At 40.3% G+C, this 121896-nt stretch overlaps 2 protein-coding genes across 4 annotated transcripts; both read right to left on the bottom strand.

Annotated features, from left to right (window-relative positions):
* Nucleotides 1–4786: 4786 nt before the first annotated feature.
* CYP2U1 (cytochrome P450 family 2 subfamily U member 1) lies at nucleotides 4787–24937 on the bottom strand. Its single transcript, XM_060012858.1, has 5 exons — nucleotides 24374–24937; nucleotides 11632–12267; nucleotides 9293–9454; nucleotides 7962–8129; nucleotides 4787–7211 (listed from the first exon to the last, which is right to left on the bottom strand). Exons 1-5 carry the CDS (start codon nucleotides 24861–24863, stop codon nucleotides 7036–7038), a joined length of 1632 nt encoding a protein of 543 aa, XP_059868841.1. The 5' UTR covers nucleotides 24864–24937; the 3' UTR covers nucleotides 4787–7035.
* Nucleotides 12192–60700, bottom strand: SGMS2 (sphingomyelin synthase 2). Of its 3 annotated transcripts, none has more exons than XR_009519593.1 (6): nucleotides 60064–60700; nucleotides 56561–56678; nucleotides 51127–51280; nucleotides 45571–45737; nucleotides 44637–44897; nucleotides 12192–12267 (listed from the first exon to the last, which is right to left on the bottom strand). XR_009519593.1 is itself a non-coding variant. In XM_060012859.1 (5 exons), exons 1-5 carry the CDS (start codon nucleotides 60516–60518, stop codon nucleotides 44694–44696), a joined length of 1098 nt encoding a protein of 365 aa, XP_059868842.1. In that variant the 5' UTR covers nucleotides 60519–60700; the 3' UTR covers nucleotides 39928–44693. The 3 variants fall into 3 exon arrangements, 1 of the variants encoding a protein (XP_059868842.1); XR_009519594.1 differs by lacking the exon at nucleotides 12192–12267 and adding an exon at nucleotides 35306–35385; XM_060012859.1 differs by lacking the exon at nucleotides 12192–12267 and having other exon boundaries at nucleotides 39928–44897.
* Nucleotides 60701–121896: the final 61196 nt, after the last annotated feature.

Raw genomic sequence — 121896 nt, 5'->3', positions numbered from 1 at the left:
AAGCTGATAGTGATTCCTTGTTTTAGTTTTCAAAGTAAAATCATTGATTTTGGAAATAGCAAGTTCTTCATTGCTCTATGTGAGCAAGAAACATCACTCTAGATGCTGGAAAAATCAGGGGTGACTAGAATGTAGTCTTTGCCATTCAAGGGCTCATAAAGTAGTAGGAGAAATAAACATGGAACAAAATGTTGTGCTTTCCAGAAGGGAATGCAAGGGGCTGTGGGAGGTGGGTAGTGAGGGGGGGTTGGGGGAAGCAACGGGAAGACTAGCATTTAGTGAATGCTTAATTTGCCAGGCTCTGTGCTAAGCATGTAATACGTAACTCCTCAACCATTCCCATCAGTCTGATGTCACTATTTTTATTCTCTTTTTGCATATGGGAAAACTGGAAGCTTAGAGAGGAAAATAACTTGCCTGAGGTGTGATAGGCGGGAAGAATAGAGGCAGGTCTTGAGCCCCAGTCTACCTGAGTGCAAAGTTGTTGCTCATAACCAGTGTCCTAACTTACTTCATCATGATGGATATATTACAGCAGAGTAGTGAGGATGATTAGAAGGTTTTCGGGCAGAGAAAATGTTTTGAGGACATTCCAGACAGAGAGAAAAATGTATATGTAGTCTGTGAAGGAACCGAGATTAGAGAGTGGTCTGGAAATACATTAACATAGGATAACAGAAGCACAGGGTACTTTTGGGTGAATGAAGGTGAGACTGCAAAGGTAGGCAGGGGCCAGATGAGGGTGGACCTTTTTATGAGAATCATGATCTCAATCATATTTAATTTTTTTCAATTTATTTAGAATTGCACATAGAAAAATTGTAAAAATAGTACAAAAGAACCCATATATCTCTTACCCATATTTACCTATTGCTAACATTTTATCACGTTTGCTTTATCTTATCAATTGTCTAGATCTATTTATCTATAATAGATAAGGCAGATATTATATACATTATGAATAATCTGAACCATCTGAGAGTAAGTTACACAAATCATGGTCCTTTATAATATTTCTATGCATATTTCCTAGGAATAGGGTGATCCTGACATAACGATAGTAATCAACTTTAGTAAATTTAACATTGATACATTTCTATCCAACCGATTGCCTGTATTCCAATTTAGTTAACTGACCTAATAATGTCCTTTATAGTTTTTTTTTTGCCTTCTAGTACCAAATCCAGTCTAGAGTCAGGTATGGCATTTAGTTGCCATCTCTCTCTCTCCCTTTTTTAAAACAACAGCTTTACTGAGGTTTTAGTTAATTTGTTTTTATTTTTGTCTTTAGGCAACAGCTTTTTCATGAACATTAGTTTGTGTACAAGGAAACCATAGGAAGGACTTAAATATCCTTGGAAGATACCTTTCAAAACTGCAATAATTGACAATTCACTACATGCCTTTGCATACCAGGTGGGAAGAGGGTTGCTAAACAAGCTCAGATTGACAAAAAGTAATACAATGAGGACAAATGCTGCCGAGCAGAGAATGGTGGGAGAAAAGAGTTTTCACTGGTGGAATTTCCCTCTTTAGTGTCATGTTTCAGAATCAGAAATGCCAAATTGGTAGATTCCTTGTAGAAAATTTTCTTTTAAATGAGGCACAACCTAAAGAAAGAAAACTCTGAGTCGTAAACCTGACTAAGAAGGAACTATAAGATATAGGTCATTTAGTAGCATTCTTATCAGTTGTTCCATTAGTAATTTAATTGTAAACATGTTTGAGAAAAATAGCTTAACCATGTTCTTCTGGTCTGTTTGATTTGACATTCTGAAATATTTTCTTAGGCTATTTTGTCAATGTATTTGTACTCCTTGTCAATATTTCTTTGAAATGTAACTACGACTAGAGATTAGCCATCCTTGCAAGTCATATTCTACGTTATGAATACGTTCATGTGATATGTCTAATATTTGCTTCACAATAAATCAGTGCAGAATGGGGCTAGTGGGAAGTGGGATAATGTAGATGAAACAAGATTTGCCCATAACTTCTGTATGTGTTTCAAAATGTCCATAACTTTTTTATGCTTAGAAAATATCAAACGTTTCAGAGACACATACAGATGTATTATTTTTACTTTTTAGACCTTTTGGGATTAACTTGGATTAATTTGGGAAATTCATCCTTTTGGGATTAACTTGGAAAAAGAAGTTAATTGGAGAAAAGATGTTACTTTAGTTTTCTAAGTAATTAACCAACTGTCCTAGCACTTTTTAGAATATATTATTCCTGTTCTTTCATAATGTGATGCCACTTTTATACACTAGAGGATATACTCTCTATTTTGTTTCATTGATTCATCTGAACATCCCAGTGTTACTACAAAACTGTTTAGTGATACATTACTTTAAAAGATAGTATCCAGGGCTACCCTGGTGACGCGGTGGTTGGGAGTCCGCCTGCCGATGCAGGGGACATGGGTTCGTGCCCCGGTCTGGGAGGATCCCACATGCTGCGGAGCGGCTGGGCCTGTGAGCCATGGCCGCTGGGCCTGCACGTCCCGAGCCTGTGCTCTGCGGCGGGAGACGCCACAACAGTGAGAGGCCCGCGTACCGCAAAAAAAAAAAAAAAGAAAAAGAAAGATAGTATCCACCCAGAAATAAATCCTCATATATATGGTCAAACAATTTTCAACAAGAGTACCTAGACCATTCAATGGGAAAAAGACAGTCTTTTCAACAAATAGTGTTGGGAAAACTGTTATCCATATGCACAGAAGTAAAGTTAGACCCTTACCTTACACCATATACAAAAATTAATTCAAAATGGATCAGAGACCTACACATAAAAGCTAAGACTATAAAACTCTTAGAAGACAACAGGCAAAAAGCTTCATGACATTGGATTTGGCAATGATTTCTTGGATATGACACCAAAGACACAGGCAGCAAAAGAAAAAATTAACAAATTGGACTTCATCAAAATTGAAAACTTGTGCAACAAAGGGCACCTCTGGCCAGAGGTGGAAGAACTGGTGGAAACTGAGGATTTAAATAAACAGGGTAACTGTAGATAGTGAGGAGGGCTCTGAAGGAAATAAGCTGGGTGATGAATCAGGGCATATTTTAGTCCATTTAGGCTGTTATAACAGAAATACCATAGACTGAGTATCTTACAGATAACAGAAGTTTACTTCTCACAGGTCTGGAGACTAGAAGTCCAAAATCAAGGCATCTGCAGATTCAGTGTCTGGTGAGAGCCTGCTTCCTGGTTCATGGATGGCTGTCTTTGCACTGCAGTCTCATATGGCAGAAGGGGGCAGGGAGCTCTCTGGGCTCTTACAAGGATCCTAATCCCATGCATGAGGGCTCCACTCTCATGACACAATCACTTCCCAAAGGTCCCACCTCCAAATACTATCACATCGGGATCAGGTTTCAGTTAATGAATTCTTGGGGCACACAAACTTTCAGTCTATAGCAGGGTGTTCTCAGGAAAGGCCACTTTAGATAGGGCTTTAGCAGAAGCCGTCCCTCAGGAGGTGACCTCTGCACTGTGACCTCAGGAGGAAGACTGGGCCGTGGAAAAAGCCGGCAGTGGGCTCATCTATAGGAAAAATCCATAGGTTCGGGTATTTTAGAAAACTTCTTCCTGAGCTAAGGAGTGTAATAGAGACAAGCACTCGATATTTTGCCACAATGGGCTTATGTAGATTCATCCCTCTCTCAAATAATGCTGGACTTTGACGTGGGAAATAAGAAGCTTGGGCTGTGCTACAGTCCTGAGAGTAACTGTGCTCTGAGAGGATATTTTAAAACAATTATCCTCCTGTCTAGAGATCATGCTTATATTATATGTGGCCATCTCCCTCTTTTTGGAAGTCTATTCCCTCTTCCTTTTCTTAACTTGACATCTGGTAAAAGAGAATTTTGTTTAGCAATTTAAAGAAAACAAAACCCCCCAAACCACACATGACACTATCTCAGTTAAAATTAAAAGTTTAATGTAAGCATCAAAAATCATGCTAATGATGAGGACTAAAAAGTAGGTATTAGGCAAACTTATAAAACAAAGTACTATTATTTTTACACTTCAAATACATCATAAAGTAAAAAATCGTAAAATATCAACATGTGCAAGGGAAGCATTAACAGTCCTTTCAGTGATTTGCCATAAACAGATGTTTTAAAAGTGCTACAGTTTAAGGCATTACATTTTAAAGTTTAATAAACATCTGATTTCAACATAATCTCACAGAAGAGTTTTTTTCTCAAGTTAGCTACAAACTGTTTGGTTAGGGGGTACCGAAAATGCATTTATAAATCGAAGAGTAATAAACTTGCTAATGCAAAGTTATTAGTGCAATTCCGCAGCGTATGAAATTCCAGATCAGAACAAACTACCCTGCACATGGTACACGATAATCCACACATACATCATCCATCTAAAGTCTCCAGGGGCTTCCCTGGTGGCACAGTGGTTAAGAATCTGCCTGCCAATGCAGGGGACACGGGTTCAAGCCCTGGTCCAGGAAGATCCTACATGCCACAGAGCAACTAAGCCTGTGCGCCACAACTACTGAGCCTGCGCTCTACAGCCCGTGAGCCACAACTACTGAGCCCACGTGCCACAACTACTGAGCCCACGTGCCACAACTACTGAAGCCCACGCTCCGCAACAAGAGAAGCCACCGCAATGAGAAGTAGCCCCCGCTCACCGCAACTAGAGTAAGCCTGCGCACACCAAAGAAGACCCAATGCAGCCAAAAATAAAAATTAATTAATAAACAATAAATAAAGTCTCTATAACAACCTCTCCATTCACTCACAGTGCCTATGCATTTCGTTCTTAGTTTTTCTTTTTTAATTAACAAAAATCCTCAAGGCACCTAAAGATTGGCCTGTATTTCATTTATCCATATTGAAAATGCAGAGGGCAGTGTAGAGACGTGGTACAGGAAGAACTCTCCAGTTACAAAGACTGGTAGGTTTGAAATGCACAGCGGTACTTTTCAACTACATGTAGGCCGTAACTTCTCTAAGCCTGAGCTCCATCAGCTACAGAATGGCATCCTCTTACTAAACATTCTTTAAGAATTATGTAAGCACACAAGTAAAGCATAAAGTATGGTGCCAGCATGAGGAAAGGCTCAAAAGTACAGTTGCTTATATTATTATCACAATCTTTCTATATAAGGAGTATAATGGGAGAATAAAGAAAAGGGCTAGCCACTTTTGGAGCATGTTCTCTTTGGGCAGGTCAGTTCTTCATTGTCTAGGACTGCTCAGACATTTAGCATCCTGGCCTCATGGCAACAAAAAAGCCATTAGCACCCCCATCACTGTGATAACTGAAAACACACCCACATATTTCCAAATATCCCCTGAAAGACGTCATTACCTTTTTTGAGAACTGTTCTTTTAGAGGGAGTTTATTTATTAAGAAACAATTTAGTTATCTTAAAAAAATTAAGAATGCCTTCCTGTCTTTGCAAGTCTTCAAGGATGAGACACATTAGGCCTGGTGGCAGGAAGAACGGTTAAGGAATGTTCAGTACAGTTTGAATCCTTTTCTCATAAATCCCAGTATTAAAATTCCAGAGCTCACTATTCAGGGCTCAAGTCAGAAGCCAGAGCTACATCCTTGTGAGTAAACACAGCAGAAAGGAATTCTGCCATGAAGCCACTTCTTCAGCTAGGCTCACTGTTCATGTAGCTGAAATAGAAGGCAGATGTATACATTCAGACAATAACCTTTCCTCAACATACTAAACAAGGGTCCACTTCATCGCATGTCTACAAAAAGTAAAAACTAAAATCATAAACGAAAAGATAATAACAAAACAAGTGCTCCAAAACCGACATAAGATCTGTGTCAAGAAAAGCTCTAGGGCTTCCCTGGTGGCAGCACAGTGGTTAAGAATCCACCTGCCAACGCAGGGGACATGGGTTCGAGCCCTGGTCTGGGAAGATCCCACGTGCCGCGGAGCAACTAAACCCATGCGCCACAACTACCGAGCCTGAACTCTAGAGCCCATGAGCCACAACTACTGAGCCCACGTGCCACAACTACTGAAGCCTGTGCACCTAAAGCTCATGCTCCGCAACAAGAGAAGCCACTGCAGCGAGAAGCCTGTGCACCTCAACAAAGAGTAGCCCCCGGTCGCCACAACTAGAGAAAGCCCGCGTGCAGCAATGAGTACCCAACACAGCCAAAAATAAATGAATAAATTTTTAAAAAATTAGAAAAAAAAAAAAGAATCTGCCTGCCAATGCAGGGGACACGGGTTCGAGCCCTGGTCCAGGAAGATCCCACATGTCGTAGAGCAACTAAGCCCGTGCGCCACAACTACTGAGCCCGCGTGTGCCCTAGAGCCTGTGCCCCGCAACAAGAGAAGTCACCGCAATGAGAGCCCACGCACGGCAATGAAGAGTAGCCCCTGCTCACCGCAACTAGAGAAAGCCCACGCAGTGACAAAGACACAACACAGCCAAAAAGAAATTAAGTAAAAAAATAAATAAATAAGAAAAGCTCTAATTCATTGTCCCCTAAACCCACGTCCTTCTCTGATGAAGTATTCAAGTCTGAACACCACTTTCATGTTGTCATGGGTCTTAAACAGGTAGGTCTTCCTCCTCCTCCTGAATTTGTTCTCCAGAGCTTAACAGTGCTTTGGTGATGTCAGAAAAGATGGAGCGTTTGACCATCATTCATGCCAAGACAGAGAGAGAAGTCAAATTTTGTTACCGTCATTTTCCACGTGGAATGACTGAGGCACTGAGGGATGAGAAGAAATGCTCATTGGTGGAGGCTGCTGGGAATAAAATCCGGATCCCCTGCTTCCGAATCCAGTACTTTCGTCACCATCCCCCAAGTCACGTGCATTACTAAAATGGCTGAAGTTTCCTTCTGAGGAACCCTCCGAGACGAAAGGTCCCACGTGCTCTACCCTCTTTCCAATCTCTCTCTAATCCAAGCCTAACCTAGACTTGCAGAATTGCTGGATCCGCTGTCAATTACAGAAGGAAGAATCTGTTTAGAAGGACATGTATTTACATTCTCTGCACCATCTCTTCCTGGTGATGTTCTTTACCTCTTTGAAATGATTATATCAAACGGATGTGGGGCTAAAGTTAGACCATATTTCCCAGTCAGGATCGGCTTCGAGTCCTTAGGCAAAGCAAATGTGAAACTCTGCATGAGGCTCACGAACATCAGGAATAATTCCATCTTTGCCAGCTGCTCTCCCATACATACCCGCTTCCCTAAAAATGAGACCAGGAAAAAAGGTAAGGATTATAATACCGGCCCTTTTCCTACCTCAAAAGGGATAAATTTATGAAATTTCTAAATTGAGTGTTTTAAAGGCAGACATAGAGAGTTTTGAAATAAAATTGCCACATATACCCCGTGGCTTCCCACAGTCTATGCTGATCAGAATTTTTGCATACCAAGTTCACATTTTAACTCCTACTCATAAAAATCTATCCACATTCTAGATAGGAACTAGAGACGGAGCCAATGAGGTGGGCTACCTTGTCTCCTCCATACTGACTTATCTCTTTCCTTGCTCTTATCTGAAAGATTAAGGAGAAAAGATATCAAATAAGAATCTCTGGAGCATTCCTTTTCTATAGAAAGAAGCCTACCTGCCCTAATCTAGGAACCTAAAAGAGGGACTGGTGAGATTAGAGAGCCCACCCTCTCACCCACCATTCAGGCAGGTCAAAAGCTGCTCTTAACTCCAACAGTTCCCTGGGACTCAAACAATCACCTGGACAACTCAAAAAGGAAGATTTCTAGTCATATTTAAAGATTTAAAACCAATTGCTTTCACTTTGTTTTTAAAATCTGAAATAAACATAGTGGAGATGCATTATCTAAGTTATTTCTCTCTTATATTAGCTTGCCAAGAAAGAAACATTTTTAAAAGAGTATCATGAAATAATAAAAGATTCTTTTGGTTCTGTTTCTTTTTAAAATTATGCCATTAAGAAAATAAAAGTTTAACTGACCTATCCCAAAAGGAATAAATGTTTCCTTTTTAATAAGTTGTCCTTGATCATCCAGAAATCGATTAGGGTAGAAATCATTTGGCTTCTCCCAAATGGCTGGGTCTCTGTGTATTGACCACAAGTTGGGTAATATTATCGTGCCTTTAGGAATGGTATACCCTTGGAGCACTAAAACAAAACAAAACGAAACCACTGTATCATTCAACATGCTTTTACTGATAACTCTTGGTAAACATCACTCTCTAAAAAAACAAACAAACAAACAAACAAAAACTAGTTACATATCTAGCTTCTTAATTTGCTGAGGTACTTGAGGGCAGAGGCAAAACCTTATCAACTGGCATCCTCTCCATACCCTCCCAGGACCCAGCCTGACACAGGGCACAGGAGTTGCTCTGATGGATGTTGAGTTAATCAATTAAATCAAATGATAAAAACATTACAATTAAGAGAAAACATTAAAACGGGAATCATAAGGCATTTCAGGTGAACTTTCCCAAAGAATTACAAATTCCTAATACTTGTATACAATTTTACAGTTCCCAGTCTTTTATGTGACACAATACAATGAAGAAGGTAAACTAAGGTAAAGGGATGTACAGGGAAGTCAATGCTGGTTCATACCAGCTGACAAGTTCATATGCACTTTAAACAATGCCCCAAGGATACTGCACACACCTTATATTTAGTTTACACCAAAGAAACTGTTAAGTGATCCAATGTCATTTATAAGTGGTTGCCTCCTACAACTGTCTTATAACTAGATTTAAGCCCATTTCATCATGGGCTATCTCCGGAGGACGAAAACTCCTTGTTACGAGGGATGCTTACAGTGAGTCTGAGTGCCTAAATGTCAAGGTCACTGCAGGTGAAAGGCTGAAACATGTGCCTTCAGAATCAGATGGGCTCTTCTAATTCTTTAATATTTGTGCTTCAGTTGCAGAACCGCAAAAATTGAAGTAGAATAATTCCCAGTTAAACTCCTTAATTTCATAATTAGGCTAGCTCTTCGGGCCTCCAAGAACAGGAGGACAGAGAGGGGCCTTTGTTAATTCTGGAGTTTTTTTCTGCCAGTACAGCCACCTTAAACGGCAGCATAATTTGACCAGTGCAAGTGTGCACGCTCTGAAGGCTAGAGAGCTATTTACCAAACAAGCAGGGCTGGAACGCCAGCCAGTACACCAAATAAGGGACAGCTGAGGCGGAAGCATCCTCTGGTCATTTGATTATCCATGACAACAAACGCTTGCCACAACCTCACCTCAAGTCCTCTGGATGAAGGGGACGGGCTTCCCTCGAGGGCGTTCCAAGGAGGAAGGCCCTGGACTTGCCTGTTTTCTCTGAGGTCATGTGAGGGATGGACAGTGGCACCACCACACTCAGCCTCTGCACCTCCATGATGGTGGCTTCTGTGTAGGGCATCCGGGCCTTGTCAGTGAGGGAGGGGGCACGGTCACCACCAATGACCCTTTCAATTTCTTCATGAACCTTTTCTATACAGAAAAAAAAAAAAAAGGAAAGCATAATCCAAAAGATAAGCCAGGAGAGACTGCCCTCCCATACACTCTTCCCATCACCATATCCACACAGCTGATAAGTCGGCAGCACAGGCCTGACTTGGCCTCAGTGAAGTGAAACACTGATCAGATATTCCAGTGGAGGCAGCTGGTCCCAGGGACCCTGTACCAGCCTGGGATTCTGAAGGACGATGGCAGAACAGACAGAGTGGCAAAGGGGAAAGCACTCTGGATTCAGGAGCACTTGGAATCATTCTCTCGTATCAACATCTGATTGACTCTAAGCTTTTACCTGTGACAACGTGTGGTAGCCCAACATGACCCCCAGTGACCCCCACTTCTTGGTGTTCCCAACTTCGTGCCATCCCCTCCCACTCTGTTCCAAATTGGTCTATGTGACCGACAGAATAAAGGAGAAGCAATGGCATGACCGTTCTGAGCTTAGGTTATAAAAGACACTATGGCTTTTGTCTTGGCCACTTACTCTCTAGGGTCATTCATTCTGGGGGAAGGCAGCTGCCAGTAAAGCAGCCCTACGGAAAGTTCCAAGTGGCAAGACCTGCAGCCAGCCGCCACGTGGATGAGTCATCTTGCAAGTGGATCCTTCAGTCCCAGTCAAGTCTATAGATGTTTGTAGCCCCAGGCCAACATCTTGATTACAACTGCGTGAGAAATCCTAAGCCAGACCATCCAGGCTAAGCTGCTCCTGGATACCTGATCCTCAGAAACTATGTGAGATTATAAATGGTTGTTGTTTTAAGATGCTAAATTTTGGGATAATTTGTTACTCATCAATAGTTAATGAATATAGGTAGGCACAATCCCATCTATAGTAGGCAGGAAATGGTCCCTCAAAGATGTCCACGCCATAATCCCCTGGAACCTGTGAATATGCTACCTTATTTGGTAAAAAGGGACTTTGCAGATGTGATTAAATTAAGGACTTTGTGATGGGGAGATTATGCTGGATTTTCTGGGTGTGTCCAGCCTAATAACATGGGTTTTAAAATTGGAGAACTGGGACCTCCCTGGTGGCACAGTGGTTAAGAATCTGCCTGCCAATGCAGGGGACATGGGTTCGAGCCCTGGTCCGGGAAGACTCCATATGCTGCAGAGCAACTAAGCCTGTGCGCCGCAACTACTGAGCCTGCGCTCTAGAGCCCGCGAGCCACAACTACTGAAGCCCACGCGCCTTAGAGTCTGTGCACAGCAACTGCCGAGCCCGCGCGCCTAAAGCCTGTGCTCCGCAAGAAGAGAAGCCACCGTAATGAGAAGCCCGCGCACCGCAACGAAGAGTAGCCGCAGCTCACCACACCTAGAGAAAGCCCGCGCACAGCAACGAAGACCCGATGCAGCAAAAAAAAAAAAAAAATTGGAAACTTTTCCCGGTTTAGAGTCAGAGGGAGATATGACTATGAAAGAATGGTCAGAGAGATGCAACATTGCTGGCTTCAAAGATAGAGCAAGGGGGCCACGAGCCAAGGAAGCCGCAAACGGCAAGGAGATGGATTCTCCTCCAGAGCCTCCAGAAAAGAATGCAGCCCTGCCAACATCCTGATTTTGGTTCACTGAGACATGTGTCAGACTTCTAATGTATAGAACTGTAACATAACAAATGTGTGTTGTCACTAAGTGTGTGGTTATTTGTTGTAGGAGCAACGGAAAATGAATACACTATTCTCTCCTGTATCCTTCCACTATGAACTTCCACTGAAATTCACTACCTATTGGTATTGATGTGGCGGAACTAGCTCCGTGACCTTGTGAAAATCACAGAACTTCTCTGGGCCTCTGGTCTCATCTTCAAAAAAGATGAATGGGTTCAGATGATCACTATGACTCTCTTCAACTCTAAAATAGTCTTCTCTAAAGTTCTTTCTTCATCATAGATTTCACACAGAATCAGACCTGTAGAGATTTAAAGCAGATTCAAGCAAGCTGTGATCTTAGTGCCACTGTCTAGAAACTTGGAGTTTCGTTGTTAACACCTTACCCATTCCCTATGAGATGCAAGTATTTCCATTTTGTTTTCCAGCCTGAAGACATTGCCTACTGACAGGAGCCACAGGATCACAAAGGTTGCTGATTTAAATGGAAATGAAAAAAAATATATCCTGGTTTTGCCATGAATAAAGGAAACATCTGTTTATTACCTTGTATGTCGGGGTTCAGTGACATATACAGGAGGCACCAAAGCAAAGAGTTAGTTGTGGTATCAGTGCCAGCAATGAAGAGATCGCCAATGATATAAAATAAGTAATCTTCATCAAAACTACTATTGCTATTATTTTTCCTCTCCTCCTCCACATGGAGAAGATACATGTCTATGAAGTCCTGAGGGTTCTCTACATCCAGAGACTCTCGATGGTCTTCGATGATTTTTTTAAGGAAAATAGTTAAATCCTTTTCAATCTGTCTTAATTCCTTAAATGGTCCAAAGGGAAGGTAATAAAGCCACGAGCATATGTTGACCAAGAGGAGCTGGGTGTTCAGACAGATTTCTAACGCTCGTGACATAAAATTAAGCATTTTCTTAAACTCACTATTGGTGTAATCAAACCGCTGGCCAAAGCACAAAGAGCAAATTATGTTAGAGACAGCGTTGTTGACAATGGGGAAAGGATTGAAGAGGACTTCTCCATTCTTTTGCATTTCCTCTTTCACATATTTGAACTCCTCAATAATCTTGGGCTCCAAGCTAAGCTTTCCCAAGCCAAAATGACGAAGAGTTGAATGAGAGAACTTCCTCTGTTGTCTCCAGACTGGACCATAATGTGCGAATACAATCCCTGCAAAAGGACACCAAGGAAAGAAGGTAAGAAAGAGCAATGCTTGATAATTAATACTCAACAGGACCAACCATGAAGGGTATTTGTATTTCTCAAGTCACTTGTGCAAAGGTCATATACGAACAGATAAAGATCACCAGCCAAGAATGACTAGCAAAATTTAGTTATCAAGATAGTGTATGTTTATAATAACAAAAGTCATATCCAATTTGATTCGGAAAATTTTCTATAAAGCTTATTATTATATATACTAACTCCTGGTGAAATGAAACGAGTTTCCATTTCTAGAGTTAGTGTAAATTTCAAAACCTTATTTTCATAAGAGTGAATACAGACTAAGAAAATATTTCAGGCTAGATAAATGTGAACAGCAGGATAAGCATGGTTAACAGATTGCACATGAGGGCAGGGACAATATCTGATTTTGCTCATCATTAAAATCCAAACTTCTGGCATAGTGCTGTGTACAAAGGAGGAGATTGTTAAATATGAAATGAATAAATCAACAGCCCATTGGCCATCAAAGTTTGGATCAAATAACTGGCAGGTAATCTAAAATGTCTGTAGTTGCAAACAGCCCTAATTTAAAAACATCTGAACTCAAGGGCATTCACAACTACATCTTATTTGATTCTCACTTATGTTATACATCTTCCACCATCAAACCCAAAAGAATTGCTCCCAGATGTTGTATCAGATTGTTCTCAAATTTTCCTTGTTTCCTGTCACTTACTTCATTCTCTCTTCCATGGTGTGCTTTATTGTTTCAGCCAGCTCTCCTCCTTCCATTTTTCATCCACTTCATTCCTGCTACCTTCAAGGACATGCTTCATTCATTTAACAAATATTTCTGAATGCCTACTATGTGCTAGACACTGGGATGCTGTGAATACAGCTGAGAATGAAATAAAGACCTCTCTCGGTGGTTATGTCTTCTCACAATCTTTGATACCTATATAAAATGACTCTCAATAGAAACATCCACATGGTCAAATGTATTGGATGACCTGTCAGGTCCATTTTCCTGCCTCGAATATTCCACACATCTGCTCAAATCTGATGTTGCTTTCTAGGCCTTTTGTTCAGGTGTTTTGTGACTTCCATTTGACATCATTTAGAAAATTTTTTTGACCCTCCTGTATTGAATTCATTTCCTGGATTCTATGTCTTTACCTTATTTCACTCCTGTATTTTGCTGACGGCCATCCTCTAATAGGTTCCTGGGAAAGGACGCATCAGAGGCAAATTTCTAAACATTTTTCGAAAATGTATTTATTGTACATTTTCCCCTCCATCAGAATTTTGAAGACATTGCTAAGAGTGCATTGATGCGTCATAAAATATGTACACCTTCAATGGGACTAGACATTATCAAATTCTTCTCCAAAGTGGAGAGTACACCAGAAGTACATGAATGATCTCTTGTCAAATAGTTACTATCAATTTTAGTCATCAACGTTTTATTTTTGCCAATCAGAGGGCTGAAACGCATCTCATCTGATTTTTATGTGCATTTCCCTGATTGTTACAGTGGGTTGGAGCAGCTTCTCATATGGTTACTGGCCAGGTTTCTTATTCTGTGATTTGTACTTAATAACTGTGCAATTTTCTTCTTCTTATATATTCTACATGCATAGCAGACATTATCTCTCATCATGTGAATTGCTTTTTCATGTTTTAATGCTATTACTTGATAAACATGCTTTAAAGGTAGTTCCATTTCTCAATCTTTTTCTTAGTGATTTGTGCTGCATGTCTTACTTTAGAAATTTTTTCCTTCCACAGGTTTATAAATACATTCTCTACTTTCTTGTAAAATTTAAAAATCTTGCTTTTTCACATTTAAGTCTCTATAACCTACCTGGAATTTATATTTATGTTAGGTATTCCTACTTATTGTGAAGAAGGAATCCACTTTTCTCCCTATTTTGATAGCCTATTGTTCAAGCACCATTTATGAAACAGCCTCTCCTTTTCTCTACTGATCTACAACATTTGCTGTACACAGGCAGCTCAGGTTATAGGTTTTCTAGTCTGCTATATTGTACACTGGTATATTTATTTATGACTGTGCTTAAAGCACACTGTCTTAACTATTGTTACTCTATAATAAGATCTAAATAGACTTTATAGTAAGTCTTAATATTTACTAGGGAAGTCCCCACCGCCACCACCTTGTTCTTTTTCAAAATTGTTTTTTGATTACTCTTGGCTCTTTACTCATATTTATCAAACTTTAATCAGCTTGTCAAGTTCTATTTTTAAAAAAGCACCTTTGAGATTTTGATGGGAATTGCATTTAACTTACAGATTAATTTGAAAATTGTCTTCTTTATAATTGGACTTACCTGTAATCCAAGAATAAATCCAACTTTGGTTATGATATTTTTATGCTTTTTTAAAGACATTGTTGGATTTGGTTTCCTAATATGTTAAGTTTTTAAAAATTCATGTTCATACATGAAAATGGACTATAAATTTCCTTTCTCATAATGTATTTGTCTGGATATACTCACCTCCTAAAATGAGCCATGGTGTATTCCTTCTCTCTGGAAGAATTTGTCTATAATTATAATGGCATGTTCTTCTTTTTTCCTTACCTTTATTCTTTTGTTCTTTTTCAGATATATAAAATTAGCTATCTAACTAATTTTCAGACCTTTATCCTAATAAAGGATAGTTAAGGTTGTACAATTGCCTTTGGGTACCACTTTAGCTGCAGTCCACCAGTATTGTGTGCATGTCTTTTCAATGCATTTTAAGTATAAAAATTTGGGGACTTCCCTGGTGGTCCAGTGGTAAAGAATCCGCCTTACAATGCAGGGGATGCTGGTTTGATTCCTGGTTAGGGAACTAAGATCCCACATGCCACGGGGCAACTAAGCACGCAGCATGCGCGCCACGACTACTGAGCTCGCGCGCCTCAGAGAGCCTGCGTGCTGCAAACTACAGAGCCCACGCGCTCTGGAGCCCTCGCTCCACAACTACAGAGCCCATGTGCCCTGGAGCCTGTGCACCACAACTAGAGAGAGAAAACCTGAACGCCAGGACTAGAGGGAAGCCCACACGCCGCAACGAAGAGCCCTCATGCTGCAACTAAGAACTGACACGGCCAAAAATAAATAAGTAAATAATAAAATAAATCTTTTTAAAAAAAGTATAAACATTTTTTTCTATTATGATTCTCTTTTGCCACCTAGATTAATTTGGCTTATGATGATTTTTGTTTGTTTTTCTTTTTGTTTTTTTGCGGTACGTGGGCCTCTCACTGTTGTGGCCTCTCCCATTGCAGAGCACAGGCTCCGGATGCGCAGGCTCAGCGGCCATGGCTCACAGGCCCAGCCGCTCCACAGCATGTGTGATCTTCCCAGACTGGGGCACGAACCCATGTCCCCTGCATCGGCAGGCGGACTCTCAACCACTGCGCCACCAGGGAAGTATGATGATTTTTGACATTGATGAGGCTAGCTTTTTAGTCTAGTATGTGATCAATTTTAATAAAATTTCCAAATAAAATTGAGAAGAATTTTTATATAAGCAATTGTTGGGTATAGGGCCCTCTTTCCAACAGAGAAAGCTACAGAACTGTCAGAATCAAATCTTCTTTATCCCTGCCAAAGTTTTATCTGCCTGATCTATCAACTATTCAAATACTTACGTTAAAATAATTTGCACTAATGGTGCATTTGTCAATTCCTTTTTTCAGTTCTGTAAGTTTTTGTTACTTATAGATATATATCATGGCTATATAGATATTTATACATAATATATAAAATATTTTAAAATTAAGATATATAAATATATAAAATTAAAATGTATTAAAAAGTGTATATATCTACCTTGTTAGGTACATATGTATGCTAGACAACATTGTTAGGTACACTCAAATTTAGAAATAAATGTCTTCTTTCTATTAGTTTTTTCAATATTTACTTACAGTCCCCTACATGCCAGATACTAAGGGCATACAGATTTAAAAGACACAGTCTTTGTTCTCAAGATGCTTCCAGTTTTGTGAGGAGCTGGATAAACCAACAACTCTAATACACTGTTGTATGTTAGACTGTATTGAAGTTGCATATTGTATTGAATGTTGTATGGTGGATTGCACTAAAGTTGCACAGTTGGAATGCATGGTATTGAATGCTGCATTGTTGGACTGTACAGTATTGAATGTTATATGTTGGATTGTACTGAAGTTGCACTGTTGGGATGTACAGTATCGAATGTTGTTATGTTGGACTATATTGAATGTTGCATTGTTGGAATGCATTGTATTGAATGTTGTATGTTGGAGGTGTATTGAAGTTGCAATGTAGACAAAGGAAAAAGCACCATGTCAGCTGAGGGAAAGCAGTACTTCTCAGAGAGGACATCTGAGCGATACTTCATTTGTAAATAAGGATGTGTATGAAGGCACATTTTAGAAAAATAAAGAACTTGGGGGAAGTTAAAGAGGGTACAGTATTTCAAGAGGGCTGAATTATCTTCAGGGAAAAATTCAGGTTTAGATAAGGCAAGGAAATGGAGGGAGGCTTCTCAAAAGAGACTAATATCTGGGCATTAGGTATTTGACAACAATCTGACAGGTATGAAGTGCAAGATAAGACTTGACCAAGGAGACAGTGCCTGAGAATGCCAGGGATGAGAGGCAGGGACAGAATTAATTGCCTCAGGGTTTCAAACGTTACAAAATATCCATGTCATGAAGCCAGAATGGCTTAAAGCAGGCGTCCCCAACCCCCAGGCCATGGACCGATATATCGGTCTGTGGCCTGTTAGGAAGCGGGCCGCACAGCAGGAGGTGAGTGGTGGGTGAGTGAGCAAAGCTTCACCTGTATTTACAGCTGCTCCCCATCGCTTGCATTACTGCCTGAGCTCTGCCTCCTGGTGAGTTGTATAATTATTTCATTATATATTAGAATGTAATAATAATAGAAATAAAATGCACAATAAATGTAATGTGCTTGAATCATCCTGAAACCATACCACGCCCCCCCCATCTGTGGAAAAACTGTCTTCCACGAAACTGGTCCCTGGTGCCAAAAAGGCCGAGGACCGCTGGCTTAGAGTCTTGGAGTGTTTGGAAGAGGTTCAGGCATACCCTGTAGTTGCTGACATCTCCATTCTTAGCCCTGAATGTATACAATGGATGTATACAAAGACTTCACCTCAAGGAGGATAATAACACTGAAAAATAAACATGGCTCCAAAGCAAAAACCAGGACTATTGTTTGGAAATGACAAAAACATACCCTCAAGTGAGTCTGGCAAAAAGGCCAGTTAGGCTGTGGATGGAACCAAAAAGCAGGAAGAGCTGGGTGTTACCACCTTGGAGAAGACTAAATGCCACTGAACTCCTCTCTGCACCTATTTTTCACTTCTTTCTTCCTGACTGACTTCATTCTTTCCTACTGTGAACCAGCTTTTCCAAGAACTGGGAGCTATCTTGAGATGCCCATTCTCCCATTTTCACCACGGGAGATAAAAGCTCTCTAAAGCCCTTTATTCTCTAGTTCTAACCTGAAAAACGCTGGGGAAGGACTCAGATGTTTCAGTCAGGTATTCCATGTTGATACCAATTTGGAATACTTTACATTTATTATTTGGCTTGAGGTTTCCAAACTATGCCACAAGTATCAATTCTTACCCCAAAACTATGTGTGGATCGATCTGTAGCTATGAACTTTTGAGTTGTGTCCAGCCCACAGACTCACTACCATCACAAAGAGGTGAGATATTCTGATCAAATCACCTTTGATCAGGGGTCTATCCCCTGACTAATCACTGTGGTCAGGGAGGGGAATTCATGTAAAGATATGGCATCTCCCATTCCAACCACAGTTAATGGATACAAAAGGGTGGTGGAGCCAGAGTTACTCAGAAGAAGAGGGTGCTCTTGTCAGAGGACTAGGTGCTAGACGGCTGCAACAAAAATCTACCTCAAACCAAACAAAGGATAGGCTAAATTGACTATGATACATTCTCACAAAGGAATATTGTACAGTTTTTAAGAACTTTGTAGAAAATTCAATAATATGGAAAAATATTCATAATACTTTAAGTGATAAAAATAATTTTAAAGAGTGTGAAGAATATGTTTCCATTTCAAGGAAGCAAATATATTTTTTAAATTACCTGTACATATAGAAAAAAAAAATACTAGAAGGCTGCCACAGATTGAATGTGTCCCTTCAGAATTCATGTTAAATCCTAATGCCCAGTGTGATGGTATTTGAAAGTAATCTTTAGGATGTGGTTAGGTCATGAGGATGGAGCCCTCATGAATGGGATTAGTGCCTTTATAAAAGAGGCCCCAGGGATCTCCCTTGCTCCCTTCACCATGTGAGGTTACAGACAGTTGTCTGTGAGTCAGGAAGCTGGCCCTCAACAGACCCCAATCAGCTGGCACCTTGATCTTGAACGCTCAGACTCCAGAAATAAATTCTGTTGTTTATAAGCCACCTAGCCCATGGAACTCTGTTACAGCAGCTCAAACAGACTAAAACAAAGGTGATACATAAAAATGTTAATAGTGGCTATCTCAAAATAACACTGATCACAGATGATTTTCAATTATTTTTTAAAAGAATTAAAAGGAATTCTTTTACTCCTGTTCCATGTTTTATGTTTTACAATAAGCAACATATATTACTAAAATAAAAATAGTTAAAATACATTAAATTTGATGCAATTCTACATTAATCACACATATGTTTTCTTTCTCTTGAAGCAGAGAAAGTGTTATCCACTGATTATATTTGCCCTTCCCTTCCATAGGGTCATATAAGTGTCCCTCTTAGTGGGAATTCAGGCCTTCTTGAAATGAGCATGTAACTATTTAAAATATGTACTTTACTGCATTTACTACAAGATTCAGTTATCTCGTTTTCCTCATTTATTTTCAAATTGCTCAAATGAACTTTCACTTTCTATCTTTATTTCCTAATTTCATTTTGTATCTTGTACCCCTTCGAGGTAGTCAATCCTGACTGGTCTATCCTGTACTTCTAAAGTTCTTCAAAATTTCCTTTTGCCTCCCATTTTCATGTCTTTGCAATTTCCTCTGACTCTTGCTCCAAGTTTCTAGAAATCTCTCAAAATTAAAAGTAATCTAATTTCTATCAACAGGGAAATAGATAAATTACAAAAGCTAGAGGTAGAAAGATACTTTATAAATATATGACATATGTAAGGTTTTAAAAAACATACCAAATAAAGTTATGCACTGTTTATGAATCTGAAGCAAATGTGAACAGTGATGAATGAGTTTATATTACTCTCTTCACTTTATATTTGAAATATTTAATAATAAAAATGTGATGTGCATAAACCTTTGAGAAGAAACAGACCACACTTAAAGTACTCTTTTGGTAGCCTTGGCTCTGACTTTGTAAGTATTTTTTTTATTGAAGTATAGTTAATTTACAATATTATATTAGTTTCAGGCATATAAGACTGTTTCAAAATTTTTAGATTATACTCCATTTAAAGTTATTATAAAACATTGGCTATATTCCTTGTGATGTACAACATACCCCCGTAGCTTATTTATTTTATACATAGTAGTTTGTACCTCTTAATCTGACTTTGTAACTTTATTAACTATTCCTGCTCAGGAACAGAATCAGATGGACGAATAAGTATGATGGGCATACCTAATGTAGAACATCTTTCTGGCCTATCTACCTTACTATAATTTTCATGCTTAAAAAGAATATCAACTTGTATAAGCATGATAATTTGAAAAACTTAAATATAATAAATAACCTCCCTACATTCTAGAACTTGATGGCAATGTGTTAAGTGAACTATTTCCAGCACATCACTGGTCATGAAATATTCCTTCTCTTCGAGTCTCATCAACTTTAGCAGCAAAACTCTTTTACAAATATCTTATAAAAATAAATATAAACATTTAATAACGTTATTGGCCTCTAATTCTTAATATCACTTTTCTTTCTCTTAGAGTCTATGCATCCTGCTTCTGGACAACTTCCCATTTTACAATCTTGCCACTGGAAACAGCACTGAAGGTGGCTCGGGCACTCCTCACATCTTGCTGAGCTGAGCCGCTCAGCCTTTCACTCCTGTGGCCTATCTTCTTCAGGATGACTATGCCATCCAATTCTTGATCTATGACGGCTACCCAGAACTCATCTGCTTCTTCATCCTTCGATGGGCATCTTGAAATAAACTCACATTCTCCCCTTTTATTTTTCACCCTTGAAACGATTCCTTGACTATCTACATTTTCCTATTCAGATGGCCTGTTCTTTATTCCAAGTTAAATCAACAAGCATTTTCCTTGTGACATATGGTTCTTGCTTTACTTTCTCCTGTCAATCACTTTCACCAGCAACATAAATTTCTTACAGCACATTTGCCCAACACATATCCACCAGAATACAAGAGCAGCATCACCTAAATAGTCCTAACTGTCTCTTGGAGGAATTAATGCTTTAGTTGAGATGCTGAAGCACCAGATTACCCCAGGCTCCCAGGACTTTACAAAATAAGGAGGGATCCAATAATAAACTGTGATCCAACTAATACTCAGAAACTGCCTTATAGATTCTTAACCAAACTATACACCCACCAAGAAGGACTTCGAAGAAGAAAATCTAATTCCTACCTTTAAAAATCAGGAGGAAAAGACAGATGAGTAACAAAAGTGACAATATAATGTGGTAAGTGCATTAACAGATGTTAGATGTATGTATGTATCAATAGATGTATGCATGCATTCGTTCATTTCTTGATTACCTGCTCTGTGCCGATTAGAAGGCATACAGTGGTTAACAAGATGAGCCAGATCCTTGCCCTCACAGAGTTCACATTCCAATGGTAAGTGGGGTTGGTAATAGGCTAAATGCTTTCAAAGTTTTTAATGAATGAGGTTAGTGAAATATAAATGAGATAAAATAAGTTGTGATATTGGGCAGTGTCTAAAATAGTAGTGAAAGGTGACAATTGGCCTCAGAGATGATAAGGAATAAATAAAGTAAAAAGTTATCCCAGGGGACTTCCCCGGTGGCGCAGTGGATAGGACTCTGAGCTCCCAATGCAGGGGGCCCGGGTTCGATCCCTGGTCAGGGAACTAGATCCCACATGTGTGCCACAACTAAGAAGCCCGCCTGCCGCAACTAAGACCCAGTGCAACCAAATAAATAAATATTAAAAAAAAATTTTTTTAAGTTATCCCAGGCCTAAGGATGACAAAACCCAGTAGCCTGAGGCAGTCACCAACCTTCCAGGAATCAGCTTAGTGTGTCCAGAGCAGACACTGTACTTGAAATGTACAATAAAGCGAGAGTGGAAAGAGATAAAGTGAGAAAGGCAGGCAGAGGCCAGATCCTTTGGGGCACAGTAGGTCTAGTATGGAGTCGGAAACAACTGGTTTCAGTGGGGGAAGCGACATGATTTGTTCTGATTCACATTTTTTTTTTTTTTTAAAGAAATCCCTTTGGCTGCTGTATGGATAAAAGATCAGAGCAGAAGCAAGCAGGCTAGTTAAAAGGCTTCTGGAGTAAGAAATGAAAAACGATGGTAGCTTGGATGAGATGGAGATGGAGAGAAGTGAATGGATACAGAACATGGATATATCTGCAGCAGGCTGACAAGACTTACTGACTGGTAGGGAATGCGATGAGGGTTTAAACGAAAACAGTGGTATCACAGAGAAAAGAGTAGCTCACCTGTACCTGGGAGGATAGAGAAATAGGTCACAGAACACATTCTCAGAGAGGTGACATTTAAGCAGGTATGAAAAAATACAACACAAGTGTTGGTGAGGATGTGGAGAAACTGAAACATTGGCTGCTGCTGGCAGGAATGTAACATGGTGCAGCTGCTATGGAAAATGGTATGGAAGTTACTCAAAAATATTAAACATATAATATGATCAAGCAATTCCACTTGTGGATTTACACCCATAAGAACTGGAAGCAAGGACTTCAACAGATATTTGTAGACATACCATGTTCACAGCAGCATTTTTCACAATAGTCTAAAGACGGAAGCATGCAAGTATCCATCAGGGGACGAATGGATAAACAAAATGTGGTACATACATTCAACGGAATAGTATTCAGTCTTAAAAAGGAAAGCAATTCTCACACATGCCACAATATGGATGAACCTTAAAACATTATACTAAGTGAAATACGTCAGTCACAAAAGGATAAATGTTGTATGATTCCACTTGTATAAAGTACCCAGGATAGTCAAATTCACAGAGACGGAAAACAGAATGGTGGTTGCCAGGGGTTAGAGAGTTTTTAAATGTTTAATGGGTTTTTAGTGTTTGTTTAATGGGTATAAACTTTCAGTTCTGCAAGATGAAAAGAGTTCTGGAGATAGTGGTGATGGTTTCACAACAATGTGAATGACTTAATGCCACTAAACTGTACACTTAAAAATGATTAAGATGGTAAATTTTATGTTATTTGTATTTCACCACAATTTTTTTAAAAAGAGAGAGGAAAAGAAAAGCAGAGGTGGGAGTTCTCCAGGCAGCCATGAGAACGGAAGAGAATTCCAGGTAGAAGAAGCAGCATGTGTAAAGACACGGAGAGAGTAAGGTATGAACTGTGACATGTATGATTTATTTTTCAGTGGGACATTTAGAATATTAAGATCATCATTACTATTCATTTAAAATCCTGATGCAAAATTCTGGCTTCATCGGATTCTGAAAAGCCTGGATCTCTTTATACCACATGCCAGGAAGAGGAAGTAGTAGTTCATTTACTTAATAAATAGTTATTGACTCCTATATGTGCCAGGCAGGACAAGGAATAACTCTGTCTTCCTAGATGTCAGTCTAGTGGTGAAGACTCACATTCAGGCCAAGGTTACAGAATTATGAAGCCTCAATATTGATAAGTGCAGTGAAGGAAAAGTACTTGTGCAATGAAACTCGTTCTAACAAGGGAGACTAACTTACCTGGAACGGAAGTGAGGAAAAAAACTCCCTGAGGGAAAGACATTTAGAGTCTGTCATACAGAGCGAAGTAAGTCAGAAAGAGAAAGACAAATACTGTATGCTAACACATATATATGGAATTTAAGAAAAAAAAATGTCATGAAGAACCTAGGGGTAAGACGGGAATAAAGACACAGACCTACTAGAGAATGAATGGACTTGAGGATACGGGGAGGGGGAAGGGTAAGCTGTGACAAAGTGAGAGAGTGGCATGGACATATATACGCTACGAAGCGTAAAACAGATAGCTAGTGGGAAGCAGCCGCATAGCACAGGGAGATCAGCTCGGTCCTTTGTGACCACCTAGAGGGGTGGGATAGGGAGGGTAGGAGGGAGGGAGACGCAAGAGGGAAGAGATATGGCAACATGTGTCTATGTATAACTGATTCACTTTGTTATAAAGCAGAAACTAACACACCATTGTAAAGCAATTATACTCAATAAAGATGTAAAAAAAAAAAAAAATTAACACCTGACCGAAGAGTAGGATTGACACAGACGGAAACACAGTCTGGGACCCGTGCCAGCCAATAAGACAAAGGGGAACACTGATAAACAAAAAGGGCAAATGTGATATTCTATTGCAGCGGATAACATGTTTACCAACGCTCAAAACTGCCCAACTTAGCCTTCCATAAGCAGGAATCACAGAAACTATAAACCTATTGTACATTAGGTTTGCCAATTAGTTCCTATCGTGTTTTCTGGACTTCCTATCTTACGGGGAAATAATCTTAAACTCTTGCACCCAAAACGCAAAAGGTGTAAATATCCCTCTCTCTTTCTAACACGGCCTAAGTTTCTCGTCGGGAACACATTCTGAAGAGTGAGGCCTTATTCTGGGAAGGAGCGAATACTCCTGGAAAGATGGAACCTGAGCGAATACTCCTGGAAAGATGGAACCTATCACAGCTGCAGGGGATCTCAAAGGCAGCGGGAGTGGGAGGCAGCGCCGCCCTCCCCCTCCCGCGCTGGGTGCAGGTGTGAGGCAGGTTGGGTGCGCGCGGCCGCAGGGGAAACAGAACCCCCCAGCTCCGGCGCACCTGCAGCCCCATCCGCGCGCTCACACGGCCCGTGACCCCTGACCCCCAAGGCTCCCGCGGCCGCGGCCCAGCTCACCCTTCCCCTTGGTCAGGATGTAGTTGAGCGGCATCCGCGGGCGGTCGCTGAAGACCTCGGCCTGCTGCACCAGCGCCTCGCGCACGCTGTGGAAGTCGTTGAGGACCACCACCAGGTAGTGGCCGATGAAGAAGCTGTAGATGTTGCCGTACACACGGGCCAGGTCTGCCAGGAGCAACTGCACGCCCAGGCCCGAGGTATTCAATTCTCCGGTCCTTGCCCGCCGGTACGGCCAGCTCTTCCGTCGGAGGAAAGGCGGCAGCAGCACGAAGCCGAAGTTGCCCACCACGGGCCAGGGCGTGGGCCCGGGGGGGATGCCCCGCTTCGGGCGCCGCCACAGCCAGCTCCAGCCCAGCAGCGCGGCGAGAACGAGAAGCAGCAGCGCGCCGCCCGTGGGGTCCAGCCGCAGCAGCCCCGGGGGCGCGTGCAGAAGGCGCAGAGGCCAGGGGGAGTCCTCGGCGGGAGCCTGGGGCAGCCCGGCGGAAGCCATGGCCTGTGCGCCGGAGTCCTCAGCCCCGGCCTCCTGCAGCTATCCTCAGGAGAGCACACGCCGACACCGGTGCGCGGCCCTAAGGCCAACTCCCCTGGAAGCCCGGGGGCGGGGAGGAGAGCGGCGGAGGCCGCTCCGGATTGGCTGCGCCCACCGCTTCCTCTCCAGCCCCTCCAATCAGCGATGCCCAAGAAGAAACGGGGACGCGCTCGCAACCAGGCTGTGGCAGTCCGCGGACCAGGCTGGGCAAGCTGTCTGGAAGTTGGCCGCCCTATCCGGGTCGCGCCCCTCCGCTGGGTCAGACTTGGCTGTGACCGCCCCTGAAAAAAAAAGATGCTCGCACCACACCTTTACGCTCTGATTGGTTACCGGATTTCTTGTGTTATTTGTCAGTTGAATGCTTAAACCGTGCCAGGTCAACAGGCCCCTCGTACGACTCGGCCTCAACACCAGCGCTTCTACCCTGAGCTGGGCGAGGGGGGTCCCCGCCCTATCTCCTGGTAGCAAAAAGACAGGGGTACTGCTTTATCCAAATCGGGATTCGGAGGAAGAAATGACCCTTTCCTCCACCCACTGACAGCAGGATGATGGAAATGCAATGTGTAGAATTTGTAGATGTAGGTGGCCAACGCTCCGGAGAAAGGATGGGTGGGGAATAGTGGGGTGGGTGGGGTGATGCAGTAAAGCTCTTATAACTTGCCATACACGGGAATATCCCTTTTATGTGGAGAGTGAAAGCTCAGCGTCCGTTTCAGCGTGTGGCCTGGGTAAAGCCGAAGACCTAATCCAGAAATTTGCTTGGAGGATTTAAGTAGCTAATAATATAAAAAGAAAATCAATCGGGTGAGGAGTGGGTCACAATATCATTATAACTATGCTGAGGTTGAGATTTTAAGTGAGAATTGTGTAATGCTTTAAATACAAAGTCCTTTAATTTTCCGTAATTATGGCTCGTAGGCACTTCCCTTTTCTGTCTTCTACAGGCTAAATCCTCTGGTTTCTTTTATGTTAGGTTGACACAGAATTGTCGATACTAGACCATTTTCTGTCTGCTAAAAGGCCAGTCTCGTATAAATCAACGTAACTGATGATAATGAACAAATGTTTCCCATTTTCTGATCCTTTTTATTCTTTATTTCACATCTACTCTGTTCTAATACTATTTTTGCCATGCTCTTCATAAATTATTTTAAGCTTCCCCAAAAAACACACCTCTTATCTTCTATAAGTAACCATTGTTAGATTACTTTTCTCATTTTTTTTCAATTTAGAGAATTTAAAAAAATTTACCACTTGTTTGCACAGATGATCTTCAATATATCATCTGATTCTCTTCATAGCCTGTTCTCCAAAATAGTAGCCACTAACATCTTTCCTTACAAGCAACTTAAATTCACAAATGATTTTAAAATAGTTGACCATGTGACTAATTTAACGACCTTAACAGACACCCTCTTATACAGGATATAATTACATTCACATTGTTCTCCTAAGTAATTCTCTTATTTAGGCTAACAGCTCTGTGATGCAGATAGGAAGTATTATAGGCTGAGTTGTGTTCCCCCAAAATTCATATGTTGAAGTCCTAACCCCCAGTACCTCAGAATGAAACTGTTTGGAGATAGGGTCTTTAAAGAGGTAAAGTAAAATGAGGTCATATAAGTGGACTGTAATCCAATATCACTGGTGTCTTTTTAAGAAGAAGAGATTAGGACATGGACAGACACAGGGAAGCCAACATGAAAACACAGGGAGAAGATGGCCATCTACAAGACAGGGAGAGAGTCCTCAGAAGAGATCAGCCTTACCAACACCTTGATCTTAAGAGTTCTAGCCTCCAGAACTGTGAGGAAATAAGTCTGTAGTGCTTTGTTATGGCAGCCCTTGCAAACTAATAGAGGAAGCTACATTGTTCATAATACATACTATGGATAAACTATTTTAAACATGACACCACATAGCTCATTCAGTGCTTCTTAGGGATGAATTTCCCCAAATGATATTCAGGGCTTTCTTGCCAGAAAACGGAATACTTTCTGCTCCATCCTTCCTATTTTAAATAGATGAATAATATAATAATCAGTAGCAGTAAAGGAAGAGAATACTAAAAGATCTTTGGGCTGGGGAGAGAGGGAAAGGAGGACAAGAAGGGCATTAAGGAAAACATTTTAAAATTGAATCCCCAAAGATAATTTTAAACCACTTGCTTTCTCACTGGAATCCTTCTTGCTGTACATGGATTTCAGCCAGAATTGTTAGTAACAGTACAGACAACAGAATTGTTGGTAACAGTACAAATAGTACAGATATCCAAAATATCTGTACTATTATTTTGTTATCAAGAGTGGTGTTGGGCTTCCCTGGTGGCGCAGCGGTTAAGAATCCACCTGCCAATACAGGGAATGCGGGTTCCAGCTCTGGTCCAGGAAGATCCCACATGCCGCAGAGCAACTAAGCCTGTAAGCCATAACTACTGAACCCGCATGCCACAACTACAGAAGCCCGCAGGTCTAGAGCCCATGCTCCGCAACAAAAGAAGCCACCACAATAAGCCCGCTCACCGCAACAGAGTAGCCCCTGCTTGCCGCAACTAGAGAAAGCCCGCACGCAGCAACGAAGACCCAACGCAGCCAAAAAAAAAAAAATACATAAAAAATTTTTTTAAAAAAAGAGTGGTGTTAAAAGAGAGAGGTGTTAAATTACTCTGTTTGTAAAACTACAATTGTCCAGCTGGCTGGTAATTCCCTGGGAGGTGAATGCTACACAGTATATCCATCCAGAGTCAGTGAGCATGAACAGAGAGGGCTTATGGCTTAAGAAGAGTTTGCAAAATGCTAATGAGAAGAGAAAGTTGAAATGCTAATTATTTATTTAGTGGCACAACTCCACTAGCCATTTAAAAATTAACCCCTTCATTTCCTTTAAATTCCTATGATTTGCTTCATATATACTCCTTTGAGTGTCTTCTACATATAGTGTTAGGTACTTCCTTATGTACTCTCTGAGCGTCCACGTACCCTACATGAAATTGGGATAACAAATGTGCCTACATCAAGCATAAAGACTGGATGGAGTAATTAGCACAATGTCTGGCATTTAGCTCAGGCTCGATAAGTGCAAGCTGTAATTGTAATAATTACCTTTGGGCCCTGACAATGCTTTTAACTCTATGGGTTGGCCGTATTGTCTCACTTTTTCACCCCTTGCAGCTTTACCTGCCCTTTCCAAAATTAGATTGTGAGACTGGCCAAGATATTAACTTGTTTTCTATATTCAGCCTTTAGGACTTGTGTGATGAACAAATAAACTTGCCCATCTTCAATATTACCCATATCATTCTTCTCCAGTTGAATGTATTATGATTTTCCTGGAGAAGAGATGAAGGGAGGAAGGACCCTGAAACATATCGGTGGAAGGCAGCATCTCCAAAGTAACAAAGTCCAATTCTCAAAACTTTTTATTTGGACAAAGAGGTTCCAGGATTAGAAGAAATTTTTTGTTTAATGCCCAAACTGGAAACTATCCAGGTGTCCTTCAACAAAAGAAGAGGAGGAAGGAAACTGTGATATATTTGTAAAATAGACGACTGGTCAGCAATGAAAAGGAATAAGTTATCATACACCCCACAGCATGATGATTCTCAAAAAAAACATTATGCTGAGTAAAGAGGCGAGACCCAAAAGACTACATACTGAAGAACTGCATTTATAAGTTCTAGAAAGGCACAACTAACTCATGGTGATATAAATCAGGACAGAGGACAAGATTGACTGGGAAGGGACATGAGATATTTTTCCCAGGTGGTGGGAATGTTTTATGTCTTGATTGGGGTGTTAGTTACTTGAGCATACGCATTTGTCAAAACTGAACTGTGCATTTCACTCAAGGTAAATTTTACCTCAGTAGAACAAATTAAAAAAATAAAATCCAAGGACTTCCCTGGTGGCGCAGTGGTTGAGAGTCCGCCTGCCGATGCAGGGGACACGGGTTCGTGTCCCGGTCGGGGAAGATCCCACATGCCACGGAGCGGCTAGGCCCGTGACGCATGGCCACTGAGCCTGCGCGTCCGGAGCCTGTGCTCCGCAACGGGAGAGGCCACAGCAGTGAGAGGCCTGCGTACCACAAAAAAATAAATAAATAAAAATAAAATAATAAATAAATAAATAAAATAGAATAAAATCCAATATCTTAGAAGGAAAAGACATGGTGAAGTAAGAAGACTTAGTTACCTATTGTGAAATGTATGCCCACAGTAACAGTTATGTGATATATTGTTATTGTAACAACAGTGACTAGTAGTTTAGTATGTAAATAAAGAGGGATAGAAGGGAAAATGGTTAGAGTAACATTCCTCTAAAAAAATAAACATACACTTACTTTAATTAGCCTGGCCATAATGGTTACGGACTCCTGACTTTGATTTTTATGTAAGCCGAAGCATTGCTGGAATCCATGTTCCTTTCTTCTCCCTCATTTACTTCCATTTATTTTGCAGAACTCAGCATGGAAACCAAATGGGAGTCTGCCCAGATCTAACAGGGACAAGTTGTTAACCTTTCGGACTTTTTCTTCATAGTAAAATGAGGGAGCTTAACACAAGGATTCTAAAATACCTCCAGTCCCTAAGATTCACCTTCTTAAGTAGATTGTCAGGACCTTGAACTTGGACCCTGATTAATAACATACTTAGTCAATACAATCTGAAAAAATAAAGTGCATTTACAAGGTAAAGTATAACCTGTTTGCCTCAGCAAAGCATAGGGTTTTTACTTCCTGGTGGCGGTAAGCATGCTTGGCCCTTTGAAAGATGACCTACTCTTTCCTTTAGGAAAGCAAACCAGATATTTGAAAGTTGATTTTTTATTCTGATTCAAAAAATAGCAATACATAGTTTTTGTAGAAAATTTGAAAATGCAAGAAACTGTAAAAGAGGAAATAATAATCACCTTTTTATTTTTTTCCACCCAGAAGTAATTTATAACATTTCTGTACGTATCCTTCCAGCCGTTTTACACATATATCTATGGTATCTTTAATCTTTATAAATAGTTTAATTTATAACCATGGATATGTATATTATATATATGTATCATTAACATTTTCCATGTTTTTCTCCCACAAATCATTTTTAATTACTATATTCTAGCCCAAGGATTCAGCAACTTTTTCCAAAAAGGGCCAAATAGTAAATATTTTAGGTTTGCCAGCAATTTGGTCTCTGTCACAACAGTACAGTTGAGCCATGGGAGCAGGAAAGTAGCCATAGACAATATGTAAATAAATGGTCATGGCCATATTTCAGTAAAACTTTATTTATAAAAAAAAAAAGACAACAGCTGGACTTATTCTGCAGGCCATTATTTGTTGACTTCTGGACTTTTAAAAGTCTAGTTCATTGTTTAGGAATATTTCAAAATTTATCTGACAGATATGCTATTGTCAACACAGGCTATTTTCAATTTTTTTGCTATTATGAACAATAATGTGATATATACATTTTGGATTATTTCAGTAAGATAAATACCAAGAAACAGAACTGGTACTAAGGCTGTTGCTACATAGAACAAAGTACACACAACACACACACACACACACACACACACACACACACACACACTCGCATGCATGCACTTTGTCTTTCTACCAACTGGAGATAGCCTCTGTTAAAAGTATGGTATCTCTCCTCTCAGATTTCTTTTACACTTATATAGATTTCCCCCGCCGCCCCGTAAATGGCATCATACTATGCATTTAGTTCACTAACCTACTCTTCTCATTTAACGCTGATGTTTTAATAGAATCATTTTGGTTGCTCTGTAAAGGGGCAGAGGTGAAAGCAAGACTATTAAGAAATCCATGCAGGCATGTCACAATGTTAGCCCAATCCTCTGTTAACAAATATCTAGGTTATTTCCAATTTCTATTAAAATTATGCTGGAATAAATATGGAGGGGCTTGTTTTTATTTATTGTGGTAAAATTTACATAACATAAAATTTACCATTTTAACCATTTTTAGTTTACAATTCGGTGGCACTAAGGACATTCACAATGATGTATAACCACCATCACTATCTATTCCCAGAGCTTTTTCATAATCCCAAACAGAAACCCTGTACCCATTAAACAATAACTCCCTATCTCCCCCAGCCCCTGGTAACTTCTATTCTACTTTCTGTCTCTCTGAAGTGCCTATTCTAGATACTTCATATAAGTGGATTCATACAATATTTGTTCTGGCTTATTTTGCTTAGCATAATGTTTTAAAGATTCATCCATGTTGTAGCACATCTCAGAATTAAATTCCTTTTTATGGCTGAATAATATTCCATTGTATAGATCTTCCTCTCCTTATGATGGGGTTACATCTTGATACACCATAAACCCATCCTAAGTTGAAAACACTGTTAAGTCGAAAGTGCATTTAATATACTTAACCTACCAAACATCATAGCTCAGCCTAACCTACATTGAACATGCTCAGAACACTTACATTAGCCTACAGTTGGGCAAAATCATGTAATTTTTTGACTACTGTACTGAAAGTGAAAAGCAGAAAGGTTCTCTGATACTGAATGGTTGTACACGTATCGGTTGCTTACCCCTGCGATTGCGTGGCTGCCTGAGAGCTGCAGCTGCTTCCTGCTGCCCAGTGTCTCCAGAGAGTACTGTAACATGTCGCTAGCCCAGGAAAAGATCAAAATTCAAAATTCAGTGTATGGTTTCTGCTGAAGGCATATCACTTTTGCACCATTGTAAAGTCAAAAAATCTTAAATTGAACCATCATAAGTTAGGGGTCATCTGTATGATTTTGTTTATCCATTCATCCGTCGATGGACATTTGGGTTGTTTCCACGTTTGGCTCTTGTGAATAATGCTGTGATGAACATTGGTATATGAATATCTGATTGAGCCCCTGCTTTCAGTTCTTTCAGGTATCTATCTAGGGATGGAATGCTGAATCATATAGTAACCCCATGTTCAACTTTTTGAGGAATCACCAAACTTTTTCTACAGTAGCTGTACCAGTTTTAACTTTCCTACCAGCAATGATGAGGGCTCCAATTTCCTATATCCTTACCAACACTTGTTATTTTGTTGTTCTTTTTATTTTTTCATAGTAGCCATCCTAATGAGTATGAAGTGGTATCCCATTGTGGCTTTGATTTACATTTTTCTAATGACTAATGATGCTGAGATTCCTTTCATGTGCTTTCATTGTATATATTTATGTGCCGTTTGTATATATTCTTTAAAGAAATGTCTATTCAAGTCCTTTGCCTATTTTTGAATTGGGGTGTTTTGTTGTTTTTGAGTTGTAGGAGTTCTTTATACATTCTGAATGCTTATCCCTTATCAGATATATTATGATTTGCAAATACTTTCTCCCATTTTGTGATTGTCTTTTCACTCTCTTGACATTGTTCTTTGATGCACAAAGGTTTTTAATTTTGATTAAGTCCAATTTATGTAATTTTTTTTCTTTTATTGCCTGTGCTTTTGGTGTCATGCTTAAGAAAACACAGTCTAATCCAAGGTCCTGAAGATTTTCACTTAGAACTGTTTTGTTCTAAGAGTTTTATAGTTTTAGCTCTTAAATTTAGGTCTTGATTCACTTTTCAAGTTAAGTTTTGTGTGTGCTATATGCTAAAGGTCCAGCTCCATTCTTCTGCATGTGGATATCCAGTTTTTCTAGGACTATTAACACTTGTCTTTTCCCCCACTGAATGCTCTTGGAAGCTCTGCCAAAAATTGACCAGAAATGCAAGGGTTTATTGTTGGGCTCTCCATTCTGTTCCACTGGTCTGTATGTTCATCCTTTTGCCAGTACCAGTGTTTTGACTATTGTACTTTATAGTAAGTTTTAAAATCAGGAAGCTTGAGGTTTCCAACTATTTCTTCTTTCAAGATTGGCTATTCTGGCAAATTTGGCTATATGGACAAACAATTTGGCTACAGTTTTGCTATTGTTTTGGTCCCTCGGGACTTCATATGAACGTATGGATGGGCTCTTCTTTTTTTGCAAAAAACACCATTGAAATTTTAATATAGATTGCATTGAATCTGTAGACTTCTCTGTGTAGTATTATCATCTTAATATTAAGTCTTCCGATCCATGAGCATGGAATGTCTTCCCATTTAGATCTTCTTTAATTTCTTTCAGTAATGTTTTATACTTTTTAGTATACAAATCTTTCACCTCCTTGGATAAATTTATTCCTATTTTTTTCTTTTTGATGCTATTGTAAATCAAATTGTTTTCTAAATTTCCTTTTTAGATTGTTCATTGTTAGTATATAGAAGTGTGACTGATTTTTGTCTTTTGACTTTATATCCTGCAACTTTGCTGAAGTCATTTATTTGAGCTAAATATAGTTTGTGTGTGGAATCTTTGGGGTTTTCTACATATAAGATCATATCATCTTTCAACAGAGTTAATTTTACTTCTTCCTTTTCAATTTGGATGCTTTTTCTTATTATTCTGGCTAGAACTTCCAATATTATGCTAAAGTGATGAAAGCAGGCATCCTTGTCTTTTACCTGATCTTAGAGGAAAAGCATTGTGTGATGTTAGCAGTGGGTTTTTCATATATACCATTTATTATGTTGAAGTAGTTTCCTTTTATTCCTAGTTTATTGAGGTTTTCTTTTTTTTATCATGAAAGGGTGTTAAATTTTGTCAAATGCTTTTTCTGTATCAATTGAAATGATGTTATTTTCCCCCTTCACTCTGTTAAAGTAGTGTATTATATTTATTGATTTTCATGTATTGAATCATCCTTGCATTCTAGGAATTAATCCCACTTGGTCATGGTGTATAATCCTTCTAATATGCTGCTGAATTTGGTTTTGCTAATATTTTGTTTCTTTTTGTGTCAATATTCATAAGGGATATTGGTGTGAAGTTTTCTTTTCTCATAGTGCCTTTGTTTGGCTTTGGTGTCAGGGTAATTCTGGCCTCACAGAATGAGTTAGGAAGTATTCTCTTCGATTTTCTGGAAGAGACTGAGAAAGACTGGTGTTGATTCTTTAAATATTTGGTAGAATTCACCAGTGTAGCCATCTGGTCCAGGGTTATTCTTTGTTGGGAGATTTTTGATTGCTAATTCAATTCTCATTATTAAAGGTTTATTTAGATTTTCTGTTTCTTCAAGATTCAGTACTGGCTGGCTTTGTGCTTCTAGAAATTTGTCCATTTCATCTAAGTTATCCAATCTGTCTGCTTACAATTATTCATAGTCTTTTATAAATGCTTTATTTCTATAAAATCAAGTAGTAATGTCCCCACTTCCATTCTGACTTTAGTAATTTGAGCCTTCTTTCTCTTCTTCCTTAGTCAATCTAGCTAAATGTTTGTCAATTCTGTTGGTCTTTTCCAAGAAGCAACTTTTGGCTTCATTGATTTCTCTGTTGTTTTTCTATTCTCTATATCTACTTTAACTTTTATTTTTTTCCATCTGCTAACTTTGGGTGTAGTTTGCTTCTCTTTCTCCAGTTCCTTAAGAACTACAGGTAGGTTATTGATTTGAAATCTTTCTTTGTAATGTATGTATTTATAATTATAAATTTCCCTCTCAGCACCACTGTATCCCATACATTTTGGTGTTTTTTTTTCATTGTCATTTGTCTCAAAGTATTTTCAAATCTCCCTTGTGACTTCTTCCTTGACCCGTTAGTTAAGAGTGTATTGGTTGGGCTTCCCTGGGGGTGCAGTGGTTAAGAATCCGCCTGCCAATGCAGGGGACACAGGTTTGAGGCCTGGTCTGGGAAGATCCCACTTGCCGCGGAGCAACTAAGCCTGTGCACCACAACTACTGAGCCTGCCCTCTGGAGCCCGTGAACCACAACTACTGAGCCTCCGCTCTAGAGCCTGCATGCCACAGCTACTGAAGCCCAAGCGACTAGAGGCCATGCTCCACAACAAGAGAAGCCACTGTGATGAGAAGCCCGCGTACCGCAACAAAGAGTAGCCCCCATTCGCCGCAACTAGAGAAAGCCCGCGCACAGCAACGAAGACCCAATGCAGCCAAAAATAAATAAATTTTTTAAAAAAGAGTATATTGGCTAATTCTCATATTTTTGTGAATTTTTCTGTTTGGACAATTCATTTTAAATAGCTCCAGAAGCAGATTTCTCAACACTTCTCTTGGAAAGGCTGTCGTATAGCAAAACAGTCTTTAACAACTTTTTCTGCTTTTGAGCTTAACTCTCTTTAATCTTAAGACCTTTTGGCACTTGCCCAAACTCTGGTGTTCCCCCAATATATAGGCAGGTCATTCAAAAGTCAGCTCGCTAGATTAGTTTCTGGTGAAATCTAGTAACTTTGTTGGTAGTTCAACATTGCACCAAACAGATAACCCCACTGTGATGGACCAGCTGTAGCTATTTATGACCGGGATAATCACCCTTAACTCAATGGTCAAGGGCAAGCCGCAGTTTACCTCTTTGAATGAATTGTCCTTCTGCATTAGAAAAAACTGTTTCCACACTAGCAATTCATCACTCATTTTTCTTGATGTTTCTGGAGAGATACAGCAAAACAATTCATGCATCTGATTAGTGTACAAAATGTGGGGAAGAGGCAGAGTGGAGGCTTTGGAAACATAAGCTTAAACACCTGACATTGTTCTCAACTGAAATCCAAAAGCTTGTACAGTGTGACAAACATATGTATCTTGTATTAAGTAGAAAATTCTAAATCCTTGCAATTTAAAAATTCTAAAATTCCTTCCAATAAAATTTAAAAGTTTTAAAATCCCATGAATTTATTTTCTGATTAGATTGAATATATATTAATGAGTCAGGTAGTATCAAGTGCTTTACTAAACATTATCTCCAATCCTCACCATGACATTGGGAGGTAGGTTTCTTCACTCTCATTTTACAGAAGGGACGGACATGATGATTCAGAAAGGTAAAGTAACTTGCTTAGGAATTAAACCTAGGGGCTGAGTCCAAAGTCTTTGGATTTTCCACTTCAGCCTTTATTTTTCTATCCATATTTTTGGCTAAAATCTCATAAAATACATATAATATGATGGCTAATGAAACATTTAAATTATAAACATCTGATGATTTGATAAGTGCTTCAATTATTTTAAAGCAAATTATTTAGAGGCATGACGGGCAATTTCCTTTTCATCGAAGCCTCATAAATTCTGTTAATATTCCAAACACAAAAGATGATATTTAAAAAAACTCATTCAACAAATATTTGCTATATGTGATAAGAACTTTATTAGACACTGGAATGAATACTAAGACAATTCCTTCTCTTAAGGAAATTTGGTATGTTAACAGGACATATTTTTTAAAATCTTACATCAGTGAGTGTATCTCACATTTTGACAATTAGTTTGTATGTATCTTTTAGGGAGGAACTCAGATTCAGAGAAGTGAGGTAAAGTTTTCAGGAGATGAGACTTCAGCTGAACTATCAGGACAAGCAAGATGTGATATGTAAATAATCTCAGAGCTAGAACTATGGTACCTAAAATATTTAACTGAATTTGGCTAACACTTAACCGAATGTGTATCTCATAACAACATCTTTAGTCTTCCCAACAATTCTGTGAGACATGGACTATGATTATTTCCATCCCACTGGTAAAGAAACCGAGGCACAGAGGTTAGGCAACTTGTTTGACGTCTTCCACATCCAGCCAGCACTGGAAGAACCGAGATTCAGACCCAGAGAGCACAGGGCCACCATGTTACACTGCCTTCCTGGGTACACAGGTGACAGTCTGGTTGGGGGAAGCACCTCACGTGGTTGGACTGGGTGCTGCAGCACAGAGGACCGGGATGAGAGCAGCCTGACTGGGACAGAGGGCACCGTTTACCGAAGCAGTGGGAAAGTGCCTTGCAGAGACAGGCTCACAGATTACCAAAAGCCACGGGACCCAAAGAGCTTAAGATCTTGCACAAAAAAGTGCACTTTGCTTTTAAAAGATGTATTTGTATAAAATAAAAAAACCCAGGTGTTGCGGACTACATGATGTTTGTGTACCGGTGAAAATCCATTAGTTGAAACCCTAACCCCCAGGGGATTGTACGGGAGGTTGTCTTTGGGAGGTAATTGGGTTTAGAGGAGGTCAGGAGGGTGATGAGATTAGTGTCCTTAGAAGAAGAGAAAGACACTAGAGCTCTCACTCCTCCACCGGTCCCACAGGGGAGGAAACCAGGAAGAGGGCCCTCACCAGAACCCGACCATGCTGGCACCCTGGCCTCGGACTTCCCGACCTCCAGAACTGTGAGAAAGTAAATGTTTTCGTTTAAGCCACCCAGTTTATGGTATTTTGTTAAAACGGCTTAAACCCACGTAGACATCAGGGAAATGTCTTTCCCCTGGTGTCAAATGTAAACATTCCCTTCAACCCATGGACTGGGAAACTGACCAGATGTAATACAAAATATGTTCAAAAGTATCACTTCCTCCCTGCAAAACCCTGTGTGCTTGGGGACCTGGGGTGTGTGCTCTGGGGGCTCAGTCTCCTCGCAGACGCAGAGCCCCTGCCATCTGCCAGGGGCAGGTGTGTGATGACAGGAGAGGAATGACGGGGCACCTGGGTTTTGCCCTCTTCATCACACGTCAGTAATAGGGCATGAGGATATAAAGAGGAAAGAGCATATTTATAGATGAGAGGACTAGAGTGAAGGTGGAGACAGGAAATCTGCTGAACGTGGGTCAAAGAATCTTACAGGCTCAAGCTCCAGCCCTCCATAACTTTGCTCTCAACAGCACAAAACTTGGCTGTCCAAAGATTTCTGGAAGAGGCAATTCTTCCTCTCCTGCATTCCTCCCACGGCAGGTGATTCTTCCATCCCATTAATATGGTGGGAAAATTATGGGCTTTGGGCAATTGTGTGCCAATCAGCCAGCGGGGCTCCCTGTACTATATTTAGCTATCTGAGTCTGGAGTTCCCTCAAGTGTAAAAAAGAGCATAATGAGATTCACCTGGCTTTAAACAAGAGGAAACCAAGGAGCAGCGCCTGATCCATGGTAGCTTCTCAAGAGTAGTGGCTTCTTTTTTCTTTACCCAAATAAACACATGATTTAAGGAACTTAGGAAGAAAGAGAGATAACTTCTTGGATATAAGAACTGAAGTAAAGCGTGCCCAGAAACTTGATCAGAAGCAAGGGCACAGGTTGGACAGATTTTTAGCACAGAGAACTCACCAGTTCACACCAGGACCAAACAATCCTATAGCTTCACTTTGGTCCCTTGGGGAGCCCAGAATCAATCCAGACTACAGTGTGTCCCAAGACTCCATTCCATTTCCTCAGAGCTTTGCTATCCTTTGAAAACGGGTCATTGTATCTCTCCCGCCTTTTGACATTCCCTTGGGAATAATCCCTGAGAGAGTCACATTTAGAGATAAAACCTTATGCACCTTGGTTCGTCCCCCACCCCCACCCCGCCAACTGTGTAAGGCTTAGGTACATGATTACCTACTATCCTATAAGTGATACTTGCAACGAGTTAGCTTTATTCTAACACAGTTGAAAGCTCAAACACTTGGGGATTCTTGTGCTTTCAAGGCCATTTTGCACTAGAAGAATTGACTTTTCTCCCCTCCGAAATGTAGTAAATTCCAATTACAGGAAAAATCGGTAGCATTTGACAAAGAACCTGTTCCAACGACCAGCTGCCCTCTCAACAAACTAACTGGCTGATAAGGGAATAAACTCCCCTAAAAAACAAGCAACAACAGTGACAACAGCAAAACCTCTGAACAGTGATGGTGACCACAGTAATTATCACAGGAAGGTAGCAAAACAGAGAAAACAAAATTCAGGTTCCAGCCCTAATACTTCCGAGTTCTTTCATCTCACAAAATGGGGTCACCAACTCTTTCCTTGCCTACCTCGTGGGGTTTTGTGAAGATTCAAGAATGTATGTCAAGCATAAAAACAGTAAAATGAGATGCCTCATTACAACCTGCCACGTATTGTATTGAATACGCATTGTATAGACACACAATATCCACTCTTGTTCTAACATGTCGGTGAGTAATCTAGTTTATGCTTCTGATATTCTTACATATTTTATTAGAAGAAATGAAATGTTATGTGTCAAGGTTTGTATAATGCATTGGCGATAATAAGGGCAGTCTTTGAGGTTCTGGCCAGAAAAATCAGCAAGCCATTGTTTCAAACAGGAGGATGGGACAAGCTTTTCATCCAAGACCTGGGTGGAGGTGGCAGAAAGACTATTGTGATTTATCCTCTATCATTTCCAGATAATCCAAAGAAACTTGGATTATCCAACAACTTGATCTTTGAACCATATTATCTTATCCTTGTCCCCTCATCCCACTGAGTTTCTTTTACTAAATTTGTCTTTGAGGGTCATGCTTTCATTTTTTCTCAGGGGGTCCAAAAACAACTTACAGCGATCTACTGCTGCAATGACTACTAAAGTCTGGTTGAGGACATACCCTGGTGCCCCTTTGTGAAGGAAGAGGATGACATTTCTTTCACAACTGAGTGACAGAGAGAATGCTTTCCTTGAAGAATTAATGATATTTGCTCCTCTGTGAACAATGAGAATGAGAATCATGGAACTCGTAACTGACTTTAACCTTCTCCACGAGTGACCTTATATTGGTGTGAATTATTTCTCACCTTAAATCCAAGGGCGGGTAAAATAACACATTCCAGTTTATTTAGTGTGCCATTACTTGAAGGTTATCAGCTTATTTAAAAAACAGTGCTTAGGGCTTCCCTGGTGGCGCAGTGTTTGAGGGTCCGCCTGCCGATGCAGGGGACACGGGTTCGTGCCCCGGTCCGGGAAGGTCCGGGAAGATCCCACATGCCGTGAAGCGGCTGGGCCCGTGAGCCATGGCCGCTGACCCTGCGTGTTGGGAGCCTGTGCTCCGCAACGGGAGAGGCCACAACAGTGAGAGGCCCGCATACAGCAAAAAAAACAAAACAAAAAAACAGTGCTTGAAGAAAATAACCCTCTTGTGGTTCTAATAACTACTTAAAACTAAATATTTTTTACAAATCTTTAAAGAAAACAGTTTTATTAATTAAAAAAACAGTAATACTAATTTTGAAAAGACTGTCGATGTCATGGTGGTTTATTGGGTAAATACAAAGTATAGGCCCTTGCTCTTTTATTTTTTTAAGCAAAGCCAAAGAGATTAGAAACCAAGTAGACATATTTTCTTTAGAATAGAAACATAAATTAGTTTTAACTAACAATTAGGCACTTAAAATGTAAATGTAAAATGGCTTTTTGAAGTACAAACTATAGTTACACTCTTAAATTCCTCCTGAAATGTTTTTATAAACACAAATGCACAAGCATGGAAAACATATTTCTAAACTAAGATAATTTTCCCCTTTTAAAAAAAGAACCTGAATTCAAATCCCATATGATAGACCAATGATTAAGGTACTGGTGGGTAGGGGAAAAGAGCTTCTGAAATTTACATATTTAATTAAAACTTAAGCATTTAATAAAACTATTACAATAATATACAGTATATATGATAATGAAAAATATGTCAGGAAAATAATGAATTCTAGACTTAAAATTTTACTTTACAACAAGGCACTTAACACATTGAAACAGTACAGTAAATTTCCAAAAGATGTAATTGGCTACTTCTCAAACCTTGTAATAATATTTCTTTTGTGGATATACTCTAACATAACCACACATTTTGCAGCATTAATCATTGCATAGGAGGTAAATTAAATAATGAATTCCAACTTGGCAACTAGATTAAATTATGTTTATAGTTTCTTCTTTTTCTTTTAAAGGACAGTTTTAAATAATTCCACAATAAAGAACTATTCTCATTCATGATTCATTCAGAACACAACATATTTAGATAAATGAATCATAAAATAAATCACAACTTATAAGGTGTGTATCTGTATAAAAACTTATCTTTGGGTACCTTTTGACATGATTTTCAGTGTTTAGGTATTGAAGTCAAGAGCACTTCTTAAATAGAAGAAATATTTTTAGCAAGTAAGTCAAAGGAGTTAAATTATTGCAACACAATGACATTAAAAAAAGGACTCTATACATACAAATAGAAAAGCCTTTAACACAGGGCATATTAACTATATATAATATGCTTGATTTAACCATGTAAACTCAGTTATTAAGAAATTCCTTCTCATACTTCCTTACACTACAGAAGTGAGTGTGTTAAGACCAGCTTAAACTTTTAATCAGTTTTACAGTGCAAAACAAAAAAATTTTATAAAAGAATTTTAAAAGAAATGTTCAAAATATTCAAGGAACAAGATGTGAACTCTCGACTGAAAAAGAAACTGCATGAGTTCTAGCATGTAAAAAAAAAAATCACATAAGAAAGACAGCCAACCTGATGTTTCAAAGTAAACAAAGAATAGGCAGTTATAAAGGGAGACATTAATGATTGTGATGGTGAGAGGTAAAAACGGTCCGCAAGTTTTCTTTGATCAAACTTACAAAAGATTAGAATTGCAACCCCCTGTGATCTAAGCACATTTTCCCTTTGGGAAAGGTTTAAAATGCCTTGAAAATAATTATCCTTTTGCATGATGCTTTCAGATTATTGACAAAAATAATTTTTAAAATGCCTTTCAAAACACGAAAATACACTTTAAAAAGTGGCAGTTGGGGCTTCCCTGGTGGCGCAGTGGTTGAGAGTCCGCCTGCCGATGCAGGTGTTCGTGCCCCGGTCCGGGAAGATCCCACATGCCGCAGAGCGGCTAGGCCTGTGAGCCACGGCCGCTGAGCCTGCGCGTCCAGAGCCTGTGCTCCGCAATGGGAGAGGCCACAACAGTGAGAGGCCCGCGTACCGCAAAAAAAAAAAAAAAAAAAAGTGGCATTTGTGTTCCAAGTTATATAAGGTATTTCCACAAGGGGGCACTGCTATACAGCAAAGAACCTTTGCAATGTCATCCATCAACCAAGACTAGAAACTCGGGCTCACTCACAACCACCTTCCTTCCACAGCAAAACTTGTTTCCCAAGATGCCAGTAAATTAAATAACAAATTCTAAATTACTTTGGGTGGAACCGAGTAGGTAAGAAGGCTTTATTTTCAGAGCTAGTGGAGGAGATCAAAAAAATAGAATCTGAAAGGAATTCATTTTCATTTGAAAGAATTTAGAAAAAAATGTGGCACCATTTACAGGAACTATTATAGAAATACTGCACCGAGGACTTAATCACAGAAAAAGCTTCAAACAAGGATAACGGATAAGATCTTATAGATTGATTAGCAAGGAAAAGGAGTTCCAAAAATTTATTGTTTCAAAAGGCAAGCTCATAATTATGATTTTTTAATCAAGGTATAATCGACATATAACATTATATTAATTTTAGGTATACAACATAATGATTTACTTGTATATATTGTGAAATGATCACCACAGTAAGTCTAGTAATTGTTTATGCTTTATATCCCAAAGTGGCATGTTGGGTTGAAACTGAAGTTTGCTTTCCTAAATGGGTTTTGTTATTTCTCTTATTTTCCCATCTTGAAACTTTGATATTCCCCACCTCCCTTATTTTCATAGCACATGCTTCCACAGCATTTATTAGAGAGCTATGACATATACATGTAAAGAACACGGGAGCAGTAGTGTCCACAAATGGGGTCATAGATGTTTTTAAAGTTCTTTAAAAGGTGATGGTATTATGTGGAAAAAAAAAAAACAGGATTATTTGACTAAAATGCAAGGTTTATACTGTTTTCAAGGATCTCCATGATTTTTAAAGCTTAAACACCTTTCCTTACTTAATTTGAAGGAGAGTGGGTTATCTAAGATGCAGCTGAATAAGGCTCTAAGGTATATCAGGTTGTTTTATTTGAATTCGAGGCTCAAGGAATATACCAATGTTAGGAGAGCAAAACCCAGGCTTCCATATCAGATACTTTTCGTCACAATTAGACAGCAGAAATTTAAAATCACTGTTTTCAAGTAGAACACATTGTCTTATCGCAGATGTCAATATTTAACAAATGAAAATAAGTGAAAATTATGTAGAAATATAGCTAAACACAGCAGGTAAGCTACACATATGTTTCTTACTGACTTACTTAATAATAAATACCAGAAAAACCTCTTGCATTCCAAAGCCTGCCAAGGATGTTTAGGGTTTCAATTCTTGTTGTAAATAACCAGATTAGTCTGTCTTTCTGTCTTCGAATTCAACTTTTAGTGTTTCTTTTTTACACAGAGAAAGAGCCATACTGAAAACATATACAGAATTTTAGCACCAAAGGATGATGACCCTTCTGAACAGATCTGTATTGTGCTTCTCTCCAACAATTTAAAGGTCAATTTTGTGTACCGACTCAAGGCCGACTTGTTTACAATGACAAATTTAGGGATGTTTTTCATTCTAAGTGGGGAGAAATTTCCACCTTCAGTATAAATGTAACTGCCTCCTACCAGCCCCCCTGGCCTCTCCACTCTCTGACTAGTGTTGATGACTTTGTGACCTTAAATTTTTTCCTACGGTTACTAGAAGTCTAAAGAAATTAAGCCAAGAATTATCCAAAAGATTCAACAGCATTAAATAATGCACTACATCTGGTCAGATTTTTAAAAATCCATCTTTTCTTTTTTTTTGCATCACCTGAAAGAACTTTAGAAACTATTATCCCCCTTTACTGAGTAGCTGTAACCGACTAACACACCAATTCCAACCGTAGATTATAGTGCAGCACCGTGGTATAATTTTAGGGTCAAAGTAAAATTACTCAATTGTGGTATGTGTCCTTAGGACCAGTACGTAAGAAACGGAGTCTCTTGCTAAAAGGCAAGGATGCATTAAACTTTTGGATTCCATCTTGGTTTTTCCATAAAGCACAATGTCACTAGGAAGAAATGGATTTCAGTGAAATGTGACCAACTGTATTTCTGAGTTCCAATCTGCAGCTCTAAAACAGATCTCACACAGGGCGTGACCTGGGAGAGAAACACAGGCTTGTTCCCCACAAGGACATGAGCATCAGTTCATACAGCTATGTGTGTTCAGCCTGTGCTACACTGTTGACTGCTCTGGGGGTACAGGTGCAAAGTTACCAGGTGGACAGCAGGACTCCTCGTTAGCATAAACAGCCCCATGTCTCCTGTATATCTGTCATAGAGATCTTAAAATGAAATATTTACACACATGTAAAATCTGTGGGGTGTGTCAAATACTTGGATATTTACTTAGTTCATCTTTTTTTTTCAAGTTATAAAATTATCAGTTAAAAAAAAAAAATAAAGTGAAAGTGATATAGTACATTGGGTGGTAGCAGCAGCGCATATTCCCAGACCTGACCCTGACCTTCCCCTTGACAGAGTAGAAACAAAGTTCACCTGAAGTTCACTCACAACCCATGGATCTCCCCTTCGCTGATAAGCCTAATGCTAAAAATCACTCTCAACATTAGGTGATTCTATTTACACAGTGGCCGTATATATCAGATTTTTATTTAAAACATTAACAAATTCTTTTGACCTTGGAGGGAAAAAGATTCCTGAAAAAATTCTGAAGTAGAGAGCTTTAGTGGAGAAAAAGAATGAGGGAAGGAGCAGTATGTTCTCTGGCATCTCCTTAACAAGCTCATTAGTAAAATCCCAGTTTGAGGGCTTGTGACCAATGAATGAAGAGCTGCAGGAGAATATAACTTTCTCAGGATGAATAAAAAACCAGTCAAAAGGTAATACTTCGTTCATCTTTCTAATCATTTGCACAAAATTTGGTCTGCTTCATTTAGCAATCAGTTCTCCTAAAATAAAAACAAAAACAAAACTATACCTTTGGTTACAGCGATAACTCTTTTGGTCTAAGAGCTGATGCCTTTGTTTTTGCTCCTCAGGTAGATTTTTCATTATCTTCACCGATCTTCTGAACCCGTGAATACTTCTTGCAAGACGACTTAAAGCAGCCAGGAGGCCAGGACAGTGGCCAGGAGAAGCAGCAAGGAATTGAGCCTTGTACGTTTTTCTCAAAAAAATAAAAGATGGGGAACCACCATGCTCGAGACAAGAAATTAGTCTGTGAAGAGACCTTCAAGTTCTGTAAAAGGTAGAGAAAAAGTAAAATGAGACATATTTTTCACAATTTGCATCCTAATTTGTTTCTTAATTAAACTGTCATTTGCTGTAACTGAACAGGGAAAGCAGCAGAATCCGGATCGCAAGGCAATGCTTGTCTTTGCTCCTTTCCCCTAACTCTGACAGGACTCTGGCCACACTTCCAACCCCCTCTACTCTTTCCCTCTCTGTGGCTCAGGCGAATCTTTTTTTTTTTTTTTTTTTTTTTTTTTTACTTTTTGGCCGTGCCTGTGGCATGTGCGACCTTAGTTCCCCAACCAGAGATCAAGCCTGTGCCCCCTGCATTGGAAGCGCGGAGTCTTAACCACTGGACCACCAGAGAAGTTCTCAGGCAAATCTTCTGCCTGCAATTCCAGTAAGACTGGAGACTCAAGAGTGGGTGGGAGAGCTAGCTCTCCGGGAGGAAAAATTTTCAGGATATGTCAGTGGTCAGATCTGTGGGTCAAGGAAGATGGAAGAGTGAAAGGAGAGCTCATAAGGTTGAGCATATAAGTTTAAGTGAATTGACCTAAACCACACGTTTAGGCGGCAACAGCAGTTATTCCCATTAAGCTACTGGAAACTCCGCTGTGTGAAAAGGGGTCCGCTGCATTTAAAGAAAAGAAATCCTCCAAGGATAATTTCACCGCTCTCACCTTTTCATTGGCCATGGAATGGTACCACCAGAAGAGCCGTGTTGTGATATAATAAGCAACGATCACATCGACAGTATAGTGTTCATGCGCTACAAGAATGCAGATGATCCCAGCAGCGCTCAGCAGCCAGCAGATTAGGTGATACCACCAGAAGTGACGAGGCGAATCTGGACAGCAGAAGAGGGAACAGTTAATAGGATTCCCAGACGTGGACTGAATGATGACAGTCTATCCTAATGACCGGAGAAAAGTCTAAGGCCAGGAAGTCACTGAAGGAGAAAATGGATAACCCAAAATGAGTCCCTGTGAACTGGCCGGGATTTGCTCCGGTTGCCCCGGGGGAGATGAGGTGCTGCTGGTAACAGGTCTAATAGTAATTCCCTGGGGCGGTGGGTAACACTAGATACTCTAGGTCTTACCCACAGCGTTTAATAATTAGGAAGAGAACAGAAATATTTCACATTAGGTTGGAACTGGCTCACACTGGCTCCTGTAGGGACCCCACTGGAAAGAGAAACAGTAGAGTGAAAAGAAAGGATAGCTGTCGGGAACTCCCTGATGGTCCAGGGGTTCGGACTCAGCACTTGCACTGCTGTGGCTGGGTTTAACCCCTGGTCAGGGAACTCAGATCCCATGAGCCGTGCTGTGTGGCCAAAAAAAGAAAAAGAAAGGGTCGTTGTCTATGAAAAAGGGGCAGTGGGGTGGAGGAGGTAATGAGAAAGCAAGAGTAATTTTAGGTCTCATATATAAACTTACTTTGATTTCTGCAGGGGGAGAAAAATAGTATTTGTGGCTAGCAATATTTTGATTCTCAGCAATTTTATACTGTTATTGCCAATAGCAACTATAAGACACTCCCTATGTAAAGCGTGGGATTCATGCCTATTCACTTATGGGTTTGAGCCTTACCTAGAGAGGGCACTAAGTTCACGACACTGATCGGCTATAAGAGAGAACTAAAGCGCTCGGCAGGTTACACGTGATCGCACGCCCCCCAGCCTTCCCACACAGGTGGTAATGACACAGGTGTAACTGGAACCAGTGCTCATCTCTAATAACTTTTCTTTTCTTTGAATAACTGTTTCCTTTTTTCTATTTTAAAGCTTTATTAGCTCATAAAGATAATAATTGAATAAACTAAAATTGATTTCATATTTAACTGTGTTTATATTTATAGTGATATTTACTTTCAAGTGTGGAAGAATGGTTGAATAGCAAAAAGGTCCATTTCCAGAACTTTACCTGACACGTCAAATCAAACATGGTTCAAATAAAAATTAAATAGCTGTTGCTCTTTGAGTCCTACGTGGAACAGTAAGATGATAAACCCGTATTTGCATTTCAAAGTCTGATTTCCTACTTCTGAACGTGCAGCTCGTTATTTCCAACTCTTGCTTGGTTCATTCTGCCACGAGGTTCTAGCAGATAACTCAGGAAATCCGAGAAGTTTATAGCTAGGAGAGGCCTTGCTTCTGCAGCCTGGGGGGCCAGATCCAGTCCCCATAACTGTTCTGTTAGGATCTGAATGTTAAAAATTGAAGTAACATTCAGAAATCTGGACATTTCACTAAATATGCATTCTCCAGCACCACAGACCTCACCCCTCCCTGAAGCCTCACATCAGCCCTGCTTCCCTTCCTAACAGGTCATCTGGTATTTACCTTAAAAGTCCAAAATGTCTGAGCAAAGCAGAACTATTTTGTATTTGTTTATCCACAGGAAGCAAAGCTGAAGTAGGTAGGGAGTAAAGAGGTGGCCCATTTTACTACTCGTGGAATTGAAAATGAGGTTTCAGGAATGGCTAGATGCCCTAGCAGTGCTCTCCTAGCACATAAAAATGTATTCTCTATGAGCTACCACACTGGGATCACTGCTCATTAACTGAGAACACTGGCTGGCCCAAAGAAAAGATTTAATATAAACTATTTTGAAATAGAAATGGCAAAATGGTAATCCTCTCTGTTCTCTCATTCTACCCACAGGGATAACCTTGAGCTGAGAGATGATGATACAATTATTAATGAACTCCACTGTCTGTGTGGGATCCTAGCCCTAGCTGTCAATGAATAATAGAGACAATAGACTTTGTGTGGTAGCAAGGTAAAAAAAAAATAAAAGAAAAAGTAGTTTTCTCGACTAGCAAGACATTTGGTTCTAAGAGCTACATTGATTTCTCCAGGCTAATTTTATAAGGAACCTAAGTCCCAAAGGTAATATTTGCACACCTGTGTCAGACCCTCTCTTGCTAATCCACAAAATGATTCTGGTCCCACGTTTTCAACTCCTCTCATGACTAAATTCAAATCTGCTTGTAACAACGGAGTAAACAGAGAGAGTCCAAAATGATCAAAAGGCAGGAAAGCAAAAAATATACAAATGATGTATCTAATTCTAGAAGCAGAATGTTCAAAGAAACCACTGGAACCAATGCTTACTCGGAACAACGACACATGGTATAATTTAGAAGGTAACTGTTTTTCCTAATTGCATAGGAAATGGGCGTAAACATGGAATGCCCAGTTCATGTACAGAACTGACTCTGAAGTTGGGTTTGTATCAAGCATTACAGATGTGCCCTTTTGTTTCTCACCAAAACCTGGAGAAAGTGAGAGTCGCATCGACACATATACACTACCAAATGTAAAATAGATAGCTAGTGGGAAGCAGCTGCATAGCACAGGGAGATCAGCTCCGTGCTTTGTGACCACCTAGAGGGGTGGGATAGGGAGGGTGGGAGGGAGACGCAAGAGGGACGGGATATGGGGATATATGTATGCATATGGCTGATTCACTTTGTCGTACAACAGAAACTAACACAGTATTGTGAAGCAATTATACTCCAATAAAGATCTATTTTATTTATTTATTTATTTATTTATTTTTAAAGATCTATTTAAAAAAAATAGAAAGGAAAAAGCAGAATGTAATTCTTTCCTTGCTGTACGTAGACTTATACAATTTAAACCACCTCAAGCTCAAATCATACGTGGGGAAGAAAATGTCTCCACATACTGCATCAGCCTTTATTAAAGCAGAGAAATAAACACAAAGTTGCCCTGCTATTGCTCTGAGGTGAAAGTACAACAATGAGCAATACATCCAGGCTATTTCTTAGCAATTCTATAAGATCAGACAGCTTGGGTTTCCAAAAATTCTAAACAGAGGCAAGAAATTGGTAGTGTACCCTCTGGAGTCAGCCTGCTTGAGTTTGAATACCCCATCCTCCAATTACTAACTGCGGACTGTGGCTTAATTCATTCACTTTCTTTATGCTTAAGTTTCCTCCGAAAAAGGGGGAAAAAGTGTTTCCCTCATGAGGTAGCTACAAGGATTAAACGAGTTAATTTGCATCAAGGCCTTGGAATAGTGCCTGGAACAGAAAAAACAGTACTATGTCTATTTGCTGTTATTGGTAATATCACTTGGTCTTCAATTATTTTATGAAACTGACTCTCAGTTTCCTGGGGTGTTTTCTCTTCATTACCTTATGTTTTCCACCCACAGTAGCTTCACTCTAACATGTAATTCCTCCCGGCCCTCATCCTGCTCTTTTTTTTGGTACGCGGGCCTCTCACTGTTGCGGCCTCTCCCGTTGCGGCGCACAGGCTCCGGACGCGCAGGCTCAGCGGCCATGGCTCACAGGCCCAGCCGCTCCGCGGCATGTGGGATCTTCCCGGACCGGGACACGAACCCGTGTCCCCTGCATCGGCAGGCGGACTCTCAACCACTGCGCCACCAGGGAAGCCCATCCTCCTCCTCTTCTTCTATAAGCTTTTAGGATCTGCAGATTAGAGGGAAGATCCTACAACCCAAATGAACCTCTGAACTGAAAAATGACTGATCTTACACAGATCAGTTTTTGCTGAACTTTCCACTGCAAAAGAGTGAGCACTATAAACAACATAAGTCGCTCTGCCCACCACCCAGAACCTGTAACTAGGTATGAGAAATGAGAAATTTCAGAAGATTGAAATTTAAGGGGGAGTTATTGGCGCACAGACAGAGCTAGGTTCCTCCCCTCCACCACCCCTCTCCAACCGTGTAAGAACGGAACTATGGGGCAAGGTGCAAAAGGCCCTCTGCCTTCAAGTCAGACAGTATGACAAAGGCCAAACACTTAACACGCTGCTCTCCTAACTCAAAGCTTGTGTGTAGCATTTAGAAAGAAAACAATTCAGAAGATATACAATTGTCACAAAAAAAAAAAAAAAAAGACTTCATCTACTACAGAGACTCTCCTCTCTTTGTCATATTGCCCTCAAAGCAGAATTAAAACCTATAACCCCGGGCAGTCTATGGGGCAAGAATTCACTTCTGCACCACTGGAAGATAAACCTTGATGGGTCTAAACCTGTTTGGATTAATGACAGACTAAGAGAAGGGGATTAACCACGGAGGACAGCGGGGAAGGGCCTCCTTCCCCTGGTCTCTGCCCAAAGACCTCTGTGATATGCTCTGCAAGTGAAGAAAACTGAGATAAGCCTCTAAAAGAACAATGGCATGGGGATAGGGTATCTTGGAACTAAAGATGAAGGTTAATTTTTACCAGCTTGGTAAAAATGGAGGGAGAAGCATCGCTACTTCACAAGAATTTTGAGATAATGGGCCCAAATGTACAAAGCCTCAGAAATCTGCTAGGCAGCTAAAACCAAGTAAAACCTCCTTCACAATGAACAAGACGTTATTCCAGCCAAAAAAAAAAAAGCCACTGGAATACACAAGAATTTTGTATAATGGGAATTAAGCATATAAATACGGGGAGATATTCCTCATCTCCATGTTGCTTTCTAAGAAGAAAACGGTTAGTATTGGCAAACTGTTTCATGAAGATGCATATTCAAGCACAGAAAGCTACTGGAAGGGACGAAATTAGAATAAAGTGGGATAAGGAAACGTTACAAAAGGTTTAAAAAGGGGAAAATATTAACCAAAGTATTTGGGGTGATGGAATGCATGTTCCATACAATGGAAATTTCATTCAAAAGTCCTTTCCAGGGCTTCCCTGGTGGCGCAGTGGTTGAGAGTCCGCCTGCCGATGCAGGGGATGCGGGTTCGTGCCCCGGTCCGGGAAGATCCCACATGCTGCGGAGCGGCTGGGCCTGTGAGCCATGGCCGCTGAGCCTGCGCGTCCAGAGCCTGTGCTCCACCATGGGGGAGGCCACAGCGGTGAGAGGCCCGTGTACCGCAAAAAAAAAAAAAAAAGTCCTTTCCATTTGGCTCTGGAACACACTGATTCTTTTTTGCAGTAACCTTAACAATGATTCTTCTTTGTTTCAACATTAAAATAGCTTTTCATACCTTAAGAAGTACTAACCAAGGAGGGAGACATTTTGGAGGCATGCTAAATGTTAGCAAGAAGCCAGGGCCAAGCTTTAAGCCTTCCTTCAGTGTTCAAATCACATACGACTGGTTGAAATGATTTAAACACACACACACACACACACACCCCTCTTTCCATAGCTATCGATTCCAACAGAATAAGGACTCATCGGTTTCAGGGCTTAGGGATCCCACCCACTACAACAATCAATAAAGCAGGAATGAGTTATTACTTACATTCTTTGATGAACAGATAAGTAAGTGTCAGCACAACGGTGTGACCGCTGAAGAGGAAGTCTCCGCACAAGATATGCGACCCAGTTATGGACAATCCGCCACCAGAAATCAACCGTAGAATCCGCTGCACCTTTGCCTGAGAGTCTCCGTTGAGCTGAATGACACAAGAAGATCAGGAAAAAAATGTATAAGCTGATAAAATCATGTTTTAGCCTAATTTAGGTGATATTTAGAAAGGCCACCAGGTTGTGATTTTTTTCTTTTTAACTTCAGTCAAAAAGAATCCAAGGGGGAAGCTCCTCAAACTGGATTTTATTCATCGTATTGGCCAGTTTTAGTGATATGCTTTAAATTATTCAGTATGTTACTAATAATACATTTTAGTGGTGGTGTGTCCTTGGGCAAAGCTTTTAAAAATACTAATAACCAATGACTTCACCACAGTTATGGATTACAAAGATCAAAGCTCCTTCCTTTCCACTTTGCAGGGGGAGGCTGGGGTTTCAGATGGCTAATACCTGATTCGGCTGCACTCCACATCACTAATATTCTACAGTGTATTCATACCTGGTGCTAGGTGGGCAACCTAAAGTGTGCATATAGCTGTATTAACATCTGATCAAAACATTTATAGTTAAAAAGAGCTGTAATACATTCATTTAAACAGGCTTGAAAATGACGGATTAGGGATGTACTGGCCGCTGTAAAATGAGTAGCTCGATCAGAAAAAACATCCTCCGAAGCAATACCCTGTGTGCTGTGGCAGGAGGTCAGGAGAGAGCTCCCTGGGCAAGGGTGGAGAAGCCCCGAGAAGCTGTCGTGATGACACGGGGAACAATGATGGGTGAGGGCGGGAGATGAGGCAACAGTCAAAAGTTCATATCCCGTTAAAACTTAAGCATACAGGTATCACTTACATGTGGAATCTGAAAAATACAACGAACTAGTAAAATAACAAACAAGGAAGCAGACTCACAGATATAGGGAACAAACTAGTGGTTACCAGTGGGGAGGGAAGGGAGAGGGGTAATATAGGGGTGAGGGAGTGGGAGATACAAACTACTGGGTATAAGATCGGCTCAAGGATGCATTGTACAACACGGGGAATAGAGCCAATAATTTGGCAATAACTGTAAATGGAGTGTAACGTTTAAAAATTGTATTAGCCCTCCCCAAAAACCGCCCCCCAAAACCTAAACCTTAAGCATACAGGAAGGAGTAGTGGACTGAGATAGAATACATGGGAAAATGGAACACTGAAACACTGTACGGCCGGATGGAGGGTTTCCGATCAGTCTAATAGCAAGTGAATAGGTTTAGAAAATCAAAGAATGACACTCAGAAATAAAATGGAGTCAGAGTATACACAAGAAGAGAAATATAGAAAGACCATTAATGACTATTTTCACTTGGGACCGGGGGCACAGTTGTAAGATACAGTGCTTTTCATACTCAGCGATGATCCTTCTGGGCAACTGGCCCCCGAAGCACGGCCAGGCCAGTCATGATGGTGGCAAACTGTTTGGTGGTGTAGACAGGTAGTGTCTAGTCCAAGTAGACATGTAGTGGTGAAGGAGGGTAAGATGTGTACAGATGGAGGAGAAGACGGTCTAGGAGTAGAGAAATTGAGTCTCCAAAGCAGGTGGGAAACCATCCTATATGGTAAAATGGGAATTATGGCAGGATTCCTTGCCTAAAACTTTCGTGATTAAAAATATCTTATGGATCTGGAAAGCTTTCTGGTATTCAGGTGACCCTTGTAAAAAGGCAAACACACTATCGGGTGATAGTTGAGAATAAGGCTCTGCAGCAGAAAATGACATGAAACAGGATTAGAGGGCAGCGTGAGAAACTGGAGGTTTCAAAGAAACTCAACTTTCTTCAAGAGTTTGCTTAGGCTGAGCCCAGCTGGCAAAACCGAGAGAACATGTGCATTTTATCAAGAATCGAGTCCTTAAACCAAACATGCCAAGTAACAGGTGACCCTGCCTTGAAAAGACAGGGTCTAGCAGGCAGTAAGGGATCCAAACCCGGAGAAGATAAGGACTGTTGACAGAGTCGCAGGACTCACTTCAGGTGCCCCTCAGGAAAGGCGTACTGCAAACCACATAAAATGACGTGAAAGCCCTTGATGTGGAGGATAGAATCTAGCATGCGCTTATCAGATCAGCCACAGACCTTCAGGAATTTCTGGTTGTGCGGTTGGTACAAACAACTGTCAACAATGAGATCAAACAGAAAGGTACATACACTCCGCCTGACCATTGTGTTCCCAGTTTAAAGAACACATTATTCATTTCAAAACTATAATAATATTTTTTTATCCACTGACCCACCCCAACTCAATACTCGAATTTTCTAAGGGCAGAAACACTTGAATTTCTTTACTAGAAAGAAATTTAGATGGATCAAAAGGCATAATTAAACCAGGAACTAAAATACTGCCACACATTCTCTTCTCCCCCCTTTCTTTTCTCCCCCCTTGATTCCATATGCCTTCACAGAACAGAGGAAGGACTCTCTTCTTGCTTTTTCTGTACTTTCTCAGTTCTTAATTCCTCAGGCCTGTCACTGCTATCTTAAGATGTCAGATCATGCTCAGCATAAATGTTAAACAGAACTTCAAGAAAGGAAATTTTAAAAGAGGGCTGAAAGAGAACTGGGAAGGGGGAGGGTAATAGCGAGAGTTGGGATTAACAGATTATTTTCTAGTTCTGTTGTATTTCATTGAGGCCCTCTATCACACACCACTAAAGACTCTAGTTCCTCTTAATTTCCTCATTTTTCAGGCCCATTCTATGCCATTCCTGGTTATGAAGCTGAAGATGTAGAAAACCAGGAAAAGAAGCATCGACCATAATAACCAAAACAGAGCTCAGCGTTCTCAAGGGTTCCTCAAACTATGACCGCCACACATTTCCCACAAAAATAAATTAGGTACAAGAGAGCCCAACTTGGCTGCTGCCAAACCAGAAACTTTACCATCCACACCATCCCTTCAATTTAGAAGAGAAGTCCTTTGGACCTCTGTGGCCAGGATGAGAGGGAAGCTTTCTCAGGGAAAGGAATGTAGCTGTGCCAGCCCAACATGCCTGTGGCAAGAGGGGTTCGAGAAGCTAAATCATTTCATGTGAGTTCTAATAACTAGGTCAATATCTATTTGAACACAATTTTCAGAACTCAAATTTTGCAACTGCAAACTAAAACTTGGGTGTGTGGGATGAAGCAAATCGTTAAACCAAGGACTTAAAGTAAACCATAGGATAGAGAAGGGGGAAGACGACTGGAAAACTGTGAGAGCCAAGGATTTCACTAAGGGCCTATCACTGTGATGGCTTCTGTGATCACATCCACTAAGTAACAAGTGATGGGAGGCATCAGTGACTAGTCAGATAACCTTCCATAGCAAGTGGCTTCAGTATACACAGTTCTGTCATTGCTCTCAGTCACTAAGGGCATTCTATAGAGTCAGCAACAAAGGAGACAGGTAGATTATCTAACAGTTTTGTAACCACAAAAATCTAAGGAACACTCGAGGCCAGCGGCTGAACCACATTTAGAATGCAATTCTGCCTCTTGCTCTGTAAGACCACATCACCTCTACTGAAACAAATTGATCTGTGTTTGTTTTACTGAACCACGATCCAGGCACCAATAGCCTGCTGATGCTTCAGGAAAAGGCCTTAGGTCTTGACATCTGAACACAGGGCCTGTTCCCAGAGCTTCCACTGTGAACATTTGTAGCTTGGTTATCCAGCAGTACATTTGCTCTTGTGGCTTCTGAAAATTGCAACTTTTCCACAGAAGATAATCTTTACATGCTTTCTGTAATCATAGCAATTTATCCCTGCAAACCTCACCCGTTACTAGGATGGGCTTGCCTTCTTTCCTGTGGCCATTTCTTCATTTAACCCATTGCAATAACCCCTTAGAAGGGTTTATTATGCTTCTGAACTTCTCCCATGACTTAAATTAGTTTCACTAAAAATCAGTCAATGTTTAAATTCAATATGTACACTTTCAATTACAGAGACTTTCTGCTTTGATGGCTTTGGAAAATTATAGCTTCTCCAAACCACACCTATATTTGGTGAAGGAGACTGCTGACTTCTTCAGAACAACTCTATTTTTCCTTCCACCTTGGACATCTGCTTAGTGTTCAGTTAAATATGATAGACTTCATTCTCTTGCCCAGAAAGCACATGATTTGTAAGTTTCCTTTTTAAACCAGGGCACACTGGGGTCTAAGATGATTAACAGCTCTCTTGAGAAATGACTCTACCTGGAGAAATTATAAATCCTGCTTACAACAGTTTCAATATCCATTCTCACACTCTGAGTGAAAGGCCACTCTATCCTTCCAGTTGCTAAAAACTTTGAGGTCATCCTTCTCTTAAACCCATATCCAACTTATTAGCACATCCTGTGGGCTCTACCTTCAAAATATATCCCGAGTCAAACGGCTTCTCCTCATTTCCACTGCCACCACCAAGGTTCAAGTTCCTACAATGGGCACAGAGGCCCTGTGAGATCTGTGGCTGCATCATCTCAACTCTTCATAACTCTGCAGCCACACGTGTCTCCCTGCTCTTCCCTGAATGCACTATGATTAAGTTATTTCTTTGTCCCGGAGTTCTCACCCCATTCACACGGCTCACTCCCTCATCTTGGCTGCCCAAAAGCTTTCTTATTGAAGAAGTTTTCCTGACCACTCTATAAATTAGTACCTACCCTCATAGACCCTTTCACCCTTACCCAGCTTTACTGTTCTCCATCTGATAGCCACCTGACTTACCACCATGTAACAAGTTATGACTTCATTTAACTGTCGCCATCCTTCAATAAGAATATACGTTCTCTAAGGGCTTCCCTCGTGGCTCAGTGGTTGAGAGTCCGCCTGCCGATGCAGGGGACACGGGTTCGTGCCCCAGTCTGGGAAGATCCCACATGCCGCAGAGCGGCTGGGCCCATGAGCCATGGCCGCTGAGCCTGCGCGTCCGGAGCCTGTGCTCCGCAACGGGAGAGGCCACAACAGTGAGAGGTCCGCGTACCACAAAAAAAAAAAAAAAAAAAAGAATATATGTTCTCGGAGGAGGAGAACTTTGTTTTGGTCATTGCTGTTACACAGTGCCTGGTATATAACAGGAACTTAATACTTTCAAAGTGAATTCATGAATGAGTAAATGAGAAGGCAAAAATGCAGAGTCAAAGACCCAATAGTAACTTCCAGTTAGCAGAAAATGAATTTTTTATGCACAAACATATAAGTTTTAGGAACACATTTTAATGTTTCCCCCCAAAATCTAAAGCAAAACAAAATATGCTAGATTTCAATGAACATATATGAACGTGTCTAGGAGAATGCATAACAGAGAGCAGGTGTTCAGTCACTGTTCGCTTAATGTCCTCTAAATGGTAATTCAGAGGGGCTTACCTTTGGAGCACACTGGAAATGCATTCCAGGCACAGGGAGAGTAGTAACGTACATCGTGATACAGCGATATAGGTACAAAGTTCCAATGATAAAAAAGAATCTGCGCCCCACTATTGACCTAAAGGAAAAACAGGGATGGGGAAAAATAGGTTTACTGGGGTTTTTTTGCTCCTAAGGCAACATAAAATAATGTTTAACAGAATAAAGAATAATTGTAGTTTTCAGAAGTGAAGATTCGCATACTGCAATTAATCTAGGTGGGTTGGGCCCCAAAGGAAGGAGTCTCTGAGGAGAGGGGGTGTTAAAGTAGATTAAGGGTTTTACACAACTACAACTCCTAAAAAAGGCCCTCTTTGCCCGAGAATTCAATGAACCTCTCTACGTTGTCAGTCAACTCACTGCATTAATAAACCCCCTCTTGAGAACACAGCAGAGGTATAAGCGAGCCACGGTCACAGAGGAATTAACTAATGAGCTAACGTGATACGACATAATTGGGCACACAGGGAAATGGGACAACTCTTTTAACCTAAGTTATATAAGCAAGGTTTATTTGGAGACTATCCAAAAATATTCTGACAACTTAGGCATGAACTATTTTGTCTGTAACTATAGAGATTTTCAGAGAATTATATTTTGAAGATGTTCACAGTGTCCTCGTGCATTTAAGGACATTTAAGAGTGAAGCTGTAAACTGATTAGTTTACCCTGATTTTATGCAATCTTGATCAAAAGAGGTAAAAAAAAGAATCCCACAAGCCCTTTTTCACTTTATATGTTTCGGTGAATACAGTTGTCTTGACTAACATTAGTCCCTGTCCTTCGCCCCCTAAGTGTCGTCAGTCTAAGGCAGTGGTTCCCAGAAGCTGGCTTTGAGCACACTGTCCTCCAAAGGACGGGTTCTGCCCATCTGTACCACTGTCTCTTGGGTACCTGAATGGGCATCAAGAATTCTGAAGATGCCTGTTGTGTAGCTGGAGGTGGGCCTATAAACTCTGGGCTCTATAAAGATGGCTGGGATCCACACAGCCCCTAGAATTACTAGTTATAACTTCCCTAGTACACAAAATATGTTACTCCAGGTCTCCCATTTTCAGAGCTCTCAAACTTCCAAAACCAGTGATCAAAAACCTGTGGAAAAACAGGCAATTTTAGGCATGTGGAATATTTTAAGTTTCCTCCAAGACTGTGGTCTGCCATGGATCAAGGTCTAATTCAGGTTACTGTTGGGACTTCTAAAGCATCATGTACAAATATAATTTTAGCTGCCTGTCTCCAAGAGCTATTTTAAGGAGATTCCAGGGTTTCTGGGGTCAACATATAGAGAGAAACACCTTGACTAGTTGATGAAAGTATCTATTTCTTGCAAGGCATTTCTTTCAAAGGCTTGCTATTCTAGCCCTGCCTTTTCTAGTACTGAAAAGGAACAGGTAATGAACATTGCTGAATGCTTCCATTTGGTTAAGTGAAAAACTATTCTCCCTTTGATTCAAACCCAGGTTCAGAAAGAGTGCTGAATGGTGCTCCATGCTGTTAGACAAGGTGAAGTAATAAGCAGGAATTATTATGGGTCAATTATATTCATTCCAGTATTCAGAGTTCAGCTGTACTCAGAACAGAAAATTAACTTAAGAGGTGAAACATGCACTCTGCAGCCTTATTTAAAGAACTACTGCCAGTGATTTTTTTCCCCCCATAGCTTTCAAGGTGTTTTAAGTGAGAGTGAGAGTGTACGAGAGAGAACAACTAGAATTTCTTATTCAGCTGGAACGTTCAAAACGGGTTATAAAAATTACTCTACCAGTTATTACAATATAAGATCCAATTCTATATGAAAAGTAAAAAGGAAAATTAGTGTGATTTCCCCAAGTTTTTGCTGGTGGATTGTGACCCAAACAGTAGCTATCATTAAAACATGCGGCTGGCCTGTGTGAAAACAAGTTTTGACACGGTAAAACCGAAGCTGGCACTGGAGAGACAGGTAACAACTGTCCTCTACGTGAAGATGCAAATACACCGAGACTGTACTGCAGGCTGGAAGCCAGCTACTTACCCGGCCCTGGGAAATTTCTCTTTCACACACATACACAAATAAAACTTTGCTCTAAAACAAAGGAGAGAGCAAATATCTTTGGCCTGAGCAGTCTCTCTTATATTCAGTGTCAATTCCAGGCACTAAAAAGGAAAACGCTAAAGTTCAACTGCTACACTGTTTGCTTTTAGCATAAAGCACGTTATAACTAACAACTTTAGCGTAAAGTTCCCCTACTAAGTAAAAGACAATTGACAGCTATGTCTTTTACTTATACATTATTAAGAGAAATATTTTAAAGAAAATGCTTAGGAATGACTTCAGTTTGTGGAATAAGTTTTCAAACCTGCACACCTGCATGTGGGGAACTCTTTAACAAAAATAGACTGAACTCTTCAAATCTCAAAGCAATAACCAATTGAAAGAACAATAGAGCGTAAATTCCTTCTTCAAAAAATGATCTTGTGGCATTGCTACTGAAACCCTATTTGACTCTGAAGTGTACTGACTATGTTAGTATGTATTACGCTTTCAAAAGCCTCCGTTTATGGGCAATGTTTTAATTAAACTTATATTTGTGATTTAATTATTAGAATCTTAGTAGAGAAAAAACATCTGAATGATGGCTGAAGAGAAAAGAGGAATTGAGGGGCTTTTTTCTTAATGGAGTAGCAGTCAGAATTCAACAGGGAAGCAGAAATAACCACCTCCGAGCTGTGTCCTATTTTTAAGAATCTTCAAAGCAAAAGTACCTGGCTTACTACACTTCCTGATTCCTGCTATTCTAAAATGGGAAGACCGAAACCAATGAACTAAGTGCTCCTTTGTGATGGCCTGAGGAAACCGGAAGGCACGTTTACTTTAGAAATCTAAAACCCAAACCGCATGGACCCAGTTCTAAATGCCGTTTATTAAACAAACTCTTGTGACTGGATTGCCAAAAGGCAAAAGGAAAAGGCATGTAAAATTCGAGAACTCTTGAAGAGAGGCAAACCTCAAAGCCTGCAATTGACTATAGACCGATATAGTCATCACATTATGAGTAATAGAGAAAAAAGCTTCCCAGCCCACAACTTTCCCCACCTGTCAAGAGCTTGGAATAACACAAGCATGATGAAGTGAATGTTATTCCTTTCCAAGGCTCTTAATGTATCATGCAAATACCAGAGTGCCAAGTTGCTTGAAATTAGAACTGCACCTTCAATTTACAAAGTCTGAATCATCCACCACAGTACTTCTGCACCTTCACACACAGTTGCCACTTTCATACAGTTGCTCGATAAATGCTTATGGAATAACGACTGGATTTATTCAAGGTTGTAGATCTTTCTATTGATTCTTTTCATTAAGTGCCTGGATAAATAAGACTGAATTTATCAGATAAAACCAAGAAAGATCATTTCAATTACACACCGGCTCACTAAAATATAAACTCATGGCAAATCCCCAAAACATGTTAGACCTTACTTACTTGTATCTCAGAAATAGCCACTGGGTGATCCATAATCCAACTAATATAATTCCATTTATTTCTGATACAGAAAATGCCCATTTCACCCGGTCTATGTAATCAAAAAACTTGTCTGGGAGTGGAGGGCTGAGCTCCTTGGGAGGGACCCTCTCGTGCACAACCGTGATCATGACGGTTGTCAGGACGAGGTTGAAAAGAGCGTACACGAAGGCAATGCCCGTTTTCCACCACTCTAGGGGAAATTTGTTCCTCGATTCCGTGGGCATAGCAATTTGGATATAGTCCGGGTACTTTTTGGTGCCCTTTCGCAACCCATTGGATAAACTCTTAGGTTTACCATTGCCATTTTTGTTCTCTTCTTCAACAGGTTCAGCAGGTCTTGTGTAAGTGTTTGCAGGATCGTTGGTTTGGTTTTCCATATGTTCTTCAAGTTTTGCTGTCTCTATGATATCCATTGTCCTCCGGTCTTCAGATCAAAAAGGAGATGGTAAAGTTCTTGTTCTTTGTGGAAACTCAACTTTTTTTAATCCTTCTACTGCCAAGATCAACATGGACTCTTACAACTGATTCTGTTTCCTAGTACAAAACATAGAGGGTCTCCATCGGACTACTGTTCCTCCTGGGCAACCATCTGCTGTACATTCACCGTTTTCAGGAAAGGAAGCCAATTTTCTTTCCCCCAAAGATGTTACTATCCCACCTGTAAAAACAAAACAGAACTATGTTCAGAAACTGTGCTTGCCCAGTTGTCAAGCATCCAAAGCAAAAACGTTATCAAAATAAGGAAACAAATACCAAAGCCATTTGCTTTATAAATGTATCGTCAGAACACAGTTAAATCTGCTGAGATGATGTTTATTTATAAAACATTGAGGGACTTCCCTTGTGGCACAGTGGTTTAGAATCCACCTGCCAATGCAGGGGATATGGGTTCAAGCCCTCGTCTGGGAAGATCCCACATGCCGCGGAGCAACTAAGTCCGTGTGCCACAACTACTCAGCCTTTGCTCTAGAGCCCGTGAGCCACAACTACAGAGCCCATGTGCCACAACTACTGAAGCCTGTGTGCCTAGAGCCCGTGCTCCGCAAGCCACCACAGTGAGAAGTCCGCGCACCACAATGAAGAGTAGCCACCTCTCGTCGCAACTAGAGAAAGTCCACACACAGCAACAAAGACCCAACACAGGCAAAAATAAATAAATTTTAAAAATAAATAAATAAAAATAAAACATTGAATTGTTTCATCTTGGAATTCTTCTCTTTTTGAGCTGATGTCAGTATAAATAGGAAAATTTTAATAAACAATTCCTTTTAAATTTCTATAAATAAAAGTCAGGACCCAGCACTGCAAACACTTCATGTCAGGACCCAGCACTGCAAACACTTCATCAGACACTATCACTTGTTGCAAACCATGAAGTCATAATAAGCTAGAACCCACCCAGAGATCACATCATTCCTTCCTAAGACTGGGTCTTTTCTATGAACCTTAAAGGATAAAAAAACTGTGATGAATTGCTTACATGCATAGAATAATTGTTATTCTCTGCATGTGTCAAAATGGTCAACTTTCTACTTTCATATTAAAAACTGGAATGTTTTTAAGTGACTACTTTTCAGAACATATTCAAGAACTATGCATTCAAGATCCTTGAAATGGCACTACCTCTGTTTATCCTTTTATATTCAGAGATGCACACCATACAGAAGGAAAACTGACAGCCTTCAAAATAACACAGTGAAAAGATACACAAAGCCTTATTAGCTATGCCCATTTAGGGAGAAATTCTCCTCATTACTGGAAGGATAAAATAATTCACTACAACTAACATGGTAAATTAGTAACTGACAACATTTCGATACAGTCACCACAATTTCTACCAAACAACAGAAACGCGGACCCAGAGGACCAGCTCGGGGCACTTACCCACCACGACACCAGTGATGAAAGGTGCCCTCTGCTTAAAGCTCCACAGGTTCTAAAGAGTGACGATTTCTCCACAACACAGCACCAGCACCACCTCTTTTATATGTGTCAGCAACACGGCCCCAGCTGTTGTCAATTTAGGAAAGCAGTATTTTCGGCCCAATCCAGAACCCAGCCGCCTGAAGAAGTTTTCAAACCTCGTAATTAGTCCCCACCCAGAGTACACTGCACAACTTAAGCACAATTCTTTGCATTTTAAAGACCTCCCCTTCAGGGTAACTTCAGGGGAGAAAAATAGGGAGGAGGAAAAACTCAAAGTGGTGACAGCTAAGCCTTTGTTTAACGAAAAAAAAAGAAAAAAAAAAAGTTAAAATGGCACAGTCAGTATGGACAAGCAATATTTCTTAACAGTTGTGAATGGCAAATAGATGATCAACCACAAATGTTTATTGTGCACCTAAATGTCCCAGCACTGAGGAATATGTGGGTGCCATTAAAAGGAGTTTGAAGGAAAAAAAAACAAACACTGACCTGAACATTCACCCAAAGAGCTTGAAGTTTAGCTGAAGAGACGGAACTAAAATAGCAGAACTTTGGAGAAGACTGACTGGCATATTGTTAAGACGAAGAAGGATGAGGTGGATCGCTAGATCAAAATGTAGCCTTAGGGCTTCCCTGGTGGTGCAGAGGTTGAGAGTCCGCCTGCCGATGCAGGGGACACGGGTTCGTATCCCGGTCCGGGAAGATCCCACATGCCGCAGAGTGGCTGGGCCCGTGAGCCATGGCCGCTGAGCCTGCGCATCCGGAGCCTGTGCTCCGCAACGGGAGAGGCCACAACAGTGAGAGGCCCGCGTACCGCAAACAAAAAAAAGGAAAAAATGTAGCCTTAGCTGTATCCCTAAAGAAGTGTCCACAGAAAGTCACTGTCCATTTCCGAGGAAGCGAAAGCAAGAGGAAAGTTAGTCTGGCAGGGAAACAGAAGAGATGGAGATTGGCTAAGAGGTAGTACCAAAAATTTTGGACCTCTCACCTTTCTACTGTTCTGCCCCTGTGAAAAGCCCCCAGATACTAATGCATCAGAGCAGGGTGAGAAAGGACCAGGGCCCCTCTCTGTGAAAGAAGACTGACAGAGATTCTCTTTAGTGCCCTAGCTCAGTGTTGTAGGACAAGTATAATGAACAGGTGCCTGAGTAAGGCATTTTCAAAAACAAACCTTCAACACCATGGACAACTACTTCTAACGGAGGTACCAAAGCACTAACTCAGCCATTGCCTGTCTCTCGTTACCAACTTCAGGCTACACCACTCATAGCATCTTGCCAAACTAATATCCAAATTCCGTCCAACTTTACTACCACACATCTGCTCCGAGCCTGGTGTCTATAGGGGTAAGAATCTTGTTGATTTTGAAACCCAAGTCCACCAGCGGACATACAGATGGTCTTTAAAAAGGTAGCTACCTAGTTCTAGAATACAGAATGTAGAACAGCAGAAAACAGTTACTTTTTTTTTTTTTTAAAGAGGAAGCGTTCAGCTATCCACCTCCTGGGACAACTGTGAGAATGACTGAAATAATTAATCCTGAAGAGCTTTGTGCTCCTGGGAGCAATAGCATTCTGTGAGTACAAAGCCCATTTATCAACATTAGTGGCGAGATTGATATTTTCCTTGGGGTTTCATCAAGAGGATTAACTATACAAAGCACATTCATCATGTGTCAGCCAGTCTTGAGATGCAATGTTTATCATCAAGATGATGATTACAACATACTCATCCCTATGGTGAGACTTTCCTACCAGTAAGGATCTGGAAAGTGACAAAAGCCACAATAGTTCCTCTTGAGGGATGGCAATCCCATTAGGTCACTTGTTTAGGGTACTCTGTCAGAGCACAAAGCAGACGAAAGGGTTTCCGAGTTCTCTTACATTGCAATATATACTGGAAGTTAGTCTAGATAATATTTTAAAAGTTCAAAATCTCTATAGATTAATCTTTCTTTTGAAGGCAACTGTGAAACTCTGAAACTTATAGTACAATGATACTGTTTTACTAGGTTTTGCTTTTGTTTTTAAGAACTAAGTATGATCTACTCCAGAAATACAAGGAAGGTTTCAAATTAGGAAATGACTAATTTGTACTTTATTAAATACAAAAAAGAAATGTAAACAGAAAAGATACGATCATCTTGAGTGAAGTTAAAAAAGGCAGTTGATAAAATTCAGTATCCTCTTGATTTGGGGGAGAGAAAGTACTCAGTAGTAGGAACAGAAGTATGTATATAGCTGTGCTCTTTCAATGCCAATATCGCTATTTGAGCTGTGTCATATGTGTTCTAATATCTAGTGGAAAAAATCCTCCACTTTTCACCCCTAAGGGAACTTCAGGATCTTTCTGTCAAATTACAAGAAAATACATAATTTTGCTTCTATGTTTTATTTCACCTCTATTATACCATAAAGGGTTTGATCTTACCATATTAGTATACAACATTAGTCATTTTCTCTTAATAATCCCAATAGTATTTTTCCTGTAATTTGACAAAATATGATTCTAAGGTTCATCAGGGAGTGAAAATGAGGGCAGCAGTAGAAGGTTTGTACCAGTAGATATTAGACTACATTATACAACCAATATTGGGGTAATGGTACCCAGTCATTCTATTTTGGGAATTTATCCCAAGGAGATAAGGATGTACACAAAATGTTTCTACAAATATGCTTTCAACACAGTTATTTATAAGAGCAAATTGGAAACAGCCTAATATCCATCAACAGGGGATTAAATAAATTATAGCCATGTTAATACTCTATTTTGATATAGTAACTACAGAATTGTGAGACAAGTATATTAATACTATAAGAAGGATGCAGTATCCAATTAAGTACAGACTTAGATATGAATAGGAGGTGTAGGACCTCAGTAATTCATATCAGAGGTTATGGTTTACCAAAAAAATAGGAAAGGGGCCACGTGACAGAGGTTCAAGGCTCAAAGAAAAGGTGCAAGTGTGAGACTCGTGACTCACTCCCAGGTCTGATCTGAAGCTCACGGACAGCATCCCACAGAAGAGGTTAAATGCAGGCATGAGCTCCAGCTGACAGGCTTAGAAATGCTTTGCTTGTTAAATTTGTATGTTGGCCTCCTTGTGCATTTGCAGTGGTTAAGAAGATAAGATGTATTAAACATGTAAACGTAGTTTAAACATTAAGGAAACTTATCTAAGTTTATATGTGGGTTTCAATGGTTAAAAGGATGTAAGCTGTTAAAGATAGAGGTTAAACATTGAACAAAGACCATGTGGTGCCAACATTTACAAATTGCAATTCTGAATGAAAGAGATTTAGGCGTTGTTTAAAGGCTTAAGAAAAACAAGGTCCTGAAACAGAGTTGAAGATCAATGGAAACAAAAGAGCTGATGAGTTTCTTAACAGACATTAAGCTTTCTCAGCCCTTAAAACAGAAAACCCAGTGGTCACCTTAAAGCCATTAAAAAGTCAAGTTGTAGAATAAAATGGCCACAATATAATAGTCCTCAGCAAATGTTACTATGTGCCAGGTACTGTGCTTTGTGTAATATCTAATTATTCCTCATAACAATGCTAGGAAATATTTTAAAGAAAAGAAATTGAGATAAGTGAGATGCTCAAGGTCAGACAGGTAGGAAGTGGCAGAGCTCAGATTTGAACCAGGAATCCAATCTCAGGAGTCCCTGTTCTTAATACCACATCACTACCTCTAGTGCATTACATATTATAGGTCAACAACACAGTCAGTGAAAAAGATTAGGACTTCCCTAGTGGCACAGTGGTTAACAATCCACCTGCCAACGCAGAGGACACGGGTTCGAGCCCTGGTCTGGGAAGATCCCACATGCCGCGGAAACAACTAAGCCCATGTGCCACTACTGAGCCTGTACTCTAGAGCCCGTGAGCCATAACTACTGAGCCCGCATGCCACAACTACTGAAGCCTGCGCGCCTAGAGCCCACGCTCCGCAACAAGAGAAGCCACCGCAATGAGGAGCCTGCGCACCGCAACGAAGAGTAGCCCCCGCCCGTGAGCCACAACTACTGAGCCTGCGCGTCTGGAGCCTGTGCTCCGCAACAAGAGAGGCCGCGATAGTGAGAGGCCCGCGCACCGCGATGAAGAGTGGCCCCCGCTTGCCACAACCAGAGAAAGCCCTCGCACAGAAACGAAGACCCAACACAGCCAAAAATAAATAAATTAATAATTTTAAAAAATTGTGTTAAATGTTAAAAAAAAAAAAGAGTAGGCCCCGCTCGCCGCAACTAAAGAAAGCCCGCACGGAGCCTCGAAGACCCAACACAGCCATAAATAAATAAATAAATTTGTTAAAAAAAAAAAAAAAGATTGAGACAATCAATGACAAGCTTTTTTAAAACAGAGAGATACATAAAATACATAGGAAAGTCTCCAGATAACATTACAGGCATTTTTAAATCTTCATAATTTTGCAAAAATTAATATAAACTTAGAAAAAATTTAATATATAAATCACCTCTCTTGGGGGGGAGAGGGAAGGAGCCTGTTAAGTATTTCCCTGTTACCCATACTTGCCATTTAATTATAATTACCGTAACTAACAAACCACTATATTACATTTATAATATAGGTATATTGCTATGTTAACAGCATCCACTTTAGCTAAGAAGTTTTATGCCTATAAAAGTTTTTGCAGAGACCAAGACATCTTAGCTTTTCCTTATTAACATTCTTAGAGCTTAATTTACCTGTAAAAATCCTCCTGCCTAAAATGGACAGGCATTAATATGCTTACAGAAACAAGGGTGCTTGTGAGTCACGGCATTCTAATTTCAGAAACACCCATAAAATTTGTTAAATATTTTTACTAACAAGTTCTTGAAAACTGAAAAGAAGATCCACTGTTTATTCAAAAATTATTGCGTATATTTGTGAAATACTTTCCCAACAAAAGGAACACAGAAAAGAGGCCTTGTCATACCATTACAGGTCCCACATCTGTACAAGTATGATAGATTTAAATTAGGGAAACGGACAGGTGGGTAAGGTGGCTTGTGACACTCTTCTGAGAATGGACTGGGGGAAAAAAAACTTTTTTTTTTTTTTTTAAATTTAAAAGATAGAATTGAAAAAGCAGCTACCCATGACTATAATTCTGAACTCTGGAAGAGATATGCTCGGGTAGAGAATAGACGTTTTGATTTTCGGTACTAATTTACTATCTCACACTAAGGTAGACTGGACAACTATAGTTCTGCATCCAGTTGTTATAAAAGAAAGACTCAGCCTATCAATAGTGGTTGCTGGTGGGAATGGAGAGTGACGGCAAACAGGCTGGAAGTTTCTTTGGGGGAATGATGGAAATGTTCTAAAATTAGATCGTGACAATGATTGCACAATTCTGTAAATTTACTAAAAATCATTTAATTGTATCCTTAAAACACATGAATTTTATAGGATGAAAGTTATAACTCAATTAAGTTTTTTTAAAAGCTATAGCCCATGGAGATATATGGTTTCTAAAGAATTAGAAACCAGGGACTAACCCATGTTCTGTTCTCATATTCCAGGCTCGCTTATCCCTTTAAAGTGCTGTACTTACCAGCTGAGCACTTCTTGAGCAGTGACTTGGAAATAACACACATTTTAAAGTTTTCTACACACAGGATCAAGAACAAGCCAATAAAATGCAAACTGTTTTACAAAATTTGTGTAAACTGCTTCAAAAATAAACTTGTAACTAAATAATATGAAGTGACAAAAAACAGAAGGATTTTCTAACAGAATTCAGCAAAATTTACTATGAGTTGGATCCCAAGGAAAAAGAGACGATCTGTTTTCTTTCTCACCAAAAAAAAAAAAAAAAATTGATCCCTTTAACTGGCAAGGTAGACCATTTAATACTTGTTGAAATGCATACTACTTATTTACACAGAGCAAATATTAGCTGTGCAAATTTGAAAACAAATTGTGGGACTGGGAGTATTTCACAGGAAGGGATAATCTGTAGTCCACAGGGCAGCCTGAGAGGGCGGTACGGCACTCAGCCTGGAGCAACTGTTTCTGACATCACTAAGTTTGATAGAATAAAATACCTTCACGAAAACCTGACATGCAAAATGTTTCATAGGATGTTTTAATTCTACTTCCTGTTCACCTTTTTATTTGTGGCTGGAGAATTCCGAAGATCAGATCTGATTCCAGGAGAGGACTCTTAAAGAGAGGTGGAGACCCAGGGAAAGACAACGTAACAATCCCTGGTACAATGTGGAACATGTGGTAAGGAGAATGAACGAACAAATGAATAAAGGAATGAGGGGGTAGATGAACAGATTAGATTAGATTAGATAAGTAAACACACAGACAGACAGGACCCTGAAGAGAGAAGAGGGCTGTAAAACAAGGTGAAAGACTAGGGAATATTTAAATAATCCTTTGTATTTCTTTGGGAAATACCCTAAATCAGAGGTTTTGAGAGTTAAGGGGTAGAGTGGGGGAACATCACACATTTTCCCCAAATACTGGATTACGCCTGCCCCAAACCCCTTTCCGCACCTCCATTCCTGATACATCTAGGAGCTTAGAGAACTTCTGGAGGATGGGGGTGGCTGGGCTTTCCAGGTGGTTTCTTCCTCCTTTGCCTGGGTGTCTTCAGTGTTGAGAAAAAAGAACAAGGCAGGCATATTTTACTTCCCACCCCTTTATGAATTCACAGCCAGTATGATAAACCCATGTCCCCGGAGAATAAGTAAGGCGGGTTGAAGGTTTGTGTTTGTGGTAAAATGCTTATAACTACTTCAGCAGGTAAGCAAAAGAAGTCCCCAATAATTTAAACAAAGACATTTGTACTTTTAACAACCTGAACTGTGATTCCGTTAATTCCCGAGCAACCCTGCCAGAGAGATGTTTGGTCAGAGAATCATTCTGCGCTAACTGGTACCACCGGCTCCGTGTTTAATGGTCAAACAAAAGCTGCTGGCACTGGTTTAGTAGAAACACTCTGGGGGCTTTATCACAAAGGTTAAATCTAACAGCCTAATTGAACAACAGTGGTAATTATGTTTCTCCATTCCTAGCTTTCCTTATATACCCCAAAGGTTTATATACCTAGAAACTGATTCCCGTAGGTTTTAATACTTATTACTCTGTAATAGGAGTCTGCACAGATTACCTACTGAAGTGAGAGGTTTCTGAAAACCATTAAAAAACTACTCCATTTAATATTTTTAAATGACAGTGGAGCTTACATGTTCTCCCAACAACAGTGGCTGGTTTGAGAAAGAGAGAAATGCAGAAGCTAGGTCTAAGAGCTTAACACTATACTCCCAAACCACACACCATTTTCTAAACTATATTAGAGATCTCATGCTAAACAAATAAGTAGACCAAAGTCAACAGTATATTTCTTTGTCAACAACAAATATTCTAGATTTGTTGGAAGCATAGTATCTTAAATATTATAGGAAAACCACGAGAAGAAAAAAAAGATAGTTCCTTAAAAATAATTTCATAATTCTTTCCTTTAATAAAGCTCCTTTACTACATGCCTTTCAGATTATTATAAAATACACCTGTTGATTTCTCCCTCTACCACGTGGTGACCAAACTTTGTGTATATTTTATACAATTTCAAAAGTTTGCATAAAATACTATTAACAGGCTATTTAAATGAGTATTCAAAAAAATGACATCTTGAAACTTTGCTTGCTGTTCGCTAGTACATTAGAAGACAATATTAACACTTTGTTTTGAGATTTGAGTGCAATCACCTTTAAGCAAGAATCCATAGAAAGGAGTTAAATAATCCTGCTCTAGTGTGGAGGCAAAGGCCAGACTTCAGCAGAAACATTTAACCCGGAGCTTGCGGTTAGTACGCTTAGTACATTTCATAGTTGTAAACAGAGGCAGATGCCTAAGAACAGGAAGCTTACTCAATCCCCAGTGCTGCTTCAGAAACTGCACCTAGGTACACTTTAACACAATTTCCTTGTAGAGGTCTAAAGTCTAGAATTGGGACAGTGCAATATGTATTTAAAATACAATGGGTTACTTGTTATTATATTTCTGCTTAGTGCTCTGTACCAACGAAACAAGTGCAAAAAATCACTTAGTATAGCCTAAGATGTTAAGGGGAACACTTCCTGTTAGCAAGAATTAAACGCTGAAAAATTAAGGAAAAGGAAGTTTCTAGAATCTGCACCTTCAGCAGGTTAGTCCCATCTGCTTGCTGCAATTTAGGTGTGGTGTTCTACAGGCTTTGGTAGAGGGCAAAGGCAAGTGGGGAGCAGGAAGGCTAGACAACTCTTTGGGTTTTAAAGTCCTGTGCTGCAGCCCATCTGGCATCCTCAGGGAAGAGCACGGTTTCATATAAGGAAAGGACAAAGTAGGAAAAGAAAGCAAGCATGGAAGACCCACAAAGGTCTGTATAAAGCCCTCATTTCTCATTCTCTTCTGCCAACCACAAAAAGGTTTTTTTGCAATGACTGGCTGAATAAGCCATTGCTTTCAAATGGTATGAGGCTATAAAAAGCCATACCTTCTCCAAAGCCATTAAGGTCACTATATTTGGCTTCCAGAACTTAAACTACTATGTTGTATTTAAATAAATTATTTCTTTCTCAAAAAGCACTTATTTGACCAACGCTTCCAGCCTAGGCTTTGGTTTCTGCATATAACTCCAACATAAAGAATGGCACACGTGGGGAAGAGGCAGCAAAGGAGTAACTAAAAAGATTAAAATCCTGAGGCTACCAATGCCATTTTAACAATTTTAAGGAATACAAGTGACTGTTATATCGGGACTTGAAATAGATCTATAAAATATTTATCTATCAAATTTTAACTTATCTTAATAAATTAAGGAAAAGAAGGAACTCACAAAGTGTCCCTTTCTATAATTTTCACCAGAAAGTTTGCATATTTAAAAAATTTCATTTGAAGGAAATAAAGAAATCTGGTTTATACACCATAGTATTTAAATATTGTTTTGCAAAATGTTAGTGAATATCTGGATATTCAGAATAACTGTCAACAGACATGGTCTGCTAGGGAAAATGAGGCTGTTCAGAACTAAATCTCAATGTCTTTAGCAAGAGCAAGTGATCCAGGAACCTTCAGCTGTGTCAAAGTGTTTTGAGGCATTTCTCTCTCAAAGCAGGGAGAACAGCTCACTCTAGAGTTTTATTTCCTTTTGTGACCAACTGCGCTGGTTCACAAAGTTGCAAAGTTTAATAAACAAATGTGTCTTTTGTTGCCTACTCTACGAAATGTCCCCTGTATGAAACTTGAGCACTCCACCACAAAGCGTGGGTGGCTGTTGGTATAATAAAGACCACAGAGTGAGTTTTTGCACACCACTGGTTTCGTAGTGACCCTTAGCCAACTGCCTGTTTTTCTTAAGCAAAAATCTAGAACAGGATACACAGTTCTTACTTTGTATTTCTTTTAGGAATACCATAATATGAGGAATTTAGTTCCAATACACCCAAGCTGTCCCTCCAGGAGATAATTAGAAAAAGAGGGAAGAGAGTTTGGAAATAAAAGGGATAACAGTACAAGAGTGAGAGTTTTTACAAGGAAGCCTTGAAAGAGAAAGACAATATGGAAAAGTATAGACATCAGAGCTGCACTTAAATGGCTCCTAGTAAGACATGTTCCATAAAAGGGCCCTTACAGCTTGGGGAATCCAGAGGGGCACTGTAGGTGAGCATTAATCCTTGTCATCAAAACCAGGAGAGCCCAGAGGATTTGCCTAGAAAACCAAAAAACTGGTAGGGATTGGGGGCTGGCACTGTTACACAGCAACATAGGTTTGAAAGTCTGGGGACCACCTTTACTGAAACATTTCTACCCAAGCAATAGTACACACAACCACAGTAAAATTAATTCAGCATATGAAAAAGTCAGATATTCTATTTAGCAGAAATGGTTAGGTATTATATGTAAATAAATAAATATATAATTATAACATATAGATAGGTTCTATACAAATAACATGTAAAGTCCTTTAAGTATCATGATTTATTTAATCAAGGCTTTCACGTGGGCCTTGGCTCTCATCTTTATTTGCATATTAAGTCAGCTTTTCATTCTCACAATCTTTGCAGTAAGGGCAGGTGATTTCATGAACCCAAGCCCTGAAGTCCACCCTCAAAAGCCACTGGGAGGGCTTCCCTGGTGGCGCAGTGGTTGAGAGTCCGCCTGCCGATGCAGGGGACGTGGGTTCGTGCCCCGGTCCGGGAAGATCCCATATGCTGCGGAGCGGCTGGGCCCATGAGCCATGGCCGCTGAGCCTGTGCGTCCGGAGCCTGTGCTCCGCAACGGGAGAGACCGCAACAGTGAGAGGCCCGCGTACCGCAAAAAAGAAAGCCACTGGGAGAACATGGAAAGAGACGAGAGGAACAGAGAATGATTTTTGCTGGTTTATCCATGCAGTGAGTGAAGATTGGTCAGGAAAGGAAACAGAAGTAAAGGATACAATTGCCAGAGTTCACTGCCTTACTTTCTACACCTCCTCTGACAAATCCTAAGAAAAGAATTTCTGTGACTAAATGTCTCCCAATTTCTAAAAACAAAAACTTCCTACAGAACGTTTCGTTGACAGATTAAATACGCAAGCTTCTACCCGATTGTAACCCATGGATGAGAACACTGGGAAGTTACCTTGAAACAAAGCCCATTAAAATGTAGTTTAAGCTGTAATCAGAAAGAAGCATACAAAATACGAGTTACTGGTAGGATCATAAATCGGTACAATTTTTTTGAAAATCTCTTTTTAAACACATGATGAGTTTTAAAAAATCCTTCTACTTCTTGACATATTATAATAACTATTACTAACAATTTATTTTGGGACAAGTTTTAAATACAGAAAAAACATTATCCAAAAATACATTCAGTGAAACATTAAAACAGTCTAAATGTCTAGAGTAGACATTTTGAAGGATCCATGAAATTCATTAAACTTACTATTTAAAAAACAGCACCATATTCTTATTTTCTTAAAATGTAAATGTATGACATTTTTAAAAACAAGTTAATAATAACTTATTAATGGGTTTGAGCCCTGGTCCGGGTTGGGAAGATCCCACATGCCGCGGAGCAACTATGTCTGTGAGCCACAACTACTGAGCCTGCGCTCTAGAGCCCGCGAGCCACAACTACTGAAGCCAGAGCACCTAGAGCCTGTGCTCCACAAGAAAAGAAGCCACCACAATGAGAAGCCCGTGCACCGCAATGAAGAGTAGCCCCCACTAGTCGCCAACTAGAGAAAGCCCGCGCACAGCAACAAAGATCCAAGACAGCCAAAATAAATAAATAAATTTATTAAAAAAAATATATATAGTGCTATGAAGAAAAATAAATCAGGAGGGTTATTCAAAGTTAGATCACCAGGCTTATGAGGCAACATTCAATTTAAAATTTTTAAATGAATATTCGTTATCAGAAAAAAAAAATCAGTACACCATCAAGTCAAAAGATCATCAAGAACATCCAACCTGCTGAGACCCAATTACAATAAATAGCTTCTAGCGACCTGCACAAATATAACTTTTTAAAAATTATTTATTTGGCTGCTCCCGGTCTTAGTTGCAGCATGCTGGACCTTTTAGTTGCAGCATGCGAACTCTTAGTTGTGACATGTGGGATCTAGTTCCCTGACCAGGGATCTAACCCAGGCCCCCTGCATTGGGAGCATGAAGTCTAGCCACTGGACCACCAGGGAAGTCCCACAAATACAACTTTTTAAAACTAAAAAGGAATTCCACCGAAAATGCTCTCATACTCAGTCGTGGATTTTTGCTTTTGAGTCCTTTCCATTTCTAATAGATTGAAATAATGTATGCATGTTTACAGTATTCTAATTCCATTCTGTTTTTTATTTTTTGCGGTACATGGGCCTCTCACCGCTGTGGCCTCTCCCGTTGTGGAGCACAGGCTCTGGACGCACAGGCTCAGTGGCCATGGCTCACGGGCCCAGCCGCTCCGCGGCATGTGGGATCTTCCCGGACCGGGGCACGAACCCGTGTCCCCTGCATCGGCAGGCGGACTCTCAACCACTGAGCCACCAGGGAAGCCCTCTATTCTGTTTTTTTAGAAGTCATAATGGACTTTTAAAAAAATTGATCACCCCAGGGCATCTTCTAAGAAATGTTTAACCCACATGAAGATTTAAGAAAAGGTTAAAGATGCAATGTTATTATATAAACACAGGAAGAATAAAAAGAAAGATATTATGTGGGGACAGAAGAGCTGAAGCTATCAAATATCTAATAAGGATTCAGAACTCAATTTGACTTTCGATGCAGAAATTTTATTTTATCTTAAATAGGTAGGATAGAAACTACAGATATAGAAAACTTAAAAAGCTGTTTAATGAAACAGAGCGACCAAACTCAAGATGAGCAATACTCAAAGGTTAAATACATAGCAAATGTTGCGACACTGCTGAAAGCCTGGAAGCTGAGGCAAATGAATGGCGGGCCAACCAGGAGAACTATTTCTGGCCTTCCATTCTGTGTGGAATTCAGCTCTAAGTGCTCAGGAAGGTAAGCTGAAGAGAAGGCTGGCTCCTATCCTCAAGAGGTTTTTGATTAAGTAACTCCCACCCTCCCCCTTCCACCCAGAAGTCACTTAAAAAGACCAATGAGCAATAAAAACAACTTTTACAAATTAGAGAAGAGCCTGAAATAGCATTTGAAGTTTAGTAAAACCAGGTACCTGATAGAAGTAAAAGTAAAAAGAAAATTCAAATAATGAACATAAAAGGGGAGGGTGGGGAGGGAAACATATATATATATGTCTTAGAAACTTTAGAAGTCTAGGGTATATAGATGAAAACTGAAAACAAAAATTTTAAAAACTAGAATAGCTTTTTTTTTTTTTAAACAGCTTTTTAAAATGCCAAGTTCCACTAATCAGTAATGAATAGAAAATCATTCTATTAGGTTTAGCACTGGTCTATCCTTGGGAGTAAACTATGGTCAGACTGTTTTCTACAGAGTGAAGCAGGTTTAGAAAAACTCAGGATGATTAAAAGCACTGTCTCTAAACCTCAACCTCACGCCAAGAGGTAGTCGGGAAACGCTATAAACTGAATGCTCAATTAGTATCAGGCAGCTAAAAGGTGTAATTCCATATTTAATCTTATTTCCATTAAATGTAATTTTCATTGATGACTCTATATAAATAAAAGTATTTGACTATAAATACTCACTTGAAATTGTTTTTGAAAAAAAATGTTATCAAAAACCTATATTTAAAATAAATTGAAACAAAGTGACAGCCTAGAAGTTTTTCACTTTCTGGTTTTTTGTTTTCGGTTTTTTCTTCTGTAGCTTAATCCGCAGCAATAAAGTTATCAGAAGATTGCGAGCCCGTTTCCAAGGCTTGTACTGAACAAGACGAAAAATGACATTCTGGTTAATATGTTTATATACTTTAGAGGTACTTCTTCAGAACGTCAAAAAGGATGATGGGTTGATGGGGGCTATCTTTAAAGGAAATGAAGGAATTCCACTGGGGGGGGCGTTATTTGTAGGGTAAATAAAACCTTAGTTATCATCTGGGCTTCAAACTCCCTCCTCTGCTGCCCTGCCAGTCACCCCAGGTCCTGTCCATTTTAATCTTCCATCTATCCACCTAACTCTGCTCTCTCTAGCTTAGTTCAGCTCACAAACACCCTTCCTTACAGAGGGCGTGAATTAGTCCAAACATATCAATAGCTACAACAAATTTTTAATGGATTAAATCCATCCACCAAAAAGATACATTAAAAAATTTTTTTAATAAAAAGAAAGCTGATGTAGTACTAGGAGTATCGGGTACTACTAGTATTTTGGACTACTGAATACAAAGTGAAAGTATTAAGAAGAAGTGGATAATAGAGAACAGGTCACTAAGAAGACCTGAAGTTATAAATCTTGCACAAGGAGAAACTGAAGCGCCACAGTCACTGTGGGAAAGGACTGAGCAAGTACTGGTTTTGTTCCCAGTCCATTTCCTGCTTTACTGGCTTCCTTAAAGCCCTTAGATGGCTCCCTATGGCCAAAAGTCCATTGCTTATTTTGACTTAAAAAACAACAAAAAACAAACAGAAACAAAATACCTTATAATAGAACATTTCAAATGTTGTATTGAAAGTAGAGAGAATAGTACAGCAAACCTCATCAGCTACAATGATCATCATGGGAAATCTATTTCACCTATCCCCTACCCTGGGTATTTTGGGAAACAATCCCAAACATCATTTCACTTGTAAATATTTCAGTATGCCTCTTCAAGGCTCTCTTTAAAAAAACAAAAACAAAAGCAAAAACAACAGAACACTAATGCCGTTATAGGTAAACAAAATAAACTTTCTTTCCTTAATGACAAATATCTGGTCAGATCACCTTTCCCCAATTATCTTTTTTCCCCAGACTGCTTCTCAGATGCTGGTGTGTCCTTCTGATGGGTGACACTGCTTACAAGGACCTTCATAATCTGGCCTCTGCCCTCCTTTTCAGGCTCAGTTTGTGAGTCGTTTTCTTTTTTTTCCTTTCCCTAAATCCTGTGTTTCCAGACATAATTGCTTAACTTCTGTTCCCTTCACATGCAATATCTCCTCTTACCAGGCCTTTCCAAATAATTTTTCAGCAGCCCGAACCTCCTCTCGCCCCTACCCTCCTGCTTGCTCACCTGCCTCTCACGCTTCAGGTTCCAGCTTAGATGTCACTTCCTCCAAACAACCTTTCTTGCTACAACTCCTGGACTCAGAAAAGAATTGTCAAACACAGCACTCACTGCCCAGAGAGGTTACAAAACCTAGTGTCCCCGTTGAAAGACAAATGCCAATTTATAACTTCCAGCTTGTTAGATAGAAACCAACCTTCCCCTCTGGGGTGCTTTGTGTCTGACGTTTTCATGGTACGGTCACCATTTGTTACTTTGCCTTTTGACTATATATTCATGCACAATTATTATACAAAACCTCTTATAAATGGTGTTCTAGAGAGGCAAATCAGACATCAGTGCAAAGATCTCAGTAATAAGAAAATCCACAGAATTACTTAAACATTATATTTAATAATCATGAAGCTTTCAAATGTGAATTTGATATTTGGCAAATATCTGGGTGTGGTAGCGACAGGGACAAAAGAGCTAGTGGCAAAAGAAGATGCTAACTCTAAAAAAAGCTCAGAATCCTATTGTTACTGGAGCAGATAATTGCTTCATTTTATTCTAAAAGTGGCACCAACTCTAAAAACAAAAATGCACTCATCAAGGACATTAGTGTACTTCAACAGATAACTGGCTAAATAAACAGGCTTTCTCTGCATAGATTTTCACCAAAGTGCAATCAGAAACCTATAGTTGAAGATCAGCTGTCAGAAAGTCTTCTTGGAAATGTTGGTTGACCACTTTGGTAGCTTTCCTTATCTACAAAAATAAGGCCATGCCTAATAACTAGGTAGACGAGAAGATTTCTCTGGGGCTTTAACAAATCTAATTCACATTGTGAAGTCAATTGATTATTGTATTTTTGGTGATTCCACCAAAGACGGTTAAAGAAAGCAAACAAAAATCTCATTTCTCACAGAAAGAAAAGAAGTAGAGTAAGGTACCTTACTGATAAAGAGTGTACTAACCATCAGAGGGTCTAGGTATTTCCTCTTAGTGCTCAGAACACCGCGAGATTGGTCATGTGGGTGAGAAATCGATTCTCTCAAAGGTTTAAAATGTTTTGGCATTTTAATTAGTTTGATGCAGGTAATTTATGGGTAACAGGTCCACATGAGTTTATTAAAACAATGAACAACAAAAGTTCACTCAATAACCATGGCCCCTAAAACATGCCCTTGCTAATACCAGAAAAAAAATAAATACAGGTCAACCGTGTACGGTAACATCTTAGAATCCTAAGATCTGGGTTCTAACCCTGACTCTACTACTTGATGAGAATTAAAGCAATCCCCTTGGTCCTCAGTTTCTTCTGCCTTACCTGTCTCACATTCTCAAATAGGGGACTCTGTTAAATGATTGGCCATTGGCACATTACAATTTTAAAATTGTTAGCTTATGTCTTTATTTCTCAATGTCAGAAGTCATCCTGTCAGAACAGACCACATGAAAAGGGAAATAAATTCATGGAAGAATCACCCATTAGGTTCCATCCACTATTTGGGCATCTGTATGGAGTAAGAAGACTTTTGTGGGGGGCCTGATGCAGAACCCCTTTCCTACCATGATTGAAGCCAATTAAATAAAATTTTAACAAAGAGCTTCTGACCTCAGGTTAATTAAATAGAGAAGAAATAAGACATTAAAACTGAAGAAAATAATTTCATAAGGTTGAAGTGAAAGGTCCTATCCCATAGAATAAGAGGTGGTTAATTAGATGCAAGGTAAATAGAAAGTTATTGAGTCAGCTCAGGACCAAAGGCTCAACACCAAAGGGTATAAAAAAATCAAGTATTATTCTTTATTATACCAACTGACCACTATGTGGATGCAGATTCAAAATTAGGAAATAATACAAATTAGTATAAACTATATTTTAAAAGGCCTTTTATGAAATATTAAAAATTAAGAAGTAAAAATGTTCCAAGTAACTGGAAATTGTATATCTTGATTTGAAGAGTTAAACTACCTATTCTACTAGCATTAATGTTTAAAGGCAGACAATTACAGAGTCAAATAAGACTAGATTTCTCTGGTAATTAGGATTAGCAATCCTAGATTGATTTTTTTTTTCTGGGTAGCAGATTATTCCACTTTTAATATCACACATCTCTCTCTCTCACACACACACATACACACACACGCAGAGGAACAAATAACTTTAGAAAAGCAGCCGATCATGTGTTAGAACTTCATTAATTAAAATAACAAATTCCTACTGCAAACATTTTTGCAACAAATAAAGTTAAGTGAACTCCATCAAAGTTCATTTGAGGCATTATTTATGGCTTCTTGTGTTTCTGAAAATAAGTTATGTTGGTTCAGTAAGCTTTTATGAATAATGGTTAATACAGTTTTCCATCAAATAACATAAAGATTCCTGATGAAAGATTGAGAATCTAAATTAATGGGAGGTACAAACTATTACCTATAAAATAAGCTACAAGGATATACTGTACTACAGAGGGACTATAGCCAATGTTTTATAATAACTATAAATGTTGTATAACCTTTAAAAATTGTGAATCACTATATTGCACACTTGTAACTTATATAATATTACTGTATATCAATTATCTTCAATAATTATTGAATAATTAATTAATGGGAAAACTCTAGGTTCTTTATAAAACAAGTCAAACTTAAAAGCATTCCCTGGGAATTCCCTGGCGGTCCAGTGGTTAGGACTCCATGCTTCCAATGCAAGGGGCACGGATTCAATCCCTGGTTGGGGAACTAAGATCCCACATGCCGTGCGGAGTGGCCAAAAAAAAAAAAAGTATTTCCCCAAAATCAATATTCTACACTCAGAAAGTTATTCAAGGTATAAGACAATATAAAACAATGCTACCTTCAATGCTAAATTCAGTGAATGAAGCACTATACATTGTGGCTTTAGGGAAAGTGAGAAATTTTAGAGTTAAATGGATTTGTCTCTTACCTTTTATAGAAAGTTAAAAGTTACCCTTAAGTCATTTGGCTGCTAGTTCGGTAATAAAGAAATCTGTATGGTTATTGAATAAAATGGTGTCAGGTACCAGTGCTACACCATGGACTACTATGTTGAGCTCTTGAGACAACCCTGAGAGGCACTTCTCTAATCCCCTTCTTTCACTTGACTTTACAGTGGATCCCTCCCTGGGATGCATCCCCACCTGACAGAACCAGACTCTCCAAATGCAGGAGGAAAAACAGTTCCTAATCTCACAACTCTCTCAAGTCACCGCAGCACTGCTGTACCACTAAGCCCAGCCCAACGTGCAGCAACGTATTCTCAATCCAATCTGCTAACGTTCTGCTTTCCCTTCAAAAAATAAATTCAAGGGAAGTGAGAACTCTGAAAAGATCAGACTGGGATTCAATGCCATGCCTTTCTCCCCTTACCTATGCTCCTCCCATGTCTTTAGTCTAGCCTACGGTTTGTAGTTTGCAGCCTACACAGGGTATCTCCTCTGCTGGGTTAGAAGGTGCAAGGACAGTCCACGTCTGATTTGTGTCAATGTGGCCACCAGCCAAGGGCCTGGCATTCAGAGGCACTAGAACGGCTGTGAATGAACGTGTCAGTTCACACACTGAAAGACTCCAGCTCTATCTCACCCTTTTCCAAAATACCACCAGCACCTTTCTTTTTCTAAAGGAGTCAGTAATGGATCTGCATAATTATAATTTCCATATGGGATACAAGACCCCAAAATTTCACCCAATTTAAGAGTGCTTTACTTTGGGTGACTGCATTTTTAATTATAATACATCTTATATGAAGAGGGGGATAAAACATCAAGTATAAAAAATAGTAAAGCAAAAACCCATACATAGTTTCAGAATATTACTGATACCCTGGAAGCCCTCAAGCAACCTCCATGATTATATCCTCCTCCCCCTGCATAATCCTGATGTACTTTATCAATATATAAATAATTTTCAAAGTGTGTAATGCTGAAAACCCTTGGAGATGTTTCTTAAAAGATGCTATAATTTCTATAATTGCAGTTCTCAAAATGATAAAAAGAACAGATAAACCCCTGAAAAGTTCTCACCTATTTTTGGGTTTTCCTTCATTCCTACACAATTCTGCCCCCACCCCTTACTTAGGGAGATGCCTGGAGGATGGAGGACGTGATTACACTTCCCCAGAGCTTATGGTACCAGGCATTGGAGCTTCCCCAACATCAACATGTTAATACGTACAACCACCTTACAGAGTGGGTACCATTATCACCTCCATGTGAGGCATGAGGAAGTGAAACCCAGAAATCCAGCAAGTGGTCAAAGGTGGGATTTGAACCCAGGCAATCTTAGCCACTCTGCTAGGTTTTCTGAAATCTTGGTCTACTTTAACAATCTGGAATGTGCTTTTTATTCCTCCCCCTACCCCAAGAGCAACGGATTTCCTTCCCCATGAGTCCTTCTGGGGAGAGATTTCACCTTTTTCTCCTCCATGTTTCCTTCCCACAGTTACCATGCAGATAACAGTCTGTGTTTGCCCTGAGAGATGACTTCCTTCCAGATATTAGCTGGCCCTACAATTTAACACACAGCTACTAGCTCTGGGTCATCTGATGCCTTCGGTGCCTGTGTGAATGTTTATCTAGCTCCCCAGTGACTTACGAGAAGGGCATTTCCTGGAAATCTTGCAGATGGACATTTCACTGTGGTGACATGTTTAGAGTGTCTGAATCACTCCTGTTGCCTAGTAACCTGTTTGTGTTTGGCAGGAGGAAAGTGACTCAGGCACAGGTACAGTCAGATGCAGGACAGATATTTATTCGGTGCGAACTCCTCCCAGCACTAGACGGTGGGTTTCATGCTTAACCTTGACACTGTTCTTTTCCATGTCACTGGGAGCAGAGGCTCCTTCAATTCTTTTCAAGTCAGGGAATTCAAAGGCCACTATGCTGTGCACAGAATCTACAGATCTCTTGTAGCTGAAATACAGGCTACATTATTTTTTCTATTGAGTTCTGAAGAAGAGCTTTAACACAAAAAGCAATTACAGGATTCTTACGTATAAAAGTGAATTGGAATTATAGGCTGTCATGGAAGTTACTTGCCATCCCTATAAGAATTAATTCTCTCATGAATTCACAGTTTATATATTCCTGAACAGTCCTGAGTCACTAATTCTGACCTCATAGTCAAAGAAGGAATTTTTTTCAGGCAACCAGAGGGTTGACTCATTTGGTGGACCATATTTCAGGCCAGAAAAACTATTACACCTTTACATATACCTGTCTTTTTACCTGAAAGAACTGATACCATAATACAAGTAGCTTCAGAATTGTAGGGGTTCACCCTCAAACACCACTGTGAAAATAAATAAATGTACTACACTTCCCTAGTAGTGCAGTGGTTAAAAATCCGCCTGCCAATGCAGGGGACACAGGTTCCAGCCCTGGTCTGGGAAGATCCCACATGCCGCGGAGCAACTAAGCCCGTGTGCCACAACTACTGAGTCTACGCTCTAGAGCCCGTGAGCTACAACTACTGAAGCCTGTGCGCCTAGAGCCCGTGCTCCGCAACAAGAGAAGCCACCACAATGAGAAGCCCGTGCACTGCAATGAAGAGCAGCCCCCACTCACCGCAACTAGAGAAAGCCCGCACGCAGCAACAAAGACCCAACGCAGCCAAAAATAAGTAAATAAATAAATGTCACTGGCAGCCTAAGGTCACCTTGCTGAGCTTTGTCTTTAAACATAAAGTAGCACGCATGCCTAGGTCACTCTAGAAGCCAAAAATCTAGAATAAAACACTCTGGGTTTGCATTGTATGTAACTTCTTCCACCAGTTATTACTAGTTCCCTAAGATTTTATGGATTTACCATTCTTACTAATCATTTCTATGCATTAAATATTCAAAGGGGGAAAGTGGTTTTAAAAAAGCCACACACATGTACACATACTAGATACTATGTTGCTTTTTTGTCTGGTCCTTTTCAGCCATGTGAGCTATGGACACAGAAAGTAAGATTGTAAGGATGTGCCTAAATGTTACCTCTAATCTTATTGGGAAAGTCCTGAATCCTAAATTTATTTAATGCTAATGGACTGAAGGGGACAAATATAATTTAGAAAGTTTTCTTCTTCCCTTCATCAAATAATATTCATCCTAACACAGGGGTTTCAGTATGCCTGATATCTTTAAGTACTATTAAAAGTATAATGAATAATAGATGTTTTATTTTGTTCTTGACAAAGGGGTGTATAAGTTTACTTAGCAAAGATTTTCATCTTAAATATATGTTAAAACTTTATCTTCTCCAAAATATTTTCTTTTTGAAAGGTATTTTTAGGGAAAAATTTTTTTCCATGTCTAAAAATTTCTTGAAGTCCACCAGACAAATTCCATAGCAGATTTAAGAAATGGGTACTCTCATTATCTACAAATGGATAACTGCAGGTTACAATTACTGCTGGCAAGCAACATGCGGGGGAGGGGGGGTGAATCGCTCTCCAAAGTATTGTTAAGTCCTTAACGATGTGTAAGCAGATTCTCCCAATTTGGGGTTCAGAGCTCATGAGTGGACCTGCTGCAGCCCTATGAGATGTTTAGGCTCATGCATATAACTGGGGGTATAGAGCTTCGTTCTTCAGATTCCCAAAATGCAGTTTAGACTTGGGACACGAAACTGCCAGCAGAAAGCTTAGTATTTAAGCTCATGAAGTTGTTGCTGACTACCTGCTTAATGCGAGTTTCAGTAACAAAAGAATGTTCGTTCCCATGCTATAACTGAAGAATTCGGATAATTAATGGGAGTAGAGCTTCATCTATGATACCACCACAGTTTATTGCATTTGTGTACTCCGAAAGCTAAATTGCTAATTTTTTTTTTTTTTTTTGGCTGTGTTGGGTCTTTGTTGCTGCGCATGGGCTTTCTCTAGTTGCGGCGAGCGGGGGCTACTCTTTGTTGCAGTGCGCAGGCTTCTCATTGAGGTGGCTTCTCTTGTTGTGGAGCACGGGCTCCAGGCATGCGGGCTTCAGTGGTTGTGGCGTGCAGGCTCAGTAGTTTGGCTCACGGGCTCTAGAGCGCAGGCTCGATAGTTGTAGTGCATGGGCTTAGTTGCTCCGCGGCATGTGGGATCTTCCTGGACCAGGGCTCGAACCCGTGTCCCCTGCATTGGCAGGTGGATTCTTAACCACTGCACCACCAAGGAAGTCCCTAAATTGCTAATTCTGCCTCATCTTTCAAAATCTTATTTAACCTTCATTTAGGTATTTGAATGTCTGCTGTCTGAGTGCCTGTTATGACCAAGTAAACCAGACAAACCTAGTCCCTGCCCTCACACAGCTTGTGTCTAGTTGGGGAAACAAATAACTACAACACGAGGAGATAAATGTTTGGATAGTAAAATTAAGATGCTACAGGGACACACATGCCCCTCAGTTCAGGAAAGTCAGGGAAGGCTTCCTGGAAGAAGGACTTTTCAATTCAGATCTGAAGGTGAAGAAAAGTCAGGCAAGGTGCAGGTGGGGTTATTTAAGGCAGAAGGAATAGCACGTGCAAAGGCCTTAAGGAGCAAAGCAGAATGTGGTTTGTGCGTATGGGAACAAAAGGAAAGTCAGCTTGGCTGAAATGCGGAAAGGTTGGCTTATGAAGAGGTTGGTAAGGCCTTGTTATGACACTTGGATTTTGCCTCCAGGATAATGGGATCAAGGAGCGTTTTGTGTTTTGGAAGGATCCCACATATGATTTCCGACACTTAGAAACTGAGAAGATGAACATTTCTTACTCTCAGCAGAAAATTACCAGATCATCCCTATACCCAAGGATAAATGTATAAGGTTCTTTGAAGAACCAATTTTCTGTAGCACCAGTGAGATGCTACCATGAGACCCAGGAAAGCAGAGTGGCTAAGAGCTCAGCCTATAGAGAAAGATGACCTAAATTCAAATTCTAGTCCTACCATGTTCTGGCCAGCCAATCACTTAACTTTGGGCAAATTGCTTAAACTCTTTCTGTCTCAAACTGGAGTTAATAATAGCTACCTCACAAAGTTAAATGAGGTTCTATATGTAAAACACTAACAACAATGGCTGCCACAATGTCATTCAATCTTAGTTATTATCAACAAAAATACACCCGTCAACCGTAAGCATGAAGAACCACTGCTCTGGACTACATGTAGTATTTTTAAACCATACAAACACTTCTCTTCAGAAGCCATCTAATTTCTTTTTTAAAAAGCAGTTTAGGGCTTCCCTGGTGGCGCAGTGGTTGAGAGTCCGCCTGCCAATGCAGGGGACACGGGTTTGTGCCCCGGTCCAGGAAGATCCCACATGCTGCGGAGCGGCTGGGCCCGTGAGCCATGGTCGCTGAGCCTGCGTGTTGGGAGCCTGTGCTCCGCAACGGGAGAGACCGCAACAGTGAGAAGCCCGCGTACCACAAAAAAAAAAAAAAAAAAAGCAGCTTAAAGAAATAAATCTTTATGTTTAACACTTTTATCAGTTTTCCATTTGAAAAATTTAAAACGGGATGCTAATATAATACAATTATGCAAAATAAGCTTTATTTCAATCTTTAGACCTTATGTCCTATTTGGACAAAGATCTGCTATGCTAAGTGATGTTTCCAGAACTATTGGTTTGCAGTTAAGCTTTAAAATCAGAGCATACTTAGAAATCAGACTGTCTAGCTAAAATTCTGTGGCTATGAATCCAGAAGAATATGAATAAATTCCTTTACCTAATAATCAAATTATAGAAAATTAAAGCAAGAAGTTTTTGGTTTCTTTTTTGTGGTGCCTAAGTATAGACACTGGGAAGACCAAAGAACCAATTGTGGATTCACCACTCAACATAAAACTCTCCAATATGGGACTTCCCTGGTGGCACAGTGGTCAAGAATCTGCCTGCCAATGCAGGGGACATGGGTTCAATCCCTGGTCCGGGAAGATCTCATACGCCACAAAGCAACTAAGCTCGTGCGCCACGACTACTGAGCCTGAGCTCTAGAGCCCACAAGCCACAACTACTGAGCCCGCGCACTCTAGGGCCCGCATGCCACAACTGCTGAGTCCACGTGCTGCAACTACTGAAGCCCACATGCCTAGAGCCCGTGCTCCGCAACAAGAGAAGCCACTGAAATGAGAAGCCTGCGCACCGCAACAAAGATCCAATGCAGCCAAAAATAAATAAATAAATTTATATATAAAAAAAAACTCTCCAATATCCAGCCGCCGTCTTGTTGCCTCCACTTGTTAGATGTAAATCACAGTTAGAACTCTGAAGCACATTTTACAATAGAACACAGACTACAAGTCAAGATACAATGTCAAAGGTCAATTAATTGCATGCTAAAAATATGTGTCGCTCACCACTAATACCAATATAGACAGAGAGAATATTAAAGTCTTTGCAAGCTGACTGGGTCAGGGTCCCCAAGACCACTCCCGGTTTGATGATTTACTAGGAGGACTCATAGGACCCAGTATACAGTTGTACTCATGGCTATTTTTACAGCAGAGGGATACAAAGCAAATCAGCAAAGTTTTAAGGTACATGGGGTAAAGTCCAGAGGAGACCAGAGCAAGCTTCCAAGAGTCCTTTCCCAGTGGAATCACACAGGTGGTGCTTAATTGCCCCCAAGAAGTTGTGACAACACCTGTGAAATATCGTCTCCCAGAGAAGCTCATTCGTGACTCTGTGTCTGGGGTTTTTATTAGGGCTGGTCACATAGGAACCTTCTGCTAGACATGTACCTAAATTCTACACTCCCGGAATGCAAGCAGGCATTCAACAGAAACCATACTGTTTGCACAAACAGTCCAGGCACAGTGAGCCATTCTTACCAGGAAACGGTGGGAACCCTCCTCAAATCTAAGTTACCAGGTACCACCAGTCAAGGGCCAACCTTGCAAGTGGGTGTTTCTAAGGAGCGCAGTCTCAGACCTGCTGTGTTAACTCATTTTTGTCCACTGTTCTATTTCAATTAGCTACCATACAGGACCAAACTATAGGAGAAAGGTCTTACTCTTAGCAGGTCACCTAGGTACATCAAGATCCTAAGAAGCACTTTTACCCTGTATATTTTCAGGATTTAAAATGCAGCATTTTTAACGTGGACACTGTCTTAACTTACATAGTAGAAGAGCTAAGATGGCCTTCAGTGTCCTTTTTTTTTGCATAATAAAAAGAGCTGAATTCTAGTCCTGTTTACTTTTCTGGGCACTTTCTTCTTAAAAATGCCATTGAAAATTCTGAATGAATAGTATTCCTACACTGAAACTGTGAGAAACCATTTAACTTATCAGATTGGTGAAAAATCCCGACCCAAATGACAGCTAGTCTCACAAGTTTCTAGCAGGGAGTGAGAATAAGATAAATCCCCTCTGGGAGGCAATTTGACAAGACAGCTATGAAAATTATACACATCCTTTATGACTGGCAATTCTACTTTGCAAATTTATACACATATAATTGTGTACATGCAGAATAACCTACACACACAGTTATTTATTGCGGCATTGTTTAAGAGCGAGGATTGGCTACAACCCAAATGTGCATCAATAGGTCACTATTTAAATTGTGGTACATCCATACAATGGACTACTCTGTGACTGTTGAGAGAAGAAAAAAAAAGAATGAGGACGCTCTCTTTGTACTGATTTGTTAAACCCTCCTACATATATCAGGAGAAAAAAATACATTGTTCGAAAGTATAGTTTGCTATCTTTTACTTTATGAAGGGGGCAAATATGAAGTCATATTTGTGCACAGAGATACTCTGGAAGGCTGCATTAGGCACTGATAGCTGAGGCTGGGACGGGGTGGTGGAGGCAGAATTTGGGCAGGAATCTGCGAACCTGAAAAACATGAAGTAAAATGCTATCCTTGAAAAGTAATCCTTCTTTTCTAAGCCTAGGTCACATCACCCTGGCACCTGTTTTTTGTTTATTGTTTTAATAAGCTTCTCTATTTTGCAGTGATTAAACTAGAGCATTAAGATTGCTTTATCTTATTTTCCGAATCAGGTTCCAACTCTCTCCTTTTCACCTGTGCCTGTCTGCCATCTAGAAGGAGCTTTACCCAGGACACCTGAGAGTGAGTCAAGTTATCTGCGCCTCCCTTCTCCCATCTGTTTGCTGAGGATATTTGGGGGCTTTTCTTATTTATTTATTTATGGCTGGGTTGGGTCTCTGTTGCTGCGCACGGGCTTTTCTCTAGTTGCAGCGGGCGGGGGCTACTCTTTGTTGCGGTGCGCGGGCTTCTCATTGCGGTGGCTTCTCTTGTTGCGGAGCACGGGCTCTAGGCACGCGGGCTTCAGTAGTTGTGGCTCACAGGCTTAGGTGCTCTGCGGTATGTGGGATCTTCCCAGACCAGGGCTCAAACCCGCGTCCTCTGCATTGGCAGGCGGATTCTCAACCACTGTGCCACCAGGGAAGCCCTATTTAGGGGCTTTTTAAAAGCTCCATGAAAGCAGGAATTTTGCTTTGTTCACTGCCTCATTCGCAACACTGAAATGAGCGCCTGGCCCACAGAAATTGTTCAGTAAGTATCTGTTGAATACATGAATTCTTTTCTTTACCCAGCTTCCATGGGACAGACACTATCAGACAAAGGGAGAGATATCACTGCGGTCAAATATTCAGAAATAGTTGTCATTCCTAGTATTGGCCCATATGGGCATTCTAATCCTAGCAACATTCTTAGAATTATTTTGAATTTTACAGAAGACAAACAAATACGCCTATGGAATGCTGTGCTGAACAGTGACTCTTAAATATTCCTAAAAATTTATTTTTAATTAACTTGGGATTACATGGCCCTGGGGTCCATCTTTGGGCTGAAGACTTTTTAGGCAAACACCACACTAACTAGTAATTGATGAAGAAGAATGGCTATCATAAGAGCCAACGGAGCCCCGCTCCTAAGGTGCCCTAGCTATAGAGAAGGAAAAGAAAATCTTGTGCATTAAAAATGCAACTCCTATTTATATTTTCAAGAGTAAAATTATCCTAGGAACTAAATTCAAATTAGTTTAGACAGTGAGTTGAGTTGCACAATGTCAATCATGAATGCGAAAACTTCCTTCCTCCTCAGTGGGCAGAGAATGGGTATAACTACCACATTTCTTTGACCTTAGTTTAAAAAGTGCAGAAACAGAATAACTTTGCTAGTAATCATTTCAGTAATGTTGTTGAACAGGTGCATAGCTGACCAATGTTTCTTTGACGATTTTTAGTGCCACTAATTTTTCTTAATGCACAGCTGAGGCAGTTACTGAGTGCTGTATTTTGGCAGTCACGCAAAGAGGTTAGGAAGTTTTGGTGTCACTTCTATTTCTCTTGCTGTCATTTAAGACAACAATCCAACAAGTAAGGAAACATCCACTCACCTGAAACAGCTTGAAATCTAAGACTCTCTTGAGGATAAAATAGAAATTCTCAGAGTTAAGGCATTTTCAAAATGTCTTAACTAGAAAAGAGAAGATAGCCGAGAAGTTGCAGGACAAGTGGTAGGCAACCAACCTTCAGCGGACGCAAATCACACTTCTGATCTAGCACCAGGAAGCACCCAACCTACTGTTTGCAGATGGTAGCACAGCAAATCCCACCGTGGTCCCTGGTCCTCGAAGCAGTGAACACATTCAGTCTTGTAGCAGATCCTTTCTGCGAAGAGTGGGAGGGGCAGAGGATGATAGCTCTAAAAGGCAGAGAAAGTGAGAGGTTAAATAAGAATGATGCTTTGTTATGTTTTGCTGGTTTTCTGGGGGTGAGGGTGAAACGATGAGTTCTATGATACTGCCCTCCCTGCAGGAGTCATGGGAGAACACTGGCTCTAACAGGTACCAGAATTTCAGGGGGAGAAAAGCAACCTGGCCATGCATTCCACCAACATTAATTTAATACCTGACAGACCTGTTCAGAGGTGGAGCGAGGAAGGTAGGTGGATTCCCATCATGATGCTCACAAGCAGATAAAAGAAGCCTGTGATAAATGCCACTGAGAGAAGTCAGTCAGAATCAGAGCGAGGCTGGCGTGGCTGATTTAGAGCAAGTGGTTAGGGAGTGAGGGGATGCTATTTGAGTTAAGACTTAATAATAATGGGGGCTGGGATATGGAAGAAGAGCATTGCAGGTCAAAGAAGCAGCTGGTTCAAAGGCCCTGAGGCAGGAATGAGCCAGGCAGGTTGAAAGAATGGAAAGGCAATGGAGCATTGAAACTCAGGAATAGAGAAGTGCAGCGGAGACCAGAGGCCAGAGGCCAGGTCACCGAGGACTTTGCAGAGCAGGTGAGGAACTGCCAATACACAGGCAAACTCAGTGTCACCGAAACCCAGGCTGCTGTGCGGTGCATAATCTGTCATGTTCAAACAAAATGGTGGAGGATTCCCTTCGAAATACACACAACTGCTGTGATATTTTAATGGGTTTTTAAATAGACTTTATTTTTTAGAGGAGTTTTAGATTCACGGTGAAATTGAGCAGAAAGTGCAGAGATTTCCCATACTTCCCCACACACGCATAGCCTCCTCCATCATCAACGTCCCCCATGGAGTGGGTGGTACATATGTTACCATCAATGAACCTACGTGGACTCATCATAATCACCCAGAGTCCACAGTTTACAGCAACGTTCACCCTTGCTGGCATACGTTCTATGGGTTTGGACATGGGTATAATGACATGTATCTACTATTAAAGTATCAGAGTCGTTTCACTGCCCTAAAAATCCACTATGCTCCACCTAGTCATCTCTCCCTCCTCTCTTTCAACGGATTTTAAGTAGCTGAAATTTGACTGGGGGGGTGGAAGTAAAATGTATACCATTTTCCAGAAGTTTACAATTCATAGAACCACCATATGAATATCCTAAGAGTATAGACTGAGATACACACACAGACACACACACAAAGACACACACACACGATATTTGGTAGTTGACGTATATATACCTTTAAATGCTTAACAGATTTCATTAAAATGTATGTTTAACAATTACAGGGCATATACATACATATCCACAACCAGAAACTGATTTTCAACTGAGATCCCACTTTCACCAAAAATACTCAACTGTTGGAAGAGACTCAAGAACGAATGTTCTTGAAATGAAAGCCCTAGTCCACACAAAAACTTGTGCACAAATGTTCATTCTGCATTATTCATAACAGCCAAAAATGGAAACAATCCAAACGTCCATCAGCTGATGAATGGATGAACAAAATGTGGTGTATCCCTATCATAAAATATTATTTGGCAATAAAAAGGAATGAAGGAGTGATATATGCTAGAACATGGATGAACCTTGACAACATTAAATAGAAGAAGCCAGTTACAAAAGATCACATGTTGCATGATTCCATTTATTTGAAGTGTGCAGAAGAGGCAAGTCCGTACCTCTGAGAGAAGTAGGTATGGAGAAAGTAGGTGAGCATTGCCAAGGGCTGGAGGCAGAAGAGAATCGGTAGTGAATATCAACGTGTATGGGGTTTCTAGTGGCGCAGTGGTGGCGCAGTGGGCTTCCCTGGTGGCGCAGTGATTAAGAATCCACCTGCCAATGCAGGCGACACGGGTTCGAGCCCTGGTCCGGGAAGATCCCACATGCTGTGGAGCAACTAAGCCCGCGCACCACAACTACTGAGCCCGTGCTCTAGAGCCCACGAGCCACAACTACTGAGCCCGTGAGCCACAGCTACTGAAGCCCACACACCTAGAGCCCGTGCTCCACAACAAGATAAGCCACCACAATGAGAAGCCCAGGCACCGCAAAGAAGAGTAGCCCCCGCTCACCGCAACTAGAGAAAGCCCACGTGCAGCAACAAAGACCCAACGCAGCCAAAAATAAGTAAATTTTTTAAAAAAGTGTGTATGGGGTTTCTTTTGGGGATGATATAAATGTTCTAAAATTAGTGTGATGGTGCACAACTCTGTGAATACACTAAAAATCACTGAATTGTACTCTTTAAAAGAGTGAATTTTATGGTATGAATTACATCTCAATAAAGTTGTTATAAAAATTAAAGAACAAGGGAATTCCCTGGCAGTCCAGTGGTTAGGACTTGGTGCTTTCATTGCCGGAGCCCAGGTTCGATTGCTAGCTGGGGAACTAACATCCTGCCAGCCGCTCGGCGTGGCCAAAAATTAAAATTAAAATTAAAAATTGTAAGTATATCTGAAATGCCGGGTAGAGATGAATAGACTGGTCAACAATGCTACGTTCCAATAAGGCCCATAATAGGAAGCAACTTAGTTTACATTGCAGACACCATACAATACTCTCAGTGGGCCATGTTCACTCCTTTGAAAAGACCGCCCCACCCTCAGAGAATGTCTTTCTCATTTCACTTGGGACCTCGTTCCAGCTATGACCTCTCTCTTGACTTCACCCACCACTGCCACTAACCTGACCCTACTTCCAGCCACCAGTGTTTCCCCTGGATTGCCTTAATCTTCTCCCGCGCCGGATTTTCCACAGGAAAATCTGATCTTTCTAAAAATTTACTCTCACTTGAAACCCTTCAGAGGTTCCCCATATTTAAGCTATTTCTGGAACATTGAGGTACTGTTAGAAGAAATTAATGCATATTCATATTCAATCAGGTAGTACATGTGCCTCTTAATAGTAAAGGTGCCTAAAAATATGGCCTCAAAGTATCCCCAAACCATGCCTGTCCCTGCCTGTAGGGACACTGGTTGCACTGTTAACACCCACCAATAATCTCATGGGCTAATCTTTGTATCTGCCAACTTGAGCTACTCTATCAAAAGGATCAATTCAATTGCCTATTTATAAGGTCAAGAGTCAAGTTAGCTTAGATAAATACCTGATAAGGTAAGATACCTGATAAGGTAAGAACTGGGCTAAGAAAGAGATTTCTCAAGAAGACACACATCCCGAAGGTCCAATGCTTTTCGTGTACCTACACACAGCGGTATGTAGAAACAAGCCCAGAGTGTCAAGTTGGGAGAAGCTGAAACTTAAAGTAGCTCATAAAACAGGGCAACAGTTTATTTCTTAGGTAGCAGGGGTAAGTCAAATTAAAGAAGAGCAGATAGTGGTTCCTGGGCCATAACTTAAGTCTGTGGACATTTATAATTGTTTCTGTCATGGTATTAATGATACTGATAACATCATCAGCTTATAGTTTTTTTCATCTAGTCAAACTCAAAATGTGTGCTCTTGTTGAAAAGGAGATGGGTAAAGGGGGTGGATGTTAGACTGCAAATTCATGCTCACTACTCCAAACACTCTGTACACATCCTGAAGTAGTTAAGAGAAGACCCATTTAAAAGAGTGTCATGGAAGTTCATTTATTTTAATTTGAAGTATATATACCATGCATCACTTCAGAAAGGAATAAAGTAAATGATACAGCTAAGAAGTAAAATCCTCCTGTAAAAGGAGTAACATAGGATCAGAAAGCCAGGTAAATAGAGACCAGGGGTTCTTTTTTTTTTGGCGGTACACGGGCCTCTCACTGTTGTGGCCTCTCCCGTTGCGGAGCACAGGCTCCGGACGCACAGGCTCAGCGGCCATGGCTCACGGGCCCAGCCGCTCCGCGGCATGTGGGATCCTCCCGGACCGGGGCACGAACCCGTGTCCCCTGCATCGGCAGGCGGACTCTCAACCACTGCGCCACCAGGGAAGCCCAGGGGTTCTTGATCACAAGATGCAGGGGGAGGAGTGCGGGTGTGTTTCCTGTGACTGAATATTGTCTCACCCACTCTCAGTAAGGAATCGCCACACTCAGCACCTCTGTGACTCCAGACATGATACATAACCTCCCTGTGCCTCAGTTTCCTCATCTATAAATAGGGATAACAATAGCACTAACTTCATAGGGTCCTTAAGAAGGGTGAAGGAGTTAATATTTATAAAGACCTTAGAAACAGCACCTGGCATATAGTATGCGTTATCCATATTTGTTAACTAACTAAAATAGAAAGGAAAGAACAGGGGGGATTGAGTGTACTGGTTAAGTTTTACAACATGACGAATACTGGGATACATATTTGGCTCTCAGTTCCTTTGCAGCTAGAGCAAAAAAGAGAAGAGACAAAATTGTCCAAACTCAGAGTATGAGTATCGCCGTATCTGCACGTATTAGGAGGATGGGGAATGGGGAACTATGTTTGTTCCCTAGGGGGAAAAAAGCTTCTCTTGACACTTAGCTCTAACATGCTCACTGTGTACAGACACAAGAGGCAGTGAGCAACAGCACAGATCAGGGAGACCATGTCACATGTTAGTTTTTCACCATGACCCTCAATAAATTCCGAAGCACGGCTCTCTGGAGTTTCTTTGGTAGGAAGCCAACGCAACGCAATACAAATAAGCAGCTCTGATGGTCTGGCTCATTTCAGGGACACAACTGCACCAGAAATCCATCCTTTACTTCCATATCCCTCAGCCACGCATCTGATAAGAGCTGAAGAGAAGACAGTTCCAAATCTGTGGAACAAATTCTCTACCATCAGGAGATGGCCAAGATACAGCCCCATAAAAACACTAAGTAACCTGATGCGTTGAAAGTGACTTTCCACAGAAGCCTCTGTTTTTAAGTCTAATGGACTTGAGAGTCACCATCTGGCCAAAGAACAGCCATAATATCTCAGGGGATTGAACAGCTCAAAGAATATTCCTATTTGTCACAGTCATCTCAGGCTCTATCGAACAGTTAAACGTGGAGCATTTCCAAATTACAAAAGCCATTGTGCTGGAGGTACATTTCATTGTAAGTTGGAAAATAGATTAATTTTTATTTTAAAGACTAGTTGTTAGAGGGCAAACCTTAGCTAGCAAAGGACCTTTGTTCCTTCAGATATTCCCCTGCTGTACATGGAAGACACGACACAGCTGAACTCCCACGCTACTCCACAAACCCTGGGAATTAGCTGATGTTCCAGTGATTTGTCATCTTGTTTCATTCCATCAGGCAAAGTGTGTTGCTCTTAGGACTGATTATTTAAGAATGTTTCTTCAGATTGAAATAGTGTTCCATCTTAAAGTTGTTAATCAACTGTAGCGATGTATTTTCATTTTAATTCTTGGGGGGTATTACTAAAGCCACCCAAAGAAAGCAGAAATAGATGAATTCACTTGCAGTTTACAGGCACTAAACATAGCACTTGGCAAGGAAGAAGAACCGAGGGTGGCATGTATAATAAATCCCCGTGCATCTCTGGACAAACATCACTTCCTTGAAAAGAAGCCTTTTCTTGACTCTTCCAGATTGGATTAGGGTCCCCTTTACCTGCTTCCACATTGCTCTATACTTTTTCTCCACCATAACTGTTTGCTAATTGTAACTAACTAGTCAACTACTGGTAAAGGTTTACTGGCTCTTTTCTGTCAGACTGTAAACCCCATGAGGGAAGGGACCACATCTGTCAGATTTATCTTGTTCCTGGCACATAGCTGATATTATTTGTTCCCTGAGTAACCCCCGCTTTATGAGATAGCCAGCTGTGCTCCTGAAGACTCCCATGTAAGCCCCTGGCGAGTAAGACAATGAAGTCCTTGAAGTAATCTGATAAAGCGGGGAGGAAGGGAGGAAAGCATTACATATCATGAAACCCACAAGTTTGATGCCTTGAAAATTTTCAGAAGCAGAGTCCTTGGATGTATACATGGCAGGTATGAGTGAGAGAGGGAGGGAGAAACGGCGGGGGGGAGGATGGACTAATTTAGGCGGGGGCTTTAAGAGTAAAACTGTATGATGAGAACTCAAATAGTGTCTTCTAATTATAGACTCAAATTTGAAAGGTCACTCTGTACTTCTCTCTGCCTAATACAAGCAGCATTCAAACATCCCAGAAATAGGAGCGCTTTTTTTTTTTTTTTTTTTTTTTTAAAGCCCAGAGAGAAAAAGTTGAACAGATTTAAAAAGCCCTGTGTCTCTCAGCCTCTACAGTTTTTCTGTTAGGTCTTCCATGAAGAGACAATTGTCAATCTAGTTCTTTCCTTCAGGACACAAAGTTGTTGTTACATTCGAATTCCTCAACTCTTTAGAGTAAAAGTCGCAAGAAATAGTACCACATAGTATCATAACAGTGAAACGTCAATAATTACTTAATTTTAAGAAATGCTTTCAGACCTACTGCAACCAAAGAAAACAATATTTTTATACTTTAACACTGAAAGTGAGAAGGTGCTTTAAACTTACTGGTGAGCAAAGAAACCCAAATCAAAATATTTGTGTTAAAAAAACCCACAAAATTATCAAGCTGCTCTCTAGGACTACTGTAAAATACATTTCTTATATTTTACAAACACCCTAAGAATGTGAACAAGATTTAACTCTGAGCCTCTGACATTATTAATAACAGTGAAAAACTGGAAATAATGAAGTATCCAACAACAGTGGGTTGCTTAAATAAATTGTGATGAATGAATGCAACAGAATACTGAAATACTTCTCTACCATGTTGAGTGGGGAGTGACAAGAGGTTCATGATATATCCATGAGTGCAAAACAGTGATATATGTCTGACCCTATTAATCTTGTTTTTTAAAAGTTGTACATGGGAATTCCCTGGCAGTCCAGTGGTTAGGATTCTGCGCTTCCATTGCAAGGGGCATGGGTTCGATCCCTGGTCGGGGAACTAAGATGCCACATGCCGGGCGGCGCTGCCAAAAAAAAGTTGCACACATAAATGTAAATGCTGGAAAGATCACGCAAAATTTTAACAGGTGATAGATTATAGATGACTTAAGGTTTCCCTTTGCGTATCAAGGTTCAAAATTTTCTAAAATAAACATGAGTTGTTACTATAATTTAAAAGTTAAAGAGAAAAGGTGAGTCTTAAACTCCCAAAATAAATTTCCAAATATCAGCTATTATATTAACAGTCTCTTAAAGAAGTTTAGTATTATGATAAGCACAGAGTCTGTTTAAACTAAGGATAAAAATAATAAACCTCATTTTTCATTTTGGTAACTATGTGTGGGGTAGGCAAATAAAAACATTCTGTCTCGGAAACTTAAGAAGTTTTCTTTTTAGCAAGATGCCATTTGTGGTAACATGCCACCAGGTAGCAAAGAGATCAGCCCCTCTAGTTAAATATAGCATAATTATATAGTTCATAAAATTAAAGTAGAATGTACATATTTGCTGTGATTACTACTCTTGCTCAAATAAAATGCTGTCTTTGAAAATAAAAATGAAACTAGAAGTAAAAATGAAACCAGACATGGATAAATATGAATTAAGAAAGAAACAAACTGCGGGGGGGTGGGGGGGCAGTGGAGGGGGTATTATTAGAAGGAGGCTGCCAGACAGAGAGAATTCACCTCTGGTCAGGGAGAAAGGACGTTTGTGGGGAGTCACTCCTCAGGATACAGAAGCATTATAATCAAAACCGCAAGGATTCTGTAGTATAGGTACCTGAGTAGATTAACAGAATAAGCAGACTAGCTACACCTGAGTAATTCAGCCAGCACTAGACTTGCGCTAGCTCTCCAGCTCTTGCTTGGGAAGTCTCCTTTAGATTCCCAAGTTTCTTGCTTCTGTAATCCATTTCCTCTAGTTCTTATTTTTCTCTCTCTTAATCTTTTGTGGTCCTTGCTCTTAACGTTTCTAAGAGATTGATTACTCCAGCCTCCTCACTAGTTATCAGCAGTTTGCTTCTCTTGTTTTAGAACATGAATAATTTGTACTTACTTTAACTCTTATAAAGTCTACCTGGTCTACCTGTGTATCATGGCCCATCACAGACATCCTCACCCAACAGGTTTCCAACATTCCTTCTAAGCAATATCAAAGCAAAATACATACTGGCATATTTACATAATCCTCTGTTTCACAAAGCAATGTCTTTCAAGATCTTCTTTTTAAGTCTTGGAGGAAGGACGATGTTCAGAGAACAAAATGTTGAGTCAAGAAAGTAAACTCTCAGGACCACAAAGAGTTATGTGGTGTCCAAATAAAATAACAATTAAAATACCAGGAATAACTGGAAAGGGGGAAGAAGAAAGAAGTGAAATGGGGGGCACACTAGCAGAAGGTTTTGCAACTGAACCTTGAGCAAAATAAAGGAAAATGAAGCAACGCATCCAAAGCCCAGGGATGATGAACATATTTTGAGGGCAGGGGCCAGTGGTGAGAACCAAGATGTAAACCAGAGCTCCTGCTGGTAGCACCTGCTGGTAGAAACCAGGCTCTACCGGGCTGTCATAAAAATGGATAGCGATGCTGACCAAGTAAGTAAATCAGCTGTGTACTCTTACGTTGAGCTTCTAAGTCATGCATGGTCAGAGGCTATCTCTCAGAGTGCACGAAGGAAGAGTCTGAGTAAACATTATGAATGTCATTATTAATGACCATCCTACCCTCTCTCTTGCTATTGAAATCAACCCATGGGCTTTGAATACTTTGGACACCACCTTGATTTCAGAGAAGAGAGATGAGGTTTAGCGCCTTGAGAAAGAAACTCTGAGGTCCTCCCTAACCTCCCTGAAGTGTCTAAAGCTTGCTCTAGAGAAAAGTAAAGAATAATTGCTATTCACCCTTACGGAAAGGTTTACAGACAGTAAATAATCCCGATGTTGGATCACATTTCTAAACAAACAAACAAACAAAAATATGTCAAGGAAACGCAAGCATGCGTATTCTCCCCACTGAGAATACACACGTTCATTTTTCACTCTTTCATGGTACTTTACACTGTAATAATGTATTAGGTGGTGAGTCACTCTCTAATTGAGAGCAGTGGGAAATACGATGAAAACAAGAAAGGAAAGAGGCTTCCTGAGGGACAGAGCATGAGCAAAGAATACTTTAGTATAGTCAGGAGACCTGGTTTTAACCTGGATTCTGACATTGCTAAGTGTGATCTTTAAAAGTCACTTTAACAGATCTAGCATACAGAAAATCAAGTTGAACTCAACAATACAATCAATCCACTGGATCTAACTGACATCTCTAGACTACTTCTATCTTGTAACAGCAGAACACACATTCTTCTCAAACTCACATGAACATTCACCAAGAGAGACCACATTCTGGGCCACAAAACACACCTTAATAAATTTAAAAGGACAGAAATTATACAATGTCTCCTTTCAGATCAAAATGGAATTAAACTAGAAATCAATAATGAAAGATAGCTGGAAAATCCCAAAATACTTGGAGATTAAATAACACATTTCTAATTAACACATGAGCCAATAAAGAGATCCCAAGGGAAATTTTTAAAATATTTTGAACTAAATCAAAATGAAAATATAACATCAGAATTTATGGATGCAGGGACTTCCCTGGCGGTCCAGTGGTTAAGACTCCAATGCTTCCAATGCAGGGGGTGAGGGTTCAATCCCTGGTCAAGGAACTAAGATCCCACATGCCACGTGGCATGGCCAAATTAAAAAAAAAATTATTTTGGACTTCCCTGGTGGTCCGGTGGTTAAGACTGCGTGCTTCCACTGCAGGGTACAGGTTCAATCCCTGGTCGGGGAAGTTCCACATGCCACGTGGTACGGCAAAAAAAAAAACATTATGGACGCAGCAAAAGCAGAAGGAAATTTATAGCAATGAACGCACATTTTAGAAAAGAAGATCTAAAATCAATAATCTAAGCTTATACCTTAGGAAACTAGAAAAAGAAGAGCAAATTAAACCCAAAGAAATAGAAGAAAAGAAATAATACAAAATTAGAGCATAAATCAATGGAATTGAAAACAGGAAATCAAGAGAAAATTAATGAAACCAAAAGCTTGTTATTTGAAAAGATCAATAAAATCAACAGGTCTCTAGGCAGGCTAACTAAGAAAAAAAAAGAACACAAACTTCTAATACCAGAAATAAAAGAGAGTGCTGTAGACCCCACAAACATTAAAAGGATAATAAAGGAATACTATGAACGTATCTATGCCCATCAATTTAATAACCTGGGTGAAATGGACCAATTGCTTCAAAGAGGCAATCTGCCAAAACTCACAAGAAACAAGCCATCTGCATAAGCCTATATCTATTAAATAAATTGAATCAATAATTAATAACCTTGGGAATTCCCTGGCAGTCCAGTGGTTAGGCATAGCCAAAAAAAAAAATTAATAACCTTATAAAATACAAAGCACTAGGCCCAGATGGGTTTACCAGTGAATTCTACCAAGTATTTAAGGAAGAAATCATACCAATCTCTTTCAGAAGACAGAAGCAGAGGGAATACTTCCTAATTCATTCTATGAGGCCAGCATTACCCTAATACCAAAACCAGATAAAAACAATACTAGGAAACTGTAGACCACTATCTCTCATGAACACAGATGCAAAATCCTCAACAAAATATCAAAAACTGAATCCAACTATGTAAGAAGAGAATTATACACCATGACTAAATGAGATCTATAAAAGGTATGCAAGGCTAATTAAACATCTGAAAATGAATTAATGCAATCCATCACATCAACAGGCTAAAGAAGAAAAATCACATGATCATAGCAATAGATGTAGAAAAAGCATTTGACAAAATCCAGCACCCATTCATGACAAAAACTCTCAGTCAACTAGGGAGAGAGAGGAACTTTCTCAACTTGATAAAGAACATCTACAAAAAGCCTACAGCTAATATCATATTGTACTAAATGCTGAAAGCTTGAAGCTTTACCACTAAGATCAGGAACAAGGTAAGGATGTGCCCTCTCACCACTGCTTTTTAACATCGAACTGGAAATCCAAGCTCATACCATTAGATAAGAAAAGGAAATAAAAAATATAAAGATTGGGAAGGAAGAAATAAAACTATCTTTGTTTCACAGACAACATGATCATCTGTGTAGAAAATCTGAAAGAAATGACCAAAAAAACTCCTAGAACTAATAAGCAATGATAGCAAGGTTGCGGGATACAAGGTTAACATAACAAAAGTCAACCACTTTCCTATATACCAGCAATGAACAACTGGAATTTGAAATTTAAAACACAATACTATTTACATTAGCAGCTCTCCCCACAAAATTGAAATACTTAGGTATAAATCTAACAAAATATGTATAAGATCTACATGAGGAAAACTACAAGACTGATTAAAGATATTAAAGAAATACTGACTAAATGGAGAGATATTCCATGTTCATGAATAGGAAGAGTCAACGTTGTTAAGATGTCAGTTCTTCCCAAATTGAAGCACAGATTCAATGCAATCCCAATCAGAATCCCAGCAAGTTATTTTGTAGATATTGACAAACTGATTCTAAGGTTTATATAGAGGGTTTCCTTGGTGGCACAGTGGTTAAGAATCCACCTGCCAATGCAGGGGACACAGGTTCAATCCCTGGTCCGGGAAGATCCCACATGCCACAAAGCAACTAAGCCCTTGTGCCACCACTACTGAGCCTGTGCTCTAGAGCCCGCGAGCCACAACTACTAAGCCCACATGCTGCCACTACTGGAGCCCGTGCGCCTAGAGCCCGTGTTCTGCAACAAGAAAAGCTACTGCAATGAGAAACCCATGCACTGCAAAGAAGAGTAGCCCCCGCTCACCACAGCTAGAGAAAAAGCCTGCGCCCAGCAACAAAGACCCAACTCAGCCAATAAATAAATAATAAGTAAAGTTTATATGGAGAGACAGAAGACCCAGAATAGCCAACTCAATTCTGAAGGAGAATAACACTACCTGACTTCAAGACAATTTAAAGCTAGAGTAATCAAGATAGTCTCATATTGGTGAAAGAATAGACAAAGAAGTCAATGAAATATAATAGAGTACCCAGAAATAGACTCACATAAATAAAGACAATGGATCTTTGACAAAGGAGCAAAGACAGTACCTTGGAGCAAAGATAGTCTTTTCAATAAATGGTACTGGAATAGCTGGTCATTCACATGCAAAAAAATGAATCTAGACATAGATCTTACACCCTTCACAAAAGTTAACTCAAAATGGATCACAGGCCTAAATGGAAAGCACAAAACTAACTCTTAGAAGATAAGACAGGAGAAAACCAATTGACCTTGGATACGGAGATTACTTTTCCGATACAACAGCAAAAAGCACAATCCTTGAAAGAAATAACTGATAAGCTGGACTTTACAAAAATTAAAACCTTGTGCTCTGTGAAAGGCAATGTCAAGAGAATGAGAAGACAAGCAACAGACTGGGAGAAACTGTTTGCAAAAGAACATATGGTAAAGGACTGTTCTCCAAAATATACCGAAAACTCTTAAAACTCAACAATAAGAAAACAGACGACCCAATAAATAAATGGGTCAAAGACTTGAACATACCTCATCAAAGAAGATACAGAGATGGCAAATAAGCATATGAAAAGATGCTTCACATCACATGTCACACAGGAAATGCAAATTAAAACAGCAGTGAGATACCACTACACCTATCAGAATGCCCAAAATCTGGAACACTGACAAAACCAAATGATGGTGAGTACATAGAGCAACAAGAACACTCATTAACTGACGGTCGAAATGCAAAATGGTACAACCACTTTGGAAGACAGTCGGATGGTTTCTTACAAAACTAAACACTTTTACCGTACAGTTTAGCAATCTTGCTCCTTGGTATTTACCCAAAGGAGTTAAAAACTTATGTCCACACAAAAACCTGCACACATACAAATATTTATAGCAAGGTTATTCAGAATTGCCAAAAATTGGAAGCAAACAAGATGCCCTTCAATGGGGGGATGGATACATCATACAATGGCATATTATTCAGTGACAAAAAGTAATGAGCTATCTCAAGCTACAAAAAGACATGGAAGAACTTTAAGTGCAAATTGCTAAGTAAAAGAGCCCATCTGAAAAGGCTACATAGTATATGATTCCAACTACATGGTACTCTGGAAAAGGCAAAACTACAGAGACAATAAAAAGATCAGTGGTTGCCAGGGGATTTTTAGGGTGGTGAAACTATTCTATATGATACTGTAAATGATGGCTTTGCTCAGCTCAGTGCTCTTTGGTGATCTAAATGGGTGGGACTCGGGGCGGGGGGGGGGGGGGGGTCCAGGAGGGAGGGGATATATGTATACATATAGCTGATTCACTCTGTTGTACAGCAGAAACTAACACAACGTTATAAAGCAACTATACCCCAATTAAAAAAAAAACCCTATAGAATGTACAAGAGTGAACCCTAATGTGAACTATGGACTTTAGTTAATAATAGTGTATCATGCTGTATAAAAAAAAGAAAGAAAATAAAATTCAAAAAAAAATAGTGTATCAACACTAACTCATCAGTTGTAACAAATGTACCCCGTTAATGCAAGATGTTAATGATAGGGGAAACTGGGGGAGGAGGGGACATATATGAGAACTCAGTACTTTCTGCTCAATTTTTCTGTAAACCTAAAACTGCTCCAAAAAATAAAGCTTATTAATTTCCAAAAAATTACTTCTCAGAATTAGCTATAAACTCATTCATTTTAAAGATATTTTTAAGAGAGCAATAATTTTTTTCAAAAATAAAAACAAGAAATACTCCAAATATTGTGATTTAACCTGTAAAGCAACACTCAAAAATTAATGGCAAAATAGCCTCCAGTTATGTCCTTTAAGGACAATGACAATTTGCTCAAACACCGACCACTAATCTAAAACTGCCTTGTAATTCGAAAGCACTTAAGTCTTTTAAATACAGAGAACTTTCTAAATACTGCTTAATGTTGATGAAGCAACATTCGTGGTCAGGGCAGCGCTCCATTTCATAACTCTGCCGCCACAGGTTTTCATACTCTATGTACATATTCATTCCAACAGACATGAAGATGATGCTTCGTGTACCACATGGCAGGGCACACCTTATCCTGCTGAAATTAAAGACTTCATTCAGGGTGCAACATAAGCACATACACATAAGGAGGGGGCTCAGCACAAATATGTAATGTGCCATTTGCAAACCTGTACCCTGATGAAACTACACCTAAGAGAAGACTTGCTTTCCTTCCAAAATGACATTTTTACCACATCCCTTAAGAACATTCTCCTAGCCAAAGATGCACTTTAATAGAGCTCCCTAAGTGAAGAGTTCCCAAACTGCTCGCCTCAAGGAAGGAACCTTGCTACCAAGAGCCTTGTTACCAGCTAAGAAGATGCAGGTAACGTGAGACACATCCGGCAATAAGACAGAAATCTGACCACAGAAATAACAGCCAGGTCCCAAAAGATATTTTTTCAGCTATTTGCAAAATTCCATGTAAGTTTTTATACTGTGATTTTAAATGAAAACATTTCAACTTCAAACAGCCTTCTTAAGTCTTCTGTGAATTACAGTTCAGAATTACACATGGAACCATGTGCAGGTGACCTAGGTGGTCACCCTGAGCACCTTTTGTAAAGTAGCACCCCCTGAGTGGTAATTTTACTCTTCAGTCCTACCTCAAAGGGTGTGGGATCTTTGAACCTTTTCCTGTGTAGGCAGCCTTAGGATGGAGGTAGACCCTAAGGACGCTAGACCTCAGAGCTCCACCTCTAATTTCCTGTTGCAGTCACACCCTCTGCTCATTCTACTTCTCACTGACAACCATGTCCCTGGCAACTCACAGGTGATGACAACTGTTTCCATGGCAACTCATGGCTGACACCACAGTACTTCCACTACTTCCCTTTTCAGACACAATATTTAGAAACTATTAGTAACACTTGTGGTTTATAAACAAACAATAATAAAGCCGGCTCATCAGACAACTATATTTGTTAAACTGGTTGTATTTAAAGAGTCAAATCCAAATTCTCATTAGAATATAATCAAATTTATTCATTTAAATGAATAAAAATGTGTTTGAGGACAAGTGATTCAAAAAAAGCATTTTGTCAATATTTCCTTCTTTTTAAGATTCATGTTGAAAGGGATCAAAGGATTCTTAGAATTCAAAAATAGCTAATTAATTACTTGTATGAAAAAGTGAGTATGTACCCAATCTTAAGATTATTTTTACAACTAGCACTTTAGAATCTAGGTTCAAGTACGTCGTTTAAAACAGAAGAATTCACCCTCATTTTCTTTAATGATGATGGTAGAGTAGGGCAGGGGCTCAAGTGGTTGGCAAATGGGGCAAAAAGAACAGAAATGAAACTTAGGGTCTAACACCATATATTACCTTTAGTATTCTGTCTTCTCTACTAAACCATTTAGAAAGAACTTTTGCAAATTATATCCTTCTGGCTGTTGTCTCACAATTTTCCTGCTCCTTGCTCACCTACTAAAGGCAATTGACTTGTCAAGAAGGAGAACAAAACAAAAAAAGATTAAAAGGGGTCGGCGGGGGTGGGGGGGTGGGGGGAGTAGGCTTAGATTACACCACTGGATAAAGAACCTTTAAAAAAAATTAAGATCTATATGTGACTAGTGGTCAATGGAGAAACAGTAAAAGGAAGAAATCACTGCAAAATGTATGTCTGTTTGACAGACTGAGCCGACCTCCAAAATTCACTGAGGCACAACTGGAAATTACAAGACGAACGTTCATTAAGACAGGTACACTTTACTCCAGTTTCCAAGACTGTTTGCCAGATAAGTAGACGTAGCTTGAGCTAAATTTCTCTCACATACACACTAACACAGAGAAACAGAGACACAGAAAAAGCTCCAGAATATAGCTTCCTTCTCCTAATTTCAAATATATTTCTCTACCTTCCTCCCAACCTAATATATATAACATGAATTATCTTTGATAAACCCATGTCCTTTAGACATGTATAATCTCACCCTAAAAAAAAAGAACCTCAATGATAAAGAACAGTTATATCACCCCCTTAATTCCTTTCTCTGAAAAAGGTTATTAGTATTCTATATCTTTCGTTCACTTTTCTCCTCAAGTCCTATAAAGTTTTCTTTGTAGACCAGTGTCATGCTGCCTCTGAAACACAGAAGCAATTATTAATCAAATTTTTCCTTTTTGTCCCTATTAGCAACAGCACCCTTGTCATGATCATCATCATGTTCCAGAAAAGTATTAGAAGAGCCTGCCAAATCAGTCTTTCTAAGATTTCAACTTTGTGCACAGGCAAATCTTCAGGCTCTACAATAAAACCTGAAGTCCTCCTCTTGACAATCACCACCTTCCTGAATCTTCTCCTTACCCAGAGTGGCCTGGAAATGGCACTAAACTGGCTTAGAGAGACTGATTAATAACTTCCTAGTAATCTTAGTTTCTTCATCTAAATAAAAAATTAGTCTAACTAGACCACTGAAGGATTGTTTTTCATGCTCTACTTCCAACATTTTTATTCCACCTTTCTCAACCTCATGGAAGAATTTCTTTTTTTAAGTCATGTTAAGTGGCATCTATTATTACTAGATGATGGTTCCCTGACTCAAGGAACTTAAAATCCAGTTGAGGATCCAAGGATGCTATGTTAAACCTAATAAAAGTTTATTTCTGACTGCCCCCAAAATGAGGTCCACAGACAGTAACTGATTGAGTGTGCATTCTCAGTGGTGAAAATGAGTGCTCTAAGAGTGGAAAAATAGTTTGCGGTCCTCCAAAGGGCATTAAAATTACTCAGGGGGAAGGGAGTGGTTAGAAAAAACCTGTCGAAAAAGGCAATAATGAAAGCAAAAGGTGGAGAAACACTGAGAGAGGAACCCAGACAGAACTTTAATGCTCCTTCCTCAAAGGGGTCCTTTCCTAACCACTGTCTAAAGTAAGTCTCTCCTCTTATTCTCTCTCAGCACTGCTGATCCACTTTCATAATTTTTAATTATATTCTTGTTTCCTTGTTTTGCCTGGGTGTCTCCCACACTGGGTGACAGGCTTCACGAGATGATGGACCACGTCTGTTTGTTTATAGGAGTTCACCCTGTCTGGCACAAAACAGGTGCTTGCTGGTTCCTGCCAAGCCTTTCCCCTTAACCAACTTTTATTCTCCTGACATACTGAAGGACGTGTCAGAACCCTTTTCCAGACATTACTGCAGGAGATGGTCTCCAATGCTCCTAATTCACTCTTACTTTCTTTTAAAACCACTTCAAGGTCCCCTTGGCCACAGAGCATAACCTGCCAGAAATTTTCCCAAGGATCTTTGATCAACTATAAAAACTTTAGTATGATTTTCAGAGTTTTTACAATAATAAACCTGATATTAAGAGAAAAGAATTAGGCAAGGAATGTGCATATATTTTAAATGCAAGAATGAATATCAAAATAGCACTTTTTATTCTTCAACGTATCTAAGATTTTAAAAGACCTTTCATTTCTTACTCCACAGCTGTTGTTCTGCTTCCGGGTGTATCAATAATGGAACTACTAACAGACAAGGCAATAGAACAGTCTAGGACATACACCCATTCCACACGCAGACGGGGAAATTCTAACGTGAACAAGAGGTGACACGTGTATTGGGCAGACGGAAATAAAACTTGACGTACAGGAAGTCATTTCAAATCAGAACAGCTGGGACTTCTCTGGTGGCGCAGCGGTTAAGAATCCACCTGCCAACGCAGGGACACGGGTTCGAGCCCTGGTCGGGGAAGATCCCACATGCCGCGGAGCAACTTGGCCCCATGCGGCACAACTACCGAGCCGGCACAACTACTGATCCTGCGCTCTAGAGCCTGCGAGCCACAACTGCTGAAGCCTGCGCGCCTAGAGCCCGTGCTCCACAACAAGAGAAGCCACGGCAGTGAGAAGCCTGCGCACCGCAATGAAGAGTAGCCCCTGCTCGCTGCAACTAGAGAAAGCCCGCGCAGAGCATCAAAGACCCAATGCACCAAAATTTTTTAAATAAATAAATTTATTTAAAAAAAAAAAAAGAATCAGAACAGCTGCCGTTAGGATGGTATCGCCCCCTGAAAATAGATCCTGCCCACCTAGGAGTCAGGTCAGGCGTTATCACAGTCAAAATTATCTTCGTGAAAATATTACGTGAGGAACTCAGGAAGATGAGCAAGTCTTTTGATTTGCTTAGAACAACAACAAATATATATCTTTCCACAGTATCAAGATATTTGGCAAGTTCTCAATTATAAGTTTAGTTGGAAAAAGTAAAAACACAGATATACTTGTGTGTGTGTATGTATGCATGTATATCCATATATATCTATATCTATCTATCGAAGTTACAGGGACTAAAACCAAAAAATATATAAGATACTTCATTCCCTCAGTTTTCTATTGAATGTGGTCTTTAATTAGGGTGACCATATAATTTAACACCCTAACCAGGCCAGTTTTGAGTCAAAGAGAGACTTACTAATAATTAAACCAGGACAATATGTATACACTGGGACTGTCCTGGGCAAATCAGGACACATCATCACCTTAATTTTAATAGAGTTCATGGAAAATTGTAAGATTTCATGAAATACAAATCAGATGAACAATTTAAAAATGTGTCTCCTTTAGTAAAGTTTTTAAAGAAAAAAAAGGTTTTAAGAAATGAATTCGTAAAGGCTAAAGTCCACAAAAGATTTTGTCCATATGAAGCAACATCCTACTAAACAAAGGATATAAATTAAAGAATGAATAGTAAAGTATTAACATAAGGAGTTAATCTCTAATAGGACCAGAAGCTTAAATTAATATTTTCTTTAATTAAGAGAGCCAATCCTTTCTAAAAACATAAACCAACCCCGTATAGATATTTCTGCGCCATAGCCTCTAGTACCACTTAGTTATTGCTGTTACTAGGAGACATTTGCACAAAAACAAGATTTATATCCTTCCTTGCTTTTACTCTTCCACCTAAAAGAACAGTCCTCCATTATTAGCAATACACTTAATATCTCCACAGCAACTAGTATAATTGGGGTGTTGCAACAGGAGGATAATGAAGTGCAAAACAAAGTGATAGAAGTAGCATAGAAGAAAAAACCACTTCCTCACAGCCTTGATGGGAAAATAACTACCAAAAAGAAAGAAGGAAACTTGCTAAAAAGAACCCTTTGGGGGTGGCTTTACGCAGTCGCTACTAGGGCTTTAAGATACTCAAGCATCGGGCTTCCCTGGTGGCGCAGTGGTTGAGAGTCCGCCTGCCAATGCAGGGGACACGGATTCGTGCCCCGGTCTGGGAAGATCCCACATGCCGCGGAGCAGCTGGGCCCGTGAGCTATGGCCGCTGAGCCTGCGCATCCGGAGCCTGTGCTCCGCAATGGGAGAGGCCACAGCAGTGAGAGGCCACAACAGTGAGAGGCCCGCGTACCACAAAAAATAAAAAAGATACTCAAGTATCCAACGAGGCAAATAAAGGTTTCCAAAATGGTGAATCCTATGGAGCAAGCGCAGATAAGAAGTGATTTCCACAGGTTTTCACATGTGGCTCCCAAGAAGGTTCAGAGAACAAGGTACAGGTAAATGTCTAAGAGGGCATCAGAGCTTTGTAACCCTCCCAAACCAAACCCTGGCAACTGGTGAGGTGTGTATGGGGGAGTGGGGGAAGTGGAGGGAGGGAGGAGGGAGGGAGGGGAGGGAGGGGAGGGCAATCCTGGGCAAAATATATCCAGCTCAGGCCCGACAGTGGCTACAGAAGGCAGAGGGCAGCAGTCTGAGTATCAGGAAACCTGGGCTCTTCATTGGCTTCTGCCTGACACAACACAGGCGTAAATAATGCAAGCAAAAAAGCAGTTTTTAAGAATACCCATGGGGCGGGGCGCGGGGTGGTGGGACGAATTGGGAGATTGGGATTGACATATATATACACTAATATGTATAAAATAGATAACTAATAAGAACCTGCTATGTAAAAAAATAAGTAAATAAAATTTAAAAATAAAAGACATGATTTAAAAAAAAAAAAAAAGAATACTGGGCTTCCCTGGTGGCGTAGTGGTTGAGAATCTGCCTCCTAATGCAGGGGACACGGGTTCGAGCCCTGGTCTGGGAGGATCCCACATGCTGCGGAGCAACTAGGCCCGTGAGCCACAACTACTGAGCCTGTGCGTCTGGAGCCTGTGCTCCGCAACAAGAGAGGCCGCGATAGTGAGAGGCCCGTGCACCGCGATGAAGAGTAGCCCCAGCTTGCCACAACTAGAGGTAGCCCTTGCACAGAAACGAAGACCCAACACAGCAAAAATAAATTAATAAATTAATAAACTCCTACCTCCAACATCTTGTTTAAAAAAAAAAGAATACCCATTAATTTAGAAAACGTGTTCAGGGACTTTCCTGGTGGCGCAGCGGTTAAGAATCTGCCTGCCAAGGCAGGGTACACGGGTTCGAGCCCTGGTCCTGGAAGATCCCACATGCTGCGGAGCAACTAAGCACGTGTGCCACAACTACTGAGCCTGCACTCTAGAGCCTGCGAGCCACAACTGCAGAGCCTGCGTGCCACAACTGTTGAAGCCTGCTCACCTAGAGCCCGTGCTCCGCAACAAGAGAAGCCACCGCAGTAAGAAGCCCGCACACTGCAACGAAGAGTAGCCCCTGCTCGCCGCAACTAGAGAAAGCCCGCACACAGCAATGAAGACCCAATGCAGCCAAAAATAAATAAATTTATTTAAAAATATATATATATATTAAAAGAAAACATGTGTTGAGTGCCTACATCATGCTAGGAAATAACAACAAGAACAAAAATGTATAAATTTTGCTCCGGAGGAGCTTAGGCTGGAAGAAACATAGTTTCAGCAGAAAAATCATATTACAGTATGGTAGTCCAGTGACAAGAGAAAAGCCTAACTATTTGGAAAAAAGAGGTGACACCTAGCCTATGGGGGTGAACTGGAGAAGGAAGAGAGTGAGGAAAGCTCCCTGCAGGAGAGGCTGGAGGTCATTTGTGCTTTAAATCACTCCTCTGAAAGGTTCAACAAGATCACCATGTAAAGGAATCCTCCACATTGTAAAACCCAATGAGCACTGTGTTCTCATCTTACTCAACTCCTCGAGAACTTACAACAGAACTGATTACTCCATCCTGCCTTAAACACTCGATTTAGTTGGCATCTGGAACACTGCTCTTTTTTGTTTGTTTGTTTGTTTGTTTTTGCGGTACGCGGGCCTCTCACTGCTGTGGCGTCTCCCGTTGCGGAGCACAGGCTCCAGACGCACAGGCTCAGCGGCCATGGCTCACGGGCCCAGCCGCTCCATGGCATGTGGGATCTTCCCGGACTGGGGCATGAACCCGTGTCCCCTGCAACAGCAGGCAGACTCCCAACCACTGCGCCACCAGGGAAGCCCCTGGAACACTGCTCTTTTCGTGCTCCTCCTACCTCGCTGGTTACTCCCTGGTCTCCTACTTGATCTATTTATTAACTCCGTTATTCCTCGGGGCCTGATCTCCGCTGCCTCTCTTCTCTGCCTAGGAAATCTCCCCAGGTGATTCTAGATTTCCCATCTCTTTACATACCACTCTATGCTGACACCCACTGGCCCTGATCTTGTCCCTGAATGCAGTTCTCAGAATCACTACTGACCGTTTGACAACTATCTCCGTTAGGACGACTAACAGACAACTCATACTAACCAATGGCCAAAACAGAACTCTATTCCCTACAACCCCGTCACCCACCAGGAGTCCAGCTTGATTTCTCCTACTCTGTCACGTCACCCATCCAGACCTATCCATTAAGTCTTGTCGACTCTATCTCCAAACCTCTCAAAACCATGCACTGCTCTCCATCTCTAATACTGCCACGCTGCTCCAGCCCGCATCACTTCTCACGTAGAATGCTGCCAATAGCTTCATAACTGGTCTCCTTGCTTCTACGCTGGACCCCTTCTACTCCGCTCTGCCCAGCAGACAGATCTGTTACAAATGTAAATCGGACCATGTGTCTCTCCTTCTTAGGTCACTTCACAATGCCTTCTCATTGCATTTGGAATAAAATCCATAGGCCTTACAAATTTTGCAAGTACCAGCCCCTCCTCACCGGGTCCTGCCTGCCTCGCCACCGTCTTTCTCACTATTCCTTCCTGCGCAGACACTGCGGCCAGACTGGTCTCCCTTCCTTCCCTTGTGTAACCAAGCGCTCTCCCTGTTCCCTCTACTAGCTCCTTCTCACCCTTCACCCCTCAGTGCAAGTCCAACCTCTGACAAACTTTCCGGACTGTGCTAGGGCAGGTTTCCCCAGTCATCTCTACATGTGTCCTTGAAAGAACTGGTCCAAGTCTGAACTGATCTTGTTTATTAGTTTTACTTGCTTATCATCTGCTCAACCTCCCTTTTCAGCACTTTTTCCTCTCTCAACACATAAACTCATACAATCTCCATTAAGGGTAGAAACCTTGAGTATCTATTGGTCACTGAATCCCTAGAATCAAGAATCAAGTCTAGCACATAGCAAGTGCTCGAAAACTGTGTTGAATGCGTTTATCAATTTCAGAAGGGGCTGAGGCGGGCTTAGGACTGGTCTCAGCCACCTGTGTAGTACAGGTATTTGATAAAGTCAATATATTTATGAAATCCAGAGCAACCTATCTTGAGACCTTGGTGAGAACAGCAGCTTGTCCAGTGGCTGGGGGAATGTTTTGCTACAAAATCCTCCACCATGATTTCCTTCCTCTGCATTTAGGTGATTTTCCTGCACAGAATGGTACTCTTTCCTTTCTCCCTTTCTCCCGACCTCCTTTTCTCCCTTCCTTCCTTCCTTCCTCCCTCCCTCCCTCCCCCACCTTCTACCCCTCTCTCCCCTAGCCCTCTACCTCTCATACTGCACCTGTGTTTTCTTACAGTCTAATCTTATCTATTCCTGGCAGACTGATATTTGATATCAAGTAATGATTTCTCTGATCTAGGTCTTACAGTGGCCTTGCTTCCTAAATTGTCACAATAAGCAACTGAACAAGAACACAAATTAGTAAGCAGCATCATGCATATAAACAGGGCAAGGATAGGGTGAAGGTGGTGACGGATGAACAGGTAGACAGCGAGGTGACACATGAGAGGAAGTAAGTGTGGTGAGGCTCTGGGACTGAGACCAGGGTAGATGCCACACACATCCCACTTATCACAGCTCACCAAGGCATATGAGCAGCCATATTTCCTATAAGCATAATAATAAGAACCTAATAATCTAAATATTTCATTTATAGGCCCAGGCACACCTCCTGGCATTGAAATTCACAAATGTATATTACAGACAACCTTAGAGACATGTTTCACTGTATCGTTCAGCCAGTTCACTCATTCTAGCAAAAGGCACCAGAACCAGTTTTCTCTGGTGACTCCATGATATAATTCAGTTTATAAAATACAATAAATTATAATAATCATTATAATAATTTATAAAATACAATAATATTTTATATTATTGTATATAGATTATATTATATTATATAGATTATATTATTATTTTATTCAGTTTATAAAATAAAATACAGGGATAGTTCTGAGGATAACCTCAGATTCATGCAGGGTATTGTTCCTTAAGGATAAGGCTGGCCAGAGCTGCACTGCCTGTCAAAGCAGCCACTAGCCCCATGTGGTCACTGAGCACTTGAAGTGTGGCCCATCCAAGCTGACATGCGTAGTTAAGTTCAGAATACACACCAGGTTTCGAAGATTTAGAAAAAAAGTTAAAATGTCAAGAATTTTTATATTGATTATAATCGATAATGATTAAAATCGATAATACTAAATATGATAACATTTTGATACATTGGTTAAATAAAATATGTTTTTAAATAAAATATGTCCTTAACAAAATGACTCCAAATATCCTATCTCTGTGGTTTTAAGAGTCTCCAATTTTTTTCTACTTCTACACAAGACAGTCTCTTCCCTCTAGAAACTGCTATATGTATATATTACACCATCCAGCTAGTGTTCCACCCATATTTCTTTAAAACTACCAAAAATCTTATATTATCCCATATTTCATTACTTAAGCAGGAAAATTCCCAAGATTTTAGTTCTTACACTGGTGCTATTTCTACATTGCACAAAAGGATCCTTAACTGATGCAAGCTGTCTCCAAATAACAATTTAAGATTGTTACTGGAGGATTCCTTAAAAAAACAAAAACCAAAAACTAACCCCGTCCATTATGATAATTCTTGCTATTTTTTATTTCCATAATTGACACATTGATTCCAAGATATCGTCTACTCTGGGGTCTATAACCCTCTAGGTACTTACTACAGATGACCCAATGAATGATACCACCTTTTATTTGTTTAATTTATTACAATTTGAAAAGCCATTGTATAGAAGTGCTCTTGCTCTCAAAGAATTCATAATAACATTGCTAGGCAAGCACAGCAAGAAAAAGATTTTTAAAATGTAAAGGGAACCTGACCTCACATCTGTCAGAATGACTATCATCAAAAAGACCGCAAATGGGCTTCCCTGGTGGCGCAGTGGCTGAGAGTCCGCCTGCCAATGCAGGGAACACGGGTTCGAGCCCTGGTCCGGGAGGATCCCACATGCCGTGGAGCGGCTGGGCCCGTGAGCCATGGCCGCTGAGCCTGCACGTCCGGAGCCTGTGCTCCGCAATGGGAGAAGCCACAGCAGTGAGAGGCCCGCGTACCGCAAAAAGAAAAAAAAAAAAGACCACAAATGTTGGTGAGGATGTGGAGAAAAGGGAACCCTTGGACACTGTTGGTGGGAATGTAGACTGGTGCAGCCACTGTGGAAAACAGTATGGAGGTTCCTCAAAAACCTAAAAATAGAGCTACCATATGATCCAGCAATCCCACTCCTGGGTATATATCTGAAAATGAAAACACTAATTCGAAAAGATACAGGCACCCCAATGTTCATAGCAGCATTATTTACAATGGCCAAAATATGGAAGCAACCTAAGTGCCCATCAATAAACAAGTGGGTAAAGAAGATGTGAGACACATATACATACAATGGAATACTACTCAGCCATAAAGAAGAATAAAATTTTGCCATTTGCAACAACATGGATGGACCTGGAGGATATATGATGCTTAGTGAAATAAGTTGGACAGAGAAAGACTAATACTGTATGTTATTACTTATATGTGGAATCTAAAAGATAAAACAAACTAGCAAATATAACAAAAAAGAAACAGACTCACAGATATAGAGAACAAACTAGTGGTTACCAGTGGGGAGAGAGGAAGGGGGAAGGGGCAAGATAGCTGTATGGGATTAAGAGGTACAAACTATTATATATAAAATAAATAAGCTACAAGGATATGTTGTACAGCACAGGGAACACAGCCAATATCTTATAATAACTATAAATGGAGTATAATCTATAAAAATTTTGAATCACTACTATGTCATACACCTGAAACTAATATAATATTGTAAATCAACTATACCTCAATAAAAAATAAATAAATAAAAATAAAATAAAGAGAATCTGGAGTCAAAACTCAAGGGATAATGCCACAACCATCACCACCATCGCATGTGGACCATCATCTTACCCCAAACAAATGCAAGGCTGTAAGGACGGCCACATTTCTGTTAGGCAACTCTGATGAAAGGCCCGGGAGGCTCCACTTGCTCTGGAATCAATAAGACTTTTCTTTTTTTGCTAACACCTTGATACTGTCCTTTAAAATAGACAGCATACATCTGTACACAAATGTATAGAATGATAAAAAGTTAACTCCCTCTGCCCCAAAGTGGTTCAGTTTATATGCAAAATAAAACAGCCCCCCCTCAAATGTAAATACTTGCTATACTTGACGTGTGCATACGATAAATCACAAGATGAAGCAGCTCTTTCACAGGGCTGGCATAAAGGAACAAATCAAAGCACTGATTGTTCTAGAAATTCTCTGTATTAGTTTCCTGTTGCAGCTGTATAAGTGACTATAAAGTTAATGGATTAAAAATGACACAAATTTCTTCTCTCACACTTCTAGAAATCAGAAGTCCAAAAGGGGACTCAGTGGGTTAACACTGAAATGTCAGCCGGGCTGTGCTCCTTTCTGGAGGCCCGGGGGAGAATCCATTTCCCAGCCTTTCCCGGCTTCTTAGAGATCGTGTGCATTCCTTGGCTCGCGGCCCCCTTCCATCTTAAGCCGGCAATGGCCATTGGAAGTTTTCCTAAAGGTGCCAACTCTCTGATTCTGACTCTTCTCTTTCACTTTTCCACTTATAAGGACCCTTGTGATTACATTGGGTCTACCCAGATCACCCAGGATACTCTCCGTATCTTAAGTCAGCTGATTAGCAACCTTAATCCCTCCTTGCCAGGTAACATAACAGGTTCATAGTTCCTGGGGATTAGGATGTGGACATCTTTGGGGCACCATTATTCTGCCTACGACCATCTCCAAGAGTAACTAGAAAACATTCAAAGAAACCTCACATATGCAAGCTAGTCTCCTCCAATAAGGATTTTTAAATATTTTAATTTACAATGGGTGAAAGCCCTAAAACTTAAAAAATAAGTAACATTAAAGCAGCAGGAGGACTTCCCTGGTGGTGCAGTGGTTAAGAATCTGCCTGCTAAGGCAGGGGACACGGGTTCGATCCCAGGTCTGGGAAAATCCCACCTGCCACGGAGCAACTAAGCCCGTGCGCCACAACTACTCAGCCTGTGCTGTAGAGCCTGTGAGCCACAACTACCGAGCCCATTTGCCACAACTACTGAAGTCCGCGCACCTTAGAGCCCGTGCTCCACAGCAAGAGAAGCCACTGCAATGAGAAGCCCGCGCACCACAACGAAGAGTAGCCCCCGCTCGCCGCAACTAGAGAAAGCCCGTGCACGGCAATGAAGACCCAACGCAGCCATAAATAAATAAATAATTTTTTTAAAAAATTGAGAACTCAAAAAATATGTTTAAAAAAAAAAAAGCAGCAGGAAGAGGTTGCAGCTGAGTGTGCTGATCAGGGGACTGGGAGAATGAATGCACGGCTCCTTTCCCGGACACACCACCAGGCCTGACTGAGCACTCACAGGCTTTTTGAGAGAAATGTTCGACAATACTGTATCATCAATACATTTCAACAGCAACACTGAAATATATGACCTAGCTGTAGTCCTCCACACGGTAAATCATAAGGAGGTGATAGCATGTGTGGACGGGTGTGATGTTGCCTTTGCTAAAACTGCATGTGCAAGGATAAAATGAGGCCCAAGGTGTGAGATACATGCTAGATTCTACAAACCACAGTGCCTCATACTAGCTGTGTGACCTTAGGCAAGTGACTTAACTTCTCTGTGTCTCAAAAGAGGAGTCTTAAAATGGGGATAATGATATCTGTCTCAGAGTGTTTAAGGAGGAAGAGATGAGAATAAGAGTTCTACGTGCTCAGAACAAACCCTGGCATAGAGTGAATGCTTCAAGTATTTGGAAAATAAAATTGTAAATGTTCCTGCTTTGCTGCTTATAACTTGCCAACCAAACTATACACCAAGGGAGTGCACCTCTCAGCACTAGCTAACCCATCACAGAGGATATGATATTATATATATACACACATAAATATTGATTTAACAGAAACAATGCCCTTTGTTGCTACTAAAGTTTGGTAGCAACTACTGGGGCAGTAATAACTGGATGGTTAAATAACTTGCAGATCAAATGCAAATCTCACAAAACAGTAGCGGCTGTGTTAGATAGACCGTCTCAGGGCCTCCTAAAGAAAGATGTAGAGCATACTGTCCGGGGAGGACAGTAGGGTCTGTGATTCTTAATGGCCCCGCATTTTCTGGGACAGTGGTGCTCATGGTACAATACTCCGCAGAAGGCTGAGCTTTGTGAGGGACAGTGGCAGTTATGCTCACCAGCGCTACCAGCATCTGCTGAGAGGGCTGGCATATTGTGATGGCAGCTTTGAAAGCTTTTCAGCATTCACAGCTGATGTTATATACTTCTTACGAAAGTTCTTGAATTCAATGGCAGTGGACGACCAATTTTAATAATTTTATTTTAACCCTGAAGGAAGGGAGGAGGAGAGAGGGATAGGACCCAGATCCTACCAATGCAGGCGAGATATCACAAATGGCTATTAGGTTACAAGAAAAATACACTACCTTCATGAGAAATAACGAGAAACAATTTGATTTGGGGGACAACAGGAATGAACCCTTTGTTTGAAAAGTTAGAAGTATAGTCTATATGCAAAAAGTAATAGCTGAGGGCTTCCCTGGTGGCTCAGTGGTTAAGAACCCGCCTCCCAATGCAGGGGACACGGGTTCGAGCCCTGGTCCGGGAAGATCCCACATGCCACGGAGCAACTAAGCCCGTGCGCCACAACTTCTGAGCCTGTGCTCTAGAGCCCACAAGCCACAACTACTGAGCCCATGTGCCGCAACTACTGAAACCCGCGCACCTAGAGCCCTGCTCCACAGCAAGAGAAGCCACCACAATGAGAAGCCCGCGCACCGCAATGAAGAGTAGCCCCCGCTCGCCACAACTAGAGAAAGCCCGCGCTCAGCATAAGACCCAATGCAACCAAAAATAAATAATTAATAAATAAATATTTTTTAAAAAGTAATAGCTGAGCCACCAAATATTAACTATGAACCAAGCATTATCATCAGTGTTTTACACATTTAAAGTAATATAATCCATTATCACCTTAGGAAGTAAAAACTATCTTATTGCCATTTCACAGCCAGGAAATGGAGGTTCATCAGAGGAAGTTGCTCAGGTCACCTAGTGGTGAGGGATGTTGCTGGGACTTAAGTCCAAGTGTGGCCCGAGTAAGCCTATGGGCCTTTGTCTCTCTGGCATTACTTCATGGCCTGAAGCAGCACAGACCAGAGAAGCATTCCAGGAGATGGGTGGTAGACATACAATCCCATATCAAAATATGTCCCCCCCCAAAACCTGCTGTATCTCCAAAGCTAGCGGAGAGATTACAGAAAGCCTAGGGGATACTGGGCAGTGCGTGGGCAAGAGAGTCGGCTGCCCCTGGCTTCAAAACCCTGCTCTTCTTCTCACCAGCTCTGCAGCCTTGAGTATGTTAACCCTTCTAAATTGTTTCCCTACTTCCACAGTGGAGATAACACAATTTTTATTTTGCAGGGCTGTCTGAAGATAGAGAATTTGATTTAATCTCCTCTAGAACCTATCTCAGAGTATCTACCATTATCTAACCATCGCTATTTTACTGCGCTATCTGTGTTTGGTGAAGCTTGGAGAACTGACTCAAGCGTTTGGCAGCTCTCTGTTTTAAAGGCTTAGCTTCATTTTCAACTCCTGCTGCCAGTCTTTTCCTGAGAGGTCTTCACTTCTCACTGGAAGTGGGCTGCTATCTAGAGGTGTCCCTCCTTGGCATACCAATTAGCTAAGTGATCCCTAATCCAAAACCACTTTAACCCTTTTCCCTACTCCCTAAATGAAAACTCGTTCCTTCACATTTTCTCTAGTTAGATCAGACTACCTACTTAAAGTACTCCCAGGTAAGGAAGAGTATCCTGAACCCATCTGGGTGGGGTGCATGTTAAGAGGGGCTTCCCAGGACGATTCTCACCAACAGAGCAGGGAAGAGAGGCCCGGAACATGCATTTTCACCCCTGGCAGGCCAGACCCTACAGGATCACAGGTGACCCCAGTTTCAACAGCAGGAGCCAATTCCCAGCAAGCCTTGGGATTAGGTACTACCTTCCAAGGGACACAGAGTCTGCCTTTGGCACATCTGCATCTTTCTACAGTTGTTTCCCCACCTCCAGGGCTACTCCTCCCTTCAGTCCCTCCCATTTGTGGAAAAGCTTTTCAGAAGTTTAACTCTTATCACGTATTTTGCATTTCTAATCATCTTAATTGAAAAGAGGTCATTAAATTCCCAAGGTAGGGGACTTCCCTGGGCCAGCAGTCAAGAGCTTCCACTGCAGGGGGCGGGTTCGATCCCTGGTCAGGGAACTAAGGTCCCGCATGCTGCGTGGTGTGGCCAAAAATAAAATAAATTCCAGAGGTGGATACTCATCCCCTAGTTTTCCATAAATATGATGCCTCCAGGTCCACAGTTTCAACTGGATAGCAATTTGCCCTTATACAGGTACTCATCGAGCACTTTCTCGGTGTAGGCAAGTCCTGCCCGGTAAACTCAGAGTTAAGGATGCCCTAAGGTGAGAATTTCAGCTCAATGTCTCAATTTTGCCTGAGGCCAGCCCTAACACTTGGGTATTTCTCTTTCCACAGTCAAATGTATCACCCTAAATGAAGCTCAGCACAGCTACTACCAGGCGGAGAAATGACACTTACCTGAAGGTCCCTTCCAGAGTCTTTCACTTCATCTGACTTTTAGTAGCTAGCTGTCTTTTCTGACAACTGTGGCTTCAAAATTATCTTTCATCTCCTTTTATTCCCTCCTCTTTAACAATTTTAGTATGTGGTTTTATTCTTTTTAAATAGTACAAGGGGTTTACTGGGAGAAAAGATGTAAATATAAGACAAACACTCAATCCAGTTAATGCTGCTTTTTAAAAAAAGATCTAAGAACGTGCACAAGTTTGTTTGAAAGTTTTAAGTGACACTATCAATCTAAAGACACAAAATGGTAAGGCTGAATTTTAAACTGTAAGCAAATCATCAAATTAGGGTTTGACAGTAGGGAAAACCAATCAGCAAATAACTGATTAACCTATTTATACTACAATTTTATTAACTGTTTTTTAAATTCTGCTTTGAATTAAAAGTCATTGTTAGGAATTAACAAATTGAACTTATCTGGGTTTCTGTATGAAGAGGCTGAATTGAACACTACTCATATTCCAACATCCTTTATCAAAACCATGAGGATAAAATAACTAGCATTGGATATGGAAATATAAACCCAAAGCAAAATTAAAAGTTTGACTTGGGACTTCCCTGGTGGTCCGGTGGTTAAGAATCCGCCTTCCAATGCAGGGGACGTGGGTTCGATCCCTTGTGGGGGAACTAAGATCCCACATGCCTTGGGGCAACTAAACCCATGTGCCGCAACTACTGAGCTCGCGCACCACAACTACTGAGCTTGTGCACCACAACTAGACAGTAGCCTGTGTGCTGAGACTAAGATCCGATGTAGCCAAAAAATAATAATAATAAAAATAAAAGTTTGACTCAGGGTAGCAAAGAGGGTATGATATTATAATAAAACTTGAGAAATGTTTAAATGAAGAAATGCTTTATACCTATAATGAAAACTAGCTAATGGATATTTCTTGCACTTTCATTCATTAAATCAACCGGAAAATGTCTTAGCAGTGATACACTTCTCAAGAGATCAAACAACAAATTTCTAAGATATTTTTATTTTATTATTTTATTTTTTTGCGGTACGCGGGCCTCTTACTGTTGTGGCCTCTCCCGTTGCGGAGCACAGGCTCCGGACGCGCAGGCTCAGCGGCCATGGCTCACGGGCCCAGCCACTCTGCGTCATGTGGGATCCTCCCGGACCGGGGCACGAACCCGTGTCCCCTGCATCGGCAGGCAGACTCTCAACCACTGCGCCACCAGGGAAGCCCTCTAAGATTTTTTTAAAAGGTGATCAGTTTAAAAGCGATGAGCTTATTCTAAACCTGATGATACATCTGCTGTATATGTAACATCTGCAAAATGCAACCTGTCTATCCTACTGGGTACCAAGGAGGCAAATTGTAGAAGTAGAATTTCTTTTCTGAGATACATACACCCCTATGTTCACAGCAGCACTATTTACAATAGCCAAGACATGGAAACAACCTAAATGTCCTTCAGCAGAGGAATGGATAAAGAAGATGTGGTACATATTTTCAATAGACTTACTCAGCCATAAAGAAAGAATGAAATAATGCCATTTGCAGCAACATGGATGAACCTAGCGATCATACTAAGCGAAGTAAGTCAGAAAGAGAGACAAACACTTATACGTGGAATCTAAAATACAACACAAGTGAACATACCTATGAAACAGAAACAGACTCACAGACATAGAGAACAGACTTGTGGTTGCCAAGGGGGAGGGAAGGTTTGCGAGTTTGGGATTAGCAGATGCGAACTATTATATACAGGATGGATAGACAACAAAGTCCTACTGTATAGCACAGGAAACTATATTCAATATCCTGTGATAAACCATAATGGAAAACAATATGAAAAAGAATATATACGTATAACTGAGTCACTTTGCTGTACAGCAGAAATTAACACAACACTGTAAATCAACTATACTTCAATAAAATTTTTTTTTAAAATTTCTTTTCTGCCTGGCAAAATCAGCACTGCTCCATTCTGCTATATTTCCCCATAAAAGAAGTTCAGCTTTATGTCTAATAACAATAATACAAACACAAATAGTTGTTAAGAAAGGCTCTGTGTTCCGTTTTCATCATAAATCCCTTGCGTAATGAGCTGCTGACTTATTGTGCCCCTCCATAGAGAATGTTGATCCTATTGCTGAAATCTTATGAGAAACACTAAAGGAACAGAAATTATAACAAATCTGAAAGAGAAAGGAGAAAGTTTCTAATTCTGAATATAGTGAAAAAAAAGGCAGATAAATTAAAGATCATAATTCACTTTTTAAAATGACTAAAATCATCATGGATTGCACACATATATAGTT

Source organism: Delphinus delphis, chromosome 5, assembly GCF_949987515.2.
Source record: "Delphinus delphis chromosome 5, mDelDel1.2, whole genome shotgun sequence".
Taxonomy (NCBI): Eukaryota; Metazoa; Chordata; class Mammalia; order Artiodactyla; family Delphinidae; genus Delphinus; species Delphinus delphis.
The sequence above is the reverse complement of the archived record's forward strand: the minus strand, read 5'-3'. Positions and strand labels throughout refer to the sequence as shown.

What these genes read in the sequence shown, in the direction of transcription:
- CYP2U1 (XM_060012858.1), bottom strand. Translation starts at nt 24,863, where the DNA reads ATGGCTTCCGCCGGGCTGCCCCAGGCTCCCGCCGAGGACTCCCCCTGG. An exon ending in ACTGAACCCCGACATACAAG is followed by an intron (nt 9,455 to 11,631) that starts GTAATAAACAGA and finishes TTTTCTGTATAG; the next exon opens with AAAAGGTTCATGAAGAAATT. An exon ending in CATGACCTCAGAGAAAACAG is followed by an intron (nt 8,130 to 9,292) that starts GCAAGTCCAGGG and finishes GTTTTGTTTTAG; the next exon opens with TGCTCCAAGGGTATACCATT.
- SGMS2 (XM_060012859.1), bottom strand. Translation starts at nt 60,518, where the DNA reads ATGGATATCATAGAGACAGCAAAACTTGAAGAACATATGGAAAACCAA. An exon ending in TGGCTATTTCTGAGATACAA is followed by an intron (nt 56,679 to 60,063) that starts GTAAGTAAGGTC and finishes TTTTTCCTTTAG; the next exon opens with GTCAATAGTGGGGCGCAGAT. An exon ending in ATTTCCAGTGTGCTCCAAAG is followed by an intron (nt 51,281 to 56,560) that starts GTAAGCCCCTCT and finishes TGTGTCATTCAG; the next exon opens with CTCAACGGAGACTCTCAGGC.